General features: G+C 39.5%; 5 protein-coding genes across 9 annotated transcripts; 2 read left to right on the forward strand and 3 right to left on the reverse strand.

Annotated features, from left to right (window-relative positions):
* Positions 1–32,385: 32,385 nt before the first annotated feature.
* Positions 32,386–52,532, forward strand: sync (syncoilin, intermediate filament protein). Of its 2 annotated transcripts, none has more exons than XM_002940022.5 (4): positions 32,386–32,568; positions 39,094–39,877; positions 44,491–44,615; positions 51,170–52,532. In XM_002940022.5, the coding sequence occupies exons 1-4, from the start codon at positions 32,525–32,527 to the stop codon at positions 51,222–51,224; spliced, it is 1,008 nt and encodes a 335-aa protein (XP_002940068.2). In that variant the 5' UTR covers positions 32,386–32,524; the 3' UTR covers positions 51,225–52,532. The 2 variants fall into 2 exon arrangements, with proteins under 2 accessions (XP_002940068.2, XP_031752788.1); XM_031896928.1 differs by having other exon boundaries at positions 39,094–39,787.
* rbbp4 (retinoblastoma binding protein 4) lies at positions 51,996–67,105 on the reverse strand. 2 transcript variants are annotated; one of them, XM_018091215.2, is made up of 12 exons: positions 66,922–67,105; positions 66,598–66,745; positions 65,828–65,973; positions 63,876–64,049; positions 58,354–58,469; positions 58,094–58,254; positions 55,576–55,702; positions 54,602–54,679; positions 54,229–54,308; positions 53,943–54,000; positions 53,419–53,529; positions 51,996–52,906 (listed from the first exon to the last, which is right to left on the reverse strand). In XM_018091215.2, exons 1-12 carry the CDS (start codon positions 66,935–66,937, stop codon positions 52,841–52,843), a joined length of 1,281 nt encoding a protein of 426 aa, XP_017946704.1. In that variant the 5' UTR covers positions 66,938–67,105; the 3' UTR covers positions 51,996–52,840.
* Positions 67,106–67,156: 51 nt separating this feature from the next.
* Positions 67,157–75,491, forward strand: zbtb8os (zinc finger and BTB domain containing 8 opposite strand). 2 transcript variants are annotated; one of them, XM_012956998.3, is made up of 7 exons: positions 67,157–67,278; positions 69,654–69,678; positions 71,059–71,180; positions 71,828–71,910; positions 72,405–72,457; positions 74,426–74,462; positions 74,992–75,491. In XM_012956998.3, exons 1-7 carry the CDS (start codon positions 67,182–67,184, stop codon positions 75,076–75,078), a joined length of 504 nt encoding a protein of 167 aa, XP_012812452.1. In that variant the 5' UTR covers positions 67,157–67,181; the 3' UTR covers positions 75,079–75,491. The 2 variants fall into 2 exon arrangements, with proteins under 2 accessions (XP_012812452.1, NP_001016791.1); NM_001016791.2 differs by lacking the exon at positions 67,157–67,278 and adding an exon at positions 67,515–67,668 and having other exon boundaries at positions 74,992–75,358.
* A 1,164-nt stretch (positions 75,492–76,655) lies between these two features.
* zbtb8a.1 (zinc finger and BTB domain containing 8A, gene 1) lies at positions 76,656–87,464 on the reverse strand. Its single transcript, NM_001123452.1, has 4 exons — positions 87,406–87,464; positions 80,945–81,883; positions 79,934–80,103; positions 76,656–77,953 (listed from the first exon to the last, which is right to left on the reverse strand). The coding sequence occupies exons 2-4, from the start codon at positions 81,867–81,869 to the stop codon at positions 77,636–77,638; spliced, it is 1,413 nt and encodes a 470-aa protein (NP_001116924.1). The 5' UTR covers positions 81,870–81,883; positions 87,406–87,464; the 3' UTR covers positions 76,656–77,635.
* Positions 87,465–89,798: 2,334 nt separating this feature from the next.
* zbtb8a.2 (zinc finger and BTB domain containing 8A, gene 2) lies at positions 89,799–96,450 on the reverse strand. 2 transcript variants are annotated; one of them, NM_203676.1, is made up of 4 exons: positions 96,377–96,450; positions 94,800–95,687; positions 93,484–93,653; positions 91,892–92,446 (listed from the first exon to the last, which is right to left on the reverse strand). In NM_203676.1, exons 2-4 carry the CDS (start codon positions 95,671–95,673, stop codon positions 92,123–92,125), a joined length of 1,368 nt encoding a protein of 455 aa, NP_989007.1. In that variant the 5' UTR covers positions 95,674–95,687; positions 96,377–96,450; the 3' UTR covers positions 91,892–92,122. The 2 variants fall into 2 exon arrangements, with proteins under 2 accessions (XP_012812095.1, NP_989007.1); XM_012956641.3 differs by lacking the exon at positions 96,377–96,450 and having other exon boundaries at positions 89,799–92,446; positions 94,800–96,365.
* Between the last annotated feature and the right edge of the window lie 5,535 nt (positions 96,451–101,985).

Raw genomic sequence — 101,985 nt, forward strand, 5'->3', positions numbered from 1 at the left:
TTCACCCTCCTCCACAAAGGAAGGCCAGAGATACTGGATCCCCTCCCTCTTTTATAGTGTGGCATACCCATAATTCCGCTGGGCCAGATGGGATCTTCTCGTCCACAAGGCTTGTCTACACTATGGGATGACTCATAGAAGGGACAGTATTAACTCTTAATCCCCCTGCATATACTTTAATGCAGTGGTCTCCAACCTTTTTTGTACCACGGACCGGTTTCAAGCAAGACAATTTTTCTGAGGACCAGGAGTGGTGGGTATAATACTCATTATAAGACAAAATCAGTGGGAGACCTGACCTTGTTTCCCTGCAACTTAATGTGCCCAGCCCGCTTGCTTTTTTTACTCCCACCTAAGTGCTGACATTCCCTGACGCTTAGTATGGAGCTTTAAGTACTTTGATCCTTTTTGCAATCAGTAGAAAGCTTCCTGGGCTTCGCATAGCAGTTGTCATGGAGTTGGGATCACAGGTAATTGGGACCAGAGGTGGCCCAGTTCAGCACAGCCCACGGCCCGGCACCAGTCCCCGGCCCGGTGGTTGGGGACCCCTGCTTTAATGAATTCTCAGGTAAGATGCATAATATCCTGTGAGTTCCCTAACTACACATGGGGCAATAAAATGCATTCTCTGTGCCCCTCCACCACAGGCCTGACTCTGCACAAACAACCATTTCAGTGTCTGGGATGGAGCCAGCTCACTGTATCTTGAGTGGGTAAATACTTTCACTTTGCTCTAGGGACAGCAGGATTATGATGAGGCACTCAGTTGGGAGGTAGAGAGGATGTATTATCGATCACAGAGATGGTGAAATGAGAGAGATCAGCTTTCATTGTCATTTTAGAAGCAACATCCAGTGAAGGGGGCTGGGCACACATAGATTTACAGGCTAATAAACATTATTATACAAAGTTTTGTGAATTATTACATATATATTCATTATAGATAGATCTGTTACTTTTTAGAGATATTTATCTTTTATGTACTGTTCAGTTACTTCTAGTTAAACGGGCAACAGCAGTTCTGTCATGATAACATGCATTTAGGCGCTGCGCCTGTTCCTGTTCTTGATCCTGTGCCAAAGAACGGAAGGAAAAAATAAAATGGGTATTCCTAAAGTAATCACATATCAGATATGTTTAATAAGAACATTAGGGGTTCTTTCAGTTGAAAAACTGGGGACTACATTTTTTGAAGCATGCTATTCAGTTTGCATATGTATGTCAGAAAGGTGCCATGCCTGTTGTGAACTGGATGCTAAATATGTAGACAACACTGTAGGCATGTTAGGAGCCGTTGTCATGCTGCCTGGGCCAATTGTTCTATATGGCTGTATAGAAAAAATATTAACACCCTTTTTTTAAAACTCCCCCAAGCCACCACTGGACATTTTGGATAAATCCAGCAGTGGGTTTGAGGAAAGGGGGGGACTACTCTCCTCCTACACAATAGGTTATTATGTGTGTACTCTGGTGTGCTGATTGTTTTGGGAAGGGGATGGGAATTGTTGCATGCTGCAACACATTTTTGTTGTTGTGCATCTGCCATATGCAGCAAAATAACTTCTTGTTTCATTGCAATATGTAGCAGCAGGGCATCAATAAAATGTGGTTTATAAAACACAGGGGATAATTTACTAACATAAGTGCTTAATTGCACCAGTGCAGATGCCAATAGCAACCTCTTTAAAATGTGCTTTCATTTTGGAACTTAAAGTACACTGAACAAAAATGCTGATTGGTTACTTTACTTGTGCAGTTTAGCACTAATATAAGTAGTAAATCAGCCCTATAGTCTTTGTATATCCAGGTTATTACTATGGGTAATAATTCATCGCTGGTTATTGATATATGTCATATTGCCTTGGAAGTGCCAGCAATAGTGGCTTTTCCCATGCATATATTTAAATGCAAATATGTCAGTAAACAGGGCAGATAAACATATTTGTAAATGTGTTAAAGAATTAAATTGAAAAAAAAGCCAAAGTATATATAAGGTATGACTTTTTTTATTTCTCTCTTAAGTGATGTTAAAGGTTGTTCACTTTTAAATTAACTTTAGTATGGTGTAAAAAGTGATATTCTGAGACAGTTTGCCATTGGTCATTTTCAATTTTATGATTTTTTTAGTTATTTAGCTTTTTGTTTAGCAGAAATCCAATATGGTGTTTCAGCAGCTATCTGGTTGATGGGGTCTTATTTTTCCTAGCTACCAGGCAGTGATTTGAATAGAAGACTGGAATACATATTGCAGAGGGGCTGAATATATTTAATAAATGTAGAGTAATAGAATTATAGAAGTAATAAAAAGTAGCAATAATAATAAACTTAAAGCCTCACAGAGCAATAGTTTTTGACTGCTGGAGTCAGTGACCCCCATTTTAAAGCTAGAACGTGGTAGAAAAGGCAAATAACTTAAAACACTAAAGACACACGGAGCTACTAGTTGCAGTGGCTACTAAAATAGACAATGCTGATCATTTTCTGTATAAGTGTCTCTATGTGTGTTTTAGCAGAGGTAATTCTCAGTATTGTCTATGGCAGGGTATTTTCTGGTGTTTAGTAGCTGTGAAAAAGTAGCTGCTACTAGTAGCACTGTGTGTCTTCACCCTAAAGAATAAATAATGAAGACCAATGTGCTGGCTTTTACAATGCCCTTCTTCTTGCCATACAAAAATTTTACATTTACGAATCCATCCTGAAGTGGTGTATGCAGGTGTGTTCTACTGCCCGAGGAAGGGGAAAGGAGGGGTTATGAAGAGGAGGGGACAAACCCAAGTCATTCTGCCTCAGGTGGCAAAATTACAAAGACAGCTTCAGGTTTCAGATCTGTATGAGCTTGGAGAAACTTATGTCCCATTGCTGCCAGCACTAGAAGTATGGGTTAAGCTAAACGGGACATGGTTTTTCTCAGCAAGTAAAAAAACAGTATGCAGTGGCTTAACTGAAGATTACTGGGCCCAACACCAACGTTATTTTAGGGCGTGTACATGTTAGTAATAAAATCATAAATTGTCATAAATTGTATACATTACAAAGAATATTAGAATGGATAAAACAAATTATTGTAGTCCTTGATTTGTATAAAGCTATTGTATAATGTGTAGTGTCCAGCATCTCCATACTTTACAGAAGTGGCATATTATCATAATACACTTGCAAGATGTAAGGAGAGAAGTGGTAGAACCAGATAGGGAGGGCTCTTGCTGTATAGAAGTGGCCACATAGGATGTGACATGGGAGAGTGCTTGGAAATAACACTTTTTTTTCTGTAAACAGACAAGTGACACACAAAATTGACAGTGGTGTTTCTACTTTAGAGCAATATGGTATGATTACCTCCATGTGTGGCTTGTAGAGAATACAGTGGCTCATTCTTTTAGGTAAGGAGGATGGTATGGGAGCTGGTGGGGAGTATGCACTGGTTTCAAGGGGCGCCACTCTAAGACCATCTGTGACATGAAGATTAGTCCCTGGAGAGAGGCCAGGCTATAATATTTGCATTATGTAATGATCTGTTTGCTCACAAAGTTGAAGGTGACACTTTGCAAGAAACTTGTCCTTGGCAGGGATTTTATTATTCTGTTCTGTGCCATCATCAGGGGAAAATATAAACTGGATCAGACTGGGATGGCACCTATCTTAAAGAAAGGCAGGTGGGGATACCAGAGTTTAAGCAAATGTATTTAGTGAAGAAAAATACATTATATTTTACTTTTTTTCAGTTTACTTTTATCACTGTAAGCTGCCTAAGGTACACATTGATATTGCTGTGGGTCAGGCATAGAATACCTAAAATTATGATTAGCATTATCCTTTATCTGACCATATTTCACATTATTCCCATGCACAGTATATTGCAGAGATTTCCAGTCTGGACAGCTGCCCTCCCCCCTTATGTTTTGGGAGAGATTTTTATTTTGCTGCTTGAGAAATTCTTAGAACACTTTATCAGGGTATCTGTAATGACCTTATTTTACATTCCTCTATCCCTGATTTACAATGGGACTGAAAAATTGCTGGACTGCAAAGTGAGTATGATGGAATTTGATGAGTGTAAACCTCTGTTTATGGTATACCACAGCTGAGTGTACTCTGTTCTGTAGATCTTACTAATCTGCTGAATTCTTCTTACTGAGAGCAATATTGAAGTGAAACTGAAGGACACACCCAAGGCTCCAGGCCAATAACCAGATATGATTCTATTTATACAGATTACAGATAATTAACCCCATGTTTACTGTTTACATAATTGTAACTTTGGTCATCCATGCAAAAAATTGTTAAGGGTCTTAGTAAATTAATGATAATGAATTTGATGCGCAATGCTTTTCTATTATTATAATTAGTACTGCACATTACTGGTGCAGGGTTCATACTTACACGGTTACACCAGTCTCCCTATGGCTCAAAGTTTCAAATTGATCCCTAGACAATAAATAACCTTCCCTTTGTAGGGTCACAGCTCAAGGTGAGTCTCCTCTGTGGTGTTCTTTGTTTGGACGTTGATCTCTGTAGTAAATATTTAACTGAAAAGAGCTGTGTGTCAGTGCTTTGTTGGAAAAACAGAAGAATTTCTGCTAATGTCCAGCACCAAACTCACAGTGCACTTTGTACATTAGATTTGCATTCTCTCCAGTGTAATTAGTAAAATACCATTAGACTGAGAATTTCCTGTTCACTTTCATTGTTCGTGCTTATTATCTTTCAGGAATGTGTAAAAGTGAAATCTTTCCTCTGTTGCCCCCTACAGCACAGACTGAGCATGTTAGGGCAAGTGGAAGCTGTAATGTACAGCTGTCCCCCCAAGCAGTAAAAGAAACACAAGCCAACTGCACATCCTGACCAAGCACAGTCTGGGAGGGTAACCTATGATTTACCTGTCTTTTTGGGAGGAGGGATGAGAGCAGGCAGAGAGGATCAGGTAAGATATACGTATAATTCAGGCTGCTTTCGAAAAGATAACTAGAACCCAGTTAATTTCCCTGGTGCTATCATTCCTTGTGACATGTCTGAACAGAGAGGAAATTCCCAGCAACCACTGGTGAAAAATATTGAATCCATATTGAGTCCAGTCCAGATGCTATTTATTCATATATAATTATAAGTTCTTCAATGGTAAGCCTTCTGTTGGTAGCCTCCCAATATAAAAATTTTACCCTCATTCACTGCCAGCAAGCTTTAAGGCTGCACCAGGCCAGCTAACATGAACACACACAGAAGAATATCAAAATCCCCTTTGTATAATGCCACACCTTAACCTGGCAAATGGGGTACCTCACAAGCACGAACATGCCTGCCTTTTTGCTGAGGAAGACAGTTTCATGCCCTAATGAATATCACTGTCCTTATTGAGTATATTCTTCTGGCTTGTCCTTTAACACTATTTATCTCCTTGCATTGCACTGGCAATAAAATGCCTGCTGGCTCATGTGACAAGATGTGAAGTCTGACTGAGAGGAAGGGAAGTTTAATAGTGTTTGACAAGATTATTGCCCTCTGCTAAATGAACAGTGGCCAGTCCTGCAGTATCTGTCTCTTCACATTTACTGGAGGATCATACGAAGATCATACCTTCGTATCTCAGGCACTTGTTGTTTTTTGTCATAATGTAATATCTCTTCTTTCTCCCCAACTACTTGTGTTTCTCCAAACTGCTGAACAATTCTATCCTGTTCCCTCATACATTTAAATGGACAGTATGCACCCCTTTTTAGTGCAAGCCCAATGAATAGCCCTATGTTTTTTATTAGGAAATATTTATGGTTTCTGATTTCTGGCACTAAGCAAGAAAATGAAGTGAGTATCATTTTAGAACTTACTGTCACTTTCTGATCCCATGGAACTTCAAAGGAGCTGATAGATAGGGAGCTGGTAGATAGGGAGCCTTGAACAAACTGTCCTCTTTATAAAGAAGGTTGGTGGGGTGTAAGTTGAGTGAAAATAGCACAACAAATGAATGCTTTATAATGGTAAAAATAGGACAATATTTCTTTTAATTAAACCAATATGCAGAATGTAATTTCAACATAAGTACTATTTGTTATATGAATTTTAAGTGTTTTTAAGTATACACTGTTCCTTAAATTCCTCACACAGCAATGATTAAACTTAATAGTACTAGTTTGCTCTGTAATATGGTTGCTACAATCATATCTTGCTAAGAAACAGAATGTTTGTTACCTTCCAGGTGTGCTAATCTGATGTTTATTGTAATTTTCTAACAGGCAGGGCAGTGAGACATTACTCAGGACTGTGGCAGAGGTTAAAATTCTGTGCCCATGTGACTGTGTGGGTTGCACATCAGCTTCCCCACACCTATTCCATAAACTCACATCTCACATAACTGGTTATGTGAGAAACATGCCCAGAAGTGCCCAATTAACCAATGCAAGCCTAAAGAAAATGTACTTTAAGATATATCAAAGGGGTGGGAAGGAAATCAGTATCATGGGATGGGAGACATAGTGCTATAGAACTACAAAATGCAATACCAGATTTCAGAGCAGAAAAATCAGGGAGTAAATAAGACTTAAAATGACAGTATACACCAAAAAACACCTTTGCCAAAACTTACCACAATAATAAGGCTTGTATTGAAATTACATTCTGCCTGTTTTAATTAAAAAAAAATTAATATCTTCCTATTTTATTGATGTTATAAAGCACTAATTTGAAAGTTTGCCTTTTTCACTGAACTTAGCTCCTTACTTTCAGGCCCGGATTTGTGGAGAGGCCACAAAGGCCCGGGCCTAGGGCGGCAGAAGTTTAGGGGCGGCATGCCGCCCCGCCCCGCCGCAAGAAAAATTTTGAATTTGGCTCCCATACGGAGCAGTCGGGACCTCTCCCCACTGCTCCGGATGGGAGTTTAAAGGAGCGCATGTGCACTGGTGGGGTCGCTTTCGCGCATGCGCACGGGGGGGGGGCGCGCACTTTCGCGCATGCGCACTGGGGGGGCGCGCTTTCGAGCATGCGCACTGGGGGGCGCTTTCGCGCATGCGCACTGGGGGCGCTTTCACGCATGCACACGGGTGGGGAGGGGGCGACCGACAGGGGCGGCCTCGGGGCGCCCAAAACAGAAATCCGGCCCTGATTACTTTATAAACAGGCATATTTGTTCAGAGCTCCTTATCTACCTACAATTTTAAACGAAACCCCTTCCTTCTCTAAGAAGCAGCCTTAGGACAGCTCAGTATTAGGGGCTTCTCAGTGGGCTGGTAATTAGTTTTATTAGCTCCTCTTGTGCTCTGTGGGATCAGAAAGTGATAGGAAGAGCTAAAGTGAAACTGGTTTCATATTCTTGTATACTAACATGGGGAGGGATGAATATCAGAAATTTTCTGAAGTATCTTCCTCAGGAGTAAAGCACTCAAGTTTAATAACAGGGTCTCATCTAGTTGACAAAAGAACAATAATAAGCAGAAACTACTTCTAAATGGTCACAGTGTTGTGGTTTGTATTTTGACATATTTGTTTAATTTCTTAGTTTTAATTTTAGGAGTGACTCATAATCTGCTATTAAATTTAACAACTGTTTACATAACTTGGTTTGGAACTGTTCATGGAACTGTTTGTTCATGAGACAACCATTACCTGGATGTTCCACAAATCTGGACTTAATGCAAGAGTGGTGAAAAGAAAGCCACTGCTAAAAAATCCCATCTGGAGTGGAAGATAAAGCAAAGGTGGAAAAAGTTTAAAGCTGCAAGAGACTAAGGCTAATGTCCCATGGAGAGATTAGTCACTGTAATTTTTAAAAAGCGAGTTCCAGCGACAAGTAGCTCGTCTTTTCCCACAAGTCCAAGTGTGATATTCCCCGTCCACAATTAGAAATTTCATTAAGTGCAATAGGGAAATTGCAGTGACTTCCCTCTCAGTGGGTTCTAGTTTCACCGATTCCAATAGTTTTGAATGACAATGCTTTCTTTGTAAAATCGCTCGAAAAAGGGTCTCATAGCGATTCGGAGCATTACGCGATTTGAAGTAGTGTCGTCAGTTTAGGTACTGGTGATTTATATTCTTCTCTATGTAGAGACAAAACAAGTGTATTGTCGCTGAAACTCCCTTTTTAAAAATCCAGCAACATTAGCCTTAAAACTGGAGCGGAGGTCCACCATCCAACCAGATAATGACCTTAAACAATCAACCAACACTACAGTGAAATTTATTTGCCTAAAGGTGTCCATACACGGGCAGATTTCAGCTGCCAATTTGGGTCCCTCTGACTGATTTGGCAGCTTATCTTCCTGTGTATGGACACACCCAGTGGACTTACCTGATCGTTATCTGGCCTAAAATTGGCCAGATCGTGGTCAGGCAGGTTGGATTTTCCAGTTGGATCAGCCCCTGCATCAGCTTGTTGATGCGGTCCTCGGTCAGACAGCCCATATACCTGCCGTTTCAATTAAATCATTTGGCCCAAGGGCCAAACGATTGAATTAACCCAATATCCACCTTAGGTGGCCATGTCGGTAGACAATTCACTTGTTTGGCTACCTCACTCTAGGCCAGATCTCAGTTGGATGGAGGATCTACGACAAGACTTACTTATATCGCAATTAATCAGTCACCCTGACAAAGCTTGACCAATCTTGACAACAACTTATCTCAAAAGACTTGCAGTTGCAATTGCAGCCTCATGTGTATCTAAGAGTTATGAGGGCTCCTGTACATCCATTAGTGCCTTTGGAGTTCCCACAATTTCCCTGCAGTCAAACCCACATAAAACCACTTTCATTAAAGACATTTGTGGCAAAATGCTTTCTTTGGGCTTCCATATAGTTGCGCTCATTGCCACTCAGTCCTTCCTGCCCTCCGTTCCCAATCAAGTGCTGCAACACTTATTGACACAGGGTTCCCCTCAAGACCAGCATCAATAGGTGCAGCACAGGCACAGACATCACTCGCATGATGAACACTGGAAATGTTGCTTTTGTGCTATTATGTCTGTTACGCACAGAGTTGTGGTAATTTTGCTGTAGGATCAACATAATTGTGTCAAGAACATTGCCCCTTTGTGCCCTCAATAACAGTGTGATTTTGGGAAAAACACTGCTTTGTGGGGGAAAAAATAACAATTGTGCTCACTTGCGGACTTACATGAGCCACCTTAACTCAGGAAACTGAGTAGTTGTACAACTAACTATCTTTGATTGACTTTTGTATAACAATAAAAATTATTTTGCACCTCCAGTGCAATTGTTAACTATGTTTGTAATTGTAATGTCCTAAAGAGCAAGTTGGCCACAATAGATCTCAACTACTGCAGACGACAAACTGCTCCAAAACGCCTTTCCACAAATAACAATAGGAGTCACTGGTAGAAAGACCTACGCCTTCCTTCTTCAGGCAACTCTGTGCAACTTTGGAAAGACAAAGCGATGCTTAGGTCTTTGCCACTGGAGACTCTTATTATTGCCTATGGAAAGGCATTTTGTATCAGTTAGTCATCCACGGTAGCAGAGATCTATTAGGATGACTAACTATTTCCATGGGACATTAGCCTTAGGTGTGCATGTGTTAGTGACAGGTATACACCTGGCCTGGAAGATAGACTACAAACTTTATATGGTATGAACCTGTATGTACCTAGAAGTTTAAACAGCAAGTCAATTCCTTTCTTATGCAACAGTGTTTTCTGATTTATTGCTGTAAGATAATTATTAATGCCTATCCTACTTATAATGCAGTAACACTACTGTACATGCTAGACTAAGGCAGGTACATTTCCTTCACTTGTACTATGCTTTCCACTGATTTGTTACTTGTATAAAGTAGAAAAAATACTATATGTTGAGTTTCTACACTGGAGAGCTTTTAAACCTCCTCCTAACTGGTAGTAGGTTTCTCACCAGCTGTACTTCCTCCAGTCTAATACCTACTGACTCTCTCTCTCCTCTGATCTGAAGGTGTATGGGCACCTTATGTATACGTGCAACCCAAATAATCTTCTGGGCAAAAGTCACAAGGTCACTTTATTAACATCAAGAACTGGTACTTGCTACAACAGTGCAGGTTTCTGCAGCCAGCAGCAGTTCATGCAGCACAATGCAGCCCATGGTATCAGCATGCCATATGTTCCTGGTATATACAAGACACTGCTGAGCTCTGAGCACAGAGATAAGGAGAGCTGGGCTATAATGCCCACAGAAGTACATTTGTGTATGTTAAACATTGGTCCAAATGGGCAAAGCAAAAGAAAAAAAAATTTTTGTGGGGTGTGCCCCTTTATCAGATGATCTATGTCATATCGACTACCCACCTTTATTGACTTAGACACTGTGGCTATATGTTTTTTATACAGGTTGTTAATATGTAACTATTTTCTTCTCCAGGGAAAGCTTGTCATGGTTTGATAATACTTGTTGCATAATCAATTGTTCTTGTCAGCAGCATTTTCCTTTACACAATTATTATGTTGGTTTGAAAAACCCAACCTACTGTTCTTCCACTTCAACTTATTCTGCCGCTTCTTCTTTTTCTTATTCTTAGCTCCCCCCATTTTCTAAACGCTACTCCTTCTACAGTTTTAGGGGTACAACTTTTATTCGTTTAAACTGCTGCCGTTCTCTAAATATTAATGCTAAGGTCCCAAACTTTGTAGGGCTAGTCAACAGGTAACTGCGGTTCAGGTTTAGAAAAGTGGGCGGAGCCACCAACAGCCAATCAGATTTTACCTATTGACTTTCAATGGGGAAATTCATCCTGCTGCCATTCTCACAGTATTAACACAAGGGTCACTAGGGGACTGTATTTTCAGATTTGGAAAAGTGGGTGGAGCCACCAACAGCCAGTCAGATTTCACCGATTGGGTGAGCGTTATAAATTTTTAGAGCATGCGTTAAAAATTGTATCGCTAATTATTTTTTGCGACTTAATGCTCGATTCACTAAAAGGACACTTGTCATAATTAAGAAGCGATGTTCTTTGCGTTATTTAACTCGTGATGAGCAACTTTACGTGATATTTTAACGCATTCGCGATAATTTCTGCCGCGTGCGAAAAATCACATGCCATATTAGCCATACACGCCATATTAGCGAACGCTATTACTCATGTAGCAGTGACTTTCAGAAAACTACTGTTCTGAAAATGACCATTTCCCTGAAAACTGGAGGATGCATCACTCTAGGGCCAACACATACTTGAAAAAATCAGAGTACAGATTAATGAGATATTTATCGCGTTTAACGCTTCATATGTGTTTGTGAGTCATGCGTTAGTACTAGTTCTATTCGCTAGTTAACACAATGCGTTAGAAATAACGTTTTGCAATTATTCGTTTTTTTCCACATGCGATATGCGGATTAACGTATGCAAAACGGTAATTATTTATCGCTTGCTTTTTAATGCAAAAAAGCATGCAATAAGCGTTATCGACCTTTAGTGAATTGGCCCCATTGAATTTTATTGGTTTGAATTTAAAATGCTGCATTTCTCACACTATTTATACCAGGGTTCCCAAACTTTCAGGGAAAAAGTGGGGAGAGCCACCAACAGCCAATCACATTTCTTTAATTGATTTCAGTGGGGAAATTTTAACTGCTGCTGTCACTCTCACACGTTTAATGCCAGTGACCCCAAATTTTTCACAGCTGGTCACTGGGGGACTAAGTGGGTGGAGCCACCAACAGACAATCCATTTCCATCCATTACATTTCATTGGTTTATATTTAAATTGCTACCATTATTTAAGTATTAATTCTAATGTTGTTAAACTTTGCAAAGTTAGTCACTGGGTATTTGCGGTTCAAAGTTAGAAGTAGTGGGTGGAGCCACCAACAGCCAATCTCATTTCACCTATTTACTTTCAATGGTGAAATGTAAAATGCTGTCAGTCCCACAAACTTTGAGTTGGTCACTGGGGGACTGCAGTTCAAAAATAGGAAAAGTGGGTTGGGCCACTAACTGCAAATCAGATTTCATGCATTGAATTTCATTGGCTTAAATATAAAACTCTGTAGTTCTTACACTATTTATGCCCAAACTTAGCACTGTTTGTCACTGGGTGACTTTGACTCAAGGTTAGAAAAAGGGGGTACACCCACCAATTACAATTCACCTATTGACTTTTATTGGTTTGAATTTAAACTGCTGCAATTTTTTAACTATTAATCCTAGGGTCCCTAAACAGTTAGTCACTGGGTAACTGCATTTGCAGGTTAGAAAAAGTGGGCGGAGCCACCAACCATCAATCATATATCACTCATTGTCAGTGGGGAAATTTTAGTTGCTGCCATTCAGACACTATTAAAACCAGGGTCCCCAAACTTTGCACAGTGGTTTTTACTATATAACTGTGGTCCGGTTAGAAATACTGAGTGGAGCCAACAACAGCCAATCAGATTTAATTCAGTGACTTCACGTTTTTCAAACCAACATGAACATGCTCATACACATACATGTAGCATCGAACTGGGGGTCTAGGGCCAACTGGGGCTGCCAGCTCAGGGGACCCCCAGCCCAGTTGTGAGGTCCTGCACTCGGAATACAAAAATACACAAATAGAGCTGGCAAACCGGCATCCATACATTGTAGAGAACTCACCCAAGTAAACAGAATAGTACAGGTTCTCCTAATCCATCCCAAACCCCCAGCTCAAGGGAATAATCAACCCATAAATTTCAAAACAAAAAAGGAGAAAAAAGGGCACTCTTGAAATACAAAAACAGGCTATAACAAAAAATAAAAAGAGAAAAACCTTTATTATACACTCATCTCATAAAGCCTAATGCGTTTTGTGTCTTTCTGACACTTAAAGGAAAAATAACACTAAAAATTTTAAAGTAAAAAATCTATTCTACCCTGCCCCAATAATTGCCCTATCCTGCAAACCATTTAGTATTTTGAATGCTTTATTAGAAAATACCTGTTAAAACTTGGCTTCCAGTCATTTGAAAAAAGGTTATACCGCGATGCAGGGAAGCATCCACTATGCGGCGATCAAATGATCGATCCTAGCCTGATTCCATCCTATACAGAAGGAAGGCTAGGCTAGATCAATCGATCGCCACATAGTGGATGCTTCCCCTGCATCGCCCTATTGCCTTTTTTCAAATGACCGGAAGCCAAGTTTTAACAGGTATTTTTTAAAAAGGCATTCAAAATACTAAATGGTTTGCAGTTATTTGGGCAGGGTAGAATAGATTTGTTACTTAAAAATTTTTAGTGTTACTTATCCTTTAATCCTAGGCTTAAATGTACATATAACAGCATCAGTATTTAAAAGACTAAACTAAAATAAAAACAGGATAATGAAAAAGGGGGAGGAGAATACCAAACATCAGTGGAACAGCACATATATAAGAGGAAAGGCATGAGAAAAAAGGCATGAAAAAAAGTTTTTTGGACTTGAATAAGTATAAAGAGTTATATCAATGTACTCGGAATACCCTACTGTACAACCCACTGAATGGACATATCTCTTTACTCCCACATGTATATATGTATATATATATCTTTTTTTATTTTTTTATTTATGGTTTGCAATTTGAAAGCGATTTGTTTCGTGAACTACCCCTCTGGCCTATATAATTAGAGGTTTGTTTTTCCTTCACATTGACCTCTTTAACTGACCTAATAGTACTTGCTTATGCTTGGTAATATTCATAACTCTGTTAACAGCATCAAGCCGATTCAAGCGTTCTAATCAATACTTTGCCAGTTACATGTCACAAGCCTTGAATTACATCCGGATAATTTGCTTTTTATATAATAGTAGTTACACCACAAGGTGCCTTTATTTGTTTGTGTGTGATTTGGCAGGCTGCTGGGAGTGGTAATATAGGACAGGAATTACATAATTAAGACATACATTGTATTATGACACTAAGAACCATATAACAATGCACAGAGCACTTAAAATAATGATATGCATAACAATATAACATTAGAAAATTAATACAGGTATTCCAGTTGTTTTAATTAGTGATTAAAGAGATTGTCAGTGGACATACTGGGATCTATTTAGTAAAGGGTGATGTGGAATAATGCATGTGTAATCACCTAAAATTCAAGGTAATTTCTTTTTTACTGTACAAATTATTTTTATGGCATATTAGGACTCATTTACTTGATTAGACTCAAGTGATAGACATATTAATGAGTGACAAAATGTACCAATTAAACCAATATTCAGGTACTGCTTGCAGCCAAATATATTCCCCCAATGGAGCGTGCTCTTGTGCCTATTGCATCTAGTTTAATGTGCCAGACACAAGACAAAAAGCATAGCATGTTGGGGTATAAATAATCCTGTAGGTGCCATCTGGTGCTTAATAAATAGCATGCTACAACGTGGTACACTTGGACAGTCAAGGGACACACTCTCACAATTTTTTGCCATTTTTATGAATACTGCTATTTGCAGCATTTTAATAGAAGAGCTCATTTATCCCCAGTTAAACAACAAAGTGCCAAAAACTTTATTACCACCTGATTCATCAAGCTAAACCAGTTCAGCAATGAAGTTAAACTGACCTATTATATGTATATGTATCACCTATCTTCATCTATTTTTTACTTGACATACATTTTTATACATAAAATGGAATAAAAACATTTTTTTGTTCTAAAAATTGGAAAATGACTGCTTGTTCTCGTTCTTGTTTTTTTTTTCTTTTTATTACTAATCTTGCTATATAGCATCTCTTATCTTCCAGTTTCTTATTTAAAACTCTGCCTGACTGCTAAGGTAAAATTGGACCCTAGCAACCAGATAGCTGCTGGACAAAAAGCTAAATATTTGAAAAAATGTAAAAAATTATGGTCATTTGCAAATTATCTCAGAATATCACTGTCTACATCATAATAAAATGTAATTTAAGATGCACAACCCTTTTAATGTATTAAGAGAACTTGCCATTGTATTACACAACCCTGCTGCCATCACAGTAAAGAACCACATACACTGCTTTAAATGATAATTCAGTCTAAATAGTTGGCCTCTATTTCTTTGTCTTTACTATGATCCTTTGCAAAACTGTCTATAATGTCCCCTAGTAATGGGCAAAATGTTTCGCCAGGCATGGATTCGCTGCGAATTTCTGTGTTTCGCCATTGGCGGATTTTTTCGCAAATTTTACAGCAAAGCAAAAAGGGACAGATTTGCTCATCACTAATGTCCCCTAATGTAATTGTAAATAGTAATCATGTTGCTTTGCAAGAGCCTTTTTGCTATAAAAAACACCCCAACTTTAATTCTTCCATTTCTTTTACTAATGTAGTTGCACATAACTGTACTACTGTATTTTAAGCTTATTAATATCTTTCTTAGGTACTGCAGCCCAAAACTGAACTACATACTCAAAGTGAGGTCTTACCAGGCAAAATTACAGTATGTTTTTATCCCTCAATTAATGCCCTTTTTATGCAGCACAAAATCTCCAAATACTTCCCAACTGACCAGGTGCCCAAACACACTACCATTTAGCGTATAACTAGCATTTATGTTATTTCTACAAAAGTGCATGACCTTGCATTTATAAACATTAAATCTCATTTGCCAATTTGCTGCCCAGATTTAAAATTTTGTGGAAAGGCCACAAAGGCCTGGGCCTAGGGCAGCAAGATGTTAGGCAAGCAGGCAGCCACTAACAGTCATAAAGCCTATAGTAATGAAAAGAACTATGTAACATCCCCATACTTACTTTTACATCTAATTCAGTTTTGCTTGTAAGGGCATACAGACAAATAGCTTGTACACAAATTAAAAAATTATACTGTAACTGAAATGAATAAAATGTGAGATAATGCAGGGCAAAAACTCCTGATATTGTACTGCTGTCTTGTCACATTTTCCTGTTTATGTGCGATAATAAACCACATTGAACTAAAATATGTGATAATAAGATATGGATGATTACAGTATAATGTTTCTTATTTCAGAAAAAAATTAGTATTAGCAAATGTACTTTATGTAATATTTTTGCATACAAAAAATTCCCAAGTAATGACTTGTTTTTGAGTATTCTGCTATTGGTGCCTTTTCTACTACAAAGTTCACTTACCAGAACTCTTTTTTCAATCTTCCAAGAACATTTTTTCAATAAACAGAATTTATAATTTTTAATTACTCCCAGTCATGCAGTAAATTGTTAACCTGAGCTCTTGGTATGCAGAAATAACACATTTAACAGTGAAATGAATAGCATTTTTAAAAAAAGCTTTGCAGCAGAGAGGTATTATTAATGTGCAGACTGGTGCTGCAGAACTAAAAGTAAAGGGAAAAGTTATGAAGCTCTTGCCAAATTAGGTTTGTTTTCATAAGAATGAGGCACCTTCAAGGGGAGCGCAAAACCACTCAAGGTCAGTCTAGGGGATTTTCCAGAGACCCTTTATTCCCAGAGTTTGTCACACAAGGCTATGCCATGTGAATGGTTTAAAAAAATTAAAGGGCAATAATTGCAAAAATTAACATAAATATGATCTTCATTACATGGAAATAAGAAACGTATTTATATTTATTTAAATGTAATCAGTTAAAAATCTCTTTTGCCTAGGCAATGTATTAGAACCAACTGTCTTTCAAAGTAATTGCCTCCAACAGAAATCCTTCTTGTAGAGAGACAGATTGCTGAGAAGACAATAGTAAAATGTAATTTGATTGTTTTAGAAATAGTAACTGCTTATATTTAGAAATGTTCTTATTTATATGAGATAAAGCCAGGGGCACTCCAGCCATGAGACTGGTTCAGAAACTTGCCTCTGGTGGCAGTGCCCCCCAGGTTACTAAAGGCAGCAAAAAGCCGCTCCTGGTAACTTTAAGAACCAAAATTCAGATTTTTAATTCAGAATTCAGCTCTTCTAGTGCAGAAAGTGTAATTGCAATGTCTGTACCAGCGATGCGACCCACCCTCGCCCCACTCCGATGCTGTAAAGTGTGAAGGGGTATGGGGGTGGAATTGCTGTGACCACCTTTGGGTAGCACTAGGGCCTAAAATGCCCCTGGGTAAAGCTTATATTAAATACCCATATATGCACTGGGAATGGTGTCCTGGCAACAATCAAACTTAGGACTCCAGTGCTGCAAAATGGAAACTTTTCCACTACAGTACCACTTCATATGTTATTTCATCAATATGGTGCTATGAATAAGTACATCAAACTACCACTACTCCATTCACATAAATGAGAAAAAGAGCCAGAGATCTGCAAAGCACATTTCACAAACATGAGAAGTTGAAAAACGTATTTCCATACCCACCCCATAAGATATTTAGACAACCTCCAAACCTAAGAAGACAAGTTCCCTATCCTAGCAGTAGAGGAACACAACCAAGTCAAAGCAAAAAATGTAAAGCATGTCTACAAATCCTCTCATCAGACAACACAGCAATTTCTGACACATTAAAGAAGTATAACATCCATAGCCACTTTACCTGCCATTGTGGTTTATTTGTATGAATAAAGTTGCATGAATTATCCATTAGGAGTACTATATGTAGGAGATTAATCAAAACCTTGACTAGAAAAGAGGACTACACAATAAAAAAATAGATATGCCAGTAAAAAAATCACTATAACAGTCTTAACCAGGGACTACATAGTATACAAATCTCTGTTTTCAAGAGCAATTTTAAAATGGACAATTGTCATCATTATTAAAACATATTACTAAAGATTCAACATACAACCAATAACCAATACAAGAGGTAAAGAGGGCTCTTCTCAACAGAATAAAAGGAATATTATGGAGTACTAACTCATAAAAACATTTAATTGTCTACAGACTGGAATTAATATGACAAATTACTTACATTAAAGTAGGGATGCACCGAATCCAGGATTCGGCATTTGGCCAAGATTCTGCTTTTTTTGTCAGGATTCAGATTCGGACGAATCCATGTGTCTGGCTGAACTGAAGATACAGTCACATGGCTCACTGTGACCTATTTTTTCATGTAATGCCATGACGCTAAACACAAAAAAACGCAACCTAAGGCAATTGTTGGCTGCAGCCATCACTGTTAGTTTGGTGCAGCTCCCCTCAGGAAAGGGTTTTAGTTACACATAACTATTTAAAGGAACAGTAACACCAAAAAATAAAAGTGTATAAAAATAATTACGATATTATGTACTGTTGCCCTGTGCTGGTACAGCTGGTGTGTTTGCCTCAGAAAGACTACTATAGTTTATATAAACAAAGCTGCTGTGTAGCCATGGGGGCAGCCATTCAAAGGAGAAAAGACACAGGCACGTAGCAGATAACAGAAAAAGCCCCATTATATTCTACAGAGCTTTTCTGTTATCTGTTATGTAACCTGTGCCTTTTCTCCTTTTTTCAAGGTTGAATGGCTGCCCCCATGGCTACACAGCAGCTTATTTATATAAATTATAGTAGTGTTACTTTAGCAAATACACAACTTTACCTGTACAGGGTAACAGTACATTATATTTTAAATACTTTAATATACTTTCATTTTTGGCGTTACTGTTCCTTTAAGATATATGCTTGAACTGATAAGGTGCTTTGCACTTTGCAAACTACATATGAATCCTTAAAATGCTGCAAGCTAAATAAATTCAGAAAGGGAAGCCTGTTACAGCAATTGCTGAAAAAGGGTGCATGACTGGGTGGGACAAACTGCCAGACAGGGGTTAATAGCTGGGGCTTAGTATTTAGCATTTGGGGGTGGAGGATATGGTTTTTGAAGCAGGTGCAGTTAAGGAGGGTATCCATTTTGGAAAGAGAAAACGGAGTCCCACCCACCCTCCCACTGTTACCCTTTGTGTTAGTTGTCACAACTGTGGCCTGGGTAATGGGATACAGGTTAAGTTGACCCAAGAAGGTGAATATTTTGGGGATATGGTGAAGAAAGAAGTTAAGGGAGGATGGCCCGTTGTCACAGCCGGGCAGTGGGTCCCTGGCAATGGAGTTTAGCAAGTCCCACTTGTTCAATGGGACATGGTTTTTAATGTTTCTTCTCTAAGAGCGATGGGTCTCTGGGAGGTGTTACGTTATATATATATATATTGATACCTTGGTTGAAGCATGCAACCCTGCGTACCCACCATGCTGGAAGGCACGAGAGGCTGGTGGCTGGTACGGTTGTCATGCACTTAGTTTGGTCCATTGCCAGGGACTTTTGAGCTCAAAGTATTACGGTTTAATAATTGTTAATATACTTGTTAACACTGTTATTATTTACTCGTTATTTATATTTATGATTATGTATTTTATTGCTTATGTCATGTAATAAGCTGTGGCCAATATAATTTCCAACAACGGACAAGCTGTAAGTGGTGATTAATTCTAGGCCAGTAGTTTGGGGCAAAAAGAGGGCAGGTATTTGGCCCTGCCCAAGTCATGGGCTTAAAGTGATACTGACACTTCAAAACTACTCTTTAAAATATTAATCTATATAAAAATTTACCCATTGGTCATGCTGATTCAATTTTGTAATTGTTACTTGAAGGTTCCTAAACCTGACTGTTTTGCCAATATGACTGTCCCTTTTCAACCTGCCAGTTATTACTTCTAATGCTAGCGGACTCCTGCTGCACAAATATGGCCGTCCCCTCATAGAGGAACATAGGGGAACAGATAGGTAATTTAAAAGCATTGGGCAAAACACATCTAAGGCAAGATTATAAACAGCATTCAGATAATACATGATAGATGATAGATGTAAAAAAAGATTACATTTTTGGTGTCAGTATGTCTTTAAGATTATAAAGGTTATAATCTTCTGGTAGCATTTACTTAGCATTAATTGCTACTATAAGTTACTAGGCCTGGGAAAATGTTGCACATTTAGTGCATTACCCTGTAATTGTTTTTTTGTCCTGCTCCATTTTTTTCTGGTTCTTTTATGGCAGCCAGGGAAAAGCAGGTTAGGACTAGCAATCTGTAGAATCTGGCAAATGAGGGGTTGCTGTAGATGCCATAGGCATTTACTATTTATTGGACCTGTGGGGGGTTAATTGAGCCTCTGTGTACTTGAAATGACAGCGCTATTTTGAGTCCAAGTCTGAGGACAAGTCTGTTAAGGAAATAGTTCCTATAGAAAAATAATGCAAATTTACCTTGGTGCAATAACCCAAAGATACGTAGCAATACGTTTTATTCTTTACTGCAGTCAAAATATTGAGTAAGTGTCTGACTGTTTGCTGCTGGTAACTAGTCCAAAAAACGTTTACCACCTGATTTCTACACGATGACCACATGCACAGATCTTTACTAGTATTATCTTATTTCTGACTGAAATGTATAAAAAATTATCAATTTTTTCAAACAATCTTGTGAATTGGACTGAGATAATGGACTATAATGAAGCTTTATAACTTCATGTATATTTTAGAACAACAATCCACAAAATATTTGATCCAGCTTTATAAAAATGCCAGTCTTAATTTCCTCAAAGGGGATTTTTGTTATTATAGATGGGCCTATTCTAAACAACTTTTTAATTGATCTTCATTTTTTTATTTTATACCCTTTTGAATTATGGGTGTTTCTATTTGGCCTCTTTACAGACTGCAACTAAAAATGTCTGCAGTCTAAATTTATGTTTCTGGAGTGGAGATGCACATAGGACATACAGTATTAGGTTTTGTGTACTAAGTCAATCAGTTTTCTGCAAGCAAAAAATATTGCCTGGTTCCCATAAGGCTAGGGGCCTGTGTGGCAGATGATCTGCCTTTCTCCACCTGCATTTTGAACACAGATGGTGAAAAGCAGATTTGTTCTCATCCAATCCTTTTTGTAGCTCAACTGACAGGCACAGTGTTGGCCTGTGTGCAGCTACACTGAGTAGATTTTGGTTTAAAAATACAGAATAATGCAACACTAAGGTCCTTCCACTTTACCCCTCTCCTGTGTCCCTTTCACCTGCTGGCAGTAATGTTTGTTTGCCTCATTAGATGGAGGAATTGACCTCTGGTTAGTATCCCAAAAAGGGGGCATTTATCCCTTGTTATTCCTATGCTATTCATTGTCTGATTAATCTATAAAGAAACATGCAAGGCATTGCAGGAAATATCTTGGGTGGAGGAGAGTTAACTTGCTAAATTGACCAGCAGCCAGATTTTTCATGTTTATGTTTAAAGGTTGGCAGAGTCAGGTGCAACCGTGATTAGGTGAGAAGGAAAAAGTTAAGGCAGGAGTAAGCTGGAGTGGGGGGAGGAGAGAGGGATGTGATGCACTCACTTCCTTTCCTTGTGAGCAGGTAAAAACATCCCAACCACCCTCCCTCTTTTAGCATATTTTGCAATAATGTCAGGATTTTTCTTCTTTATATTATATTTTATCTGTTAATAACTGAATGTGGATGTTTTCCTGAATGCATTGTTATATTGTGGTTTCTGTACCTTTATACAGTATAAACTTGGAACTCAGTTAACTACAATTGCTTGATCCAGGCAATGTTTCCAATTTAATTTTTTCCCTCTTGACGCATAATTGGCACTGGCTTCGGGTTAGTTTTTTTTGCCTTCCTCTGTATCAACAGTAACAGTGGTTATACGATAATGTATTTTAAGTTTTATTATTTATTTATTGCAGCAGCGGAAGAATCTTGCCAGAGTACTGCACAGGTCATTTTAGCAGAAGGAGAAAGAAGGTTCTCTCCTGTGACTGCACAGTGGGTTGAAAGATACAGACACTACTACTGTTTGTGCTAGGTTACAGCCTGCTTGGATTTCCTATCATCGAGACACTGCAGATTCAGGACCGGCAGCAGGGCTGCTGAACTCCTGTCATGATTGGTGATGCAGCTCCTGCTGGTAGCAGAGTTTGGGGCCATCCTCTCTGTAGGTAGAGGCAGTCTAATAATTAGTGGGAATATATTGACATAGTGCTGATCTCAATGTGAATAAATGCTGTGGCCATTTTACTCCATCTCTGTCTTCTTGTGTTTTTATTAAGGTATGTAACAAGGGGGTCAGTGGGTCACCTCAAGGCGAAGGGGCAATTGAGGAGTCCCCTTGTCAAGCAATGGACAAATAATGCTTTGTAATTACATTTACAAACGCTATTGAAAATGTGTAATAAATGTCTGGATTTACAGACTGTGTTGCCTAGGGTGCCTGGTCAGCTTGGCCTGCCCCTGAAAGCTGGACATACATGGTAAGATTCCCTTGTTTGGTGAAGTTGCTCATCTTTATCTGATTTATTCCCCAACACAGGGGGCCCCTTGGGCCAATGATCTTAATCTAAATGTGAGCCTATGGAGACTTATTGGGAAAGGACTGCATAAACAGACCAATGCAATACTCATGGATGCAATGAGTATTAGATTATTAGATTATCAAATATGGCCTGATAACCTGCTGACTTGGTTTGAATGGGCCGGTGTATGGCCAGCATAAGAAAACCTGTCCTAGACAGGATTTACTAAATTTCATCTGCAATCAAGCGAAAAGGTACAAGAGAAAAGCAGTAATAAATTAAAATTTAGCCTTTAACAAAAAAAAACAGCATTGGCTTCAGTTTTAGAAATTCACTTATTAGTATTACTCTGTAAATTTGGACAATATTTGCACCCCACCAAGTCTGCATGGGATTCTTTGGGTATTATAGTTTCCTCCCACACTCCAAAAACATACAGGCAGGTTAATTGTCTCCTGATAAAATTGACCCATGTGATAGGGACCTAAACTTTAAGCATCAGTGGGCCGTCCCATTTCAGAGTAATAGTGGGGGAGTAAAGATGTCTGTCTTTCCTAGAAATGTTCCATGGGATAGTATATATATAATAATAAACTCAGATATTGCTGGCAGCATTTCTATCAGGGCTCTCCTATATGTAGCATTCAGCAGTTGTTTAACTATAACTCTCTTTATTCTCATGAGTGTTTTAGAGCATTCAAATAAATGGAGGGACCATTACAGAAAAAGTCCTGTGAAGAATAATGTATTACAGCTAAAGTTACCTCATGGCCTATAATTTGACATGCCTTAATTTGAAAAATGTTATTAATAGGAAAGAAAGATGGGACAGAAACAGAGAGACCAAAATCTGGCTCAGAAAAAGAAAACTTTAATTCCTTAATTATAGTGATGTGTTTCATCTTTCTAGTGCATATTTAGCTATTATGGGTGGGGTTCGTTTCTGTTTTGCCTTGTTGGCCGCTCCTCCCCCTTTTTATAATATGCAGTGAGACTAAGCAGAACCAGTTCTGGGTGGCTTAGTGCTCCCACCGCACCCACAGGCAGGTACCAGGCTGTGATGGAATCCTATGGTTTGGGAGTGGCCCGTTATCTGTGCCAAGTCAAACTGGTGGGAAAAGCTACTTAAGAGCTCCCTCTGGTGGGTTCTAACAGATGTTGTAGGCTGAAACAGATATTCCAAACCAATATGTCTAAATTAGCCTATACGTCTATAGGTAATGGGATTTATTGTATATAGAGGGAAGACCTCTGACTTACTGACTTACTATAAGTCAGCAGTCGAGTTTTAGGGCAATAGTTCATCGTCTGAGATCAGGAGCCAAATCATTTGTCAGGCAACTACAGCTCAGAGAGGGGCAATCTGCATTTCCGGGCAACTAGTTTAGACAACTGGGCAGTGGTGGGGGGAAATTTGCATGACCCCTGAGTTACTAAAATAACTTGCAGATTCCAAACTGGAATCAAGGAAAGTCAGTTGTAAAAGTTTACTTTATAAAGCTCATTTATGCTTATTGATCATGCTCAATAGGGACCAGTGGTGTAACAATTGAGAAAGCAGGTCTGCTTCCTCCATTGCTGCAAATATACCTATGCTCCATGTCAGCTCTTAGATAGGAGAGCAGATGGGGTGTAGGGATATATATGTGAGCACAGAGTAGTTACACCACTAATAGGGGCTGAAGAAAAAAAGTGGATCTTCTGCCTTTTCACCTTATATACAGTATATATATATATATATATATATAGCAAAAAAAGGGAAAGTTGTGCTCAACCACTAAATTTTAAACCATTAGGCGGGGGTGCAATGAGGTTGTGACCACAAAATACATAGAAACAACAACAAGAGATCCTCTGCACTCACCCATTATCAATATATAGGACATTAAGACATTCGTTGCATTTAAGCTACTAAGAAATGCCCTTCCCTTTTGAGTGCAGAGGATCTCTTGTTGTTGTTTCTATATATATATATATATATATATATATATATATATATATATATATATATATATATATATATAAGGTGCTTGAGAGAGGGTCAGCACTCACAGGACTTATACAAACAAATTATTTTATTAAAGAGGAGACTAACGTTTTGGCTAGCACTCTAGCCTTTTTCAAAGTGGTGAATACAACAAACACAGTGTCTAAAAACCGCAAAGTGGCGGGAAAAAGTGGAGATGACATCATCAAACATCGCCAGAGACAGAATACCAGAGATAAATCAATAAAAAACTGAAAACATGCAATAAAACAAAAAGCAAAAAACACAAAAGAAATAATCAGTACAAACAAGTAATCAAAAGGTCTAAGCAGCAGTTTAAACAGAAACAAAAGTATCAAAATTAACATGCTACTTGTAGCTAGCTGTCAGGGATGAGCCGAGAAAGTAACAAGTTTGTATCAACACAGTTCTGTTTCACATGAGCCCCATGAGTTGACATAATCAAGAAAACTTGGTCAGTAAATGGAAACTTAAATAGGGCTAAAACGGGTTGCTATGGTAACTGGTTGCCTTAGTAACACTACAATTTTTACACCACTCCCCATTGGGACAGTAGGGGTAAAGTATTAGTACTCAGAGGTTCATCACAGTAAGTTAATTTGATTACAAATCCATTTATGTGGGGTGTGAATATACATAGAAGGGACAGGTTGCTAGGTTGCCAGTATCATAGTAACCAGAGTCAAGTAGGTTAAAATGCCAGGTTAATCATCAAAAACACTTGTTGTAGTTCATAAAACATTGGAGTCATTATTCTTGCAGGGGATAACACATCCCTATCTACAAAAGTAGGAGATAATACACAGATGTGATTTGATATGGAAAGAAAGTGACATGTTGTAAGCTATCTCAAAGTTGAGCAGCGCACCGTGAGAGAAGTAGAGATAAAATAAAGGTAAGTGGCTGAGGAGAGGAACCTCTGATTGGAAAAGCCAAAGAAGAGGTATTGTTGGAGTGTCGCAGTCCACGGCAGAGGGTTAAGGGCACCCATTGGAGGGTTTCAGACTCAGGTGGGTACTACACACAGAGTTGTCATGGTCAGTTGGTCAATTGTGGAGGCATCTTGTCACCAATGAGTATAATAGATGGTGCAAAGAACCAAAAGGACGCTGGATACTAGGTGTGGTCCAGCACCTGTCAAAACCCATACAGGAATTAGGGTGTAACCAGGGGTAAGGGACACACCACCCGTCCAATAAAGCATCCAGTGGTGACGAACAGGTGTACCCACGTGTGGTTAGGCAGAGTATAATCAACCCTTTAGTGTGAGGGTAAAGGTTAGCAGGAAACATTGTAGACCAGACCAGACAGAGAATTTGGGGCCCATAATTAGCCATACTGCGTAATACAATGAAAAGATTAATTATATACCTCGTAGAGTTCAGGTATCCGCTGAGGTCCCCTTTGCATAATGACAAGGAGAAGAGAGGTTTCTGTAGCCAGTTACCAAAGAAGCTCAGGGTTCGGAGCCCAAGAAGAAATAAAGTTTTATAGTATTATACCCAGTGGGGGCTGAAGTATAGAAAGTGTAAAGGACACAAAGATCAACAGGAGAATGATACAAACTTGTTACTTTCTCGGCTCATCCCTGACAGCTAGCTACAAGTAGCATGTTAATTTTGATACTTTTGTTTCTGTTTAAGCTGCTGCTTAGACCTTTTGATTACTTGCTTGTACTGATTATTTCTTTTGTGTTTTTTGTTTTATTGCATGTTTTCAGTTTTTTATTGATTTATCTCTGGTATTCTGTCTCTGGCGACGTTTAATGACGTCATCTCCACTTTTTCCCGCTACTTTGTGCTTTTTAGACACTGTGGGCCTGATTCACTAAAGTGCGATTTAACGTGCGCTATTTATAGCGTGCGTTAAAATTTTTACCGCGTCTTAATTTTGGCGATTTTTCACACGATTCACTATAAGCATACTCGCGCTTTTTTACGCGCAATATTGCATGCGTTATTTAACTCGCGAAGACTATTTCAATGCGGTATTTGCTGGTACATGTGCTAAATTACGCCCGCGAATAGTCACCGCATATGAATGGTAGCTTAGAAATAGTGTATAAAAATTGTCGCCGCATATAAATGGTGTATATAAATATTAGCCACATATAAATGGTAGCATATAAATGGTATCATATAAATAGTAGATGCTTATAAATAGTAGCCACTAGTGATGAGCAAATGTGTTCTGGTTTCTTTAGTGAAAATTAGCAAATCTTTCGAAAGATCCACGAAACGGCAAAAATGTTGTGCGGGCAAAAAAATTGTTGCTGTGACTATTATTTTTTGACGCTTGTATAAATTTTTGTATGTGCGGTGAATTTTTGCGTGGCAAATTTTTTCAGGCGTTTCGCCATTGGCGGATTGTTTTGCATGAAAAAATCCGCCGCAAAAAAATTCAACGCGCGTCCAAAAATTCGCTGCGAATCCATGCCTGGCGAAACATTTCATCACTTGTAGCCAAATATAAATAGTCGCGCAAATGAACGCATGCCATGTTAGCCATACACGCCAATACTTGCAGAAAATTACTGTATTAAAAATGACCATTTCCCTGCAAACTGGCGGCTGCATCACTCTAGGGGAAACACATACTTGAATAAATAACACTGTAAGTCCATATTTTATTGCAAAAAATCATTTACTGTACTTTTGTATAATTTTTCGCCTGCCTGTAGTAGGTGTTAATTTTCGCATAGCCGAATGCGATATTTAGCGCGCAAAAGTTATAGTGAATCATGCGATCATATTCTTTTCAGCACGGAAATGAATGTATGCGGTAAAACTAGCGCGAGAAATACCGCATGCGAAAATGCGACTTATCTCATGCGGTAATGCTGTAGTGAATCGCGCGCTAATTGTCGCGTCTTTTTTACCGCAAAAAAGCGTGCGATAAACTTTAGTGAATCAGGCCCACTGTGTTTGTTGTATTCACCACTTTGATAAAGGCTAGAGTGCTAGCCAAAACGTTAGTCTCCTCTTTAATAAAATAATTTGTTTATATAAGTCCTGTGAGTGCTGACCCTCTCTCAAGCACCTTCAACATTATTCGGACCTGTACCCAGGCAACAGCAACTTATCTATACGTGAGTGCCGGCATTTACTTGGAAGCTTATATATATATTTATACTGTATATATATGTATTAAAAGACTTTTTTTCCTCTTTGAAATACATCGGATGCAGATGCAGAAACAAAATACTCCATCCAATTTAATCTCTTGCGTAGTTTAGCTGTAAGGTCTCTCACACATGAACAGTTGATCCTAGGTTCTTTTGCAGTTGAGCTTTCATACATGTCATTGTAAGGGAACGTAGAAGTAAATGCAATCCCTTCTTTTCAATCACAAAGTACCATATGAAAGTTCCGTACACAAAGTCAGAGTCTCACATACATAGTAACATAGTAAGTTAGGTTGGAACATGCATCACGTTCAACCATAATGCCTATATATAACCTGCCTAACTGCTAGTTGATGCAGAGAAAGGCAAAAAACCCCATCTGAAGCCTCTCTAATTTGCAGCAGAGGGGAAAATATTCCTTCCTGACTCCAAGATGGCAATCGGACCAGTCCCTGGATCAACTTGAACTAAGATCTGTTGCCCATAACCCTGTATTCCCTCACTTGCTAAAAAGCCATCCAACCCCTTCCTAAAGCTAACTACAGTAATGTATCAGCCAGTACAACTGATTCAGGGAGAGAATTCCATAGCTCTCACAGTAAAAAACCCTTTCCGGATACAGTGGCTTGCAAAAGTATTCGGCCCCCTTGAACTTTTCCACATTTTGTCACATTACAGCCACAAACATGAATCAATTTTATTGGAATTCCACGTGAAAGACCAATACAAAGTGGTGTACACGTGAGAAGTGGAACGAAAATCATACCTGATTCCAAACATTTTTTACAAATAAATAACTGCAAAGTGGGGTGTGCGTAATTATTCAGCCCCGAGTCAATACTTTGTAGAACCACCTTTTGCTGCAATTACAGCTGCCAGGCTTTTAGGGTATGTCTCTACCAGCTTTGCACATCTAGAGACTGAAATCCTTGCCCATTCTTCTTTGCAAAACAGCTCCAGCTCAGTCAGATTAGATGGACAGCGTTTGTGAACAGCAGTTTTCTTGCCACAGATTCTCGATCGGATTTAGATCTGGACTGTGACTGGGCCATTCTAACACATGGATATGTTTTGTTTTAAACCATTCCATTGTTGCCCTGGCTTTATGTTTAGGGTCGTTGTCCTGCTGGAAGGTGAACCTCCGCCCCAGTCTCAAGTCTTTTGCAGACTCCAAGAGGCTTTCTTCCAAGATTGCCCTGTGTTTGGCTCCATCCATCTTCCCATCAACTCTGACCAGCTTCCCTGCCCCTGCTGAAGAGAAGCACCCCCAGAGCATGATGCTGCCACCTCCATATGTGACAGTGGGGACGGTGTGTTCAGAGTGATGTGCAGGGTTAGTTTTCCGCCACACATAGCGTTTTGCATTTTGGCCAAAAAGTTCCATTTTGGTCTCATCTGACCAGAGCACCTTCTTCCACATGTTTGCTGTGTCCCCCACATGGCTTGTGACAAACTGCAAACGGGACTTCTTATGGTTTTCTGTTAACAATGGCTTTCTTCTTGCCACTCTTCCATATAGGCCAACTTTGTGCAGTGCACGACTAATAGTTGTCCTATGGACAGATTCCCCCACCTGAGCTGTAGATCTCTGCAGCTCATCCAGAGTCCCCATGGGCCTCTTGGCTGCATTTCTGATCAGCGCTCTCCTTGTTCGGCCTGTGAGTTTAGGTGGATGGCCTTGTCTTGGTAGGTTACAGTTGTGCCATACTCCTTCCATTTCTGAATGATCGGTGGAACAGTGCTCCGTGTGATGTTCAAGGCTCTGGAAATCTTTTTGTAGCCTAAGCCTGCTTTAAATTTCTCAATAACTTTATCCCTGACCTGTCTGGTGTGTTCTTTGGACTTCATGGTGTTGTTGCTCCCAATATTCTCTTAGACAACCTCTGAGGCCGTCACAGAGCAGCTGTATTTGTACTGACATTAGATTACACACAGGTGCACTCTATTTAGTCATTACCACTCATCAGGCAATGTCTATGGGCAACTGACTGCACTCAGACCAAAGGGGGCTAAATAATTACGCACACCCCACTTTGCAGTTATTTATTTGTAAAAAATGTTTGGAATCATGTATGATTTTCCTTCTACTTCTCATGTGTACACCACTTTGTATTGGTCTTTCACGTTGAATTTCAATAAAACTGATTCATGTTTGTGGCTGTAATGTGACAAAATGTGGAAAAGTTCAAGGGGGCCAAATACTTTTGCAAGCCACTGTATATAGAAGGAACCTCCTTCCTTCTAACCAAAGTGGGTTCCCCCATGCCTGCTAAATAGGACCTACTGGTAAATATGGGCACTGGAGACCAAAACTGCACGGGAAATTCTAGATGGGGCTTAAAAGCAGCATTCTGCACAGGGCAGTCACATGTGGGTAACTGTTTATCTTTCAGAGGGACACCGGCATGCTGTTTCTGTCAGTTCCAAAATGGTGAGCAATGAAAAGAGGCCTTTTTACTCATTTCTATTCCATACAAGGAGATGAGCTAATGCCAGTTTCTCAACCGCCGCTCTGCTCCCAATTATACACAGCTTTTCTTTTTATAAATTAATTGCATTCCTGGAGAAGTGAGTCAAAGGTTCAGCTTATTACTTAGAGCCTGGGGTGTGTTATCTCATATGCAAGAATAATATTATTATGTACATTTTGTACAGTGTGGGTGTGTAGTGTGTGTGTACATGTGTATATGTACAGTATGTGTATGTGTTTCTGCCAGTTTGTATACTGGAAAAAGACAAACCTAAATAAAGACTGTCCTGACTATACTTGTGTACTGAGTAATGATACGCCTAATGGAGACTAACCCTGTAAAGCTATTTAGTGGGAAACCAGACCTCTACAGTGGATCAAGAAATATGACATTTAAAGTGAGACAGGGTAACAGCTGTAGCACTGCTTTGTTACCAGGGGCCACAACAACACCATAATAAACTTTATTCTCATATTTTAAGGGTATTTGTATGCTGTTTTTTTTAAAGATGTTAGCAAATAAGAATGGGGGGTGCTTCAGGCTTGCCATTATACTCTTAAAAATCTGGGACATATAGATTACAGAAAAACAGATGATTCTCAGTTGGAGATATTTTAACTCATGAATGGTCCTTTTGAACAAAGTAAATTCTAATAATTAGAATTGAAATAACCTGTCGGCCTGTTGCCTTATTGCATTGCACAGGAATGTTAAGCTTTTTGGATATAGTTTCAGTTCTACATACCCCTATATCGACACTTTCTTGACAGAGGCTGCTGATTTGTGTAATTCTGCAACAACTAGATGGCAGCAGGTTGGACATCCATGTCTTATAGCAGAGATTTTGTTTGTGGGGGGGAGTTATTTAGTTTGAAATGATTGATATCCTATCTCTGGATTTGGCTAGTCAATCCTTGGATCTGTATTTCAGTATCTAGAGCACTGCAAGTTAGAGATATAGTTTTCAGTTAGGAGTACATAATACATAACAGACGGCCGGCTCTTTAAGGTCAATGCCACAAGGGTGGATTCTCAGCAGGTTGAGAATCTGCCCTACGCTTAAAAAATCTTATTGCTGTGCCTGCACCTGGAGCCATTGCACAAAACTGCTCGAATATACAGTTACATGTGGGAATATGCTTTGTGTGCCTGCACCCAGCCAGATGCAATAGTTTTAGATGCAGTCATAACAATAAGAACTTTGAAGCGTAGGGGTGTGTATAAACGCAGGGCAAGACTCTGCCCCTTGTGGCAGGGGCCTAAAAGCTTTAATTGGTTAGACAAACAAGGACCCATTTACTAGAGAGACTGCAGTGGCTCTAAGTGTTCCATGCACTTAAAAGTTCTACTAAGCCCTCGAAATGCTGCTATTGCAAAAAAAAGTCAGCAAAAGGGTACCAGAAGTAGCAGAGTCAGGTGCAATGGAACCCTGTCATTAACATCTGCCATATGCACGGAGTAAGTACACAGCCCCTAGTGCCTTTCCTCCCCTGGCCCAGCTTACATAGTGTTGTCCAGGAAACACCCATCTCACGCTACAAAGCCTTCTGTATCCATTGCTGCCAAACACAGGGAATTACAGAGTAAGCCACATGTTTTTCTTACCATTGAAGGAGACTAAAGAATTGAACCTCAAGCAATGAGCAACTTAGACTGGAGCAAAATGCAAAAGCAGATAACTTTGCACGTTTTTTTTTTTGCACTTTGTCCATATTCTAAGTTTGCCATTGCCTTTTATCCTTGCCTGCTCCATAAAACACAAACTGCTACAAGGGAGTTGACAACTCTTCCCTACCCTGTGTAAATGGTTCATTACACCCATCGAACGGTCTACTCCTCAACACCTTCAGTACACATGCATTGACTTCTTAGGGCGACTGCACCCCTTCTCTGGAATTCCTTTCTACATAGCATTAGACCTTATCTTTATCTCTCAGCCTTTAAACAATCTCACATGTCTTTAGAGAAGATTATCATTCCTCCATGATACAGTTTCAGCTGCTGCCACCTGCTAAGTGCGATATCTCTCACTCCGTGCCATTTCTGCCATGAAAGTTGAGAAACACTTGCCTCAGGCTGCGCTTTAACAGGGATCCTACATATATATTATTTAGCATAATGGAATCAACTTATTTATATAAGAGTTCCTTCTGCAGAGCTCATTTTTAAGGGTGTGCTATTTGTATATAGCTACAGACGGTTTAAATAGATTTGTGCTAATACAATTTTCAAAAAGAATGTAAGGTTTTAAACACAATGTGACATGCCACCTGGGGTACCAGGTCTGAACTGGGGTTCAAAACAGGTCCTGGCATTTCAAATACACAGAGGCCCAAATAAATATTGACTGTCTGTAGCATCTTACAGCAGCCCCTCTGGCATTTGCCAGAACCTACAGATTGCCTGCCCAGGCCTGTGTGGCACTTGTCCCCTGCCATGTACAAGTCTTCTTCCTAATAGATATAGGGGAAGATGAAGAAGACTCAAAGCGCGCAGTCTTGTATTCCTTTATGCCTCCTCTGGATTAAATTAAGCAGCACACTGGGTGCTGCAGACACTACAGCGAAGCAGCCAATCCCACTTTGGCAACCAGTACAAATATTAACCTCTTCCTTACAGAGAGTTTGCCAGGAAGGAGCTGCAGTCACATCACCAGAGGGGCATACAGTAGGTCAGTGAGTCCCTCCTTGTGTGTTACATGGGGTTATTCTGTGACAGTCTGCAAGAGTCTGCCAGTGGGTAAGGAGGGGGTAAAGTACCTCAGCCTTCTCTGCACAGTTTATTAATAACATAAAGAGTCGGCTTGTGCAGATGCCATGTCCAATACAGACAAGGAAGGAGGAAACTCCCAGGCAGAAAGGTAAGATTTTGCAATAGAATAGCATTAAACCACAGTAAACAGATGGAGATTGTTTTAGAACTGATGGCAGGTGCCGTGTAGACCACACAGCACTAATGCATGGATATAGAATACTAGTTGCTTACTGGGTTATTCTTAATATGCTTGCTACTCTATAATTCATAGTTGCATTTTGATCAGATTTTTCAGTGCTTCTAAACAGAAAAAAATTAGGCAAGTACAACCCCACCCTACAGTAAGTCCACAAGGAGTGGCCAGAAGACATCTTCCCTGTTTAAATTCAGTTGCATAGGGGTTTAAAGGAACACTATCATCAGATTAAATTGTGCATTTGTGCCTGAACCTGATGTGTAATGCTGGAAAAAATTATTGATTATGTTTTATGGCTGAGATTCTAGCTGTCTTAAAGGTTTCACCTGAATCTGACTGTTTGTATCACTGCAGGTCTCTGAGCCCCAAACAAAATTAACTAGAAGAGTAACTGAGTTAAAAAAAAACATAATAAGGTAATGTTAACAAAAAATTCTCAGGCAACGTTAAAATGTTATGACAATTATCTATATTTAGTAACAGAAAACTGTCAGCACAAAAAGTAAGCAGAAATATTTTAAAAGGGGAACATTCGGGATAATAATATAATTTAAAAAGAAAATGTGGGTCCCTATCAGTTTTACAGAGCACAGATTGTTGCACCCAGACAAAGATGTTGGTATATGGGTGATATAAGAGTCCATTTGAACTGATCAAAAGGAGAGCACATTTTCATTGCAGGTCTGGTAGGGTTTACACCATTTCTGCATACAAAAACCATCCTTCCTATACTGTTATGTTTCTGCCCTATTAATAACATTGGCATTGAGCATCAATTTTAGTGATAAAATTGTGTTTCAGTGATAAATTACCAGCCAGGTGGCAACCCCAAAATCATGCGAGATTAAAATATAGTGTTTACAACTCAGATAAGATGAGATGAGCATTACATCTTCACAATACATTAATATTACAAACAATAATAATAAATAAATAATAAGCTATAATTTTAAATATACAAATATATAAAGAAACCATGTGGTAATAGACACAGGAGTGGGTAACAATTAGGCACTAACAGAAGGATGAGAATGTACCTGAAATGAAACTAAATCAAATAGGCAGTACACTTGCATTCTTCAGTTCAATGAATATGGTTTGTGCTGAACATATTTTTCTTCTTTTTCAAATTAAGAAATTTCTATGATTTTTTTCATTTTTTTGCACTGAATTGGGTGAACAGTGAACTGGAAAAAGTGCTTTCATTTTACCTCTTCCTGGCACTGCAGAGCAACTGAGAATATAGGAGAACAGCATTAATCAATTAATTAGTGCACAGATAAAGCCCCGGTATAATGAATCGCGCCTTATTTGGACAGAGCCACAGAAATGGGCTTGATTATACAGAGTTGTCTCAATTGAAATAAGCTCTCCTAAGAAAGAGGTGGTGGTAGTAAAACACATCTTATTAAGGAAGAATATTTTCAATTCATTAATTATATATTTTCAATCATAGTTGTTTTTTTTTTTTTAATTCACAGCTGTTTGTTACTACTTTATTTCTGATTTGCATTGAAATAATGAAAGTGATTTGCATTGTTTCAGGCTGTTACATACAAAATATGCCATGATCCATGTAAATATGTAAGGGTAGCCCAGCAAGTTTTAGTGCTTTAAAAGTTATTTGTAAATGTAATTGCTATTTAAAGCAGCATTTGCTGAACTCCTGGTTGTTACTTTTTTTTTTCCTCCAGCAAGGCAGGTCTGTCAGTCTGCTGGCATTTGTTACATTGTTTCACATTGTTACATTGCAAATTTGTAATCAATGTATATTGCAAGGTTGCAAAGAATTGTGTTTAGGCAAAAAAATATATATTTTGGGTTGACTTGTCCTTTAACTCAGAACCTCTGAATTAAAAAAATTAAAAGAGATTTTATGTTAAGAACTGAAACAGTAATTAATCAAGTAACAGAGAAATTAATCACTGATGGTGAATTAAATGCCAGAATTCTTGTTAGTTCCCCTAACTTAACCTAAGTTATTTTTATCAGTGATGTATTTAGTTCCTGCCGTCCTGTGCATGTCTGATTGCAGCAGGGATGGTTACCACCCCCACACTCCACCTAGGGTTCCTACATTTGCAGGGTCTCAAACCCACAAACCATCAACTACATCACGCAACATCATTGTGATGACGTTGTGTGTTGAGTGATGATGTCTGGGGCGGGGTTATTGCGTCCGACTGATGCAATTCCATGGGTTTCTGTCCAGTTTTCAGAATGTAGAAAACCTGGAAGAAGGTTTTGACACGGATAGCCCCTTGAAAAACTGGCTTGTTTGGGTCAAAACTGGACAGGTGGCAACCCTAGCTCCACTGCTGGATTTTTTCAATAAGTATCAGCTGGTGGGCTGGAGGGCAGTTTGTATGTTTTTTAAATTTACCATATAGGCACCTGAGGGCCACTCCTCTAAAGCTGCCCCCAGGCAGGGATCATTTTGTTGCCCATGTGATAAATATGGCTCTGATCATCAGGGTCGAACTGGGGGATGCAGGGCTCCCACCCCAGGGGCCCTGCAGGTGCCCCAGCCAGCCGTGTCCCCTACCCCCCACCAGGGGCCCCCTAACCCCCCCCGCAGGGCCCCCACCCGACGTCCTCCCCGAGCGCATATAAATTGAACTCGTCAGGGGAGGAACAGTCAGTAGGGGGTCTGCTGTAAAGCACTGTGATTTATGTCGGTGTTATGAATAAAGAAGAATGATCAGCAGGGTCGGACTGGGCCAGTCACACCCTGCTGATCATTCTTCTTTATTCATAACACTGACATATATCACAGTGCTTTACAGCAGACCCTATGGATGTGGGGGGGGTGACAGGGTGACCTGGAATCCAGGGTTTGCTGTACCGTAGCCCCCCTCCCCAGCCCCTCTCCTACCTTTAAAATAGCAGGTGGTGTGGGCTAGGAGGTGCGGCCATGCCATTTTTTTTTTCGCAGGGGCCTCGACGTGACCAAGTTACAATCCTGCTTAGATATCATTCACATCCATGCCAGCTATCACACATACACACCTGTCGATCTGCTTTCTATAAAACTACTGCCTGTATTGACACTTTTCAACTGCTCTTGACACACTTCTGCAATCCTGTGTGTGGGACCATTATTATTATCATCACCACATATTTATAAAGCACATATTACGCAGCTATGTACAGTAAATAGGTATATAAATTGAACATACAGGTTTACATACAAAGCAGCCAATAACCAATGCAAGTGGCAAAATGGGCCCTGCCCAAAAGGTCTTACAATAAGGAAACTATGTGACTTTTCCTTGTAATAGTCCAAAGTGCTTATCTTTGTGCTTCCTTCTTCCCATAATATACTGAATCCAGTTTCACATTGCATACATACAGGGAGAGTAACCCCCTTGTGCAAGGGCAGCTCTATGAGTTGGGCAGAAACAATATCTGTTGCATGTACAGGTATAAGACCCGTTATCCAGAATGCTTGGGACCAAGTCTACTAAAAAATTAATAAAACATTCAGGAGAAGGAAAGGCTAGTAAAGAGTTAATCTCAAGCTGCAGGCATACCTTCAGTTGTCTCAATAGTGCCCTTAAGTCTCCCGAGCTGTGTAAAAAAGTTCCCAAAATGCCTCACTCCTGCACAGACACCCAGACCAAGTGAACATGCTCAGTTAGTAAGACTAACTGAGCTAATTTACTAATTTACTAATCCAGAAACGGTCCAAAAACGTTTTTTCGCAATGATCGGTATTTTCGCGACTTTTTCGTATGTCCCGCAATTTTTTCGTATATATTGGATTGGTTTTTCCGCCATTTACTATCGCGCAATACGAAAAAATCGCAATGGCGGCAAAATAATGGCACAAAATACAATAAAGCCACGACGGTGCCGAAAAAGTCGCGACAAATACGAAAAATCGCGATGGTGACGAACAAGTCGCAAAATTTTCATTTCCAATATGATTTTTTCCCTTTCGGGATTCGGATTCGTGGATTAGTAAATCTGCCCCTATGAGTCAGCTTCCTGCTGATTGGCTCAGATCCACATTCCCAAGGGGGGGAGTGAGTTCTTAGCATTCTTGAGAGGGGGGGAGCAGGAAAGAGCAGAGAACAGAAAGCTGCACGTCTCTGGCACAGGAATTACAGACACAAGAAATATTTTGACAGAGAAGTCAGTGCAGCGTTTATGGGTGTATTTACATAGACCTTTCTGATAAAGCTTACTTAGTTTTTACCTTTCTTTCTCCTTTAAACCCAAAAGGATGGTTTTGTATCAAATAAGAATTAATTATATTAGTTGGGATCAATTACAAGGTACTGTTTTATTAGTACAGACAATAAGGAAATCAGTTTTAAAATTCTGAATTATTTGATTAAAATGGAGTCTATGGGAGACAGGCTTTCCATAATTCGGAGATTTCTGGATAACGGGTTTCCGGATAAGGGATCCAATACCTGTATAATGAATGAGCAATAAGGAATGACTAGGGCTGTGTGCAGTTTCATATCCTATCAAGCAGTGTCTTTGGGCTTGGATGCCATGTGCTGCTGTACAAGTATTTTACTATTTTTGGAGCTCTTAATTGTACCAAAACAGAGGCTTATTACTATGGTAATGTTACGTAAAGGTGGAGGTTATTGTCACACATGTATGCGTATTGACTATTCTAGGTATAACTATTCCACAAGGAAAGGACGGTTGCTAGTCATTTGTCTTGCAGGACTTGTCATGCACAAGAAATGTTGTGCACAATGGTAGGCTCGCTAATTTACGCCACTGTATCTGCATGTGGGTGGCACCAAACCTAAAGTGTTGGACAAAGTGCACTTTGCTCTATTTTAAGAAACACATGCCTCATGCCTTTGTGTAGATATGTAACTGGACAAGTATCATTTTTGGACTTTAGTGGTTCTTTAAGAATTTGCAGATCTCGTTTCCTATATTCTTTTTCTTTAAATGTCATACATTCACATTCACAAGGCATTTACGTATGATTTCATTTTACTGGCAGCAATGATAAGACTAATAAAAGCCATCCAGATTTGCCAAGAGAAAGGTCGCCTTTTGCTTAACATAGGCAAAGAGCCAATTTTCTCTGAACTGAAGTGCTGAGCTGTGGTTGATGGTTCCATGGCTGTATGTGGGTATTATGCAGGGCACATTTATCCCTTATATTTTTTCCAGACATGCACTTTACTAAAAGAATTATTCTTCGCTTCTTTTGTTAAGTGCCTTGTCCTGGAAAATATATCTGAGATAATCCAAACCTGGCTCAGATATTTCAAGCCCAGTAAATTGCTAGTGCTTTCTTTGTCATTGCATAAAAAGCAGATGCTTGTTCTGTTCTTACAATTCTCCCTTAATTTGCTAAATAATCATTAAATGGTTTCAATATATACCTGTATATACTATTACGAATACAATTTATTATTCCATTCTGAACTTAACATGAAACACTGACAAAATGATTGAGAGTTTATATTAAAATTTGACAGCACACACTTTGGACTAGATAACTAAAATCAAGTGCTTGCTATAGCCATGAATGAGCTTTCTACATTTCTACATTGATTTCTTTTACAAACTTTGGCCAAGATCTAAAGGATGACTTCTCCCAACTACAGCTTCTCCAGACCTCAATAGGAATTAGGCCTGGACTCATTGCTAGTCACCAGTACAGTTCAGAATCTTGTTTTTAACAATTCCTGTATACTTTTTACATGTGCTTTGTTTCCTTTATCCTCCCAGAAGACCCATGATCATTGATACCCAGCTTTTTGAAGTGCAATATTGAACCCACTGGGTTCAATATTGCACTGTCCCATTAAAATTAACTTTATTGTTCTGTCCCATTAAAATTAACTATGTATGGCCAGTTTAAGAGGTCTGTATTACATGTAAGGGCCCTATTTATAAAATTAGCTAAAATGTATTAGGATTTTCAACACATTTTTAATATTTTAACAAAATCTCTTTTACAGCTACCACAGCTATTTCAAACTTATGAACCTTTAAAATGGAATATTTTAACATCAACAGAAACCTTTGTGTGTTAAACTAATAAACATTACTACTTTGATGTTATAGTCCTTTCCCCAACACAGTATGATCAGGTTACACTTTACAGTTCCCAGTCTACCTTAAAAAGGAACCACAAAAGGTAATCTTTTGATCACGCAGAAACTAAAGGAATCATTGAGTGATACATGTGAATCACTGGGTTGAGATATGGAGTTGGTGGCCTCTGGAGCGGTGTAAGTATGATGGGCCCAGACCATATGTTGCAATTGAGTCCTTGGGCCTTTAGTATTGCAACTGGGAGACATATCCTTTGGGCCAACTTCTAAAGGAGTTGATGGGTTTTGTGTGGTTAAATGGTTATTCCTAATAGACATCTTCTTTCACTCGTGTGGGGGAGGGAGCATGCAACAGATTTTAAGCAATCCATTGTATTTATTTTCTTTGCAGACCTGTCCCAGAGCCTTCTTTACCTCATCCTGATGATGTCCAAGATGATCCTGGACCAATGTCCTTCGAGGATGTGGGGGTAAGGTTCCAGTTCTGCATTGCTGCAGTGGAACAGCTGGAGCGAGAACGCGATGAACTTATTCGAGAACTGACACTGCTTCGAGAACCTTCTTTTGAAGCAGTTAGGAGGGCACATGAAGAGGTACTGCAGGCATATGGGCAGAAGGCTCGGACAGAGCTAGAAAGGGACGGTCTGCAGGAGGAAGTTCGTACTGTAAGATGCAAGCTCTTTAATGTGACCAGAGAATATGTGGCATGCCAATTTCAGCTGGAGAATCAGCGTGAAGAGCTAAAAGACAAAGAAGTACAGCGTGGAGGCCTTGAGACTCTTGCTTCCCGTTTGGCAGAGGAGCTCACCCAGCTCAGGACTGCTTTTGTGGAGCAAAAAGAAGGAGCTCAACAGCAACTAAGGAGTGGGCCCACCAGGCATACATCACAGGCACTTCAGGATAGGCGGCGCCTCTCTGCAGAGCTACAAAGTCTCACAGAGGAGCAACACAGTTCTCTAGAGGAGCAGTATGAACCCAGATTACTTCGGCTTCTGGAGCATAGCGAAAGAGGGGTAGCAGCACTTAGGGAAGCACAGGAGGAGCTGCAGAAGCTGCGTGATGAACTCAGACCACTACAAGGGGAGGCAAGTAAGATGAGAGTGCAGAGGAATAGCCTTCAGGAACAGATTGTTCTCCTGAAGAGGAAAAGGGAAGAGGAAGTTCATCTTTATCGGGTATGGATACCCAAAATTCACAGGTAGGGTGATGGGAGGGATTTTAGAAGGTGGGTCCTGACTTGGGAAACAGGAGGGTTATAGTCAGTGTAACCCCTTTTTGGCTGCAAAACAAGGACCAGCTAGAATGGCTATAGAACATGGGATACACTGGACTCTAACACACAGGTGGGTGTTTGCTATGTAGAAGGATCAAGGGGGAGGTATTGCAACTACAACTCAGTTATGCTTTGTGCAAAAATAAGAAATAAAGGACACCAGAGAGCTCTTGCAGCAAACTCAAACAGAACTGGTTTTATTGTCCAACACAATTGATCCACAGAGATATGCAGAAAATACTTACAATACAGATGTAGAGCAATGAGTTGGCAGGTTCAATGCAGAGCAATCTTTCTCTTAATAATGATACACAACTGTTGAGAGTAGGAAGGATAGTAACAAAGTCCTTTGGATTTCCACCTTAAGTGTTCCGGATCCTATACAGCAGACCTGAATTAGGAAGAACAAACATAAGCCTGATACCCTTGTCACTACTGAGGTCTCTTTACTAAGGCAGCAGAGCCTGTAAAGGAGAACACTCCTAGCTATCTTTCCTAGTTGGAGCAAAGAAGCTGCTCTTGGTAGCTAATTTTGATCTGACTCACTTTCCTAGAAAGTGCTATAACAAAAGATATCCTGCACTTACTAAATTATTGTTTACGGGGTCCCTGTTATCCAACTTCTCTAGATAGGATGTTGTCTCTAGGGCCAAACATTTCTGGGTTGTGTGGATCCCAGGCTTTCTGAAATCACATCCACACAGATGAACTGCTTAAGGCCAAAGAGGAAGATTCACTCCTAACCAAACACTATATGAAAGTGTGGCAGGAAGTAGTCATACCTATGGGCCAATAATATAGAAATAGGTAAATAGGAAAGATAGATACATGTGATGACAATGGAAATAAGGAAGATACAGTTTAAAGCTATAGAGATTGTTAATCCTATAAATCCCTACAGTATTGCTAGACTACACTGTAGAAACATTCAACTAAATATCAATTGAATTGATAATTTCATGCAATTAGTGAAAACTAGTAGTTCCAGATTTGAAGTTATGGTGCAACACAATAGGACAAGAGTTACGTGTATATTGGTATAAGGTACTATTTCTAGTTAGCAATGGCAGCTAAGGACACAATACTTCTACTTTATAAGCTACAGAACTGCCTCTACACAGAGCCTCGACCATGACCCTACTACTACTACTGTTCAGTAAATCACAGGGAGCTTAGATGCTAAATTTCTCCAATGCTTGAGGTCTAAGAAGGTTTCTGATGGCTGTGTTCCCTATCTATATATCAAAGAGAAATACTGAGTGCATAGCAGGGCAATTTCTTACTTTTTAAATGTTTGTAAAGCCTCATGTTCTAATTTGACCATAATCTCTAAGGACAATGTAACATGGGGCACATTTTAGTTACTTTTCTCGACATTATACCTCCTTTATATTTTCAAGAACATACATGTCATCTAAACGTCTGCAAGGTTCTCAGCAATGTAGTACATTTAGATGCACTTCAGGTTTACTGATTGTTTTCAAGTACTCTATTTAAGAGATGTGCTGCATATGCTTTGTTATCTAAACTCAGTATTGGCAATAAACCTGATTTGCCTGCCATGACCTCTAGGCAGATTACTGTCACTGACCCTGTGCTTTCTGCACAAACAATAAATGATTAGTCTATGCTGTTTGCCTTATATCTTAGTCTGTTTCCATACCATAACTGACTTTGGGATACTTATTGTACAGCGCTGCGGAATATGTTGGCGCTTTATAAATAAATGTTAATAATAATAATAATTGTTAGAGAGAATGCTAAGAAACATGATATTGCAACTGTTGGCTATCCCCATTATACTGAAAGATGCAAATAACAGTTTATAAATTCAACTTTAAATCCTTTCTTTGGAAACCTAAGTCCTTATTCTAGTGCTTTGCTATTTATGGGTTCCATTTCCCAGCTGTGATATACATGTTGGATAATGCCCTTCAATTACTTTCTTTGGTAAGCTGATTCTTGTTATTGATTGGTGTTCCAGAATGGAGTATGATGGTTCTTCATTAAATTATGCAGTGAACACTTGGTTGGACATTACTTGCAGGCAGCTTTATAACTCTCAATTGAGCCACATCATTTGTTTATGAGTTGTTTGGTGTAAAAGTCCCCATGGTGCCTGGGTGAGTCTGGATTCCACCGTTACTACTCTACTAGTTTTTGTTGTGTTTTTTTTTTTTTTTTTTGGAATGAAAGGAATGTCTGTGCACTTACCAAGTTGTGGCCTCTTTGCCCTGCTATCAACTCAGTTGCTTGAATGCAATTGTAGACAGTCTCTCACATTCTAAAAGAAAATGTGTCCACCACCAACAACTCTTATACTGTCTACTCTGCTGGCCAGTTGCCTTTCCATTGTAGCTAACAAAACACACAATCCTAGTGTCAGTCCAGAAATATGTACTGTGTGTATTTGTTAGTATAGTTGTGGGTTTGTGCCTAACCATTGTGAGATGGTATACACAAGATGGAGTGCACCTGAGATAGACAGCAGAGTTTTTTTAACACACACATAACCATGTCCTGGGTACAACCATTCAATACAATAAGTAAGAACTGGGACAAAACATACAAATGAACTGTAATGTATGTTGGCATAGCTTTCACTATGCACAGAACCACAATTATCTGCCATTTTGTACATAATATGTAAATACTATGAGTTTCAGTACACATTAGAATGAGGTTCCTGCCCTGAAAAGCTTGGTTAAGTATTTCCTATAGATTCGTTAAAACAACATTCAGTCTATGAAAAATTTGTTAGTCAGGACAGCCAAAATAGCAGCAAATACCTCAGAATTAGGGAAATATTCTATACACTTGAATCTATTGAGCTACTTGAGCTATTCAGATTTCTATAAAATGCCAAACACCCATGTGTAATACTTTTCTGCAATTGCTTAAACAGCAAGCCGGTGAATTAAATTAATTTATGGTAATAATTTGACAGCTGTGCATCCAGAAATGTTTCATTGTCTTTCTCTCTGGGCAAACTAAGCTGCCTTCAGCATGTGCTAATGGACCTGCTGCACTAAGGAGGCCTGCAAGCAGAGCCAAACACCATTCCCTCACTATCTCTCTCTATTGCTGGCCTAATTGTGTCCTTCTATAACTCTATGAGTCACAGTGGGAAGAATCTATTAATAGGTTGATATAGTATGCCAGTCATGGCAAAGGCGTTCTATGGAGTTATGTTACTGCTCCCCACCCCCGCACAAACATGGGCAGGTTATGTAGCTCCAGTAAACAAACACTTCATGATATACTAATTTGGTCTCATTACTTATAATTAGTTATAATATCCCTACAAAAACCCTAATCCTGCAGTTTACTCTTCTGTCTGGCAGTGTACAAACCACTAGGTTCAACCTGAAGATGATTTTCTGATTAATAGTGTGATTAATATTATGCTTCATTGTTTTCACATAAACAAACATTAGGGTTGGGTCTAAAGGTTCTTGATACTACTGTTAAAATTGTTAAGACAAATAATGCATCCAATATTTTTTTCTAAGAATCAAAAAAACCTCTGGCATACATGTGATCCTACTGAAACGAAAACTTGTGGTGTGTTGCAACTTGAAAAACCCAGTAAGAAAGGTATGATTTTAATGTTGAAGAAACAATGATAGAGCAGGCATGATAGAAAAAACTTCTGTTTAGCCAAATACATAATAACAATCTCCACCATCTGTACATACCTTTATGATCAACCCCTACCTCCTAAATATTAGTTGTGAGATAAGGTGTGTCTAATACTGATAGATTTATTTAAAAAAAATTAGTGCTTCCCCACATCCTAAATCCCAGGCTTATGCTTTGCTTCTCCAACACTTGTTACTTTTCTGAGTATGTATATTTATGTGGAATAATTTGAACGTTTAATTCACTCCCCACCAGTAAAATGCCAGTCCATTAGCATTTCAGAGGAACACTGCTATGCACTGATGTCCATAATGTCCATGTGCTTTACTTTAGGATGTGCTCCTCACCTCAAATACATACTTGCATGGTAGTTGGGGATCCATTGATACTGATGAATATCAGTATCAAATGGACAATTAATCAGACTACACATTTTAGAGCAAACATCCATAACATAAACAAATATGTGTGTAAGAGCAGCACTGATGCAAATTTGTATAGGGCTTCTGGGCCCACCAGTGGTATCTTTGCCCTTCCCCATTTTTGTTTTGACTGAATTTTGCTACTTTGAAAGTATATACACAAGATCCTAAGGGTCTGATAGTTAAAGAGAAAAACAGTTGGCTGAACTATGATACAAAACTTGGGGGGGGGGGGGGGGGTAGGGTCTACATTGTTTGTAACTAATAAGCAAGAGCTCTGAAGTCTGGTTAGGGCCATTTGCACTCAGGAAATATTGAAATTGTATTTAAATGCTTGATTGCCAGATATGGTAAGGGCATAATATGTATGTACATCAACAAGTCGACAGCAGGGAAGTTGATGGTAATGTTGATTAGTCTGACATATATTAATCCTTACCTTTCTCTCTAGGAGCAGATACAGGAATTGGAAGATAGTAGGAGAGAAACCAAGATAACTGTGCAATTGCAGCAGCAACAAAACAAGGAATTGGAAGATTTACGGAGGAGTTTGGCCCATGAGCTAGCAATATACAAGTAAGAGGAAAAAAGCAGAATCTGGGATTGCTATGGACATGTATATGCAAATAAAACAAAGGGGTGGAAGCTAGAGCTATAAACACTTAAAGGACATGTAAAGCCTACATTTGCCTACAATGTATATCAGTTGGGCACATCTCCCCAACCCAAATGGCATCATTTGTACTGCATATATCCCCTCCGTTTGCCAGCACCATCACATTTTCCTAATGCAAATAGCAGCTTTCACGTGGTGGCCATTTTTCCTCTGATACATAATTGGATACATTTAAATCTGCAAGCAGCCTACACACACAGACCCTTATTCAGCATACATTTAATCAAGAATACAGGCTCACACAGGCAGAACTGTCTCTGATAAAAGTTCTGCTTTGTTTGAGCTGAGCTCAGGAGAGTTGGTTGGGAGAAAAAATTGAAGCAGACAGCTAGAGCTGAGTTTCTATGGAAACCAGCAATGCCGTCTCTTCACTGGTTGGGCGTGTTTGGTAATCTGAGCTTAGAACAACTGAGCATGCCCAAAAGCCAACAGCCAAAGCAAATTCCTGAGGGAGGGGGCCGAGTGGATTACAGGAGGAGAAGGAAATCTAAGTGATAAAGGGGATGCTGCAGCCTTACTATTAACCTCTGGACAACCAGTGTGGCAGGTATTGAAAGATTTCAAAGAGGCTGTTCACTGATTACATTTTTGTGTGTGGGGTTTACATGTCCTTTAAACAGTGCCAGTGAGTAAAAACTGGCCCAGAGATTTAGTGCTCAGCTCAGTATATAACCTGACCACTGCTTATGTTATGGGGGGGGGGGGGGGGTTAAGAGAGCCAGGGGCCAGATGTGGCCTTCCAAGCTATTTTTATGAAAGTGACCTGGCAGTGGAGAGACTACTATATTATACTGACTACATGAAAAAAGTATGACTGATGATGAGCCTAAATTTTAGGAAATTATCAGATTCTTTTATGTATGAATTTAAGTATTTCTACCTTGAGATCAAATGAGGGGCTATATCTGAGTAGAGAAAAAACTGCTGACAATTTATCTGCTATAATCATAGACATGGGGGTACGCCCCCAAGTCACAATCTTCTAGCATATTCTAATTCCTTAGTGCAGAGCCTGTGGGATGAATGTAGCCCTCCAAATTATTTTTATGGCCCCCAGTCTGCTTACAAGCACTGCTGACTTCACAATATTATATCATTTTTTTTAACTAAATGTAATAAGTTGGACAGCATTGCTAGTGTATTCCAGAGAACAGCAGCAGACCAAATGCACACAGTGTAGCACTACAGAACTGGTGTTTAGGGGACCCTCTAGGGCAGGGATCCCCAACCTTTTATACCCATGAGCCACATTCAAATGGAAAAAAGTGTTGGGGAGCAACAAAAGCATGGAAAAAAAATCCTGGGGGTGCAAATAAGAGCTATAACTGACTATCTGGTAGCCCCCTATGTGGACTGACAGCCTATAGACGCCTCTGTTTGGCTTTACACTGGGTTTTATGCAACCAAAACTTGCCTCCAAGCCAGAAATTCAAAAATAAGCACCTGGGAGCAACATTCAAGGGGTTGGTGAGCAACATGTTGGGGATCACTGCTCTAGGAACAACTTATGTTTAAATGACACTATTGGTGTAAATACTGAAATTCCAGTAACATTTACACAAGACACTAGGGTCAATTCTACGCCACAGTCAGAAGTCAAAACAAGTCTGTACTTCAGCAGAAAAACATTAGCACTGAGGTATACTATAAAAAAATATGCATTTAAGAAAATCATCTATAGATTGGACTAATTTTGCAACTAAAAGAAAGAACTAAAAGTTCCTTTTACTGTTTTTGCCTTCAGCAAATGTCTATATACAATTGTGGGCAAATATATTAGCACCTTTTTTCAGATAATGCACCAGTTCTGCCAAAACATTTTTTTAAAATAATACTATGATATATTTTCTTTGTTTGCTATGTGAAAACACAAAAAGCTGGATATAATTCCACGCAGAATCCTAAAATGGGCTGGAAAAATTTGTAGCACCATTTAGAATAAATATTTGGATTTCAAGCGGTCAGCTTTCCTTTAATTCGCAAGTAAATCCCTATATGATGAGTTTCATTTGTCTGCACTTTAAGAAGCACACATGCAACCAGTATGACTTGAGAAAACTGGTTTCTCATTCTGCTGTATTGTGTCTATGTGCATCACACTGAACATGGAGAAAATAAAGAAAAACACCAAAGTGTCTGAGTAGGTAGAACAGATCATTTAAGGAAATCACAGTCACACTCAAAGCTACAAGTCAGTCTCCAGAAACTTTAATATTCCTGTGCCCACGTACGCAGCATTATTAAGGAGTTTGTACCAAAGTGCACAAGAACACATTATCCTATTTATCGATGTAACGATTTATTGATATTTCACAAATTATTTATGATGGAAATAGTGATTTAAGGCTGATGGCAGACGTGGCGTAGGGCTGATATTTTCAGCAAGCGGAGAAACGCTTGGCGAAAATACAGCCCTACACCTGCTACTTTTGCCTGCACCCGAATGAATGGAATACCCTCGGGTGCAGGCACATGTAGCCGATATACGCATGAAAACGCAAGACTTTGCATTCTCTCGCGTTTTCATGCATATATCGGCTACATGTGCCTGCACCCGAGCATATCTCAGTCATTCGGGTGCAGGCACAAGTAGCAGACGTAGGGCTGAATTTTCGCCAAGCGTTTTTCCGCTTGCCGAAAGCTGATGCCAGACGTGGTGTAGGGCTGATATTTTCGGCAAGCAGAAAAACGCTTGGCGAAAATACAACCCTACACCTGCTACTTGTGCCTGCACCCGAATGAATGAGATACGCTCGGGTGCAGGCACATGTAGCCGATATACGCATGAAAATGCGAGAGAATGCAAAGCGTATCTCATTCATTCGGGTGCAGGCACAAGTAGCAGGCGTAGGGCTGTATTTTCACCAAGCGTTTTTCCGCCTGCCGAAAATATCAGCCCTACGCCACGTCTGGCATCAGCCTTAAACATAACTTTATTCATACTTTTAACATCATAATAGTGAAATGTATCCAGCCACACATGAAATAAAACAAGTGTATCTGATACACATTTCACTATTACAGACTTTGCCAAAGACCAAAACAGCCAAAATGCACATAAGGAGCCAACTCCAATGTAACTTTGTTTTAATCAATACAGCAGCCTTTGGCACATTGATATTTTGATATAAGTGCACTTAAAGTTTGGTATACAAATGTGTAGGTGTATAAATTTGGAAATAGGTAGGGTCAGCTAGCGGTGCAATGATACTTCTTTGTTGGACTTGTTGGTAGGACTCAGCTAAATTTAAAATCTCTTGATTAATGTTATCAGTGTATGTTTCAGTGGCTACCCTGTACAGAAATGCCTTAAAAAGATAACCGGCTAAGCAAAAATCCATGCAGCCCCCCCATACTAGGTATATTGTGTTCAGCAGTTTCATTAATTGTGATTCCAAGGATTTGCACCTGATATAAGATACAGTTTGCAGCACAGCTCTGAAAAACATTACATGTTTTAGCAATTTAAAAGGTGGACCTGGTAAAAGAATTGTCAAACCATTACAATAAAACTGCACAAATACAAACACCTCTTATACCTGGCTGATGAATGTGTATTCATTAAAATACATGGCAAACACTTCAAAATATATATTTCTCTGCATTTCAATGGTAAAGAAAACCTGCATGCTTTATTTACAAACATGTCCAGCATCAGTAGTTTTTGAAGGCACAGAAGCATATGCACAGACAGCACTGCTTCATCTGTGCAGGGAGTGATTTTACCCCAGGCTTTTATTGCGAAAGCCTTTTTAGCAAGATTGCAGTTCACTGAGCACCTTCAAAGCAATAGACAATGCAATTTGCTTTAAGGTTACAACCTGCAAAGTCAGGGAAGGGGGGCTCTTAAGTAGCTTTCCCTTCACTTTAACCTTTTCAGTGTCAGTAAATTTTCACTCCTAGAGTAACGTAATAAATGGCCTTATCCTGGTTACTTGACTTGTACCCATAGCAAACAATCAACAGGTAGAATTTACTGGTCAGCTGTTTGAAAATAAATATATAATTGGTTGCTGAGGGATACAATATGTGGACAAACGTAAGACTACCGAACAAATGAAATTAATTGGGCTATGTTGATCTTAGAACACATTTTTTGAAAAGCACACATTCTGACTAAGAAAACATGAGTCTTTCTACTTGGACTACAGCTAAACTGCTAACATGTTGCACTAACATGTCTAAGGGCTTCTTAATTCCTCATATGCATAACATTACAAAACTGTGTGGCATGTAGAGCTCATAATGAAAATGTTGCACACAAAATGTATTACAGGTGAAAACAATAAATCAGGATCCATGCAAGTTGCTTTACATTTGCTAAGAATCAAGAAGAAGCAATCAGAGCAATAATGGATTCTTTTCAGCTTGATCAGTTTTTGAAATCTTAGTTACATTGCTACAGCCTAAGGGCTGTGGCACACTGACATCCCACCAGCGAGAATGTAAATCGCCAGTGGGGTGGTATACGCGGAGCCAGCGATTTGCCGAAATTGCCTCGAGAGGCAACTTCCACGTATGCCATCCCACCGGCAATTTACATTCTTGCCGGTGGGATGTCATATCGGGGTGATTCATCGCCCGCGACAAGGGAGATTTGTTGTGGGCGACTAAGCTCCCCATGTGCCACAGCCCTAATACTTCACAGGCAGGGGAAAGTGATGTAAAAGAAAAACTACCCATACCCACATCTTGGACAGTAGAGGCTACAGCTTCATAAACAATCATCAAGCAGCCAGTCTTTATCCCCCGTTTTAGCTAAAATGCTTTTCCTCACAAAAAAGTTTCCAGTGGAAACCTACTGAGGTTTGTGGTTTATTCCAGTGAATATTTTATTTATTAGATTAAGATGGCCATACCACTTTGAGACGCACTTGTTTGTTGAGATCACAAAATGGGCAGATTGCTGCCAAATTTGGCCAATGACAAGATGATCCTAAGCCCAACTGGTACAGCAGACCTAGAGCCCACCTATCCGTTAACAGCTGCATCAAATGTATTGATGCATTCATCAACTGACAATATTTCCTGCCAGATATTGGTCTTGCAGTCCCTCCCAAGACCCCATACACAGGCCAACTCAGCATGTATTGCTACCAGTAGAGTATCTGTTATCCTGCTAGCAGTCACACAAGCATTACCGTATCTCCTTTTGTGTTCGTTAGCAAGCTTTTATATATTCAACTACTTTCTTTTGTCATCTATAGAAGGTAGAGCAATTTTGGCAAAGGCTGAGTAGCAGCATCAGTTGCACAGTTGTTCTCAGTGCTGCTATAATGCTTCTTAGAGTAACACATTTATGAACCATCTGCATACTCACATCAATAGTGTGGTTGCACTTAGGCTTGCTTATTCTGTAAATACTTTTGTATACTTCGCTTTCAAAATTCTGATCTTTACCCTTCAGACAGTGTTAAACAGTTTGCCATATTTATTGCATGTTTTAGTGCCAGCAAATGGCAGAGTCTGTGTTTTTCTGAACTATTATATCCCTCTAGTCTAGCACTCTAGGAATATATTTTAAGGCTTTTGTATCGCACAAATGTGGCATGTGTGTCAAATTCTGCAAATAAACAGGCTGATTATTCACTAGAGGTATGGGACAGTTATCCTTATTTTGTGGATAAGGGGTCTTTCTGTAATTTGGATCGCCATACCTTAAGTCTGCTAAAAAAAAAAAAAAAAAAAAATTGAAACGTTAATTAAACCAAATACGATCGTTTTGCCTCCATTAAGTACTAATTATAGGTTTATATATAAAAGGTATCATTAAAAAAAAAATTATATATTATATAAGTATTTAATTAAAATGGTATTTCCGTAATTCAGAGCATTCTGGATAACAGGTTTCCAGATAACAAATACCATACCTGTATAAATGAAAATGTAATAAACACAGGCCTCAATCACGCAAAATATCAAATTACAGTTTAGTTAAGAGTTACTTGGGTCAGCACCCATATTTATATAATACAAATCTCCATATATTCATAAGGTAAAATCCATGTGGGCTCTTTATAGAAGCAGCAAGGTAACCCCTTGAGCCACACCAGCTTTGCCAAATCCGATCTTGAGGAAGTCATTGTTATACAGGTATAGGACCCATTATCCAGAATGCTCGGGACCAAGGGTATTCCGGATAAGGGGTCTTTCCGTAATTTGGAGCTCCATACTTAAGTCTACTAAAAAATCACTAAAACATTAATTAACCCCAACAGGATTGTTTTGCATCCAATAAGGATTATTTATATCTTAGTTTGGATCAATTACAAGGTACTGTTTTATTACTACAGAGAAAAAGGAAATCAGTTTTAAAATTCAAGATTATTTGATTAAAATGGAGTCTATGGGAGATGGGCTTTCTGTAATTCGGAGCTTTCTGGATAACGGGTTTCCGGATAAGGGATCCCATACCTGTACTACTAAATAACCAGTATCTCTAATTTTATTACAGGGGATGCCTTGAAATATATGGACAACTTTTCAAGTCAGTGACAAAAAAGGAATGAGAAGAAACCATATTTTTACTATGACTCCACTCAGTATAGTGCCTATACTGAATGCAAGCCCTGCAGTTATAGATGGACATCACTTAGAAAGTCACAACTTCCCTGTTTCCACATAGAGGAGAAGGAGATAAAAGAGGAAAAAAAAAACTCACTGCTGCCCTCCTAACAAAGTGCAATCTGGTCGTTGTCCCGGGGGTATATAAAAAAGGACACTAACTCATTGCTGATTTGAATTATTGTTTAAAAATCAGGTTTTCGCACCTGTATTTCTGCATACTGTTTCCAACAAAACTTACACAAGAGTGCACCTACAAAATAATGGCAGAGGAGCTCCTGCCACTCAAGACAGCAGCTCCCCACTTTACCATTGGGTAACAAAAAGGCTCTCCATTAACCATTAAAGCCAGATTTCAGTTTCTTAAATCAGAAATTCTACTGCAGAGAGCACAATAGCTTTCTGCACTAGCGTTGCAAGCCCTCCTCATTTCTGGTAAGCAAGGGTGGCAGACTTGGTTCTAAATAAGGGAAGGTCATATTTTATTTGACTAAGCTGATAAGAGCAAGGAATTTTGCCAGGTTTAAAAAATAAAAATTCTGCACATGATGCACCTCTACTCTTAAAACACCAGTGGTAGTGAATCCTGTGGTGATATTAAAATCAAGCTGTTATTTAGGACCACACTAGCATAGGCTGTTTATCTTTTCTGAAAGCCACGTGTTTTGACAAACTATGTTTAGACAAATATTAATATCAAAGGAAAAAGACCAAAAAACAAAACAAACATTTTTATTACATGTGAGGTGCTGTGCGAATTGACAATCTGAGCCCTTACAAGGGGCACGCCTCTTTCTCCCCTATAAAAATGTCAAGCACAAGTATCAAGACACATAGATAGGAGAGGATATATTTATAATATAGTCAAAATAGGGATTCATCAAAGTTTCAGGGTGCAGTCCGCTATTGACTCCTCCATCTAATGTTAGTCTGTACACAAAACAGAAGTTGCATATTAACATTTGAGTGAAATTGGCCTTAAAACACTCAATATTTTTGCTTAATGGGAAATTCTTTGACCTCATATGAAAACAAATGTTTTGATTCAGTTGGCTGCATCTAAATATCAGGAAAAAAAAAAAACTTCTGAAGATCACCGTTTGGTACAGGGCAGCCCCAATTCAAACAATAAAAGGCTAGTTAAAAGAATGACAAGAAATGCTAATTGTCAGTCCTTAGGAAGGGCTTGGATATAGGATTGGGAGGAATGTTTAAACGCAACAGTGTTGGTCCTGAATAGTTCTTTATATCAGATGCAGTGGAAGGCACTGGGGATATCCAGACTGTGTCAGACGATGAGCTCTCTACCCCTCCTTGCTTCTAAAAACTCCTTGGCAGCAGATACATGGTTAAAATGAGAATTTTATATAAAATAACCATATATATATATATAAAATAAAAGGGGATTCCTCACAAAACCAGTAAAAGCGAGATTAGAGAAGGCTGGGGAAAACGAGGAGCCAGAAGCAGCTCTGTGCGGCAATGAATGGCCAATGTCCAAGTGCTGGATGCAGAAGACACAATGTCTGTTTTTGCAAGAAACAGGACAGTATAGCAATGTCTAGGAACTTTGACCCTCTGGATCAACACCACCCTCTGTATCTTCATCATTGTAAATGTTCTCCGCCTGGAAAAAAAAAAAAAAAAACCCCGTAAGGGCTCCATTTCACTTGACATGCATGAAAACAAATGTCTCTAAACTATAGCAAAAATAAAATTATTCCTATTCCTGTTAATATTTTATAATTTCGAGTTTGTCAAAGGCCTGATTAAAAAATTGGGCTAACCCTACCACAACTTTGCACAAAAGCAATGAAAGTCTACAGTAATCTCTAATGAGGCTGTGCAGAATTTATATTAGCAATTCTGATGCAAACCAGTTAGATGAAAAATGTTAAAATGATGTCCAACAGGTGATATATGTTTTTAAGTTTTCATTTATTTTTGGTAATTCCCAGTCACTTAACAGTTAGAGAGCTTATTAATAACAGAGTTGAGGTAGGCCCTTGTCTAAAGCAAGACATTTCTGCAATTGTCTAAGTTATAACACAAATGGCCTTGGGATCTATAGTTATTAAGATGAATAGTGCTAAAATCTAAATATATAGTGGTAAAATCTAAATTTCGGCTGTTACTCACCATTTGCCAGACCTGCATGATATTATCCTCAGATACAGAACAGATCACCCATGGTTCATTAGGATTCCATGAGAAGTCTGATATCTTGGCTGTGTGACCACCATGGATAAACTGCAAGGGAAAAGGAAAAAAAATAGGGCTTAACATTACAGGTATTGCACCCCTTATCTGGAAACCCATTATCCAGAAAGTTCAGAATTACAGAAAGGCCATCTGCCACAGACTCCATTGTAATCAAGTAATACACATTTTTAAAAATGATTTCATTTTTCTCTAATAATAAAACAGTAGCTTGTACTTGATCCCAACTCAGATTTAATTAATCCTTACTGGAGTCTCAACAATCCTGTTGGGTTTAATTACTGTTTAAATAATTTTATTAGCAGACTTAAGGTAGGAGATCTGAATTATTCCCTTATCCGGAAAACCCCAAGTCCCCAGAATTCTGGATAACGGGTCCCATACCTGTACTATATTTTTGGGTATCCTGGAATTTCATGTAACAGTATGCTATTCGTTCTTACCAGAAGTTCAGGGGGACCATCTTCTGCATCTTCAGGAGACTGCTCTTCTCCAATTTTACTGTTTAAGAAAAAATGAGTTTGGTGTTGAAGCTACGGGCGAGTGCGAGTGAAGAGTTTACTAACTGAATGCATAGTAATATACAAGTACACAGTATTTCTCTCAAGTCTTACTGGGAAACTGTTATACTTTGGAAATTAGTTTGTTGTGATCAATTGTAAGGATCCATTTTAAATTCAATAAGTTTGAAAGTTTTTCCTTAAACAGGATGTCAGATCATTTCTTTACCTTAAATCCCAAACATTTAGTCTACGGTCAGTTCCACTGGATGCCAGGATGGTCTCATTATGTGGGGACCACTGGACCTGCTCAAAAAAAAAAAAATTATGAAATCTGTTATTTCTAGCTATTCTGCATTTCACAATATACATGTCAGGCTTACAATTTGTGCACATTATCTCAAAATAGTAACCCTTTATGAGAAGACAGCTACAGACTGTATTACGTCAGACCCAAGTCTTATAGGGTCAGATCAAAGTGACAAGTGGGGTTAAAGTCCTTTATACATACTTCCATTTTGCCTTCATTTGCCCTTAAAGCAGACAGTGTAAACCATTTTGTTCCCTAAAAGCTATGATAAAAAAAAAATTCAAGACAATACCTGGAAAATTTCATCTTTGTGAGATTCAAATGAATGCAACTTTAATTTCAGATTGCGTAGGTCCCATAATGCAACAGTCTGAGAGAAAGACGAGGGAAATATAGTGTAACGTTAGAAATCATTTGGTAGGAATAAAAAGGGCCCTTAAAAATCCAGATGCATCATGCAAAACACATTAGGCCAAACAAGAGCAAAATATATACACTTGAATTGCACAGACTACTTGTGATCCTATCTAAAAGTAGCTGTTTAAATCTGTCTACAGCATGAGGCTTAAAAAAGTACTCATACACACTAATTTCCAACAGCTTTCCACATTGCTTTGTAAAGTATGTATTACAACCGACCCTTGCTTTGAAAGCAGGCCACAGCAGGCCATGTGTTATTTTGTACGACAACCCCACAGTAGTTAGAAATACTACAATAAAGCTGGCCTGAATCGTGACCAGTAACGTAATCAAGTACACTTTTTTTTTTTACATTTAAAGTCTGTGCCCAAAAAATGTATTTGCAAGAAATGGAATATTTTAAATGGTTTTCATTCTACAGTTCATTTGGCTTGTGGCACTTGGGGGGCAGATTCTTAACCTCGGGAATAAGTGCAGGCCGAGAACCTGCCCCCTACACTCTAAATATATGGAAGCGGCTGTTCGAGCATGCAGTTTCGGGTTAAAATATTACGCAAAATATGGTACGAAACTGCATACGCAGTTGCTCTGAATTCCACTTTCATCTGCAGGCTTGGTATCCATCCCACGTGGCACTAGTCTATAAGAACCACATTCTTCCTGCTCAAGAAAAAAACCCACTGTATTCTACACAGCTATACAAACTTGCACCTTTTAACTTAAATGTCCTTTGAATGCATCCTAAAAACTAAATTTCTTTGGTACAAGGGACACGTGATACAGGATTCAGAACTTTACTAATACACAAAAAAAGTCAGTCAACATATGGTAAAATGTAATGTTTACCTTGTCAGCTGACCCAGTTGCCAATATGAACTCGCTGTAAGGGTTAAATGACAGACAGTTGACTTCAGCTGTGTGAGCATCCACAGAGTGGCTGGGCTTTGATGTGTTGTTTGATCGGGTGTCCCAGCTGTTAACAAAAATAGGACTATCACTCCAGTCTTAAGAAAGGCAATACAATAAGTTCCCTCTGAAGAGGCAATAAGCTTTAGCTGACGAAAGTTACTTTATAGTTTTGGTTACTGCTGGCTGGCTTGGGAGCTAAGGTGGAGGTAAAATGAAGGTATACATATGGTAATAGGCAAAGTTCCAGCCAAAATGACACTGGTGGGGGTTTGGGAGCAAAACTAAACTTCGTGCCTCTGCTTGTTTGGCACTTCAGCTAAAGCCAGAAAACAGCAAAATGGAAGTACACTTTTTCATAATTTTGAATTACATTTTTAATTTGTCAATAACTACAAACAAACAACAACAAACTACTAAACAAGTTTAAAAGTGCCTTTACAGCACTGAAATTCACCAGTACTGCACAGTCAGAAAGTTCCCAGTGAGTGCTTCATTTAATAATGATGCAAAATAATTACACAGAAGTAATATAAGCTTAACATACCATACTTATTTAAGGGTTTCCTCTTGACCCTTTATCACACTAAGGGGCCCATTCACGAAACCACAAATTTTTTTTTCCATATTTTTAGCTTTTAATATTAACTCCACTGGCTATTCTTTAATTTTGGTTCTCATCCACAATTATGAATAGACTTCTTCCTTCTCCACAGCATTAAATCTGCATAAAAAATGTCAATGATCTATTGCCTTTATTCATTTATTTATGCAGTGGCAGACTTCTACCTAATTTGAACGTGTGCGTAGAAAAAAATTTTTCCAAAATAATTCCAATAGAGAACTTAAAAATAACCCATGTGTACTATTTAACAACCAGAAACTGAGGTTTCATGAATGGGCCCCTAAGTGTTGATTTTTAGGACAAAAAAAATCCACCCAGTATGTGCAATGACAAGCAGATGCCGTTTCTATCACTGAATCAAGCCATTCCATTTTTCTCCACCAGCATAAAAAAAAAAACTTTACATTTACATTAATGTTATTCAGGAATTTGTCCAGTAAGTACATAAAGGATTCATAAATTAAATCCAGTTACTCTAAATGCAATTCAACTGCTTTAAAAGAGAACTAAACCCTAAAAATGAATATGGCTAAAAATGCCATATTTTATATACTGAACTTACTGCACCAGCCTAAAGTATCAGCATCTCAATAGCAACAATGATCCACAACTTCAAACTTGTCAGAGGAGCTCCCCATCTTGGAAAGGGTCTGCGACACCCACATGCTCTTTGTGATCTGGGCAGCTGAACTTAGGGGTTGTTGCAAATTATCAAGCAAAATATAAGGTCGTCATATAAGTGGATACCACAGGGCTGATTATTACATTCTGATACTAATTGCACTGGTTTTAAAGCTGCCATGTAGTAATTATTTGTATTAATTACTAATACATTATATATATTTATCAATTAATTATAATGCAGCATATATATTCTATATCCATGTATTGTGAATTGGTCCCTAAGCTCAGGTAAGTGCAGGGAATCAGCAGAAAAGAATATAGGGAAGATACTGAGGGCACAGATTTTCCCTGTTAAAGCGGACCTGTCACCCTAAGAAATAACTCCAAATTATTTTCTATATTGTTAGTTGAGCAAATTAAACTTTACTTACTCTATATAAATAATATAAATCTTGTTTCCTTCCGTCTTGGAATTACTCAATCAAAGCAAGCAGGCAGGCACCATTTTGTGGGCACTGTTATTAAGGCAAGCTTTGTATCACCCCAAAATCTTGTGTATGTGATAGAATGGGGGACCTGATGCCCAGGCCCATGCACTGGCTACACAGTTAGATGAGGAGGAGGGAGGGGGAAAGTGAGATGTGCAGTGACATCTAGGAAGTGCTGAATGGAAAGCTTAAGTTATTGTCTGCCCCGCCTCTATGCCTAAGGCATAGAGGCGGGGCAAGCAATATATGATTGACAGCTGTGATTCTTAAATGCCTTTATAATGGGGTTGGATGTGTTAATATAAAAATGAATTTGGGTTTCATGCTTAATTTGAACAGGACTTTTATTATACAGATTTTCATGTCTGGGTGACAGGTCCACTTTAAAGAACTGTGGTTGCCTTGATTTGGTACAAAAGCCCTAAACATAATGTACAACACTTTAGTAAGGCTTTAGTTCTCCTTTTAAATGCATGTTATCAATCAGATTGTCAGATGCCACTTGAAAAATTTAAATGAAAATGTGTACATTAGTTCAAGTGCAGGCAGCACTATGGTTATATGGAATCAGCATTATTCATATTTGATAAATCAGCTTTTGTGGTGGTTGTCCACAAGAACAATTACACAAATAGGTCCAATTTTGCTATAAAAATAAAACCCAACAGATAAAAATGCTAATGTAAATGAAGCTGAATACTTCAAATTAGGAGATCCTCACATCATCAGTTTCTGATCATCTGCAACTGATCCAAAGAGAGATTCATGCAATAAATGCCAAGACACATCCTCAACCACTGCAGTGTGCCCTGTGAAAATGGTCTTTGCATCCACCACTTTGCCCTCCTTAGGTACAGCACTGATATCCCAAAGGCATATTGTCTGTAAGCAAAATTGGAGAGAAAAAAAATAAAATAAAAAAATAATAAGATAAGGGGATCTCAGTAAGGGAGGGAAATAAAAGTATGATCTTCTACTCACATGGTCATCTGAAGCACTAAGAAGGTTGCCACTTAGATTAGGATTCCAGGATAGGCCATAGCCCTCTTTTTGGTGGCCTCTAAGTCGGAGATCTGGATTACACTCACCAGAAGGATCTAACAAATACACAGGCAGGAGTTTAGACAGTTATATTATGTAGATAGGAGTCTTCTATACATGTTCAAATATTAAGTACATAAATGTGTAAACTCAATCTTCCCACTAAACTGAAAGTGTAGAGTAGCTTTGATTTTAGAATAATCACATGTTTCTGTTTAGCAAATAGCTCAGTCTGTTCTATAAACTAAAAAAAGCTTTCTCGATCTTGTTGAGCTTTCTCAAAGAGTTTATGCAGCTTAGAGTATACTTATAAAAAGGATTCATTTTACACGTAGGTATGGGACCAGTTATCAACAATGCTCGGGACCTGGGGTTTTCCACATAAGGGGTCTTTCTGTAATTTGGATCTCCTACCTCAAGTCTGCTTAGAAAATTATTTAAACAGTAATTAAACCCAATAGCATTGTTTGGCTCCAATAAGAATAAATTAGTATCAATATCTTAGTCGGGATCAAGTAAAAGGTACTGTTTTATTATTACAGAGAAAAAAGGAAACCATTTTTAAAAATGTGAATTATTTGATTAAAATGGAGTCTATGGGAGATGGCCCTTCCGTAATTCTGAACTTTCTGGATAATGGGTTTCTCGATAAGGGGTCCGATACCGGTGATTTACATATGTAACAATGAGTGAGCACAGCTTTGAGTTCAAGCCGATGCACTCTGCTTTGTCTTTGCACTGATAGGAATGGCGTTGGACAGTGTGCACACATAAAGAAGATATGGAGTGCAAGTGCCTTGTCTAACAGACTTATTAGCGTATTTATTTACATTGGAGACAAATAATCACCAGTGATGTTGCCCATAGCAACCAATCACATCTTTGCTCTTGTTTTCTAACTTCTAGGTGTCTGTTTAAATTAAGGTGACCAGATTTTCATAGTGAAATCCGGGGACAAGGGAAAGAATGGCGGCGCGCAAAATTTTAAGACCACGCCCACTTTAGGAGACACCCTTAATAAGCCACACCCCATTTTACAGATATTTTAAAAGATATTTTACACAACAGTGAATTTTAAACAGTGAAAGCCAATGAAACATAAGGATTATGATGCATGTAAATTTCATTTATAATGCCCACAAAACTCATAGAAGGTCGCAGTTCCATGTATAAGACCCCCCAGAAATCATATCAGGATGACACAGTAGCAATTCCATGTATAATACCCCAGAACTCCTAGCAGGGTGACACAGTGGCAATTCCATGTATAATACCCCCCAGAACTCATTGCAGGGTAAGGAGCAAATCACACTATAACTACTGATACACTCTTGTTGTTCGTTTGGGGAAGACTCAGCAGGCTCATTAGATTACTTATAAGAGATGTTTAATGTGCGTTATACATTGCTGAAGTCTTGGTGGGCTACATGATTGATGTGAAAGCCTACAGAGTCTGTAACGAACAAACAACCGGGGAGTGTCAGAAAACTTTTAGATGCATGTTCGGCTTTGCGTGTCAGTATACACAGCACCAGAGCGGCCAGCTTTAAAATTGTTCAACAGGAGGGGTGGGTGGAAGAGCGATCCAATACCTTGGTAGTCAATACAGGTCCGCAACCTCAGCTAAGCACGACTGCTTTCTCCAGAAAGAACAGGGCGGGTCCTTAAAATAACACACCTCTATTCATCAGGCACTATGCTAGCATCCCTATAGAATGCTGGGTAGTGTAGTTCATTAGACCTGAGGCCGTGTTTGTAGATTTGTTAACTATGGGGAAATTAGGGATCTTATGCTTGCAAACGGGGACAAGGATCCTGAAACGGGGGACTGTCCCCGTGAAACGGGGCTATATGGTAACCTTAGTTTAAATTGAATTGCTGATTGTTTGCAATCACTGGTAAGGTTTCTTCCCAATGTTCATAAATACTCCCTCTTCATGTACTAAAAATACTTAATTCTCTAGTTTCACAACCATGTAGTCTGATGATGTTAGAGTAAGTAAAAACAAAAACATATTGTACAATTTTGGGCTAAGGCACACAGTGTATATACGCAGAAAAGTCCCTGAAAGAGACCTCAAGTTTCACATTCACTTAAGAGAACACTTCATATCACTGGTTCCATTGAACTGGAAGCTACTGCCATTATCTTTTAACTTTCCAGTTTGTAAGGGTTAAATAATTTAGGTAAGGATCGCCAGTCATACCTATACCATTTAAATCCTTTGACTGGAATTAGGTAAACTGAAATATTTCCTTGAGTGATTACAGTGGAGGAAATAATTATTTGACCCCTCACTGATTTTGTAAGTTTGTCCAATGACAAAGAAATGAAAAGTCTCAGAACAGTATCATTTCAATGGTAGGTTTATTTTAACAGTGGCAGATAGCACATCAAAAGGAAAATCGAAAAAATAATTTTAAATAAAAGATAGCAACTGATTTGCATTTCATTGAAATAAGTTTTTGAACCCTCTAACAAAAAAAGACTTAATACTTAGTGGAAAAACCCTTGTTTGCAAGCACAGAGGTCAAATGTTTCTTGTAATTGATGACCAAGTTTGCGCACATTTCAGGAGGAATGTTGGTCCACTCCTCTTTGCAGATCATCTCTAAATCCCTAAGGTTTCGAGGCTGTCTCTGTGCAACTGTGAGCTTGAGCTCCCTCCATAGGTTTTCTATTGGATTAAGGTCCGGAGACTGACTAGGCCACTCCATGACCTTAATGTGCTTCTTCTTGAGCCACTCCTTTGTTGCCTTTGCTGTATGTTTTGGGTCATTGTCGTGCTGGAACACCCATCCACGACCCATTTTCAGTTTCCTGGCAGAGGGAAGGAGGTTGTCGTTCAGGATTTCACGATACATGGCTCCGTCCATTTTCCTGTTAATGCGAATAAGTTGTCCTGTGCCCTTAGCAGAAAAACACCCCCAAAGCAAAATGTTTCCACCCCCATGCTTGACGGTGGGGACGGTGTTTTGGGGGTCATAGGCAGCATTTTTCTTCCTCCAAACACAGCGAGTTGCGTTAATGCCAAAGAGCTCTATTTTGGTCTCATCAGACCACAGCACCTTCTCCCAGTCACTCACAGAATCATTCAGGTGTTCATTGGCAAACTTCAGACGGGCCTGCACATGTGCCTTCTTGAGCAGGGGGACCTTGCGAGCCCTGCAGGATTTTAATCCATTGCGGTGTAATGTGTTTCCAATGGTTTTCTTGGTGACTGTGGTCCCTGCTAATTTGAGGTCATTAACTAACTCCTCCCGTGTAGTTCTAGGATGCTTTTTCACCTTTCTCAGAATCATTGACACCCCACGAGGTGAGATCTTGCGTGGAGCCCCAGAGCGAGGTTGATTGATGGTCATTTTGTGCTCCTTCCATTTTCGAACAATTGCACCAACAGTTGTCACCTCTCCCAGCTTCTTGCTAATGGTTTTGTAGCCCATTCCAGCCTTGTGCAGGTCTACAATTTTGTCTCTGAAATCCTTGGACAGCTCTTTGGTCTTTCCCATGTTGGAGAGTTTGGAGTCTGCTTGATTGATTGATTCTGTGGACAGGTGTCTTTTATACAGGTGACTAGTTAAGACAGGTGTCCTTAATGAGGTTGACTAATTGAGTAGAAGTGTCTAATCACTCTGTGGGAGCCAGAACTCTTAATGGTTGGTAGGGGTTCAAAAACTTATTTCACTCAATGAAATGCAAATCAATTGCAATCTTTTATTTAAAGTTATTTTTTCGATTTTCCTTTTGATGTGCTATCTACCACTGTTAAAATAAACCTACCATTGAAATGATACTGTTCTGAGACTTTTCCTTTCTTTGTCATTGGACAAACTTACAAAATCAGTGAGGGGTCAAATAATTATTTCCTCCACTGTATGTACAAAGGCATTTTTACACAATTACATAAACTAACTTTTTCCTGCAGTGATTCTCAGTAGCCAGGAAAGAGATTTTCTGGTGCTTTGTTGCCACAACAAATGTGTGTCACACAAATGTGTGTCATTGCCATATGCAATAACAAATGTGTGTCACACAAATGTGTGTCATTGCCATATGCAATAAGAAAAACTAGTGATATAATGTAATTGTCTCCGAAAACATTTGACAGTTTTAAAATTCAAGTTAACTTTCTGATCTTACAAAGAGGAAAAAAAAAAAAAAAGTAACCTCGCACAAGAGTAGTGGGTGCACAATATGTGTATATTGCAATTACAACCGAAATAGAAAGACAAATGTAATGGCACACCAAATGATAAAAATCAATCTTTATTCAGTCTAATTAAAACTCCATAGGTTAAAAAAGAGAAAAAGAATGGAAAAATAAAAAAATAAAAATATAAAGGGCAATCTTGGTACCTATAAGTTCAAACACGGTCAAAAACGGACCAAATTAGTGTTCTATCAAACGGCTGTTATTTAGTGTGGTAACTGAACTAGCAAAATGTTACAGAATCTTAAATGTAGTGATTTAAGTACGCTGCAGTCGGAAACTGCCTATGAGAATGCCACATTGATTCCAAATGTATCGATCAGTCTCATATACTGTGCATGAAGCCATATGGCAATGTTACAATTCCAATCGCAACAATTGTTGCCAATATAGTGATGCATTTGGCAGCTCTCCCAGACTGCTCTGAATGCAGCTCAATCAGCGTGGTTACAAAATGAGAGAATGGCTCAGTATTCTAGCAATTATAGACAATGGGACCCCAAATTTTCAAACTGAAGGTAAGTATATCTCGAGAATTATATTGTAAAAAATATCGCTCAATTAACGGACTATATACGGAATTATGGGTTACTTCACTTTACTATTTCAAGCAAATATGTGCATACACATTGGGGCCCAAACTCCTCAGAGTCTTCCGAAATTATTCAGCATAAATTGGCAAATAATACGGTGCCCTCACCCTGGATTCCAATATGTGATTTATAGTTCAGGTTATTCTGAATATCTGTCTATATAATTGCTTGTCTTAATTCTGTGCCAAAAATAGATTCCGTGTCAAAATAGATTCGGTGGGACGGCGCAGGTGAGTCATATGATCTGGGAGGTAAGTATACTGAACATGTGGGGTAATTACGGGTGTAATTACCCCACATGTTCAGTATACTTACCTCCCAGATCATATGACTCACCTGCGCCGTCCCACCGAATCTATTTTGTGGTGTGCCATTACATTTGTGTCTTTCTATTTTACTTGTAACTTTCTGATCTTACTCATTTTGGCTAGCAAAAAGTAAGAACGGATCATACTGACAAGTAAAAACAGACAATTGCTGTCAAATAATTTGTACATGTATTTACTACTAAAAAATAGTAGGTTTGTCCCTTGCTTGTCCCGACTGCATGTACTGTACCCATAAACATACCAGTATTTAGCTCTTCTAAAACCAAGGCTTCAGTTTCCACAATGCATGGCACAACAGAGTCAATGAAGGTCAGTTTACTGTTACTTGCCTGGTTTTGATGGGTGTTTGGTGTAATCAAACACAAGAACGTCACTGGATGGAGTTTTTGTAGCAATAATGCATGGATTCTGTGGCATGTAACGAGCTCTGTTTACTTCTCCCTCATGATTTATTTTGATCTCAATTTCTATTTTCCCACTGACAGAGCCAAATCCTCCAAACTCTAAATGGAAGAGAAATTACATTTACTTTATAATCATAGGTACATAAATGCTCACCAACTCTGCACAACAAATAATGGATTCAATCAGAATAAAACATACCCAGATTTTGCCTCTGCAGTAAACTTTCACCAGGCCTTAAAAGCAATACACACAAATTTCTTGGAATCCATTAATAGGAACCAGAGGCAGTAACAGGAACCAGATAAATGTTTATATGTAATAATCTGGGTTATTTTTACCAGTTCAAGCCTTTACCAAACCAATTTGTCAGTAAAACACAGACTAAACACAGACATATACAGATGTGGGGAACTGGTAGGATGATGTAGCTGTGAGTAAAACCTGTCAAAAAGGCTGTGTTTCTGCAGAAACCTAAGGAAATAAAAGTCCCAATGAATTCAATAGGCTTTAAATCCACAGTGGCAAATGTCTACATTATTTCAGTGTATGCACTTATAGATTTACACAATGAATTTGTGTTATTACTTGTATCAAGACCTTCATACAATGAATACAATGTTGAAATAGCAAAGTGGACCAGCTTAACTTGAATGGGAAAGGGAAGTTAGAAATGACATCTTCGTTGTTATTTGATTATTTGACCTGGGGCCAAATGATCAAATTAGCATGACATCGCCCACCTTAGGTGCGCATATCAGGAAATGATCCACTTATTTGCCAATCAAGCAAACCTTATGTATCGAATCTTATGTATGTCCATCTTTATAGTTAGTTAAACCACTAACAGTTTCTTTAAAACAAAGATTGTTTGATACGATAAATTGCTTTCTATTTTATTTTATTTGCTTTAGGGTGAACACACAAGGAGCTACTTTTTCATGGCTAGTAAACTCCAGAAAATACTCTGCCATAGACAATACTGGGAACTGCCTCTGCTAAAACAAGGAGAGACAATTATCAGTAAACAATCAGCATGATCTACTTTAGTAGCCAGACAAGTAGCTGCTACTAGTAGCTCTGTGTCTCTTCACCCTTAAGAGCTGTGGCACACGGGGAGATCAGTCACCCGCAACAAATCTCCTGTGTCGTGGGCGACTAATTGCCTTGAGAGGAAACTTTCGTGATTTTGGGGAATTCGCGGCACCGCGCATGCCATCCCAACAAGATGAGATTTACATTCTTGCCGGTGGGATAGCATTTTAGGGAAAGTTGTTGCGGGCGACTAATCTCCCTGTGTGCCACAGCCCTAAGGATACACTCCCCTTATTTCTCTCTCTGTTTGCCTGTACCAGCTCAGTAAACCAGGTTGTAAAAGCTCTGTAAACTGCTACAACTTGCTACAATAGTTGTAGAATGGGAATATACCAGCCAATGAAACAGCTAAAGTTAAAAACAGATACACGAGACATGGTGATACATGAGAGAGAGAGAGTTTAAAAGGCTGGCAACAAGTTACTCTTGAGCAACATGTGAGGATAGAAAATTAAACTTTAAAATGGCCCTTGACTCAAAAACTGTTTTTGTATAATGAAAGAAAGTATAATTGGCTTTGACAGAAATATACGTAAAAAACGTTACACTATTTGTAAATGTAACTGCTATTAAAAACATTATAATAGTTTACATTCTCTGTACTACTGGCTCAGACTGCTAAAAGAATGTAGTAGAAGCAGCTGATGAGAACTGGATCCTGCTACACTGTTTAAGAACTGGAGGAGACAAATACTGCTTTTAATTACAATAATATTGACACCATTTTACCTTTAGAACAAAGGCGAATTTGAGCACTGTCACACTAACCACCCCCCCATCTTACCTCCTTTTTCACTGTCATAGTGTGATGCATCAAATTGAGCGTCATCATTAGGAAGCTGCACACTAGCAATCACCAGATGATTCTGTTCATCAGAAGTGTGTGTCCCAAGGACGAGTCTGTGGATACTGAAATCTTTTCCATCGGGTCTGTCAAGTCAAAAATAGATGCAACAAGAAAGCTAAGATTATCTTTGAATGGCATTACAATTCTCTTATAATACATGAGAACAGAAGTTCTCATTTTCCTTCCAGAATTTGGTTAAGCACCCATAACTTGTATGAAGGCTACAGCGAAAAAGCCTGTGCCGCCAGTTTTCATTTTTAGGTTATACCACCATTGATAAACCTTCCATATACAGAAATGTCTACAATTCAGTCCCTCAGCTGTTTTGTTATCCTGGCAATATATTCTAGTACCAGTTTGAAAATAGCTGATTTCTCCATTTTTCTTTTAATTAATTGAAACATACAGACTTTGAAATGAACTCTAAAAGCTGTGAAGCAGAAGTTGGACTAAACTATTCAGCATCTACTGCTGGGGCTGAAATTCCAAACACTGGCACTGGTTATTATCAGTTATCTACACAGAGACAACTTTTTTTTACAATTGAAAATAAATGCAAGATCCACACTAATGTTCCACAGCACTAAGAAACCCGAAATGAGTACAGCTTTCCAGTCCCCATAACTGCAGATAGTTAAAGCTATATTTTCCATACAGTATAAGATTTAGTAATAAGTTAAAAAAAGAAGTGTTACTATGGGAATCACCTTGTGACATCTGGGAGCCACTGGGCAGTCAGGCTAGGCCATTCCAAGGCATGGGTCATCACCAGATCATACAGGAAAGGGGTGTTCTTTTTCCATATCTTATACTCTTCGTTTATAACTCGTTCCTCCACCGCATCATCAAACGCAGCTGCGCACATAAAAACACTCGAGTCAGAATGCACTTTAAGAAAGGTGGCATTTGCCTCTCACAAGTATACCGGGTAGACGCGAAGTAAAGGACCCACATCTCAATGCCCTCAAGATTCCCGCGTACCTCAATCACTAGTACCAAAAGGATGTCCCTTACTCTCGGCTCATACTTACCCTCTTTATCAGCCATAGTAAATCCAGGAGCAGAGACTTTACCGCTTGCGAGACTCAACTTGCTCTTAGAGTCCTCAACTTAGCTCACGTTTCCCCGGTTTTTCCCCTGACTCCTCCCCTCAGTGCCCGGGCCTGTTCCTCCCGCTATTGTTTCCCGCCTCCCCCGTGTCTCGGAGCCGCACACCTTCGCGCCAACAAGACCCAATAGGAACCGTAGCAGAAACGGCATAGATCACCAATCAAGACACTTTACGTCATCAATGGGTGTCTACCAAGTGCGCGCCAGTCAAGAGTGCATGGGACGTCACGTGGTGCCAGTCGGTAGGGACCGTATTCACGGAAGTGAAGTAACAGCCGGTAAGGCAGTGATGCTGTAGGCGTCATGTGATCAAGGAAGGTTTCCTTGTGTTGGTATTAACGAGCACATACTGTCCCAACGATTTAATGTTATGATTTCTGCCATAAGCTACCGAAAGAAAAAGGAGTGTCCAACTTGCCCTGATAGCACCTTCACACGGGCACCACACTGCCATCTCTAGTTACGGAAGTGAAACAAAATGGACCCTTCTACAATTGCTTCAGCCGGGAACACGTGACAGGCTGGTGGAACCCAGTCTCCCGGAAGACGCTTAGGCTAATAGGCTTGAGGCTGCGCACCTGAGAAGATGGACGAACGCTATTATACAATAAGTGAAGAGCAGGTTGCTGTCAAGGCAAAGTACCCACCCGTAAACAAGAACTACGAATGTAAGAGTTATATTACAGTGCTAATGCAACTGCTAGTGGAGTTTGAATGAGCCGTTTGTAGTCGTGTATCTCGCCACTGAAGTTTCCTAACTTTAAGTTCAGGAGCGCTTGACTGATATTTGTCGGAACATTAAGTGAACATGGATATTGGGATAACTTTACTTTTATTACCAGTTTCTATCTGTCGTACACCGTTGTCATGTTACCACATATTGGTGGCTTAAATGGGCAACACATGTAGGTTTGCCACCCTAGGTGGGGGTTAAGCCCGAACAAAGGAGATTGGGCAGCTGGCATTGGGGGTCGGCACAATTACATCAGAGGTGGGCACAATGATGTCTGTGGGGTTTTGAGCCTGGGGCAGGGTTATTGTATAACTTATGCAATTGGCTGGAATTCTGTCCGGTTCAAAGTCACACAGGTGGCAACCCTATCTCTATCTATATTCTGCCTGATGAGTAAAGCTTTGGCAGCTTATCAACCCATGCATGGGCACTAACAACGACTGCGCCTATACCCATAGCTCTAATTTGATCGCTTGGCCCCTGGGCCAAACGATCAAATTAGCCCGATATCGCCCACTCGTAATTAGATATGGAATCTGCTATACAGAAATTAGTTATCCAGAAGGCTCTTTAATACAAGAATGCAAATTTTTAAAAAATACTGATTGAGTGGTTTGCTTTTTTTTGTTTCTGTAATAATAAAAAAATAGCTGCACTTGTTAATATCTAAGCCATGTTGAGGTAAGTATCTTAAAGGACATGTCAACCCCAAAAATAATGTTTTGCCTTATAAAAGAAAACATAATTCTAAGTAACTTTCCAATATCTATTTATTAAAAATGATTAGTGCTTTAAAAGTTTTTTGTAACTGTAATTGCTATAGAAAGCAGCATTTGCTGATCTCCTGGTTGTTACTTTTTAAACAATGTTGCAAGTGTCAGGCTCCTCCAGCAAGTCAGGTCTGTAAAATCTGCTGGACAGGCAAACACTGCTTTTAATAGCAGTTATATATACAAATAACTCAAAATGGGGCTGGACTAATACAGACTAAAAACACTGTGTTAACAGGGATAGGGAGCTAATATTCTTCTTAAAGAATAAGTAACCTCTTTTTTTTTCTATCTGTAAAATTACTCTAAACAGCCTCCAGAATTACCTACCTTTGTCCCAGCATTCTCTCTGATCTGGTTCCTCAGTTAGAATTCATAGATCATTTTTTTTTTTTTGCTTCCTCGTGCAGAATGAAGCCCCGTCCCCACTTCCAGTTCAGTTCTGTCTTTAATTCGACTACCTGTAGTCGACCTGGAGACAGGGCCGGATTTAACTTTGCGACGCCCCGAGGCCGCCTCCGCCCCCCCCCCGAGTGCGCATGCGCAATCGCGCGGCGCCCTCTCCCCCTGAGTGCGCATGCGCGATCAATGCGCAATCGCACATTTAAACTCCCATACGGAGCAGTGGGGAAAGGTCCCGACTGCTCCGTATGGGAGCCAAATTTAAAAATTCTGTTGCGGCGGGGCGGCATGCCGCCCCTAAACTTGTGCTGCCCTAGGCCCGGGCCTTTGTGGCCATTCCACAAATCCGGGCATGCCTGGAGGCAGTCTGTGCATTAGCAGGTTTTTTTTTTTTTTTTGCTGAAACCTGAACAGGAAGTGGGGGCGGGGCTTCACTCTGCACAAGGAAGCAAAGAAAAATTATTAACTTCTAACTGAGGAACCAGGTCAGAGAGAATGCTGGGACAAAGGTAGGTAATCTGGAGGCTGTTTAGAGTAATTTTACTGATAAAAAAAGGTTTACTTATTCTTTAAGCAAATGTGCTGCTTAACAATAAAAGGAAAAAAGTTAATGTAAACCCTATTTATTATCCCGTTATATTGCCCTTTAATTCCTGGTGTAAATTATGTAAATCCTAAACAAAGAAAATTCATAATTAAGCACCTATTTTATTAATGAAAAGCTAATTTATGCAATGTTCTCTTCCAGATCTTGACCACACTGCAGATGTTCAGTAAGTATTTTATATAATATTGTGAAGTTTTGGGGGGAGCACAGTGGCGTTGCACCACAGAAGCAGGTCACTCCAGACATGTCCATCAAATTCAACTTCCTGTTTGAAGGGAGATTTAATATGCTGGTTTTTCAGGGATTTTAACAAAACAGCTCCTGCTTTTAGCCACTTTTACCAGCTCCTCATTTCCTTAAAACACCCATGGATGTCCAGCCCACACCTCCCTGCAGGATAACCCCATGATGGCTCTTAAAGGGGTGAAAACCCAAAACGGGGATATATACTTTCATTCAGGATATATCCCATTTGACTTGTACTATGCATAGGCGTCGGAGCCGTGCCCCGGTGCAGAACCATATCAAGCAAAAATCCAGTAGTTCAAAGGAGCCACACTGTTTGAAGCCGGTCTTATGCAAACAAAGAATGTTTATTAAAAAGTGAAACTGAATATCCTTAAAGGACATGTAAAGCCTACATTTACCTACAATGTATATCAGTTGGGCACATCTCCCCCACCCAAATGGCATCATGTGTACTGCATATATCCCCTCCGCTTGCCAGAACCATTACATTTTCCTAAAGCAAATAGCAGCTTTCACCAGGTGGCCATTTTTCCTCTGATACATAATTGGATACATTTAAATCTGCAAACAACACACACAGACCCTTATTCAGCATACATTCTCTCAAGAATACTGGCAGAACTGTCTCTGATAAAAATTCTGCTGTTTGAGCTGAGCTCAGGAGAGGAGGTTAGGAGAAAAAAACTGAAGCAGACAGCTAGAGCTGAGTTTCTATGGGAACTAGCAATGCCATCTCTTTACTGGCTGCTAGACTGGGGGGTGTGTTTAGTAATCTGAGCTTAGAACAACTGAGCATGCCCACAAACCAACAGCCAAAGCAAATTCCTGAGGGAGGGGGCCAAGTGGATTAGAGGAGGAGAAGGAAATCTAAGTGATAATGGGGACACTGCAGCCTTACTATTAACCTCTGGACAACCAGCGTGGCAGCTATTGAAATATTTCAAAGAGGCTGTTCACTTACAATTACATTTTTGTGTGTGGGGTTTACATGTCCTTTAAAAGGGCGCTTAAGGATGGAATTTCTGTCACATAATTTCATCTTCATTTTGATGAATAATGTGTAAGTCCAGAATAACCATATATATTTTTCTATTGGTAAAACAAAAGCCGTCTCTTTGTATAGAAGTTATGTTTTAGTGGAAATGTATTTGTTTTAACAAAGTATCTGTAGTATATTGCAAGTGAAATTTCTTAAATACAGCCACAATTTGGTCACAATATGTTATTTCTACCGTAGACCTTCTAGTATGTGTACTGGGACACCTGGAAAGGCTTACTTTATGCTTTGTCTGTGTAGGTTGCATGCTTGGGGAGAAACTTTAGAGGAAGCTTTTGAACAATGTGCCATGGCAATGTTTGGCTACATGACTGATATAGAAACAGTTGAACCTTTGGACACCGTAGAAGTGGTAACAGAAGGTGAGTCTCTGCTAAAATAAAATACTGCCTCTTTTCAATACATTTTCTAATACCAAAGTATTTTAGGCAAAACAGTTAAGAAAGAAATTATATTCATAGATTAGCTTTCACACATACTAAAGATAATTCATTTTTGTAGCCTTTATGTAAGGGTTCGTCTTCTCCGTACAATATATGTTGATGGTGTTTTTCATGTGTTTAGTTGATTTAAAATTAACCTATTTTCTGTCACTTCCATCTGTAAGTGGAGAAAAAACAGCTAAATAAGAGCAGAAAATGAACATATTTTCCCTGAATGTTTAGATTTTTCTGTTTCTTTTAAAGAAAAAACTTTAGGTTTGGTATCCCTGATGAAAGTCCCAGTATGGGACTGAAACGTTGGGTCTAATAAACCTAAAGTCTTTTTCTTTAATTTTGGACATGTGTATAAAGTTCCTGTGAGTGCTGTCATATATAGCGGAGGTCTCTGTATTTGCTTATAAGTTCATGATAAAAATAACCTGTTCCTGTTTGCTCTAGATTGACACCTTATTGTGTTTTATTGGACTAAATAAGAAAATATGTAAATTTCAAATCTAATGTATTATGTAGGTGTTTGTTTTTGCTTTTGTGAAATAATCCTGCAGTTATAAATTCTCCTTCTACAGGGGAGGACTTGATCTCTCTCCTCTTTAATTTTCTGGATGAATGGCTATATAAATTTAGTGCAGACCAGTACTTTGTGCCAAGGGTAAGTTGTCTTTTCTTTCTTAAAGGAGAAGGAAAGGCAATGTCACTTGGGGGTGCCAAAATGTTAGGCAACCCCAAGTGACTTTAATCGCTTACCTTGTACCCCGGGCTGGTGCCCCTGTTAGGAGAAAACAGCACCAGCCCGGAGTACCTGTAGCGCAGCACTTCCTCCTTCCTACTCGCGCTGCTGCCGAATGTCCCGGACAATCGCATGTGCAGTAGAGTGAAAAGCCGACTTCTCTGTTAAAGTTCGGCTTTTCACTCTACTGCGCATGCACGCGTGGCGAGACAGGAACGAGGAAGGGCTGGCAGCTACCCCGGGCTGGTGCTGTTCTCTCCTAACAGGGGCACCAGCCCGGGGTAAAAGGTAGGCAATTTACATCTTGGCACCCCCAAGTGACTTTGCCTTTCCTTCTCCTTTAAGTTTTATTCCTTATACTTTATATACTATAGGTCACACCTTTTATTTATATACAACCTTGTTTTTATCCCCAGGAAGTAAAAGTTTTAAACATCGATCGTATGAATTTTAAAATTCGATCTATTGGGTAAGCACAGTTATCCTGCATTTTTTGTATTTTGAAAATCTCTGCAAGAATGCCAAATATTTTAGCCTTATTGGGCATGCATTTTCAGTATATACAGTACAGTTAAAATTATGATGTAGGCAAAGGTATTCAAGAATAATCTTCAGTTTCTTTTTCCCCTGTCCGTAATTGCAGCTGTTGTAACTGGCTTTTAGTTTTGCATCTCTTGCTTGAATTTGAATTGCTTGCTTGCTCGCTTTACATTGTACATTTTACAGCACTAGCTAGAAAGCACCACAGAGTTACGGTTTAGGGCTACTCTTATCTATTTTTGACAATGTGTTGCCTGGCAAAAATGTGGCACAGCAAGGAAAGGGGTTAAAACAGTTATCTGGTTGTTGGGCTCCCACTTACCTCAATAATCACACATGACACAGTGGAGAAAAAATCCAAAAGGATGGCATAGACTCACAATTAAAAAAAAAAAAAAATCTGTCCTCAAAAAGAATCTTCATTTTTAACATCTGTTGATATTAACCATACGCATTCTTTTAAGTTTCTTACCAAACTACAAATTTTTTGTAAACATTATTCATATTTGCACTTATGGTAATCCTATATTCTCATGTTTAAGATCTTTCATTTATAGAATCTGAAGTTCTTATGAACAGCAGAGCTATAGTTAAAACAGCCAAATGACTATGCAGCTTAAGTACTAAATTTTTTTAAGTAAAAAAGCTATTCTATTCTAGGAAGGAGCTGCATCCACTATGCGACGAGCCTAGCCTTCTTTCTGTATAGGACGGAGTCGGGCTAGGCTCGATCAATCGGTCGTCGCATAGTGGATGTAGCGCATTCACCTTATCGCCGTAGTTCAATTGACAGGAAGCCAAGTTTTAACAGGTATTTTCTATTAAAGCATTGAAAATACTAAGTGGTTTGCAGGATAGGGCAGTTATTGGTGCAGTGTAGAATAGCATTTTTACTTAAAGCGGACCTGTCACACTAAGAAATAAGTCCAAATTATTTTCTATATTGTTAGTTGAGCAAAATAAACTTTACTTACTCTATATAAATAATATAAATCTTGTTTCCTTCCGTCTTGGAATTACTCAATCAAAGCAAGCAGGCAGGCACCATTTTGTGGACACTGTTATTAAGGCAAGCTTTGTATCATGCCAAAATCATGTTTATGTTATAGAATGGGGGACCTGATGCCCAGGCCCATGCACTGGCTACACAGTTAGATGAGGAGGAGGGAGGGGAGAAGTGAGATGTGCAGTGACATCTAGGAAGTGCTGAATGGAAAGCTAAAGTTGCGGTCTGCCCCGCCTCTATGCCTAAGGCATAGAGGCGGGGCAAGCAATATATGATTGACAGCTGTGATTTTTAAATGCCTTTATAATGGATGTGTTAATATAAAAATGAATTTGGGTTTCATGTTTAATTTGAACAGGACTTTTATTATACAGATTTTCATGTCTGGGTGACAGGTCCACTTTAAAAAATTTTAGTGTTTTCCTTTAGAAGGGAAATTCCTCTCCAGTACAGTTGACTTTTAGGCCTAAAATGTTATTGTCTGTAAGTGTACTCTCCCTTAAACGGGATCTCCATCTAATAAAAGAATGTATTTCTAGGCAACTTTTCAATGTCCATAAATTATTAATTGGCTTTAACATTTTTGTAAAAAGTATTTGCAGTTGAAAGCAGTATACGTTTATAACTATCTGTTCTCTGGTTTTGATACTTGAAACCATGTATCAGAAGTCAGTTCTCTTCTGGTTATATTAATTGGGTGGCATTTTGGCTTTTACATATATTCCCTAGCAATACATTTAGCCTAATAATACTGTTTAGTTATGACATTTGCAGGTAACATTAAAATGTGTTCAGTGTGCCCACTTACATTTCCATTAGTAAAGAACTTTTTATACTTATGCAGTGTGTGTTTAAAAGCCTCTAAAATGGTTTTCATTGTCTATTTTGCAGGTGGGGAGAAGAATTTAGTTTGACCAAACACCCTCAGGTAATAAGTGCATTTGTTTCACTACATTTTTATAAAAGTCTATCAAGCAATAGATCATTTCCTCCATGCAAACGGCTTAAAATGAATCTATACTGTCTATAATGTTGGCCTTACACAGACCATTTTAGAATATCTACTATACTGCCCATTGTGCCAGATGAACTGTAACCTATTGCAGTTAAGTCACCCAAGTGGATGACAAAAGAACACTGATCACATGAGTCACCCCTGTATAAAACACAAATGCTTGTGCATTATCCACCCAGAGAACATTTGCTTTTACATCCTCTGCTGAGTGAGAAGCTCAGGAAGTAGCAAGCATCACCCTCTCACAAATTTCTGAGCACCTTTGGTATCAAAGGTAGTTCATACATGGTTGTAACTAGTTTTCTTCTTTATTCAATAGCTAATTGTGCCATTTAATTGTTACTAATGTGTCTAGTGTGATCACCACTTTACAGACAGAAAGCTACTTGTAAGACAAAGTAAATGTTTGCAATTCTATACATATTTTGTATTTTAAAACCAGGGAACTGAGGTGAAAGCCATTACATATTCAGCTATGCAGATCCACGAGGAGGAAAAGGCAGAGGTTTTTGTAATAATTGACATCTGAGCTACAAGAAAATGCATTACCATCTTTGAAGACTACATCATAGAAGGAAACTAATTTCTACAAACACATGCTAACATCCTTTCTTTTTGGGAGGATGAAGATGTGTACTAGACGTTACTACCTATGCATATTTTCTTTAAAATACTGTATGGTTGGGTAAACACTTGCACTTGGTCACTTTTTAAAGCTGTACAACTCTAACATACCCAACTAATTTAGAATTGCACTGAAATGTAAAAAGTGTATATTTCAATTTGTAATTAAAATCTCTTTGATTTTATATGGCTGATTTTACATTTAGTACAAATCAGGGGTAAAAGTGTGACATGGGAAAGTATATAAGTGCCTGTTAGTTCATGCATTGTCACTGAAAGGAACTAATAACTTAGCATTAAATATACACTATTATAATACTATGTGTGTGTGTGTGTGTGTATATAATACATTTTATAAAAATATTTTATAATGGGAGTCATGCACCACACTAAGTTGTTGGCACCAAGGGTATTCCGGTTAAGGGGTCTTTACGTAATTTGGATCTCCATACCTTATGTCTACTAAAACATTAATTAAACCTAACAGGATTGTTTTGCATCCAATAATGATTATTTATATCTTAGTTGGGATCAATTACAAGGTACTGTTTTATTAATGGAGTCCTTGGGAGACAGGCTTTCTGTAATTCGGAGCTTTCTGGATAACTGGTTTCCGGATAAGTGATCCCATACATGTGTATGTAATTATATAGGGTTTTTACTAGCTAATATACCTAATATACCTTTTTTACAACTTTAATTTACCTTGCCCTAAAAAGCTATTATTTTTGTTAGTCCAACAGCATGCTAATAATCATGGGTTTATGTTGGGAGTTAAGGCCCAGCTTTATCTGGAGAATAGAAAAACATGGCCTAACACAATATTGGAAATGTGGGCACACACAACTGCTGGTTTCGCAAGATAACCTGATTTATCCACCCACATACTGGGCAGGATTGGCTAATCCTATCTTTGGCCTCCAGGCCAAAATGTGATTATACTACATTAGGCTGATGCAGTAATGTGCCAATTCTGTGTTTGTCCACCAGGATTTTCTAACCTACTCCATTGTCTCTCAAAAAGGTCCCATACACGTGCTGGTAAACTGGCTGGCTCAGTCTGCAGGAGATGAGTAGGCAGCTTTATAATGCCCTGTGTATTTTAGTTATATCCATGGATTTGCTCATTAGCATCTTGCATTATAATTTGAGGTAAGAGCTTTTAAGTGGAAGGCAAATAAACAATTAATTTTATTCAGCCTATATAAAGTGAGAAGTTTATACCTGGCATGTAAAATCCAGTGTACTAGGCATAATCAAGCAAAGAGCATTTGATATTGGAGTGGCTCTTCTTTATGCTCATGCCGAGGCAGTTTTTAAGAAACCCAGACTAATTGTACATACATGTCTAAACGTATATGGACCACTTTTAATATTTTGTTACTGACCCCTCAGCTCCCATGCAAAATAAATAACATACAACATATATGGTTAGGATGAACATTGACTTTTTCTCTTTTGTAATAGGAGTTAAATCTATATTTATTCTTGCCTCATGTTTACTAGTCCCTATAAAGATGGTACATGATCAGGTTTAAAAATGCCATTGTTCCAGAACTGTGTCAGCTTGATGATGCAAGCCTTGGCCCTACAACCTGTATCTCCGCTGTGATCCCATAATTTGGCCCAAAGGCCAAATGGCCCAGCCTGATATCACCCACTTTAAGGTTGGCATATCAGGTAAAGAATCAGATTGTTTAAAATCGCTGTTTGAAGATGGCTTTTGAAAAACTTAATTATCAGCTTTTGTAGATTAATAATTCACTTCCAAGAAGCCAACACAGTAATGGAATTGTCCAGACACAGCATCACCTGTTGAAACCAAGAGTTTGTTCCTAATCTGTACATAGACAACATAGCAACTATGCAATGTATTCTGCTGTCCCTACATTCGGGGTAATGGAGTACTGTGAGATTTTTGTCAACCTGGCATTTTCAAATTTACTTTGTGGGTGGGGGAACAGAACACTAAAATTCACAGCCACTCACTTCAGAGTGAGTGGCTGCAGCATACTTTGTCCTTTGTGATAGGTGCATATCAATCAAATGCTCAGCTCTGCATTTGAGTGATATACACCTCAACAGACAAGACAAGGTGCATTGCAGCAGTTGCCATTCACAGTATCCTAGGGTGACATTACCTTAATTTAGGAACATTTTTAGGTTATAGTGGACCTTTGATCTACTGATGAATACAGTCAGGTAGTCATAGGAAATATTTAGACCAGTAAGTGGAATGCATGATGTAGACTGTAATTAGGAAGATTCTGTCCTTAAGCTGTTTGTTGGTAAGAGTGTACACGTCTGAATTCTGCATTCACAAACAATGTAAAAACAAAATAATTTTTGTTCATTTGTGAAATGCTAGGTAGGTGTATGCTTCTTAAATGATGAGGTGAAAAGGTCATGAAATTTATGAAGAATTCATATATTAAATATGGCTATTGGCATCCAACGATACTTTAGTCTTGTTTTTGTTTCAGTTCTTCCTCTTCACTGTCTACCACCTCCTGAATAACTAGGTCTGACTCTGCTTGCTCACTCCCATTTTCCTTTCTTTCTTCTTCCTTGAAATTCCAGCATTGTTCCCTCTCATTTTCAGGTGGCAGCACCAATGGCTGGTCTTCTCCATAGTCAAAGTTGACGTTATCCAAGCCAGCTTCTGCCAGACATGCATGGCAAAGGCGGTATCTCCTTGTCCCATCCTGAATAACACGACCTGTTACTTTGGTTACCGGAAGTTTGCACCTTCGGCAGATTAGCTTACCAGCCTCATGAATCTAAAATTGGGCAAAATAAAAAATACATTTACAGTAGTGGTAAAAAGCCACAAAATAGGTATTATAAAAGGTAATAAGCGTTTTAACCCTTTGCCTGTCAGTTATATAAAATCTATATGCCTGGTTTTAATTAAGAAGTAAAGGCATTAATAGAACATAGGGCCATTAAACAGCTTCCCAACATTCAAACTGCAGACACCCATACTCCAAAAACAGCCTTGTTCCTTGCACTTGAACACAAAAGACTTAGCTTCTCAGAGGGGGTTAAGTTTTAACCAGGTTTGGATGGGTCATTTCCCATGCCTAGCTCTGATGGCTATAAAGAGGAGCATGTGCACTGCAATCTGATCTGTTACTAGGGCATATGCTGCTAGTTGTGAATTACTGCTAGAAAGCCAGGAACATAAAGCAATTTGCCCAAATTTGACAGCCACCATATGGGGGTGGCCAATTCAGGAAGTCTGGCTGCTGTAAGTGGTGGACGATGGTGCTGTCCTGGGGCCATATGCTATTTTAATGCCTTTATTTCTGTTAATAAGTGGAAATTTCATATTGCCTAGTGGTGTGCTAAAATGGCTGTCAGAGGGTTAAAATAAAATGTGCCCTGAACTGTATCCCAGTAAAAGGCCCAGTCACACAGCTCAAAATCTACTCCAAAAGTAGATAAAACTCCCTACAATACCTGTCCGCTCACCTAACTTGGCTCAGCTCAATAAATAGTGACTGTCTATGACCTCTTACAAAAGCCCCTCTGGCACTTGAAAGAACCCACAGATTGCCAGTCTGGGTCTGCCAAAAAACCTTTTCTTGTGACCTGCCTGCCCACCCAGCAAGGCAACCGTAACTTCTCTGTCCCCACCCTGGTTCCAATCCCTATGATATAGGCTTTAAATGTATAAAGTCTTCCATTCCACCAGTCTGTTTATCTTGCCGTGCTGCAGATATTCGTTTCTGCTGATCCTTAATACCATGGTGGGCTTCTCCGTGAGGTACATTTTGTCTAATATGTTGTACTGAATGTGTTGGTCTTCAAAAGGAGCCAGTGCTACATATTAAAACTAATTTCTATTGTTTTTCCTACTCCTGTGTAACTGGAGGAGTCCCTGGACTTGGGTTTTTTTTTTTTTTGTTTTTACTATCGAGTGCTATTCTGATATTTTACTGGGAGCTGCTATCTTGCTACCTTCCCATTGTTCTGCTGATCAGCTGCTGGGAGGGGGGGGTGATATCATTCCAACTTTCAAAGAATGACTGAAGTTTGTCAGAGCACAGGTCACATGGCTGTGACACCCTAGGAAATGAAGAACATGGCTAGCCCCATGTGAAATGTCAAAATTAAATAAAAAAATCTGTGCTTTTAAAAATGGACTCCAATGCAGGAATCTGCTGGAGAATTTCTATTAAAGGGGTGGTTCACCTTTAAAACAGTTTTTGAATTATTTGCCTTCTCTTTACAGCTTTTAAATAGGGGTCACTGACCCCAAGCAGCCAAAAAACACTGGCTGTGTGTGGCTACAATGTTACTGTTAAAACATATTTTTCTATTCAGATCCTCTACTGTTTATATATATGTCTCTCATTTGAACCACTACCTGGTAATAGCTGCTTAAATTCCAGATTGAAGAGCTGCATAAAACTAAAATAATTAATAAATTAATAAATAAATCCACAGTTAAAAAAAATGAAGACCAGTTCATATTACTCTCTACATCATACTAAAACTTAACTCAAAAAGTAAACAACCCCTTTAGAAAAACATGTTTTGCCATGGCAGTATTCCTTTAAGAATATGTACCTGGTTGAAATGAAGTTTTAAAAGAAACTAGATCATTTGAGTAAAAAAAAAAATATAATAATAATAATAAAAAAAAAAAGGTTCAGTATAGTATCCATCCCAGGGTATTTAGGATTTTAAGATTTTCTTAGAATCATGCAACTGGATGAGTCTGGAAAATTGGCAAGTCAATGAAGGGTACATACTGTCTGAAAGTGATTGCGCAAGTGCTCCAGTCGGGTGAACCTCTTGCCACAGGCTTCGCATGGGTATGGTCGCTCTCCTGTGTGGCAGCGTAGATGACGTTTTAGATCTGCTTTGCGTTTCACAGTATGGGTGCAGAAAGGGCATTTAAACCTCCCAGAACTTATTTCATCTAGATAGGGGAAACAGATGCTATTACAAAAAGTGCATGTTTTTAATCTATAGAGGCATGGGACCTATTAACTAGAATGCTTGGGACCTGAGTTTTGACAGATAAGAGTTAAGAGCATCATGTGTTAGGGCAGTGACACATGGGGAGATTGGTCGACGCGTGACAAGTCTTCGTTGTTGCGGGCGACTTATCTACCCGTGTGTCACTGCCCTTAAGTTTACTAAACCAACAAAAGACAATAGGATTGATTTTTTTTCAGCATGGATTGATGCTGTCTAGCAAATGTGGCAAAAATTAAGTAGTGTGTTAAACCAGGATAATATGGTAAGTGGCAATGCCATATTTTGAAGCTTTTTGGATAACAGGTTTCCAGATAATAAATCCCACACATGTGTAAAATGTCACAATCTGTAATACTAGCTAATTACTTAGAGGGGGAGCAGAATTATCAGCTAAAGTGAAAAAACTTTAGTTCCATTTCTCATCTGGTAAGAAAATTCACTTCTATTTTAATTTACATTTTTAAGTATTAAGTCAGCAAAGAAATTTGCTTACAACTTGAGCAAATGTCTTAAAGGCTTCAATTGGAAGCATTTACCAAATGCATATTAAGACATCCTCACATCTTTTGGCTCAGGTATATGCAAAAAGCACTTAATATTTATAAAAATGTGAATATCTTGATGCCATGAAATTAAAGAAAACTAATGTTCCAGAATATAAATAACCTGTTTCTAAAGGGGCCTTACAGGTTTGGCAAATGTGACCTCTTGTACCAATATCCTAACCTATTTGGTTCTTCCTTTGATATTAAAAATTGACGACACTCTACTCTGCTCACCTTCACCCCATCCAGATGCTCCTCCCAGGATTGTAGGCATTGCCTTGTACAGCTCTTCTGCCTTAGCTATATGAAGAGCTGAACCTTGTTCCAGAGACTCCTGCTGAGGAGATTCAGGCCAACTGTGAGAAGCAACATCTTCATCCTCCTCTTTAGTAATTATTATGGTCTCCTGTGCTTGGGCTCTTTCCTCTTCTAGTGACACACTCTCAACTGTTTCCTCATCTTGCAGCATACATTCTGCTGAACCTCCCACTAAGTCACCCAGTGGAATATGACTGAGTGGTGCTGGTGTCAGAGGTTCTGGCAGTAGGCGCCTACGATGCTTGCGAACAAGCTCTGGTTTTCGTGGATGCTTAGAAAATGGGCGCTGCAACCGGGAGGTAATTGGAGGGGGGTAATTATAACCTGCAATAAAGCTGCCATGCTCTGCAGTCTCATGTGTGTGTGTCGGGCTGTTCTCAGTCCTCCAACCAGCAGCATAAAGCCCAGAACCATTACTACCAGTGTCCTTGTCTGAAAGGCTGAAGAAACCATCTCTATCCTTCTCATTTATGTCCAAGGAAGATTTGATGAACATCTTGCAAACACTGATAACATCAGTCATCTGAAGATAGCTGGCAGCCGACATAACCTCAATAACATTTTGTCCAGAAAGAGGCAATTTGCCCGAGTAAACAAAGTCTAGGATGGCTGTAAATGTGTCAGCAGAAAACACATCAAAGGTGGCTGTGATTGGTTCACCCATGTCCCTGCAGCTTTGAGACAGAAGCATTTTGAAGTAACCACTACTGGCAAACAGGACATTACGGTGTGCTTTAAACATCTGACCCTCCACTATAATGTGACAGTCACAAAAGAGATCCCTCCGCCGCTGTTCATCCAACTGTTGTAGAAGACGAATGTGGTGGGAGGAGAATTCCATCCTGTGGAAGAATGCTATGAACAAGATAAAATTAGAAGAAATGAATGGCATACCCTGTGCTAAGAATTAAGGTGGCCATATATGTAGCATTTGCGATCTTTCGTGTGACTATTGGAGTTGATCTTCTCCTGATATCCCCACCTAGGGTTGGGCGATATCGGTAGCTAGAATCGGCCCATGTATGGCCACCTTTACTCTATCACCCACCTTAGGTGGAAATATCAAGGCAATGATTGGCAGCCTCACCAAACGAGCAGATTTTATGACCACCTTTAGACTGGTTTTCTTCCCCTTTGACTTGTCTCTATTGCTGTACTATGGCGGAAGCTGTATAATTTGAGGGTGCCACCTATCACCAGCTATGACCCCATGTGGTTGGAATGGAGCGATTAATAATTAGATAATATTATGTTGTGATTAAATTCCACGCAAAGCTATACTGACCTATCTATACACTCACATACATTAACCATATATACCAACACCAATACTAACTGTAGATTTTAGTATCACAAAGAACTCATCCAAGCCCCTATCTGTCTATAATCCCCTGTAATGTACTTTTAAAGAGTAATCATGTCCCCTTGCAAGTGCCTTTTTTCCCAGAGAAAACAACTGCAACTTTGACAGTCTAACCTCATAGTTTAAAACTTCCATCCTCTTTACCAGTTTAGTTGCACGTCTCTGCACTCTCTCCAGCTCATTAATATCCCTCTTAAGGACTGGAGCCCAAAACTGCACTGCATACTCAAGGCGAGGCCTTACCAGGGACCTATAGAGTCAAAATTATGTTTTCATCCCTTGAGTCAATGCCCTTTTTATAATAGATAGCACTTTATTTGCTTTAGTAGCCACAGAATGACACTGCCTGGAATTAGACAACTTGTTATCTACAAAAATCCCCAGATCCTTCTCCATTAAGGATACCCCCACTACCATTTAGTGTATAACTTGTGTTTATATTAGTTCTACCAAAGTGCATAACTTTGCTTTTATCAACATTAAACCTCATTTTCAATTTTGCTGCCCAGTTTTCCCAACTTATCAAATCGCTCTGCAAAGTAGCAGCATCCTGCATGGAACTTCCTATCCTTCAGTCCAATTACAAATATGTTCGAGGCCAATATTCCTCAATTGTATTATTAACTTTCTGGGAGGTACTGTCATCGGTGGATTTTCAATAAGGCTAGGGGAGGCTAAGCCTCTCCAAACCTGCTTGGCACATAAAAAAAACAAAAAAAAACCTCACTCCATTTCTGCACTGTCCTGGAAATCTTCTGTTCCTGCAAGCTCCAGTTCTGCTGTGCTCTGATTGGATCTTTCTTCTTGTGGATTCTCCAATCAGAGCACAGCTTTCTTGACAGACAGTAACACTGACCAATCAAAGCACAGATGCAGTCAGGGCTCGGGAGATATTACAAACTGAAGGCGGTGCAGAAATGAAGACTGAAAAGAAGAATCTGCAGGCTGTAAACTTACCTGAGAACCAACTCTCAACTTTTGCTGCAGTTTTCATCCCACTCCCACAGGTACTATACAGTTTTAAAGGCTGAATCCCTAGCTGACATTAAATTGGTTTTTTGCCTGACCTGACATCTATAATAATATATAATCTATCCCCTACCCTAACAGATGGAGGGTAAGTTAACTCTTTCCCCCTGAAAAAAGCTCATTGTGCTTTTATATATTTGTTGTTGTTTTTTGCACTATTTTTTTTTTGTCATTGTTTTGTTCATTTCTAGTTAGTTACAGTGGAGCCAATGTTGTGTATCAGTGCCAGTGTTATAGTGCCAGGGCCTGAATATCTGCCATCTGTACCCACTGCTTCTCACTGCATATAATGTGCTGGTTTTGGAAATACAGACTGCTTCTCACTGCATAAAATGTGCTGGTTTTGTAAATACAGACTGCGTCTCACCATATATAATGTGCTGGTTTTGTAAATACAGACTGCGTCTCACCGTATATAATGTGCTGGTTTTGTAAATACAGACTGCTTCTCACTGCATATGTGCTGGTTTTGTAAATACAGACTGCTTCTCACTGCATATAATGTGCTGGTTTTGTAAATACAGACTGCGTCTCACTGTATATAATGTGCTGGTTTTGTAAATACAGACTGCTTCTCACTGCATATGTGCTGGTTTTGTAAATACAGACTGCTTCAAACTGCATATAATGTGCTGGTTTTGTAAATACAGACTGCTTCTCACTGCATATGTGCTGGTTTTGTAAATACAGACTGCTTCTCACTGCATATAATGTGCTGGTTTTGTAAATACAGACTGCGTCTCACTGTATATAATGTGCTGGTTTTGTAAATATAGACTGCTTCTCACTGCATATGTGCTGGTTTTGTAAATACAGACTGCTTCTCACTGCATATAATGTGCTGGTTTTGTAAATACAGACTGCTTCTCACTGCATATGTGCTGGTTTTGTAAATACAGACTGCTTCTCACTGCATATAATGTGCTGGTTTTGTAAATACAGACTGCGTCTCACTGTATATAATGTGCTGGTTTTGTAAATACAGACTGCTTCTCACTGCATATGTGCTGGTTTTGTAAATACAGACTGCGTCTCACTGTATATAATGTGCTGGTTTTGTAAATACAGACTGCTTCTCACTGCATATGTGCTGGTTTTGTAAATACAGACTGCTTCTCACTGCATATAATGTGCTGGTTTTGTAAATACAGACTGCGTCTCACTGTATATAATGTGCCTGGGGTGTCACTACCCACTGCCTTTCTTGCTATAAAACTAACGTGAACACATCTAAAAGGGTGGTTCACTTTTAAGTTAACTTTTAGTATGTTATAAAATGGCCTATTCCTAGCAACTTTGCAATTGGTCTTCCTAATTAATTTTTTTTATAGTTCTTGAATAATTTGCCTTTCTCTTCTGCCTCTTTCCAGATGGGGGCCAAACATTATTGCTCTGCGAGGCTACAATTTTATTATCAATATTATTTTTTACTTATTTTTCCATGTAGGCCCCTTAACTATTCATATTCCCATCTGCTAAATTACCTAATGGGGGGAAATTTTCTATTGGAGGTACTCTCTATGGGGGCAATTGGGGGGCTCTGTGTATGGGGGGTACTGTGTATGGGGGGCACTGTATGGGGGGACACTGTAAGGAGGGCTACTGTGTATGGGGGGCTCTGTGTATGGGGAGGCACTGTGTAAGAAGGGCTACTGTGTATGGGGGGCACTGTGTATGGAGGGTACTTTCTATGGGGGCTACTGTCTGTGGGGCAATTGAGGGCATGGTCTATGGGGTCAATTGAGGGCACTGTCTATGGGGGGGGGTACTGTTTATGGGGGCAAATGAGGCACTGTGTATGGGGGGCACTGTATGGGGGTGCTGTCTATTGGGCCATCGTGGGTACTATTTTAACTTTTAAAAATGGGGTGTGGCAATTGGGGCATGGCCACAAAGTGGGCGTGGGCAAAAAAATTTGCCATGCTGCGCGTGTGGGGGTCACCACAACATGAGGAAATGTATTAAAGGGTCGCGGCATTAGGAAGGTTGAGAACCACTGTCATAAAAGGAACTAAATTAGTCTGGCAAGATCTGTTACGCATAAAACCATGCTGGTACAAACTCATAGGGGCTGATTTACTAACCCACGAATCCGACCCGAATTGGAAAAGTTCCGACTTGAAAACGAACATTTTGCGACTTTTTCGTATGTTTTGCGATTTTTTCGGATTCTGTACGAATTTTTCGTTACCAATACGATTTTTGCGTAAAAACGCGAGTTTTTCGTATCCATTACGAAAGTTGCGTAAAAAGTTGCGCATCTTTCGTAGCGTTAAAGCTTACGCGAAAAATGCGCAACTTTTCGCGTAAGTTTTAACGCTACGCAAAATGCGCAACTTTTTACGCAACTTTCGTAATGGATAGGAAAACTCGCGTTTTTACGCAAAAATCGTATTGGATCCGAAAAATTCGTAAAGAATCCGAAAAAATCGCAAAACATACGAAAAAATCGCAAAGTACCGATCATTACGAAAAAAACGCAATCGGACTCCATTCGACCCGTTCGTGGGTAAGTAAATCAGCCCCATAGTATTTGCAATGTATTCAAGTATTGTCTCTCTAATTACCCCTTCCAAATGCTTTCCTACTACTGATGTCAGACTAACAGGCCTATAGTTTTCAGGCTGAAAACGGGATCCTGTTTAAATAACGGCATCACATTAGCAATTTGCCAGTCTCTCAGGGATTACCTCAGCCAGTTACTAAATTACAAACGCTAGCAGCAGGTAGCATCCGTGGTTTACCATCTTGAAATAACTACTCCATCAGTATTGCTGAACACTTGCTTCACTCCTATATGCTGCAAGATCATGCACGTGCTTTGCTGTGCTTAGTATTCAGTTTCCCGAGCAGCGCAACAGGGAAGCACAGAGCCAATATGCATAAGATCGTACAGTATAACTGGGTGAAACTAAGAAAGTATTCTGCAAAATTGTTGAAGGAATAATTATAAATCCTCACTTTCCAAAATACCTTGTCTCCCTATGTGCCATTTCCTCATTTGCCCTTTTGTGCCTCCCTGTTTTCACATATTCCCTCCTTTTCCTCCAGACACTTTCCTGCCATTCCTTCCCACATTATATGCCACACTCTCCTCAGTCTCCAAACTTCCTCCAGTCATGTGTCAGTTTCTCCCTCTCCCTCTGATAAAATATTCCCTCAGCCATGTGTCAGTTTCTCCCTCTCATAATATTGTTCTATATTTGTTGCAGCATTGGTGGGAGGCATTAAATTATTCTGCCATCGCTTCCTTCTCCCTGGCTCATACTTGTGCTTTCAAGCATGTCGCGCAGTACAAGCCTGTGCCGGTGAAGAAGCAAGCGATGACAGAACGATTTTAAAGCGCATTGGACCACCATTGCTTGCGGCGATACATTTTGTCCAGGTTGGTTATCCGGCGCCATTCAATTAAAAAAAATAAAAACTAGGGAATATAATTGTGTGAGGCCGTACCAGCTCCCCCAACCCCCCCTCAGTTCCGCCGCCGCGTATGAGCCAGCCCATTGGTTGAGCTGTCACAAAAGAAAAAAAAAAAAAGACACCGTTTTCACATTAACCACATTTTTGATTGGCTGCTCTTGTCACCGGTAAAGGAATTTACCATGTAGAAGTTCTGTTATTGGATCCGCTAAATGCCACTCGGGGGGGAGGGAGCCCTGGTAACTGTGGTGTCTAATTGGCTCCCATCGCTGCCCATTACACATCCAACATTACCGGGGTAAACGCAGCGCAATCTCGTCGCTGAAAAAAAGCTATGTATAACCAACATCCGGAGCGGCGCTAAGTATGTCAAACGCGGCCTTTTCAGCTATAAACGGCATGTTAGCAATACTTCCCCCGAAGGCCATGATGTTGTATTCGGCCTGGATAACCTTACTAATCCCCCTGTATCTGCCCTTGTAATTTATCCGGAATGCAACTACCAGCCCCCGGGTCACCTCCCAGCTGCTGTATCTTTATTGTACGCCTCCCCCAAGCTACTCACCTGGGATCCTGCCTTATCCAGGGTGTTATTTATCGCTTTTGGGCGCTACACCCGAATTTTGTTCACCCTCTGCTGTTTCCGCCACCCGAATGTCCGGACAAAGGACTGATCACGTGACGACGCCCGAGGGCTGAGACTGTCTTAAAGGGGCCGCGCCCGTAGGGGGGGTTGAGGATGTGAGGGGCGGGTGTGTTTGTATGAGAGACACCCGGAGGAGTGTCGGAGGAGTGTGTGCTGGGCGGGTATTCCGATTTACCCGATTAGGGTCACCCACTATTTTGATGTACAGACGTATGAGGGGAAGAGAGCAATAATTGTCAGGCTGCAAGCCCTGAGACAGGGACTTTGCGAACACGTTTGTATGTATCGAATGCTGCATTTTATGTGGATTTAAAATGAAATAGTATTAAGTATATAGGTAAGGAAATATTTTTAATATCAGCCATTACAGATGCAGTAATCTCATAGACATGGAAAACAAAATATTGTGCTGGTCAAATTCCTTCTGCTGTGCAATACTCTGGTGAAACATTGGGAAGCTAAGCTGAGCTCCTCAACCCTTTAACAGAGGATGCTTTTGGGGTTCATGCTTATATGCCCATTCCTGTAGGGCAAGTGTCCCTATATAGTTAATGTGGATAAAGGTGTGTTACAGTTGTAAAATATAGGGATATTATAAGTCACAGAGGAGTTTCATGACCATATAAAAGCAGGAGGTCATGAAACTTCAAGGTGACTTCTAACATCCTCATATTTTACAACAGAGGATACATTATTTGTTTTAATACAGTTGTGTGAAAGAGGTGACTACACTTATGCAATTTATGTAACTACTCACCATTTGAAAAATATACTTATAAAATTACCATAGAAATGAATAGAACATGGGTGAGATTTTATGTATTAAGCTCTAAACTCATATTTTGCTAAATGTGCCCCTAAGGGGCATTTTCGTACCTTTAAAAAGCACAGTACAAAAAAATTGTATAGTGTTTTTTTGGATTGTGCTTTGAAAAAATCGTATATGCTAGTATGAAAAATTTGTACTTTGCTCTGCAAAGTACTAATTTTTCATATCTGACGATTGTAAACCGCAGGATAAGATTTCTGATTTTGATCCTTCCGTGCAGGATTTTGAAAGCCTCCCGTACGACTCAATGGCACTCTGCAGCTCCAACTTGGCCCAAGGAAAGTCACAATACCGAAGCTTGAATGAGTCTGAAACTTTTGTACTTGACGCAATGTTTTTTGTCGCAAATGTACGAAAATATTGCAGAAAATACGGGAAAGTTGTAAACTTTAGAAAAAATAAGATTCTTTTGTATTCGGACCTGTCGTACTCGATGAATGTGCCCCCATGTGTATAAACTACTACTGACTAGTAATTAAGCCCTTAAACTTACGTAGTTTACGTAACTAAAGCAAAAACTTATATAACTTTCATATCAAGCAATGACAGCGCAGAGCAGGGGCAGGAAGGAGATTAAACTTAGGGCAAACGCCACAGACTGTAAATGGACTCACTATTAATTAGCACATAATCAAAGGACTCAATTATATTAACTGATTATTTTAGAGTAACATCAGCTGTTTATGTTGCGCACACACAAGGGGAAGAACCAAAATTTTGGCATTGTACGCTTGTGTTCATGGGGGCCCCAGATAAATTGTATGGGGCCCCAAATTTTCTGATGGCGGCCCTGAGTAAACTGCACAGGCTTAGTCTGCTTTGGGTGGCTGCATTATAGCTGCTTGTTATGGATGAAAACGGAGCACACTATAGTTGTTCAGAGTGGAACTGACAGCTCCACAGAGAACAAAAATTTGTTAAGAAGGATATGGTAGGGCTGTACAGAAATCTGTAAACTGCAGCATGCATTAACCAATAATCAACCATCGAATGAGTATATATGTTTTAAATTTTACACAACTGAGTAGGCATATCTAAATAGGAGTTTTCCATACTGTTGCAGTCATTCCTGTATCTAAAGTAATCATTCCTGTACCATGAATTTTACAAATAATACTTTAAGAATAAATATAAAATTGAACCATCTCAGTTGTTTATTTTCGTTTTTAGAGATATTTTAATTGCAGAGTGGAAATAGGCAGGCTAAGAAATACAAAAAATATATATATATATACATAAAATGAAGACCAATTACAGTTGCTTATAGGTTGCTCTGTAACATCTTACTAATACTTTCCCATTATAATGAGCTTAAATTGTATTGTTTATAGCCTGATGGAAAGATTCTTATGCACAGTCTACCTGAAGCATTATTCTCACTGGTAGTTAAGGGTAATTATCCTCTGTGGATTTTGGTTGCTTTTATTTTTGTGTTCTCAGAAAAAAGATAAAATGCTTTGTGTGCCACTATGCAAATTGGTAACAGTGTCCCGTTAAGTACTCAGCTATTGTAAATAAGACTTAGGGGGAGATTCACTAAGACACGAACGCTCCGAGCGTATTCTTGCTGATTTTTTGCACTCGCGCAACTTTTTCGTTTGGCTCTGCCGCTCTTTACAATGGTCAGTATGAAAATTTCGGGACTTTCGGATCGACAATACGATATTATTGTGAGTAATATGATTTTTTCGTAAGCATTTTCGGGATATTTGCTATCTTTAGAAATTTTCATTTCCAATCCGAATTTTTCCCATTCGTGAATCGTATTCGTGGATTAGTAAATCTGCCCCATAGAATATACATTTATGCTTATGCCTAGTATTAAAAAAAAGTGTACAGTTTTAGCCTATTAATTTTCCTGAAGGTTTGATCCAAGTATTCTTTATACTTTCTGTGAAAGGAATAGTGACACATTCCAGATTTTAACATGAACGTGCCACTATTCCTCCATAAACCTAGATATCGTAAGCTTTCCTAGTTAAGATGCCCTCTGCCTCCCTCTAGCCTACCACTTACTACATTGATCTTCTAAATTGAGTTCAAAAGAAAACAGTGTCCCAGCCTATCAGAACATGTTGTCATTCAGGAAGCTGTTCCAGGTAGAAGACTGACGTTGTGGCAGGGCTAGAACAGACTTCTAGCCTACTTCTTTGTTAAGCTTTAGTTCTCCTTTAATGCTCATTTAAACCCAAGGAGGCCTTGAATAAGACCACCACAAAATAATTGAAACAATCTAAATTCTTCTTATCATTATATTGAGGTTTTCATGGGTAATATTCTAAAGGTGGCCATACACAGGCAGATTTAAACTGCCGATTTGAATCCTTCAGACCGATGCAGCAGCTTATCTACCTTTGTATGGGGACCCCAACAAGCCTTCCTGACTGCAATCTGGCCAAAAATTTGCTAGGTAACGATTAGGCAGCTTTAATTTTCTTGTCGGATTGGGGACCACATTGGCTCACTGATGTGGTCCTCGCTCCTGGTGCTCCTATTCCCACCGTTGTTATCCAGACATTTGGAACTTAGGTGGCTATAATTAAGGAAAGATCCACTCGTTAGTCGACCTTACCAAACGAGTGGATCTTATAGTGTTACAGTCTTATAATGATGTATATGCACAAAGCAGCTTGTGAACCATTAAGTAATACTTGCAATACTTGTGTATCTTTTAATGCCACCTTACAATGTCTTATCCACTTGTAGTGCTGTATTTGTCAGATGTATCATTCTTGTATTCTACTACAATACAGGACTACCAATAATATGCAGTACTTACACATAGCTTTAGGTGTAATGTTTTCATTTATAGCTTACAGTCTAAAGCTGGGTCATACAAGTACTGATAAAAATGAATTGTATATAATTTTTATCATATGCATGGTGGTCTGAAGATCTTAAGTGATATCCACAGAAGATAATTCATCAATTAGGCAGGTATGAAAATGTAATGTGCCAATGTGCCACGTCTGCTAGTCTATGGTGCACTGGCAGATGAAAAAAGTGTAGCTGTTATTCTTGCTGTTCTGATCTTTTCTGGTTTCAGCCCAAACAAACTAAACAATAGAATAGCAGCCCTTTATTTAGTATTCAGTTGTACGGGGGATGTGCTGTCGGGTACAATAAGTGATCTTCCCGTATAGTGCCTTTCTAGACAAGTGAAGTGACATTTACTAGAGGATGCCAATGTCAGGGGTAGAATTTCTGACACACATCGCCATCAATGGCCAGCTATCCTCTTTGGTGTCTTGGACACTACACATGTGCAGTATAGTATATTTCTGGACTTTCTGTGGGGCATTGGAAAACAGCAGCAGCACTGCAGGGAAAGTACCAGGGTCCAATGCACTTTTTATGAGACAGAAAAGCCAACCCAGGGTGTAAAGCTAGCAATTATATTCACTGGGGGTGCCTAACATACTGACCACACCTCACCCATTGAATTTCATTTTACTTGTCCTTTAAGTTTGGTGCCTGAGGTACTGCAGATTGATTAATTAATTTACCAATGGTCACAAGAAGTTGATTCATAAATAAAACTAAGATCTCCCTGAATCAGCTTACTGAACTAACGAGTCGCTCATTTTTCTTTTATTATTTGATCTAAAAATGACTGCAAATTCAAGCAATTCACAAGTTTAAATTCAAGATTTGCAGAAAATAGGCAAGTGTCTTATGCATTCAGTAAATCTCAGTGAATACAAACAATATAAATGGCAGTCTCAGTGATTTGTGCAGGTGTTTCATCTTGGTTATTCAACAGCTCTACAGTTTTGGGATGTTTGTGAACAATACATTCCTGTGTGGTTAGCAGATAATTGGTTTGATTTCGTCATCACTATCATCCACTTTATGTATGACTACATCAGAGGAGACATCCTCTATAATCTCTGGATCTGATGTCTGTATCCCATCATGGAAGTTCCAAGTTGGTTCCTTGTCCTCATCACCTGACAGGATAATAGTGGGTTCATCATCATCCACCTCATTTGGAAAGCTACCAACCCCAACCTCTGCCACACACTTGTTGCACAATCGGAAACGTCTTGTCCCTTCTTGAACCACTTGACCTGAATCCTCAGTAACATGGCGCTTGCACCACCGGCATATAGGCTTCCCTGCTTCATGAATCTAAAAAATAAAGTTACACATTTTAAAATCATAACCATCCAAGAGACACATATTTTGGGGATGTTATCTGTACCCTTTCTAGTAATTACTAGCTAAACAGGAAGTCCAAATCACCCACCCTTTTCAGATCAATACATGGCCTTGTTGTCAGATTGCACCACTAGAAAAATTCAACATAAAGGTGGCCATACAAGTTGCGATCTGCTCATTTGGCGAGGTCACCAAATGAGTGGATAGTCTCCTGATATGCCCACCTAAAGTGGCCGATATTGGGCTAATTTGATTGTTTGGCCCTAGGTGCCATAGGCATAAGGGCCATCTATGGCAGTCCCCAATCAGACAGAAAACCCAACCTGCCCGATTTAGATCTGGTCAATTTTAGGCCAGATGTGGGTCAGGTAGGCCCATAGGGGATGCCCATACATGGGCAGATAATCTGACAAATCTGTCTAAAAGACAGCTGAAAAACAGCTGAAATCTGCCCGTGTACGGCAACCTTAACACAAACAGGCCACAAATATCCACTATAAGAAACTTGGATCCACAAATGAGTATTTCAATTTCCAAGCTTATAATGAATGACTTTTGTAGCAGGGAACTGCAACATGTGGTACTTAAGGGAATCTATCACCATGAGACTGCTTCCCCCACCAGAGGTGTGGGTTAATAGAGGGAGCTCCTAGTGCTTGCAGCCATGTTATTTAGCACACATGTGCATAATCTACGTCACACACATGCACATAATGAGCAAGTTGCGGCACTCGCTTGTTATTTGATGTGTGTTGAGCTCTTCCCTAGTGTGGGCAGCCTAGCACTTTAGGGAGCTATTTTTAAAAGACAAAAATATTATTTTGCCCAACCGGTATGCTCTATAAGCCAGCATCTCTGGTGGGGAAAGCTATTTAGGGTGATAGGTGCCTTTTAAGCACAATTCACAGAATGTGTGCAGGTCTTAGCAGTGAATTGTGCTGAGAACTATTTACCAATATTGCTTAAGGAATCTACAATTCTTATTCACTACATGGAAATTAACTTACAGTTCGATAATGACTGCGGACATGCTCCAACCTGGTGAATCTCTTGCCACAGGCTTGGCAAGGATATGGACGCTCACCAGTGTGGCACAGCAGGTGGCGTTTTAGATCTGCTTTCCTTTTAACCGTATGGGTACAAAAAGGGCACTTGAAGTGCAAGCTTGGCAGATTATCTGAGGACACAAAATGAAAAAAAAATTATATAAAGTTTCATTATTTAGTACTTGTTTATAGTAGCTACTTATGCTTTGGACACACACTCTAAATATATATTTTATTGATATATGTTTTAGCATTCACACAAGTCATTGCTTTAGTGGAGTTTACAATCTAATTTCCGCAGGCAAATATAACAGTGGAAATCATTAAACTGACTTGGAGGAAACCATGCAAACATGAAAAGAATGCAAAAACCCATTGCATATAGTGCCCTAGTTAGGAGTAAATGCCAGATGTCGAGCTGTAACACAGAGTTATTACACCATTTGGCACCATGCTGCTCATGTTTCTGAGGGTGTATTTTGATGAGTTGTACGGTTTATACACTGCTTGGGTTTAACCACCTGGACTGCAGCAATAATTCAGTATCTACAGGCTGCATCTTTTATCTGTCTGATGAAAACATCCCACTCTGCTGTCAGCTTCCACCTATAATGGTATCTATAACCCTTCAAGTAAGTGCTCACTTTGAGGACATCCACAACCACCCTTGCTCAGTTTTATTGAGATGGATGCAAAATTGGATCTTTACAAATTAAGATCAGAAATAAGGCTCCGGTTACCTTGGAAAACTATTTCTATATATGTTTACCTATTATGAAAAGAGTTAATAATAATGCACTCCTGCTATAGAACACATCAATATTATTAGCACTTCACTGAAAGAATTAATCAGTAAAGTAACATCAGTCCTTGCCCCAGTGAAGCTTGCTATCTAAGGTCCCTTTCTTATCAGGAGCCAATAAACTTTTCTGTATGATATTGGAGAGTGGAAGGAAGCCAGAGTTCCAGATGGAAACCCATGCAATCATATGCAAACTTCTAAACTGCTTGCTGATAGTTCCATAATAGGAATGGAACCTAGGTCCCTAGAACTGCAAGACAACTAAATGCATAAGAAAGCTGACCCATTTGTTTGAATTGGGAACAATTTATGGAGGTTCAAACATTTTTCTGGTGTTCCATCTTATTACACAGTATGTGAAAAAAAAACCTTGCAATCTTAATAGGTTCTGTTGCAAAAAGCAATAATCATAATAACCAATAACCTTATGCATATATAAATGCATAAGGTTGCTTCAGACATTGAATCATCTTACCTTCTCCTAAACAGCCTTTGATGCCCATAATTTTGGCATAGACTTCATCAGCTTTTGTTGCCCTGTTCAGAGAATGCCGCCTTCTACTTCTTGGTTGCACCACTGTCTGGCAGTTCAAAAAAGCTTCTGTCTCCTCCCCCTGGGGAAGTTCTACCTCAATGTGACAACCAGTGTCATCTGATTCCAGAATTCTGCACTCTCTCAAATGTTCCTCTGGGGAACACGTTGAGCTGGGTATCTGGGGTATCCTGTTGTGCCTGTCTAACATTTTCATGGTTGCTGTAGAAATGCTATTCTGGGAAGAGGGATGTTCATCAGTTCTAGAACAAAACCCATATGGAGTACAGGAGCTGGTTTCTAAATATGCTGCAATATCCCCTTCTGGCTGATTACAATGATATCTGCCCATGCCCCAGCCAGTGCTGTAAAGACCACATTGTCCAGTCTGCTGTCCAGTCTCTTTGTCAGAAATGTCTAAGAAACCATCCCTGTCCTTCTCATTGATGTCCAGCGAGGATTTGATAAACATTTTGCAAACACCAATAACTTCGGTCATTTGTAAATAGCTGGCTGCTGACATGATTTCAATGACATTCTGGCCAGAGAGGTTCAACTTGCCGGAGTACATAAAATCAAGAATGGCTGTGAAAGTGTCAGCAGAAAAGACATCAAAAGTGGCTGTAGTAGGTTGGCCCACATTCCCACTGCTTTGGGACAGGAGCATCTTGAAGTAGCCACTGCTTGCATACAGAACATTTCTATGGGCCCTGAATGTATGTCCATCAATCATGATATGACAGTCACAAAAGAGGTTCCTCCTTCTCTGTTCATCCAGCTGCCGCAACAGCCGAGAGTGGTGTGAAGGTAGATCCATCTTGCAGCCAGAAACTAAGAAATAGAAAATGAAGGGATCATTCCTTACTAGGTACAAACCCCTAACCCCGCTGTCACACTATGCAACTGATAATCATAATGTTAACAAAAGTTTCATTAATAACGAATCATTTCGGGCTCAACTATGTCTTTCCGTCAGCAATTCCATCTTAGTGTAACAGTGAGTATTCGCACAGAAGTGATGCAGTACTTGGATACAGTATTCTGCACAAAGCACTCCAGCATATTAAAGCCCAGGTGATCGCCTGATAATGCAAACAAACACATTAATTGGCTCAGCCTGTCATTGGCTGAAGAAAAGCCGTCAGTACGCCGTACAGCTGCCCTCCTTCTCTATGATTCTCATTGGTTGCCCACTAAAATAGGGCGGTACTTTTGTACGGTTTAGTTCATTGACATTGACGTCGGCGTTTTTAAGGTTGGGCATCAGATAGAACAGCATTCTGATTCGCTTAGTTGGACGCCAATACTACTAACTAAGGAAGCTGATTGGTCAGCGCTAACGTCATTTACCCGAGGGTTGCAGAGAGCTTGGAACACCCGGATAAAGTCAACATGGCCGAGTTGGCCGATATATTTTTGGGGGCTTGGATGGAATCTTTTGGTAAATTACATCTGCTTGGGGGAATTTGGACTTTCCCATTACCCATCCATTCAAGGTGAAAATAAATCGGGTCACTCACCAGCCTATAGACCGTAGTTGGGTGTTTTGTCCTTTTTTTCAGCCGATCGCCCGCTTGCATGTAGTGCTTTCCCCGCCCAACAGAGCGAACAAAGGGCGTGTCACGTGACAACGCCCGAGCCTGCCAGCCTGGGGATCGCGTCTGCCAGGGGGTGGAATGAGGAGGAGGAGGAGATGCGAAGGGTGTGTTGTGAGACCGAGGGAGGGCGGCAATGGCGAAATGACGCGTTAGGGCGACTAGATTGTATTTCACGTTGAAATTGTCATTGGATATGCAAGATTACAGTTGGCAGCCTTTCTCAAAAGCAGAGCCAGTGACTGTTATAGGGTTACTCAATAACGCATTTAAAGTGGTTTTTTTTTTTACGTCAACATTTAGGTGTCCGCGGAACTATTTATGCTAATAAAATGAAATTCAGCTAAATTCGTGTTCATGTGAGAGCACTGACATGCGCTAGTTTTGTATCAAACAATACACGCGTTTATTTTATGAATAACGTGGAAGGGACAGATGGGGGCGTCATAACCTGCAGGGTTGCTAGGCAACTAGCCAAGCCGATCGCATCTTCTTGCAAGGATTTTAAAAGAGCAGGTACACAACAGGGGAAAGAGTTCTGGTCCCTCTGCCAAATCTAGCTTGCTTTTGTGTCTATTTTTTTTACTTTAATAAATCACTATGGATTCCCGTTACCGATTCAGCAGATAGTGGCTCATTGAGGTTTGCAGGAGGTGCTTTCTCCTAGGCCAACACATCAGCACGGCAAACATATTGCAAACAATATACAGGCGATGGAGTACCTTTCTGCATCTTTTGGCTATAAAAGGAAGATGCACTCAGTGTTGGACTGGGAACCCAGGGGCCCACCAGAAAACCTTAGACCCTAGACATGCTTTTCCTAGTCTCCTTTATTAACATGCTAGCATCTATTCTTCCCCTGCGGAAGGTGCAGGGCCGAGGTGGCCGACCCGGTTGCCTAGGGCGCCCGGTCGGCTTGGACCGCCCCTGCTTTGCCAGCAACTGCTACCTGCTGATGGTTTTAGTCTTTAGATGTTTATTACATAATAATAGAGAACTACCCTTTTAACTACCCTATCAGCAGCGAATCCACCAAGTCTCACATTAGCTTTAGGTCGGTCTATGTATGGCCCATCTTTAGCCCCCCCAAACAACAATTTTAACCATTTCCTGCCTCTGGAGGAACTACTGTGCCCTTATTATTATTTTTAATAACATGTATATACAAAGAGGCATATGTTGAACAGACTACGTAATAAAAAGCAACCAATGAATAACCAATACAAGAGGTAAAGTGGCTAATTCCACAAAAGAACTTACAATCTAAAAAGAACTGGGTGGAAGACATAAAGAAAACAGAGGAAATAATATCTATAGAGAGTGACAAGAAAGAAACATCTATTTAAATGTCCTGGGACTTTATTAATGGATTAAATGAATGGATTAGTCATGAGAGAGGCATGGATTCGCAGCGGACACACATGTGGGCTACAAAAAAATTTGTACAACAAACGCGTTTCGTGGATTTTTCGCCGTTTCATGAATTTTCCTGTTGTTTCGCAAATTTTTGCCAAAGCCAAATGGGACAGATTCACTCATTACTAATGACACTATATGATATAATGATTTACTTTAGACAGGACACTATATGAACCATTTTATATAAATTACCAATACTTTTATACTTTTGAATAGTTTTATACAGGGGTTTTTAGTTACAAGTTTATGATCATAAAAATGCCAAGCCCCCCCATACCACATTAAGTTAAACCCCATTAACTTCATTTACTTCCATTAAAAGTGAATGAAAATATACAAAAGAGAGTTTATGATCATAAAATTGCCAAGCCACCATACCACGTCAAGGTAAACCCCATATGGTGGAAAAAAATTATGGCTCTTTATAAGTGTAACAAATAAAGATTGTTAGTAAAATCATTGAGTTACTTATATAGAGCTGACACGTTAAGCAGCACTTTATAGAGTTGATACATCATTCCCTGCCCCATGGGGACTGCTAGCCTGCAAAAGTAGAACTCCCTGCTTTCAAAACTTGCCTCTAAGGCAGAAATAAAAAAATGGGCCCCTCTTTTGGGGTTGGTTATGAACAAGTTGCTCCCAAGCCACTGGTTGGGGATCACTGCCCTGGGGCCATAGATTATTAAAGCTAGTTTCCTTCTATTTCAGTCTGTAATCGTTTTCCAAAACAGATGGGATCCCTGTAATCTAGACATTGTGGCAAAAGAAGCAATTTCTTCTACTCTGCTATGTTACAGTGTAAGGACTGTTTATGTGGAATGGTAAGGAGACAGCTGAAGGTAGCCGTCTCTTCCATGAAGCAAGAAAACCCCTGTCAGCACTGGTCTTCACCAACGCCCTTTTGGGGCCCTGGAACTTTCTGCGGCAGTTCTGACGGGGAATCTACACGCTTCAGAGATACAGACACTGGTGAGACGAATATCGAAGTCTCTGCCGCTGTGCAAATTGTCTTTCTGTCCTATAAATATTCTGGAATCTGTAGCTGGGTTATATTTCCTTATGTATAGTTTGTTCCCAGTAACACCAGCATTTGGTGCGTCCAATGAAATGCTTTCGCTTACAGAATTATTAGGCTTAGACTTCTGGGAAACATTAATAGTTAGTGGGGGTCATTTATAAAGTTTGCGGATCACATATTTTTTTCGCAAATGGTTGTTTGCACATGTTTTCCTCTCAACGCTTCAATTTTGCACTGCTGTGCCCATCTTGCCTTTATTTGCGAATCACAGTAAATTGTTAATTGCACACAAATATTTGCAAGTGAGCTTGGGATTTGCTTGAGCGTGCCCTCTGTGTGCGTTTATTAACAAAAACAGTTTAGCAAATATTTTTTTCGCCACTAAAGCTGCGGCATAACTCAGAGTGTGCGCTGAAATATTCACAGTTTGCGAATTTGTCCTATTGAAAAAGCCCTAAGGATATTTGCATTGTGAATAAAAATTTTGTTTGCCCATTAAATGCACCAGTCTTGTCCAACGTTATAAATATACAGTAAACACTGGCAGGGCTAATATGCTCCCTGTGCAAATATTCTGCGCTTCACAAATGTTATAAATTACCCCCACTACCACACCAGAAGGGTTTGTTGGGCTATTCATGGCGTTACACTGTAAGCACTGTCCTGTCATTTCTAGTTGTACTGATTTCTTCAGCTCGAGTTGAATGGAGTATATATTTACTCCCCACGTGTTCATTTTTTTGAGCAGTACTGGAAATCCATCCCAATCTCCCATCCAACCTCCCATTCTATTTTCAGTAATTTGCCTTACGCTTGTTTCCTACTGCTCATCTTAAGCATTCCATTATGGGAATAGTAACATTTGATGGAGAACAGACATGAGTAGTGTCCATCCATCTTTTCCTTTGGTCTAGAATTGTGCCCATAATTGAAATGCAGTGGTGAAAATTCCCAGTGTCTAAGTAACAGCCATCAATTATATTTATTGGCCTTTGCCTTTCTTGTCCATATCTTCAATGGTCTGTGTAATTATATTTAGTTTGACTGGGAATCATCTTTTTTATCAGACTGCTCAGATCTGCTCGGATCTTTTCTCTTCATTGCTTGTGCCCATGCCCTTAATCTTGCCATCATTACTGATCTTGGTGGAAATATATCGTCTGATGTACAATCTTCTTGTACATCCCGTGTTTCTGCCTTTGTCTCTAAGGCTTTGGGGCGTACCTTAGGTCCTTTGCCCAGTCTCAGCCTGAGACGCTTGGGGTTCCATAAAGCAACATCTTCTTTGTATGTGTCCAACTTTCTCTTCTTTGTTTCAGGAATTGGGTTCCTGAATAGAGGGGAATCTTCATATGGAGACTGTCTGAGATGCTCCATTTGTTGTTGTAGAGCCATCTGCTGTTGATGAGCTTGAATGGCCCGTTCCCTATCACTCAACTCTATAAATTCATATATTCCCCTGGTGGTAGTAGAAGGATTCTCAGGGGCCGTGACATTATTTTGAACATTGCACTGTTTCTGTTGACCAGAATTGTCTTTCTGGGCCACGGAAGTTGACTTTATTCTGGTTTCTGTTGTCTGGTTAGTGGCAACGCTAGTGTTTGTTTTACTGTCAGATATTCCAAGAGCTTTGGCAACTGCATCCTGGAATAATTTGAAAGCACTAGCATGCTGGCTATAAGGGCTGGGCTGTTGATTTTTTCTACCTTTTGTAGATTTTTTACAAATTTGTCTGCTTGTGCTTGTGGAATTAGTAGCAGTTCCACTGTCTTTAGTGTCTTCCTTTTGCATTTTGTTAAATCTCGACTGTTCCTCACTGGAACGAGCTCTTTTTCTCCCAGAAGAGGTACTTGGAGTTGCCTCTGAACTGCTGGCCATGCTTGTAGATGGCACAGGAGATGAGGCAACTTGTGTATCTGCTCTGGAAGTGCCAGTAGCCGATGAAATTCCAAGGGCTTTGGCAATTGCATCCTGGAAGACTTTGATATCCTGTGCCTCCTGCACGCTAGAAACCTTGGGCTTGTCTAAAGAGCGTCTTTTGATCTTCTTGTATTTCCTTTTTGGTTGTTTTGAGGCACTCTGAGCCCGAGAAGAACTAGTTCGTTCTTCTGATATTGCAGGGGCTCTGTTTTTTAAGTCTGAGGTACTACCATTACCATCTGTTCTGTGACGTTTGCTACTTTTAGTCTGGTCCTCAGGAGAATATGCTCTTTTTCTCCCAGAAGAGCAGGTACTTGGAGTTGCCCCTGAACTGCTGGCCATGTTTGTAGATGGCACAGGAGATGAGGCAACTTGTGTACCTGCTCCAGAAGTGCCAGTAGCCGATGAGATTCCAAGGGCTTTGGCAATTGCATCTTGGAAGACTTTGATAGCTTGTGCCTCCTGTACTCTAGATATCTTGGGCTTGTCCAAAGTGCGTCTTTTGATCTTCCTGTATTTCCTTTTCAGTTGTTTTGAGGCACTCTGAGCCGGAGAAGAACCTCTTTGTTCTTTTGATATTGCAGGGGCCATGTTGTTTAAGTCTATTCTGCGATTTTTCCTACTGCTAGTCTGGTCCTCAGGAGAACGTGCTCTTTTCCTTCCAGAAGAGCGGGTACTTGGACCTGCACTTGAATTGCCGGCCAAATTTGCACTGGATGATGGACCAGTCACAGTGCCAGCATTTGCTCCAACTGGAGCTCCATCTGGATTAGAAATGCCAAAAGCTCTTGCAGTGGCATCCTGAAAAACATTCATTGCTGTGTTAACTTGTTGTGTGTTCCCCAAAGGGGAACTAGTGGTCTTGTTTGGATCACCTGGATCCATAGTGACAGGACAGTGTACGGTGACTGTGTACTCAGCACTGTGTGCTAAGAGGCGACTGCACCCGTCGACTGCCAACTGCCAGCTGACAGGAGTGAAGCCATAAACTCTGTTCTTATCTGATGGTTGCCATGGTAACGGATAAGGTTGCCATGGTAACCGCGGTGGTGTGATGCTAATTAGCATAAATCTACGTGGGGGGTCCAACAGCTGTGAAATTCGATACTATAACAATGGTTGATGAGATTAGTAGTCACGGTAACAATTGCAATGTAATTTTGAAATAGTTACAAAA

Source organism: Xenopus tropicalis, chromosome 2 (genome assembly GCF_000004195.4).
Source record: "Xenopus tropicalis strain Nigerian chromosome 2, UCB_Xtro_10.0, whole genome shotgun sequence".
NCBI lineage: Eukaryota > Metazoa > Chordata > Amphibia > Anura > Pipidae > Xenopus > Xenopus tropicalis.

What these genes read in the sequence shown, in the direction of transcription:
- zbtb8a.1 (NM_001123452.1), bottom strand. Translation starts at nt 81,869, where the DNA reads ATGGAATTCTCCTCCCACCACATTCGTCTTCTACAACAGTTGGATGAA. An exon ending in AGCATCTGGATGGGGTGAAG is followed by an intron (nt 80,104 to 80,944) that starts GTGAGCAGAGTA and finishes TCCCCTATCTAG; the next exon opens with ATGAAATAAGTTCTGGGAGG. An exon ending in TGCGCAATCACTTTCAGACA is followed by an intron (nt 77,954 to 79,933) that starts GTATGTACCCTT and finishes GCCCAATTTTAG; the next exon opens with ATTCATGAGGCTGGTAAGCT.
- zbtb8os (XM_012956998.3), top strand. Translation starts at nt 67,182, where the DNA reads ATGGGTGTCTACCAAGTGCGCGCCAGTCAAGAGTGCATGGGACGTCAC. An exon ending in CGTAGAAGTGGTAACAGAAG is followed by an intron (nt 71,181 to 71,827) that starts GTGAGTCTCTGC and finishes CTCCTTCTACAG; the next exon opens with GGGAGGACTTGATCTCTCTC. An exon ending in GTTTGACCAAACACCCTCAG is followed by an intron (nt 74,463 to 74,991) that starts GTAATAAGTGCA and finishes TTTTAAAACCAG; the next exon opens with GGAACTGAGGTGAAAGCCAT.
- zbtb8a.2 (XM_012956641.3), bottom strand. Translation starts at nt 95,673, where the DNA reads ATGGATCTACCTTCACACCACTCTCGGCTGTTGCGGCAGCTGGATGAA. An exon ending in CAAAGGCTGTTTAGGAGAAG is followed by an intron (nt 93,654 to 94,799) that starts GTAAGATGATTC and finishes TTGTGTCCTCAG; the next exon opens with ATAATCTGCCAAGCTTGCAC. An exon ending in TCCGCAGTCATTATCGAACT is followed by an intron (nt 92,447 to 93,483) that starts GTAAGTTAATTT and finishes TTTATTTTTTAG; the next exon opens with ATTCATGAAGCAGGGAAGCC.
- rbbp4 (XM_018091215.2), bottom strand. An exon ending in GATGATCAGAAACTGATGAT is followed by an intron (nt 55,703 to 58,093) that starts GTGAGGATCTCC and finishes TTTTGTTAACAG; the next exon opens with CTGGGACACCCGATCAAACA. An exon ending in TCATGCAGGTCTGGCAAATG is followed by an intron (nt 52,907 to 53,418) that starts GTGAGTAACAGC and finishes TTTTTTTTCCAG; the next exon opens with GCGGAGAACATTTACAATGA.
- sync (XM_002940022.5), top strand. Translation starts at nt 32,525, where the DNA reads ATGTCCAATACAGACAAGGAAGGAGGAAACTCCCAGGCAGAAAG. An exon ending in GGAAACTCCCAGGCAGAAAG is followed by an intron (nt 32,569 to 39,093) that starts GTAAGATTTTGC and finishes TTTTCTTTGCAG; the next exon opens with ACCTGTCCCAGAGCCTTCTT. An exon ending in AGGAAGTTCATCTTTATCGG is followed by an intron (nt 39,878 to 44,490) that starts GTATGGATACCC and finishes CTTTCTCTCTAG; the next exon opens with GAGCAGATACAGGAATTGGA.